At 52.0% G+C, this 136,675-nt stretch overlaps 3 protein-coding genes across 6 annotated transcripts; 2 read left to right on the plus strand and 1 right to left on the minus strand.

Annotated features, from left to right (window-relative positions):
• Positions 1-42,993: 42,993 nt before the first annotated feature.
• ADAMTS15 (ADAM metallopeptidase with thrombospondin type 1 motif 15) lies at positions 42,994-59,275 on the minus strand. Its single transcript, XM_009680474.2, has 8 exons — positions 58,112-59,275; positions 51,219-51,351; positions 50,708-50,875; positions 49,712-49,995; positions 49,261-49,438; positions 48,030-48,211; positions 47,066-47,241; positions 42,994-46,395 (listed from the first exon to the last, which is right to left on the minus strand). Exons 1-8 carry the CDS (start codon positions 59,087-59,089, stop codon positions 45,615-45,617), a joined length of 2,880 nt encoding a protein of 959 aa, XP_009678769.2. The 5' UTR covers positions 59,090-59,275; the 3' UTR covers positions 42,994-45,614.
• A 10,732-nt stretch (positions 59,276-70,007) lies between these two features.
• ADAMTS8 (ADAM metallopeptidase with thrombospondin type 1 motif 8) lies at positions 70,008-84,209 on the plus strand. Its single transcript, XM_068916450.1, has 9 exons — positions 70,008-70,643; positions 75,539-75,778; positions 76,184-76,316; positions 76,916-77,083; positions 77,223-77,521; positions 77,793-77,976; positions 78,195-78,367; positions 78,476-78,651; positions 80,910-84,209. Exons 1-9 carry the CDS (start codon positions 70,008-70,010, stop codon positions 81,640-81,642), a joined length of 2,742 nt encoding a protein of 913 aa, XP_068772551.1. The 3' UTR covers positions 81,643-84,209.
• A 3,935-nt stretch (positions 84,210-88,144) lies between these two features.
• On the plus strand, positions 88,145-131,703 carry ZBTB44 (zinc finger and BTB domain containing 44). Of its 4 annotated transcripts, none has more exons than XM_068916725.1 (6): positions 88,145-88,473; positions 108,744-109,813; positions 114,500-114,584; positions 120,432-120,595; positions 122,929-123,229; positions 125,397-131,703. In XM_068916725.1, exons 2-6 carry the CDS (start codon positions 108,796-108,798, stop codon positions 125,677-125,679), a joined length of 1,851 nt encoding a protein of 616 aa, XP_068772826.1. In that variant the 5' UTR covers positions 88,145-88,473; positions 108,744-108,795; the 3' UTR covers positions 125,680-131,703. The 4 variants fall into 4 exon arrangements, with proteins under 4 accessions (XP_068772826.1, XP_068772827.1, XP_068772828.1 ...); XM_068916726.1 differs by having other exon boundaries at positions 88,229-88,473; positions 120,483-120,595; XM_068916727.1 differs by having other exon boundaries at positions 88,229-88,473; positions 120,486-120,595.
• The last annotated feature ends 4,972 nt before the right edge of the window (positions 131,704-136,675 follow it).

The following is a 136,675-nucleotide window of genomic DNA, read 5'->3' on the forward strand; positions in this document are numbered from 1 at the left end:
GAGAACACATTACCTGGCCGTTCGCATCTGAACGCTGGGGTGTGATTTTGCTCCTGCGGGAACCTCAGGTTTTTGCCTATTTCCCAGGACTGTATTAAAATAAGGCCTTAATGAGTATCGTGTATCTGAAGCTGGGAAAGCCAGCCGCGGTCTGTTGTTTTGTGAGTGATTTTCATCCCAGCTGATGGTGTCAGATTGGCCCTTTTTTTGTGAATGAGTGTAATCCTTTTGCTGGAAGGGAGGTGTCAGCTTGGACACTTTGATCCTTGCGTCTTAGCGGTCATTAATAACGCCTGTAGTGCTTTCTGTAAGTGCGAGCCAAAGGTTTTGGATGCGATGGTTGCCTCGTGGAAAAAAACGAGTTTCTTCCAAATGAAAAGGTTTTGCAGAAGTGACACCTTGTTTCTGAGATCTTCTTTTCACTTTACTTTGAACACTTCACTTTGCTCTCGTGTAAAACCGGTGAGTGTGTTGTTTCAAGTCGCTTGCCTTTGCCTTATTTTAGGTTGGTGTATTGAATTTATAATCAATACATATTCATGATCTAAGAGATTCCCACTTTCAGCAAATCGAGGATGTCAAAAGGTAGTATTTCTGTCTCGTTAAAAGGAAACAACTGGATACTGCCCAGAGGGGACACTTCTGCTGTTTGTAACTGAAACTTGGGGAATTTTTGCTCCGAGGAAGCTGTGAAGTTTTAGATTCTAGTTCTTAGCCTGAAGAGGAAAAAATGATAAAGGAATTTGCCTCAGTGCAGAAACAGCATTTCCAGCTGCAAACCCCTGTGGCCGGGATGCCAAGGAGCTCCCGCTAGAGCGGGAGTCCGCTGCAGAGATTTAGCACGCGCCCTCCGTCGCCCTCGGTGCCCCGGGGGAGCTGGGGGTGCCGGGAGAGGGCCCCGGGGCGACTGGGAGGGATGAGCTCCGTCCCTGCCTCCTGCACAGCCCAGCAGCGGTGCTGCACGTGAGCCCCTTGCAGCTGCTCGTCTCTACCTAGTGATGAATCCCAGATGATTTCCCAGCCAGAGCAGTACAGTCACTCTCATTAGATTATAAACTGGAACTTTTACAGGCTGTATGTGGGGTTTGTGGCTTCCTTTCCCTCTCTCTGTCTCTGAAGTCCATGTTTCTTCATAAATCATCCTCTAGCCTGAGCTGAGTCTCGCTGTTTTAAGTTTAACTAGCTTATTTTTTTGCTGATAAGCTGGACTTTGAATTCTTCCCAAGATCACGGGTTGGGGCCAGTAATATCACAAAGGAGAGACAGTTAATCATGATATATCACATGCCAATGGGAACAGTGTACAGCCCTCACCGCAAGCCGCCTGTTTCCCTTGTATCAGCATTTACAGGCAGAGCACTTGTATCTCGCATAGGTGGTGGGAGGGAGGACTCAGGTCTCCCACCAGATATAAATTAGGTTGATTATTGGAGCCAGCTCAACAGTATCACGGGGCAGATCTCTAAGTTATGCGCAAAAAATGGACACCGATGGCAGGAAAACGTTGAAGTATGCACCTATTTCTTATACTATACAAGTGTTTTTTAGGGTTTTTAAGGGTTTGATCCTGACCTCACAGCAAATGTCTGCTCTGGCAACATCCTCAGTCCAAAGAGACTCAAATCCACCTAACGCTGGAACTGAAGGGTGGAACAAAGTGTGCAGAAAAATTACATCTGCTACACGCTCTTGCTGCTTTTGCTCTTATTCTTCTTTGCCACCACCCTGTCAGCAAATAAATTACTTTTCCACGACAGCTCCAGCCAAACACGTTACATTTTCTGATCCATCGCATTTTGCTCCCTTGTCCTCCCAGCCTGTGACTGAGCTCCTCTCCTGGCATCACAGTTGACTTTGGCCAACTGCTCCTGAGACGGTGCTGCTGTGGGGATGTGTCCATCTGTTCAACCCTCAGCAGCTTCAGAGCCCAGGCCAGCTCCCGTCATGTCTCCTAGAGTCAGAGCTCTCAAAGTCGCGTTCCTGTAGAAGCAGCGCTACACACAGCGCAGGTTGTCCTTATCTGAGTAAGGACCAACCCAGCTGGAGATAGAGCAGCTCCCTGGCGGTAGGGGTTGCACCCAGCTGGCTTTACTGGTATGAAGTGGGAGGCGGAGGAGTCCTCCTCAAAGCAAGTCCCATGTGCTAACACCTTATGGAAAGAATGGATTTATCAAGATTACAAGTGGTGTTGACGTGTGCAGCCAGGAGGGCCGGTCTTCCCTCGGTCTCCAGATCACAGCCAGGAGCTGAGAGACACATGTTGTGGTTCCCCGCTCTCGCCCTGCTAACGCCTGGTACCGGGCAGCCCGGCATGTTCCACCCACATCTGCCTTTGGGACGGCTTTGACCCCGCAGCTTCCCAGCCTGGCCCAAAAAAAAGCCCTCTCTTCAGTCCCAGCATCTCTCAGAGAAGCCCTGATATTTCCAAGCCCCTCGGTGCCTCCGTGTCGGATGGTGACGCGCCGTCTTTTATCTTGTTTGGCCCAGTAGGGCCAAATTCCTGCTCCTTTGCAAAGGGGGCAGGCGAGGCGGGGAGCCAGCCTGGGGCTTGCCTCCCCGCGGCGGGAGCCTCTTGCCTGGCGCCCTTCTGCTCGGGAGGCAGCTCCGCGTGTCGGGCAGATCGGCCACTTTGTCACGTTGGAAACTTTTATTGCTGGCCCAGCTGGGGTCTGGAGACCGGCCAGGGCCCAGCCAGGCCTCCGTGGGAAGGCAAGATGTGAAGGCAGGGTGAAGATGTACTCAGGGCTTTGCTCGCCCCATGGGGATTACTATCACTTTCCATTTCCCTTTCTGCGTTTTTGGAGGCTATTTGAAACCGAAAGGACACCGGTTTTGCTTGTCTAAAGTTTTAAAAGGTCAGTAACGATAGTACGACTGAACGTCGAACTTCACCCCTCAGCATAACAACCAGCGGTATCCTCTGAGCCTCTGCCGCAGGGGTCTGTTCGTTAAGGGAGAGGTGCTCAGCCGACCTACGGCTGGACGACGGCCTGTCCTTGTGATTACGGGGCAACTTGCTTAGGTCTCCGGAGAAGATACTCTCCTTGCAGCTCCAGGGCAGACCCAGCCTGTCCCATGGTCAGTGGCTGTGAGCGTCTGTCCAGCCCCTGCTGCCTCATTGCCAAAGCTACTAGCGCAGGCGGCACGAGCACCCTCCTCTCGGCAGTTCCTGCGTGGAAAGGTCGGCCTGGCGGGCGAACGCCTGGACCGCCGGGGAGGTGGGCTGTGCAGCTCTGCAGTGAGTCACCACGGAGGGAAGCTGGCAGCGTGTTGCGTGGCTAGGTGGGATTTGCAAGGCTGACAGCCGGATCCGGTGGGCGAGCGCTGGCTCCTCTCCCGCCCCGTCTCGCTAGAGCCGTTGCTTTGCAATTGAACTCCCAGGGTGAATGGCTTGAAGAGGGGGAGAGCTTCATCATGTATCTGCTGATGGATGCATGCATATTTACCTTGGCCTTCCCTGCCTTGTGGCTGCGGATAGTTATCTGAGTGATGAATTTATCTGTGCAGGGACCCTTGAATCATGGGGGCAGAGGGGAAGTATCTATTATGACAGTTTGGCGCAGGGGAGAAGTAATAACAGAGAGGAGCCGGGGTTGGTTGCACATCAAAGCCAGGGCTCTCACGTCCTGGTCTGTCTGCTGGTTTTCATCTGGTCGTGGCAAAGCTGCATGCGCAAGCGAGGGGTCTTGCGTGTCGGAGGCTCGTGTCCCTGACTGAGGGCCAGCCAGGAGAGAAGCGAATTTCTTAATTTCAGCTTTTCTGGATGTGTTAACTTCCTGCTTGCCTATGCTGCCGGGGACAGGGTGGAGAGCCCTGCCGAAGTCTCCAAGCCGCACGGTGCCACCCCGGCCTGGGACTGGCCGAACTTGCATTTGCGGCACGGTGCAAAAGCGGCTTTGCTCAGACTTTCTCAAATCAGGGCCCGATTCTGCAGGGTCAGCAGCAGCCCCCAGGTGGAGACGTAAAGCGAGGGGAACCCCGGCCCCTGCACTTGGCACCCCACGCTCTGGCTCACCGGAGCTGGTAAGGGATGTTCCTCTCGCAGCGCCCAGAGCCAGCCGCTTTTGGCCCTTGCTCGCTGCGTGGCTGCTGCCGAGCGAGCAGCTTGCAGCTGCGGGGAAAGGGGACGAGCCGCCGAGACCCGCGTTCTCGCCCGCTGCATCTGCTCGGGGCCGGGGCCGTGCGAGGTGTCTCGGGGGGCTCAGGCAGCTGCGCGAAAGCTTTGGCAGGGGCCTCAGCGGGCAGGGCAGGGAGGAGGGCACCGCGCAAAGCCTGCGTGAGAAAGCGTCCCCTCTCCCCTCCTGCTTTTGCAGGAAGCACGAAGCGAGCTTCCCGCCACCCAAAAGCGAGCCAGAGATCCCCAACGTGCATCAGGGGAGCCCACATCCGAGCAGGTGAGGCGCTGGTTTACGTGTCCCCTCGACTGAGCGGGTGACCGACGCTTCCCTCCCCTCCCAAGGGGAAGACGGCCGGCGTGAGCTGGGGCACCCCGTCTGCGTCGAAAGAGAAAGGGGTTTCCTCGCGATGGGCACCAGGAGGTGAGCGTGGGCCTGCGCTGTACGGGACGGCGACCGTTAGGGGACGGGCCGCGAGGTCCGCTCTGCGACGTGAGACGTCGCCCCGGCCAGGCGAGCGCCACACTTGGAAGGTCTGTCTTCAGGTGGCCGTAGAAGAAGGAACGGGCGGAGGCCAGGGAGCGAACAGGGCTCCTATTTGGGCACGGTAAAAGCTGACCCGGCCCCGCGGCGTGAGCCGGCGTCTGCAGTGCTCCTGGCTGCAAAACGCAGCCCGGCCATGGCCACCTTCAGGAGAGGTCAGTAACTCTTAATTGGACCCGCCAGAGGCCACCTAGACGGCACGGTGGGAGAAGAAAGCTAAAAAAAATGGGTGGCATTTCTTCTTCACCACATCCTCAGAGCTTTCCAAGGGTTCTCCGTGGCAGGGAACTTCTCACCAGCGTTGTGCAATGCTGGCTCTTGTTTTCCTTGAACCTTAGTCATACTTTAATCCATTCTTTATGCCACAGTAACCTCCAGGGGGGAAAGAGCATTGCTGATGCCTGGTTTGGGGCAGTATCAAAACCTTGCGGCTTCGTCTCAGGCTTCATCATTCTGTCCTGTCAACGCCGTTGCCCCCGGGACGAGGGCAGCCGCACGGGCAGAGTGCCCGGTCCTCCGCTCGAGGCAACGCTTGCAGCCCAGTCCCAGCAGGCGCTCGGCTGCCAGCCGAGTTATCTTGCAGATGGGCTGTAAAATTAGCGTTGTCCCAATCGCTTATGGTCACAGAGAAAAAGCCATGCAGAGCTTTTAGATATTTGTTTGTTTGCTTATTTTGGCAAGAGGAAAAAGGCCAAATTTAAGTTTGGGTGAATGCATCCTGCGTCCTTCATCTTTCATTGTAGCTCCAACTGGAAAAGCTGCTCCCCGCTTCCTTCCCTTATCAGTAAATGAGGTGGTTAATCTGGGAAAGGCAGTTGGACGGCAAAAGGCAGTCCACGTGTTAAATATTATTGCTGTTGTTATTAATAGCCTAACTCTTGGGCAATGTTTCTGGGCAGGGTTGGATCCAGGAACTGCATTTTTTTGGATTACATTATCTGCTTGCTCTGCTCTTTCTGGGCCTATAGGGCTCAGCGCAGGGGGTCAGACAGCATAGGTGGCTTTCGTAGGGCTCCCTCTGCTCCCGGCTCATCACCGTTTCGTTTGCCGCTCTATTTCAGCCAGATGGCATTTAGGCTGGTGACTCTGTTCATATGGGGTTTAAAACCCAAATCTGGGAAACAGCCTGCCAAGCCCTGCGGAGAGGCTATTTTGTAGATTATATGGGGCTCAGGTGGGACAGTCTCACCACATGCTTTTCCTCTGGCCATCTCCAGCACGGTGGGTCCTCGAGAGGACCCACTGCCTTTCCAGCCCCGGAGGAGACCGCCAGGCTGGCGGAGGTGCCTCCCGCACCGCGCCGGGAGGGCTGGAGGCGTTGCAGGGGTACCCACGCCCCACAGAGGAAGCTCTCGTCAACATTTGCCCTGTGGGCTTGCTTTGCAAGTCGTGCTTAAAGGCAGGTGGAGACTTGCCACCCTTCTGGCGAACTGGCAGCTGGGTGAAGAAACCGGAGCGGTGCACGCCAGCAGTGGGGCGTGCGGATTACAGGCCACCGGCCTCCCCTCTTTCCAGGAAACCGATCTCTTACCCTCACCCCAGCTTTCCCAGGCCCCTTTTCACTGGAAATTACAAGGAACTGTGTGTAATAACCTCAGCTGGCTGTTTCCTGGAACGGGCCCTTGCTGTCCCACCCTTGCACTGCCCTTCCCACCCCGCAGCATGTCTGCCAGGGACTCCTCCAGCCCCACCAGCTCTTCCAAGGACCATCTGTTTTGCATGAGGTCTGTCACTTGGAGCCCAGCAGACCATGTCCACCTCAGCTGGGGCCAGCTGGTTATTTTCATAGAAGAGGGTGCTATAGTGGGCACGGGCACTAGGGTCTTTTTTTTTTCCTTAATTCCTTTTGCTCTGACCCGGATTTATTAACTCTACGAGGTCAAGCTGTCACTGCATACTTGTGGGTAGCAGCTGCTCCGTGTTACGCTCTGGGAACGGTAGAGCTGTATTTGCGTTAGAGCTTAAGAGCTTGGAAGGGACTTGGAAGACAAGCACTATATTAGGAACCTAGGTTTAACTGCAGGGGCAGTTTTGGGCATGGATACAGGATCCCTACGCTGAGAGCAGCCTTGAAGGATAAGGTATTTTCCTGCTCTGTCTCAAAAGCTTGGTCTGATGACAGGTGGCACCCGAAATTTTTAAGTTTCTTTAAGCCATCTGCACACTAGGCAAAGCCATCTAAACTAGATGAAGCCACTTGATTTAGGCAAAGCCACTTCCCAGACTTGCCCACGGTTGGTGTCTGAGGCAGATGAGAAGTTTAGGATGGAGAAACCCTGATTCGTATTGCTGGTCTTCAATCTCTGGAAGAAATTGGAAGAGAAATTTAATATAATGCATCTGTAATGACTAGGTTTTGATGGACTTACTTATCCAAATTCTGCGTTAATGTGGTACACATTAACCCAGGGTGTCCATGTTCTGCAGAGCTGAGTAGAGGGAATTCCCCCTCCAGCCCAGAGGAGACACGACACGCCAGAGAGTGGGAAATACAGATAGCTACAAAACCCTCTCTGTACCATCTGGATTAACGCACGGGTGCCCTTCCTCCCCGACCCGGGGAACGACCACACTGCGTCTCTTGTCTGCAAGCGCTCTAGCTGGCGAGGCTGGAGGCACGGCCACCCTTTAAGGGCAGGACGCCCACCAGCGCTGGGTACCACCGGCTCGCCAGAGGCCAGGCATGGCCATTGTGATGGAGACAATGGGCAGAGCTCCTGAATGGAAAATGATCTCTTCTGTTGGCCTCACAATGGGGTCCCTGTTCCTGCAGAAGTTCACAGCTCCTGGGTGAAGGGAGTGCTCCCACCCCAGGCTAGCCTGGCTTTGATCTTCCCGCTTGCTGCGCTTGCTGCCTTGTTTTTTCTTACTGCTCCTAAATTATTCAGTACCTAAAAAAGAAAAAAAAGAGGACGGGGTGGGGGGAAATATTCTTTTGCAACCTTCTTTAGTGGTTGCTCTTCAGGAGTCCCTCCTGCCTGGCTGCTTATCATAGCACTGCGAAGAAACAGCGAGGGGAAAAGCTCTCTGCTGTGATCAGGCCGTCAGACAAGGCTCGCACAACACTCTGCTCACCTGAAACCACCGCGGTCCCCGCTTACAGCTGCCGAAGCACAAATTCACCGTGCACGTGTAGGCCACAGCGCGTTTCAGCATTTTCACCTGCCGCCTTTTGCATTTTGTCAAGAAGCAGAGGATTGACTGGGGAATGTGTATGCGTTTCCCTTTAACAAGACTAGTGCTTTAAAAGTAGGCTTTGCTCATTTAAAAGCTGGGTGACCCCCTGACCAGCGGGTTCAGTCCCTGCCGACCTGAGCGTTGCTGTATGTTGGCCTGAGGTGGTGGCATCCCAGCTGATGCTGTCCCCAAATCAGTTTAGTCTCGCCCCTCCTTGCCCAGCCTGCAAACGCCGCGTCTGCCTGCGCCTGCGCATTGCACCCCGTGATGGAGTGAAGCAGGGAATAACCGCGGGAGAGGAACTGTAAAGCAAATCGTTGGGCCCGTAGCCCTGCAGGAGCGCCAGGAGGAAGGGGCTGGTGCTCTGCATCCTCGCGCGGCTCGCTGGCCCTCAGAGCGGTACCAGTCCCCTTTACGGAGCGCTTTGAAACCCAAGGTTAAAAATGCTCCTTGTAAGCCAGGTGGTTTCATTAGCTTCTCTCGTGTTATTCCAGTTTACACGCACTGGGGATAGATAGATACGGCCCATGGTTCTTACTGGGCGCAGGCTGGCTGGCCAGATCGGGGGACAGAAAGATTTGGAGAAAGTAGGGTGGGGAGGACGAGATTTTGGCATGATAAAGTATGGGAAGAGCCAGACCCCTTTTCTCAGTCGTTCTACTTTTTTTTTTTTTTCTAAATGCACTTTTGAGGAATGTCCAAACATGAAAGACTTTAACCCAAAAGGAATTTTATCCAAAAAATTTATGAGCAACTTAAAAAGAGAGAGCAGTGAGAAGAAACGGAAAGCCAGATGTAACTATAGCATTAGATGGCTTTTTAGTTTAGTTTCAAATTTTGTAGGAGCTGTAATTGGGAACCTTAGGGTTTCTGCAATGTCTGTAATTGGGTATTGAGGCAACTGTGAACTTTTGATCGTGTATTTTGTGTTTCCTGGTCTTCTGCCCATCTCCAAAAGGGAGTGTCTGACCGTGTCGTTGCACTCTTGCCATCAGACGCTGGTATGAGGAAGAGGGCAGGAGCAGTTGGCAACAGTGCAATGAAATGCTGGGCTCAGAAGCTGCAAAACACCCAAACCAGGGCAGAGTCCCCCTCCTCCTGAAGGCCCCCGCTGGGGGAGTTGACTCTAGAAAAAACCTAGTTCAAACCAAACAGGTAAAGCAATGCCTCAAGTGGTGTCTTTCAGTACATAGTCATACTCAGGGCATGAATCAGTCTGGAAACACAAGCAAACCTCTGCCTTGCTGAGGAGAGGAAAACCAAGGTAGCTATGGTCTGCGAGACGCTCAAGGCAAGAGATTTCCTGCTTGCAACTAAGGGCTCAGATCTCCTTAAATATTGGGTACAGTTTCAGGAGTTTGGTCCCAACAGTTGCTGGAGAAATAGCAACAGCATTACAGGACGGTGCGGCCAGTGGCCATACCTAGCAAACGTGGGCTACGTCCGGGTGGAAGAGACTTGCCTGAATTCCCTGTGAAACCATACGGGATAATTAGGACCGAGAAGGTCATTAGCACCTCCTTGACTTAGCATCTTGGGCTGCCCCCTTCTCTTTTGCTTGCAAAGAGTAATAAATAGGGGGCCCTGGCAGTATCCCTGGCTAATGTAGGGGGATGATGCAGATTTTGGGGGAGAGCAGCCTCTTTCTCTCTCCCTGCCCTGTACCCCAAGCAGCGTCTCGGGGCCTGGTGCTCTCCAGCGCGTTTAATTTTGCTCGGTGTTTTGCCAGAGACTGTTATTAAGAAATAAGGCTCTGCCTTTTTATCATTCCTCTGAGCGCCTGCCTGATGTCATTCTGTCTGGCAACCAAGCGATCAAAAGAAGCTCCCTTGGGAGAAATTTCTCAAGCCAACAGCCAGCCAGAAAAAAATAATACCCCATTAAATATAATACAAGGCAAAAGCCGCAGCGTCTCCCTGATAAAGGTAAAGGCAGCGTAACCTAGGCTCTGCGCAGAAACTTGCCTCCTAGCAGCCGCCGAGGGCCAGATCGCCTCGAGCGGGGATGTCGCGTGCCCTGCGCTTGCCTGGGCGCTTACCCTTCACCGAAGCTGTTTCGCGGTCCAGCTTTGGCCGGCCTCCTTCCCTGCTGCCTTGCCAACCTCCCTGCCGTTTTCCTCCCTCCTGCTGCCAGGTTTGAAGGCCGTTGCTCGCCCCTCGGTACCTCCAGCAGAAACTGGGCCTCCAGGGGCCGAAGCTGGGAGCGGAGCTGCTCTGTCCCGTCCGGGGTGGCCAGGGTGACGCCAGGGGATCGCAGCGGTCGGAGGGGCTGAGCAGAGCAGCGCTCATGCAGCGCTTCCGCTTTTTCCCAAGGTGGGAAAATGCAGAGGAATCCCTGGGAAATGTCTCTTTTTCCTGCCATTTGAGGCCAGTTTCCTTCCTGGCAGATTGTAGGATCCCCCCTCCCACCCCAGGCAGTAGGAACGGCAGCTTTCCAGCTAGAGCGGCACAGGTCCCAAGCAGCCTCTCCGCTGCTCCGCACCTTCTCCCGGCAGCTTCACGCGTGCCCGGCCACCAGTCACTCCCTTTGCCTGGAGGGGGAAACTGAGGCACGGAGCTGACCTTTTTCGAGGAACTGCAGTGGAAGCTGGAGGCAGAATTCAATGGCCGGGGACCCGAAGCAAAACCACCGATTGCTGCTGCGGACCCGCAGGGTTTGGAGTTTCCAGCGCTCCCGTTTCATCTAATCTGGTGCGACTTTGCCCCTGCTCGCCCCACCTTTACAAGCCCAACCTTGTGCTGCTGTCCCTGGCCACGCTCTTCCTTGGCAACGTAGCCGTGAAAGTGCTGAGCTCTGGCACTTGGCCTCAGGCTCCTTTTTTCCGACTTTTCTTCCCTCTCGATAGCAGGGTGAGTAGGTACTAAACTCACGGAGAGGGAGGTCAGGCAACGCCGTATTGCAAGCCCCATGCATACCCCAAGGCAGGGAAAGTCATTTGACAAGGAGCTGGAGGAAGGACCTTGGAAGAAGGAAACCTTCTCCAGACCTCTGCCAGGTCTGTAGAGATGGAGCAGATGCCCCCGTGTGCCAGACATGGCTTTTGCTTCGTTTGCATGGTCAGGACCAGGGCTGAGTGATTGCAATCAGAGCCGTGAGGAGGTAAATCTGGAGCTCAAGCTAAACCAGTCCGTGCATTTCTGTATTCCTTATGGGAACAGAGAGGGAGCCTGGATAAATGGCAGTCTGGCCACGCTGCTGTTCCACTTCTGGTCACTTGTCATCTGGCCCCTTGGACCAGCTGCCTGCTTTCTCTGTGCCTCAGTTTCCCGTAAAATAAAGATTTTGTGTGTCTTCTTCTCCACCATGAGATCCTACACGAAACGCCATTTGCAGTCATCTTGCGCATGACTTTGATCCCCAGGTCCCACAGCCAAGGCCTTCTGGATCTGGAAGCTGCTTTAGGGTTGCAGGTCCCTGGCTCTTCCCCACCTAGCTGCCCTTGCGGGATTTGGGGCTCTTCTCTTAAAGGGCTGGTGTCGCTCACGTTTGGCTCTGCGAGCTGCAAGGTTTTTCAATCATCCCCTAATGATAGGAAAGCAACTTTTATTCCCTCTCTCCCCCGGGCTTGGCAGGAGAGGTGGAATGTGGATTGCTAGAGGAGCAGCCACCTCTCAGGCCAACAGCTGCTTAGGGGGATGGGTTAGATAAATGTGCAGGATTTCCAATCAGCCCGACACAGCCCAGCCAGAGGACTGCACCGGAGCACGGATGTGCAGGAATGGCTGACTCTGATAATGCCGCGTTCATCTCAGCGATCCCAAAGAGCATGACCGGAGGAGTCAGCCTTGCCCGGAGGGGACCGCAGCGGCCGGTTCATCGACCCCAAAGACGCCACTTGGCAGCTTAGGATGTGGCAGCGATGGCAGAGGGAAAGGCAGGTCGGCTTGCTTTGGGAAGAGCAGAAACGCCGAGACAGAGGGATCCCCTCCAAGACATCGTTGCTGCGTTCAGACGCTGCCGGCAAGGGGCTGTACCCGCCGGAGGAACCAGCCCCGTCTGGAAGCACCTGCAAGCTAGCCAAGACCGAGGTGTGTTTTTCTCCCTGCCTTGCAAAGCGGGAGCGGCGGGGCTGACGCCCCAGCTTGGGCCGGCTCGGACAGCACCCCCAGGCTCTCTGCTTGGGTACCGCATGGTCCGAGCCTTGGGCCGTGCGTTGGGCTCGGCCGGCGGGCGCGAGCCCGGCAGCGGGACTCGCAGCCGCTTCGCCTGCCGGGTGCTTTACGTGCCGAGAGCCGCGGGGCTCAGCCTTAGCCGCCAACCCGCGGCTGGTGCCCGCCCGCCCGCCGCCAGCTTGGGCAGCGGTCGGCATGGCCGTGGGATGAGCGGCGGAGGAGCGTTAATCGAAAGGAGATGCCGCTTGGGGCTCAGGAGGCGCAGCGGTCGGCTCGTGGCGGGCCACCTCCGCGTGACTTTCTGCCTACGAGCCGTGTCACCGAGTTACGTCTCCTCCTGTGCCCCCGGGGGACGAGGTGCTACCGCTCAGCGGGTGGAAAACCGCATGCCCAGAGACGACATCCCGTGGAAAGCTGTGATTTCTTCTTCTTCTCCCTCTCTCCTGTCCCCTCCTCAGCGCTTCCCACCCACCCACCCAACCGTCATGTGCAGCGAGAAAGGAAACAGCCCCGAAGAAACACGCCGGGCTGAGTTTCCATCTGGGCACGGTATAACTCAGCCCCAGGAATGGCCAGACACGCTATGATCTCCCACTCTCCGAAATCAAAGCAAGGCAAAAGCCGGCTCTCCTTTTTCTCTGTTGCCAAGGGCTAGAAATCCCATCAAGATCCAAAGCGTATCATTCCACTGGGAGATTTATACTGGGGGAAGGGACAGAATTGGTTATTTGATGACTGGGGTTTTTTTAAGTCCTTAATATCTCCCTCCCCTCCTTCACTGTACAGCACAAATCCCCTTTCCAACACATGCGCGAGAGCAGAGCTGAACCGTTCACACAGAAAACAGGTGATAAATCACGGGGCAATTGATTCAAACCATTCCAGGGAATGGGAAACACATGGACGGTCTTTCTAATTAACTGTTTGATATGGCTGCGGTGAGTTTGGGTGTAGTTTCCAATGTTTTGCATTTGGCTTGTTTCAGACCTCTCCATGGTAACTGCAGTTTACCGGAAAGTGAGAAAATCCTGCATTCGAGAGAGCTAAGTGACTTGTTACAGTTCAGCGCAACCACGATAAAAAAGCAAAAAAAGTAAATATGGTGTTTCCTCTGCGGGAACGTTCTCTTCTCTTTCTCTTTCCAGCTGGAAAAACAAAACAAAATAAAAGGTCTTTCTGCTTTATCTGTAAATCTCCAGTACTTATTCTCTGCTGGGTTGCAGAGAACTTGGACCCGCTGCCCTCCAAGACGCTTGCTGAGATTCATGGGTGAGTCCAAGGGCCAGCTGAGCAGAGCAAAGAGGCTCACTCGTCTCGCCCGCCTGGCACGCTGACCCTCCCTTCGCATCCCTCCGCTCGCTCTGCCATCCGTACGTAAATGCCCAGCGGGGTACCCACGCACCCCCTCTTACCCCCCTTCCCTGTCAAGCTGCTAGCCACAAAACCCGGCAGGTGTTAGGCCGTGGATGCGCTGCGATCTCTTCCCATCCGAAACGTTCACGAGGGCGGTTCGTGTGAGGCTGCGTCTCATCTGAAACACGTCTGCAGGCTTCTTTTGGTTTGCGGTCCGGCGTCTCGTGCCAAGGTGTCTGTCGCCTTCTGTGTCTGGGGGGCTGCAAAGTGCCACCGCCGGCAGGACGCCGAGGGTCTCGGTGCGTTCAGCTACGCGCGGCAGCCCGTGAGAGGGCAGGCGTCACCTGGGATCTGTTGGGTCCCCAAGGAGCGCTCGTGCTGTCTAAGTAAATCTAGCCCGTTAATTCACGGTGAGTTCGCAGGGAACTCGGAAACGAGGCAAGGCTCTGTTGAGGACGCGGAGGGCTCCCTTTGCTGCACGCAGGTGGCTGCACCTTTGGGAAGGCGAGCAAGCCCAGGCACCCCGAGCGTTAAACGTGCACGCCTCTCCCGTGGGAAACGGGAGTCCCAGCCCGAGGCGGCGATCGGGTACCCCCGGGACAAGCCCCGGAGACGTGCGACGGCCTGGGAGGATGGCTGCTTTGGTGCCCCCCGCGGCACCGAGCTCAGCACGGAGCTGCGCTGGAGGAGGAGGCGCTGGGCAGAAGGGCTCGGTGCCGCCGGCACAGCCCCGATAGCTGACGGAGGTGGCTGGGGGCGGCCAGAGGACGGGGATGGCGAGGACAGGGCCACCTGAGTCAGTCTGGACTGGGTTAGCGAGACAACCTGGGGACACTCACCCCAAACCTATTCGGTTCGAGTCCAGCCTGTGCTGCCTGCGTCTTCCATTTCCACCAGCCGAGAGTAGCCAGCACATTAAAATGTAATTTTAAAAGGAATAAAGGTTTAATCCATCTGTGTTTGAAAACAGTCCTTTCCCGTATCCTGCTTTTGGCACGTTCTCCCAGCTGGGGCATTGCACCTCACTCCATAACCTGGGCACAGCTGCTGCAGCCGGGGAGGGAGGTGAGAAGCAGCCCCCACCACGGGTATCCTGCACACAAACGAGGCACCAAGCGGCAAATCAAGTTTGGACGTTAATATTTTATTTTTTTATTGGCGCTTTTTTTTTTTTTTTTCCATTTTACCCTTTCTGCACCGTGACTCCCCGGGGGCCCGGTGTAACATCTGGCCAAGCCACTTCTGGTTCCATTTATTGGCAGATAATTTATTTGAGGATCAGCAGGGAAAAGTGACCTAACCATTTATTGGAGGTATATTGGTTGACCCCTTGGTGATGCTGCTCGTGTAAGGGTTAGTTAGGTGCTTGGGGCCTGATCCAGATCCAAGGAAGGCAAATAGAGATCTTCCCTTTAAAATCCAGAGCTGTTAGATCTTCATCCAAAAACACTGGGGGAAATTAGTCAAATAAATGCTGTGTGAATATTATTGCATATTATTCATTCTCTGGGAATATTTTTAAGTATTATTCACTCCTGGTGCATATTGTTAAAGCAGCTCCCCCTCAGAGAAGGAAATCCAACCGTTTAAACCAATCTTATTCTCTTTTCTGTCCTTTTTATCTTTTCTGCTCGCTTTTTCCTTTCCGTTCCTCTCTTCAAACCTTTGCTCTCTTTTCACTGCCCTTCGCATCCGTGGCTGCCCCTCGGCAGCCCACAAGCCCGCTGGTGAGGCCGACGGCAGCCCAGACGCAGCGCGTGAGCAGGTTAGCGCAGGAACCGTCTTCTGGGTCTGGGCTCACGCAGCACCTCTCGCCGCAAGGGCCTGCCCGCGCCTGCGCTTGTGGTCTTCCTCTTGCTTATTTGCACTGCAGCGGTGAGCTCAACTCGTTGCGTTTGAAAGGTGTCAACAGGCTAATACTCACTTGTCAGCAGACTCTTCTAAGCTCTCTTAAGCTCTTCCAGGGGTGATGGATCGTGTTCAAATTCCGTTCCCCGTGTTTGGCTAAAATTATCCAGCTTTCAAAAATACAAATGATTTTTTTCCTTGCACAATCAAAAGCGTGGGCTTATTTTTGTTCGAATCAAAATCCAGAGGCATTTTCCAAGGAGGCATTTTGGAAAAATAATGAAAATTTCACAAATTTTGCAGCCAAAAGCAATTGACCCTTCTCCCCAGAGGGGAATTTCATTTACTTCTGGCATTGCCACACATACCAGTGGTCAACCCCATTGTACACGTGGCTAATAACAGTGTATAAAATGAAATAGGATTCTTTGCATTGGCTTTTGGGAACAACAGCTAGATTCCCTGCTCGCGCGAGCCTGTGCAGCAAGGCGAACGCTTCACGGCTAGGCACGTGCACCGCTCAGCGGCCGGGCCCCGGCGTGCCGGGGAGGGGGCTGCACATAGGCGATAATGCAGGCATGCCACCACTCGCCGCTCAGGGGCTGCTGCAGAGGGAGAGGGAGAAGAAGGGAGCAAGTGTGGGAACTAGTGTGACCTGGGCAGGCTCCATCTTCCTTCTTTGCGTAGTTAACTCCTTCGTTCGCCGTGGTCCCCGCCAGGCCAGGATGCTCAGCAGCCCCAGGGAGCTTGGATGCGAAGAGCCTTTCCTTTTGCACTGGAATTTGCATCCTCAGGAACACGTCTTGGTTGTGGGGGGTGGGGAGGGGGAACTGTTTAGTTATTCCCAGGTCCTTTTTCTCCCAGCTGGACCGTATCCCACTCCTAGGAGCTTTGCTGAATCGGTGGTGGAAGCGCTCTTTCCTAACGTGCCCCGTGCAGATGGGACTGCGGTGTGGCCCAGGGTGAGACTCACCTCTCCTCCCAGGCTCTGACTCATGAGGAACAAGTTGAGGGTGAGAGTAAGGGATGAGGTGAGACCATACGCTTGGCCTCACCTTCCCCATCTCCCCTGGAAAGAGAGTGGTGGTCCACCCCCACTCTGGGGTGGTCTTGGGACATTGGGGCACAGCCAATCTGTTCGAGACCCTCCCATGAAAGCCGCTGCAGAAATGCATCACATGATTTTAGGCTGCCTTGGTTAGCTTTCAACACCCAGTGCTAAGGACTTTGGCCTGTGCCCGCTAGATGCTCAGGACAGCATGAGCTGGCCACCCATTCGGGCTCTGCGGGGGAGATTTTCATCCCACCAGCACAGGCCGAGCATGACGTCAGATCCATCCTGGCTCTGGGTCTTGTGGGAGATTTTCAGGCGTAGTGAGATCAGCCTTTCCTGCTTGTGACCAAATCCAAACAATAAAAAAAAAGAAAGAAATGCAAGCCAAGAATGAAATCACTAAATGCTTTCATAGCTTGGTAGGGCCTCGGGCTGGGTTTCAGCCTTGGTGTCATTTGCCTCTCACTTTCTACAGCAGAGGAACCAGTGGGACTGTGCACTAGATAGACTGTTTATGGAAACGAACTGGTTTATCAAACATCTAGCCTCACTGATGGATATTTGTTTGGAAAAGGGTTAGCTCTAAATGATGGCGGATGTTGACTTCTCCACTTTCTTTGAACTTACTAGTTTGTTGGCCCCATTAAGGACATACTCACTTAGAGTGAGCATAGCTGGGATACCTAGGCGACCCTGCAGGCCCCGTGAGTTCCTCCCCGCTGGATATTCTGTGCTGCCTTTCCTGCAAAGAAATGCAGGCACCTCGCGCAGATTTATAGTTCAAAGAGAAAGAAGCTTCTCAAGCCTGGAGGTATTTGCCAAGCAGAGACGGGATTCAGACGGGATGCTTGGCTTCTGCTTTCCACCCCTGACTTACTGTGCAACCTTGCAGATCATTATATCTCCCTCGTCTCCTCTTTGGCCTGTGAAACACAGGCTATGATGCTGATGGAGATGCTGATGGAGATGCTGCTCAACGGCCCTGCAGAAAGCCAAGGGTCAGTGTTATTGAAGACGGTAGCAGCGATGATGCTTTCTTCGCAGAATCTTTCTGGGTTCCTGCATTACTAAATCCTTTGCCCTTTTAGTTTCTTGGGAAAGCATCTGGTTTTCAGCTCCATGTCTCTCCAATCTGTCATTTTACACAAATATACAAATATCCTTTTTTGGATGATGGATTGGGGCTGCACTTTGGCTTGGATCACACAGCTCAGACTGGAAGAGGGGCTTTGAAGCAGTGAAAATTTAACATTCCCATATCGCCAGCAGAACGGTGCGTGGGAGAGAAATACACGCGGGGAAACACAGACCCTGGCTCCTTTACTGGTCCAGCATCGTCCTATATAACGTTACACACGTTGTTAATTCACCGAAAGGGCATCATTACCTTCCTCTGCAGCAGGAGGGAGTGGGTTGGCTCCTAGGTGGATTTACACATCCTCTGGAGGACGTGCTACTGGCTTTGCGGGGAGCCCAGGTGGACTGCCCCTAACGTGGACCCCTTGCTTAAATGCCTATAATGAAACGATTCAGGGCCGCTGTGGCTCCATGTAAGCCCAGTCTGTGCTGCCAGAGCGATACAGTGCGAATGTAAGGCAGGGACACGTTGGCTTCAAGGCAAAAAAACACTCTGCAGGGATTTGTTTCAGCCTCCCCCTTTCCAGAGTCACCGGGGCAGCGAGCGCATCGCCGGCAGGACCGGGAGCACGGGGCAGCGAGGACCGGGCGAGCCCAGCCCGCGGTTTGTCACCTGCAACGAGTGCTAGGGCTGTCTCGCTGCGGCCCAGGGCCTCTGCCCTCGCATGGGCAAGAGCTCCATTTGGGAAAGTGTTAGCAAGGACTCTGATGCTTTTGTGCTGATTTACTAGCTGAAGCTGTAAATCAGCACTTGTCGGAGGCTTGAGTTACGCGTCTCTGCCGCAGAGTGATGGAGCCAGCTGCCAGGGCGAATTACCGAGCAGCAAGCTTGAGTCTGAAATCATTGTTTTAGGCCTCAGAGCGAGCTAAAAAACATTCAGGTGATTTATACAGGAGGAAACGGCTCTGTGTCCTTTTCAACCGGAGTCCTGCATCCTGCCAGCAAAGACCCGCAAAATCGCCTGCTTTGAGCCCTGTTTTTAACCTTGCGCTGGGGAAGGACGGAGCCAATTTATGAAATTAGGCTTTGAAGTCTCACCGCGAGGATTACGTCTAAGGGAGGGAAGTGCTGGCCTCGGTGGGAGGTTGCCCGTGCCTTGTGCGGAGCAGAGCTTTGCCCTTGTGCAGCGCCCCAGGGAGCCAGCTCAGCCGCAGCTCTCGCGGTGCCCCGGGGCTCGGGTGCCGCGGCGCTGAGCGCTTCCCCGCGGGCAGGCGTTACGTGGCAGGTCAATAAAGCCGCGCTCGGCTGACTAGAAAAATGGGAGTCCCCTGTCGCAGCTATGGCCACGTAGGAGTAAAGAGTGAGTGAATAAATAAGGTGCCAGCAGATGGTGCTCAATAATTTGCAGCAGCGTCCTTGGGTTTTATAAGCGCAATAAAGAGCAGTCCATCCGCAGCAGAAGGCTTCCTTCGTACGGTGCCTCTTCTCCCTCCCGGATAGCGAGGGCAGCGCGTGGAGGGGCCTGGCGAGGACGGCGGCCTTTTTGCTGCGGTAGCATGCACAGGACACAGCGAGGACTCACCCTTCCTTGGGTTGGTCCATTGCAAAAGGGTTAGAAGGTTGTCCTCGTCCTCAAGAGCAACCTTCTGGGCAGAAATCTCTGACTGGGCTGCGCTGTGATGGTTTCTTCCTGTTGCTCCGGAAGAGAATTAAATAGCGTTGGTTGCACCAAAAGTGCTGTTGTAAATGCAGCAAGCGTGGGCAGCGTTTACTTGTTTTATTTCAAACAGATCACAGCATTATAAGAGAAGCACTTTTTTATTGCGGTGGGATACAGGCGCCGCAGACTCTGCTTCTGCAGCTTTGTTTGCGTCCTCAGAGTTTTGTTTGTTCAGAAAACATAGCGGGGGAAAAATAACATGAAAAAAGGCATTGCGGTTTGATTTCAAAGGAATATCTCACTGCCCCGGGAAGATAAAACGTCTAATCGTATCATTCGCTTTATCTCACTTGGATGTTCCACTTCCATCGCTAAACCGCCGTAGCAGTTGCTTCGGTTTTTCTCATGCACAAATGGAAAAGTATTAAACGCAGCAGCTCTTCTGACAAAGTGGCCTCGGAGGCTGGAAGGGCCTTTCTTCTCCCCTGCATGCATTGTCACGGCGGTAGCCCCTGCTCTGCCCAAATTCATCTTATCCCCGAGCGAGGGTTTTGCTTTGCTGCAGCGCTAGGGTGTCTTTCTGCTCCCAGCGAAGGTGCTGACGGTGGAACGGGCTTTGCTCAGGCTGTGAAAATGGGCTTTTTTGTCATTTTTTTGCAAATGTCCTGTGAACTCCGGCGCATGCGGTGCTGCGCAGACCGTCTGCATCTCACAGCCACCCTGAGCCGTTTGTTGATTCGGGTGCTGTCCTGGCTATCCGCTTTGCCGGGGACAGCTGCGCTGCCGTCCCCTGCTCCGCTCGCCGGCTGCCTCCTCGCCTTGAGCCCCGTGACTTGCAGCCCTGTGACTCCTGCAACCCCGCTCCTTGCCCACGTGCGCCGAGATTGCCCCCAAGTCATGTGTGACATTCAGTTTCTTCACTGCTCTGGCCTCGACCTGGGGTTTCACAACCCTCAGAGGTTGCAGGAAGGGACTGGCAATGGCATGTTCTCGTGCTTTAGGCCCTCCACCAGCCTCTTACGGATATCATGGAGAAAAGGCTTTTCCTCCCCAGGGTGTTATTGCACCTCTGGCTGGGGAGAGGTTGGGGACGGGGTGGCAGGAGCTCTGACGGAGACCCTCACACGCACTATGGTGGCTCTGGGTGACGCGTAGCGGCTTGCCACAAGCAATCAAATGTTTTGGTTTTTTTTTCTTGGCTTTAAACTCTGTGAAGGAAGACAGCAGCATCCAGACTGCAACATGCTGCAAGTTCACACGCTTGGTTCGGATCCACCATCCTCAAGGCGTGCTTGGAGAAGCCCAGTCTCTGCCCGGACCCCTGTCCCGTGCCCTGTAAGCCGGTGCTCCCTCGGAGCTGCTCAGCACCTCCCTGGGGTGGCTGTCCACAACTTTTAAGAGGACACCAAGTTAAAATGCACTAAAAAGCTGAAACCCCTGAAGTTAGCGGGGAAGAGGTTTGTGCAAAGGAAAAGCCCCTTCTGTCTTCCAAAGGGAAATGAGTTTGATGGCCGGGTGGCTCGGAGCGGTGGAGGAGGTCTCCCCACGGTGGGACAGCGCTGCTGCGGAGGACGCGGGCTCTGCGCGGGGGGCGTGCGGGAGCGGGCACAGCGCCCGGGGACCGGGCACGTGAGCGCTCAGCCCGCAACAGACGCTCCAGCCGGCGAGGAACCATGAGATAAAACGCTGTGCAAACAGCTCGAGGCAGGAATGTGCTTTTGGCCTGGGCTGGTGCCCGACCTGCCAGGAAAAACGACATTGTCCCCGGGGAAAAGCCGCGTTTTGTGTAATTAGCTCATTTCCCAGCGGGCGCGAGAAGCAGCCAGTTTCGGTGCAAATGAAGTGTGCAGAGCGGTACCTGCCAAGCAGCCCCAGGCTGCGTGCGCGGCCGGGCGGCGTGGGGAGCCCCGCTCAGCGCAGCCCCCTCGGGGCTTCCCGTCTCCCCGCGGGGTCGCCGGCGTCCCCCGCTCTCGCGGCCGGCCCGCGGCGCGGCACCGGCGAGCAGGTGCAGGGATGGAGGCAGGAAGCTGTTTATAGGGCTTAGGAAAAGCTGAGGTTTCTGGCAGATTCTTGAGACGTTAGGTTTGGACCCGGGCTCAGCTGTATAAATTGTGGGATTAGAGTCAAACATGAAACTGGAGCAATAGTCCAAAGGCAGAGCTGGCAGCTGGCTGGAGGTATTTTTTTTTCTCTGCACAAGTATGTCCAAGCGAGGCCTTTGGAAGAGAGGAAGGTGAGGAAGAAGGAAAAGAAAGAAAGGGGAGCCAGCAAAAGGGGGGTGGAAATATCAACGCCCTCTGTCCCAGGGAAGCTCATCTGCCAGCTCTCCTGGGTTAGAAAGTAGAGCTAGGTCTTGAAATCAGCTTTGGCTCAAGGTCTCAAAGCCACCAAGATCCCTCAGCTTGTTTCCTCGCCGCCACCAAAGTCCCACAGTGAGAAGCTCTCCCCGATGGTGCACCACCCCCCCCAGGTTCCTGGACCTTCTCGCAGGTGAAAAAGCTTGTGGCACCTCAAGCAGGAGGGCTGGGGCGAGGAGAGAGGGGAGACCTGGATGAGGAGACCGTAACATAGGAAGCGTCCACCAAGCGGGGCAGCCAAGAGGGCCCTCGTGGTGGAGGCGCTGGGAGAAACCAAAGCCTCCCCGGGGACCAGGCACCTTGTGCCACCAGCTCTACTGTCCCGGCACCACATCCCCGGTGAGACCAGGTGCTTGCCCGTGGCCCCAGCTCCGCCACCTCGCACGCGGGGGATGCTTCTTCCCTGGGGAGTGATGGGCACGGGGATCCTTCCTGCTTTTGTTCGAGAGGCGTCTTGCTTTTCAAGATTGTGATCTTGCCCTGGGTTGACCTCCTGCGTTTTATTGCCGTTTGGTTTGGATTAGCTGACTCACTGTTTATGGCGGTGTTTCAGGGTCATTTGGTGGGGCCGAGACAAAGAAATCATCCGTGCTGGGCACGCAGGGAGATTTTGTCCATAAAGTATTGATGCACTGTGAGATAGGCAAAAAAGCAGCATTTTACTGGCAGCCTTGGAAAAACCTGTGATTTTTCATAGAGAATCTCCTCCTTGCTGCAGATAGCCCCCAAGGCTGAGGGGATAAATAGTTTTCCAGCATCAGAAATCTTATCTCCGTCCTTGCAACCTTTGTTTTCTCTAACCAGTCATACAGACATGCTAGGGATAAAAGTCAGGGTGGTCTGAAGAGACACGAAGACTTCAAGCAGGGAAAGTCATACCCATGTATATACGAAGCATGAGCTTGAGAGCAGAGCCACTTAATACCAATACCGCATCCTTATTTTTGTGGTTGTTAGTAGCAACGCCATCCTTAGCTGCGCTATCCCATAGGAAGAGGCAGAAACCTCCAACCTGCTTTTCCATGTCAGATGGCCCATTTTGGTAAACGTCCGTCAGGCAGCTGGGGAAGGGGACTGGGATCTCACCGGCTTCGAAGTGCAGCGGGAAAATGGCGATGAAAGGTCTCGCAGCTTTAGCTGTCACCTTCCGTGTCTCTGGACAGCGTCACGGCTGGGACGAGAGGGTGGGAGAAGGTCTTGGATTACTTCTTGGGACCCCGGAGGGAAAGGAATTAAATGCATTAATTTCATCGTTTGCTCCGGAGGCTCTTTCCGAGGCGAAGCGCAGCGTCAAGCCTCGCTTCTCGGTGATGCCGTAGCTCGGCGGGTTGAGCAGAGGCAACGAGACGTGCCGGCGTCAGAGGCGTCTGCCATACGAACAGCGCCGTCCAAGCGGGTTTTGCTTCGTGCTCTCCGGCTGCCCCGTTGGCCCTCCTTCCCGGGGTGGACGCAGCCGGGCCCACAGCTTTTGTCACGTCGGTTCCTATCGTTGGGGCTCCTCGTGGTTGTGCCCGCAATGAGAAATGCTCTTCCGGTGCCGTCACGCCTTGCCATCAGGGAGGTTTTCGCTCAGGGAGCGGCTAATCCCGCTCCTCGGCTACTGCCACTGGGGCAGCCGCGGCCGCGAGAACGTTTGGGGCTCGTTGGCGCCCGTCCCTTGCAGGGCCCGTGGTCGCCGCGGTGGCTAGTGAGCGGGGAGGAGGCCAGCTCCGGGTTGAGGTGTCCACAGGGCTTGTGGCGGTTGGACTGCAGATTCCTCCCGGTCCCGATCTCGGCCCCGCTGGCGTTGGCGGGAGGTTTTCCATCAGCTTCGCTGTGCTCTGGGTTCAGCTCAGAGAAGACCACGGCCCTGGTTTCTCCTGGACCCGGGGTTTCTAGCAAATCACATCCTGCTCATACCTGCCAAAGGTGGCCGTGACTTCAGGCTGCAGCAAACCTGCCGCGTCCGGCTAATCAGCTCCGAGCCGCCGCACCGCTCCCCGGCGCCTCGCCACCCCCCGGAGCAGGGGAATTTTGCAAAACGCCAAAGGGTTCAGCAAATGCAGCTGCTGTCAGCAATTACCCTGAAACGGAGCAGCGCGAGGCTCATAAATAACAGGGAGGCGGCCTGTCAGCATGCGCGCGCCGCCGGGGTTGGGATGTGTTTCGAGGCAGGAGGCTGCTCGGTGGGGAGGCAGAGGATGGAGAGGAAAATGGGCGGACGGGGATGCTGGTGGGACCCACACGGCGCTGGGGAACTTCCCCGGGACATGGGGCGAGTCCATGGTCGCAGCCTCCATCCTGGGCTGACGTTTCCCACCTCCCGTGCGCTGCTATTCTCCAGTCCAGCTCCCAGGGCTGCCTGGGCACCAGTCTGGGGCTGCCGGTCCAGCTCGGGGCCTTCCTCATCCAGCCCATGTCCCCTTGCAAGGACCTCGATCCTCTCATCCTCCTTCTGTGCTTGAGTGAAGCTGCTGGTTTTGCCCAAAATCTTGGGGGTACTCCATAAAGATGCAACACAAGCAGAGCTGTCCCCAGCTTTTCCGGCCCCAAGGCGGGTTTCAGCCCCTCGGCTGCACACACCAGGCTCTCCCTCCTCTACATCTACTCGGGTGCGAGCATGCAACAACAAATGCTAGTGTTGTCCGTGCATGAATACTGACATTTACTGAGTGCCAGCTCTCGGCACCGGGGCTGCCAGAGCCCGGGCAGTTGGTGTTTCCGTGATCAAACCCACTTTGCAGAGAGGAGGTGTAGTTCGCTCAGATACACTTTCCCCTAGCTGAGATTTGCCTTCGGGGGTGGGGGGACTTCAGCAGTGCTTTCTCCTTCTGGTCCTGCCTGTGGTTTGACTCCAGAAAGCTGACGATAAAAACGGCACGCATGTGTACCCCTTGCCCCAGATGAAAGCTCGCCCCATTTACAAGCCAAAAGGTTATTTTTCTAACCTCCCAAGCCTGCAGACTGAGCCCAAGAGCTGGCGGTAGAGCTGGGCTCTTTCGTCCTCTTTCATCACCAGCAAGAGCGATTCTGCAAGAGACTGGTAAGAGTTGGGTGTGAGCTGTAAACGTCAGGCATGAGTACCAGTCCGCGTTTCAAAGCTCTCCTAGCTCTGAGGCCGTCCCAGTCCAGGGTTTGGGTTCCACTCATGGCAGAAACAAGGGCAAAGTGACAAAATTTGGACAAGACCCACGTTTTGGGGGGAACTGCAACGTGTGCGTAGCTACTGCGTTAGGTCTGGCGAGGCTTCGCTAGTTCATGCTTGCGCTCGGCCGTGTGTCAATGCAAGGTGAGTTGGAATTTAGGCATAACGCAGAGCATCAACAAGCACAAGTGAAAGCCGCTGGGGTCGTCTTCACGTTCGTGACCTCGAGGCCACCACTCCACGCGGCCGTAAGCTGCTCTGCGTTCCTGCCAGACAATATCCCATTGATTGCGCCAGCAGGGAATGCCAGTGGACGGGGCGGCAGTGACGCTCTGCAGCGTCGCCGAGTCCCGATACGCCGTCGCAAATGCCTCGCACAATGCGCGGACTGTGTACGTTGGCGCATCGTCGCACCGATGCAATGTCACTGGAGGCCTGATGATGAGCAGCACAAAAAGGGTCTTATGGCGTAGGGGTACAGACGTTCCTTTCTCAGGGCAGTGAATGTCAGTGATTTGTGCCCTTTTTCTACTGGAAACAAAATGTCCTTTAAAAATAAATCAAAAGAGCTGAGCTGGCCGTGCCTTCGGTCTGAACGCTGCAAATCCCCCCGCTCCCGCTCTCACCCTGTCGCAAACCCGGAGCACGACATGGCGCAGCTGGAAAATCTGCGCTATGCAGACAGCAGTGAGTGCTGCAGGGCAGGGCTGAGGTTAATCAGAGGCTACGCGGACGGGTGGGCTCGTACGCGTTAAGCCGAGCGGCAGGACCGCGGTCGGACGGGCTGGCGGGGCGGCGCGGCGAGCCCTCGCGCCGCCCGCGGGACGGAGGTGGGTGATGGGAGCTGGGGCGAAGCAGAGCTGGAAGGGGGGATTTCGGCGGGAGGCAGCCCAGCAGCACCCCTTGCGTGCCCTTTTCTGTCGGGTGCTCTTCCCTCCCGTGTAGGCTGCTTAGCTGTGTAATTCCTCCTGCCTCGAAATGCGCTTAGCAAAATTAGTGGCTGATCCAGCATGTTCCTGCTAGGAGATATGCTGTCTCGAGCTGGTTGCATTTATTTTGGGGGGGGGGGGGGGTGAGGTCTATCCAAGGACACGGTCGCTGGCCCATGGTGGGATTTACTTTGTGCTCCTTGCACTGATATAAAAGTCGTAGACCCAAGTTCTCCGGGGATCCAGGTCAGGCAGGTTGTCCCCTTGACCCCAGGGGAGGAAGTTACAGGATCCAGAGGGCAAAGCGTCCGTCTCGCCCGTCCTGCGCCCGCCGGCACGCAGCCCCCTTTGGAGAGGGTGTCAACGAAAAGAAAACGCTTTGATTTACCAAACAAACATCCCCCTGCCTGCGCAGATAACCCCAGCCCCGCGCTGGCGCGGGCCCCCAAGGAAAAGGGAAGTCGCACTTCATATTTCTAACATGAAAGTCCGGAGCAGAACCCGGCCGGCCAACATCCAGGCGCCTCGTCCGGCTTTGGCAGCCACGTCCCGGCCTCGGGGCCCAAAGCAAACACCCCAGGCCCTAGCTCTGCCCTTGCCCAAATTCCTTTGGCTCTGCGCTGGCCGCCCCGCCTGGACCGGGCCGCTGCGTCGCATCCCTTCAAGGCGTTTGCCTTGCTCTGCATCGCCTCCCAAACCTCCCTTCTGCCGGGGGCGGCGCTGGGAGCCGGCGGTAGCAGGTGGTGGAAGCGGCTGTTGGGAGGCCGGCTGGGTGTTAGGCGTCCGTGCGTTAGGAGGGACCAGCCAGCGGGGACGTCGCGAGCGGCTCGGTCACTTAGGAAGGCTCGTGCTGGAGGTTTCCTTCCCACGCTACTTCTGAGCCGCCTGCCGGCGATGCTGCCTAGCCCCGGGGGACCTCCGCGAGGTTTTGCAGGCCTGCGAGGTTTGCGAGACGCCAACAGCCCTCGCGCTCGCCGCGAGACGGAGAGCTTTCCCGAGAGAAGCCGGGCGAAGATTTCCCCTCGCCCGGCAAAACCGCCCGGCGGCTGCGAGCTGACCCCATCCAACCGAGACCGCCAGCAACTCGCGCCCGTATTGACCAGAGCTCGGGACCCGTTGGCGCAGAAACTTCCAACGCGTTGCTCTTTTCCAGTAGGGTCAGTGGGAAAGGCTTGAGGCAGAAAACTTCTTGGCCAACTGTACTCGTTGCAGCGTGGGGTGGGGACCAGGCCTTGTAAAAGGCTCAGTGAAATGCTGAGGAGAGCTCAAATAACAACATAAACTCTCCTGGCCATGAAAGGCGTGTGGAGGCTCCAAAGGGCCTGGCTCCTGTTGGGTTCTCCATCGTCCAGCGCCGTCCCCGGGGTCGCGGAGAGACTTTGTTCTTCCCAGCTGCCTGCGCTCTGAGCAGAGCAGCCTTCACGTTGGCCTTGTGGGGTTTGGGGTCGGGTTTTGGGTTTTTTTTGGTTTTTGGTTTTTTTTACATCTTTAATACCACGTTATTTTTATATAAGCCTCTTTCCGAGACAGGACCTATAAAACGTTCAAGCGATAACAAAGCAAACAGACCCTCTGTCCCCTCTCCCTGCCCCTTCCTCCCCGAGTAAATATTTTTAGCTCTCGTAAACACAAGCTATTAAGCACTCGAGAGCCAGAACCAGCGCTCTGCATCAAGGCGGAGGCACCGCTGCAGGGGCAGGAAGGAGGCAGCCCCCGTTCCTCGCTCCCCAGAGCAAAACCCAAACTTGTGCCCTTACTCTCCCACCCCCAGGCGGACGCCGCGGTGGGGGGTTCGCACCCCGCCGAACGCTCAGCCTTCCCTCCTGCCCGCTGCCGAGCGCCTCGGCCGGGCGGGCAGGAGAGGGGCCAGGGAACTGGACATCCGACGGGGTCAGCAGGATGACGGATTCGTAGCCTGGTACAGAAGAAAAGCTCTTGCCCCCTACCCCAAAGGGAAGGGAGTTGTGGCTCTGCTTTTGCACCTCCTTCGGCTTTATGCTGAGGACTTTCCCTAACGGGGAACGTACGGTCTAAACGTGCAGGTCTGTCCTTCGCGGGGAGCGGAGAGGAGGCGAAGCTCTGCACAGCAGGTGCTAACCTGGGATTTTTCGAAGTAAACCGAGGGAACAGGCGGCCCAGATCTCAGCGAGTTGGAGTTGGCTATCCCAAAACGTCACATACCTTCGAAAACCCTCATCTCTGCTGTCAGTGCTCCCAAGCCCCTGTCAAATATTGCGCGGGAGATGCTGCATACAGTGATGCGTGTTACTTTACTGCCTCTTGGATCTCGTAGCGCCTGGATTATACACTGATGAAGTGCTGCATTTCGGTTTAGATAGCAGAGGGAAAAAAAAGAAAAAAAGAAAAAGATTTATAAATCCTCCAGTTCTGCCTGCTCAGCTCCTGCTCTCCAAGCACGAGGCTCAGCTCGCGGCTCTGCAAAGCCCCCCGGCAGACGGGCGCGCACGTGCACGCGGTTGGATGGGCGGCCAGATCCGTGGGCTGGCCTAATTAAAACGGATGCACCGGGCCTCGCTGGCTCGGGAATCAGCAGCTGGAAACGGAGACCCCCGTTGAAGCGGGATTTCAACCTGGCCAATGTCAAAGATCGACGTTCACGTACCAGGGGCTGGATGTGTCAAAATCTGGGTTTTGAAACCCATAAAGGGGCCATAGGCTAGGAGGGGGCCTGGGAAAGGCTGAGATCTGCTTTGATTTGGCCTCCACCTTCACTTCCAGGCTCTGCGAAGAGCACGGCTGGAAAGCAGCAAGCCCCCGGAGCCAACCCCAAAGCCAACCCCGGAGCCAACCAACCCCGGAGCTCCAGCGCAAGCAGATCAGAGGACAGCCCCGGGAGGCGTTTGCACCGAGAACAAGGCAAAGAAATTGCTCCTGCAACTTGGACCGAGGTCAAAGCAGGCTCAGCAAAACGCCGGCTGCTTTCGGTGCCCAGTTCGCCCGGGTCTCGAGAGCCAGGCTGAGCTTGACTTTGGTTTTAGCACAGGCAATGCCAAGCTGCCCCGGTGCTTTGCCGGGTGCTTTACCTGCTCAGACAGTTATCTCGAGCAAAGTACCATCTCTCCACTGCGTAAGGCCAGGTTGGATCGCACAAAATAACTGGAGCCCTTCAACAAATTTCCTCCAAATTCATGGAAAAATTTATCCTTCTTTTTTCTCTTCCTTTTTCTTTCCTGGTCAAAACATTGACGTTCGGAGAAGTCTGAGTAGCTGCAGTGTTTCTCTGTTCTTTGCTGGAGGCTAGGGCAATGTTTCTATACAAATTACACAACGGACCACAAAGCAGATAAATAACTTGCCCACAAGTTATGAGCGGTGAAGCAAGAAACGCAGTCCAGGAGATTTGAGGTCTGAGGGCTGAGCGCAGCTTGCTAGCGATTAGTGGCGGGGTTGGCATTTAACCCGACGCTCCCCCTCCTCCTGAGCCCTGCTGCCTCCCTCCGGTGTCTGTGCCGACCAGTGCAAGACGTCCCCGGAGAGGGGACATCCAGAAGTGGTTGGAGAAAGCCACCGGCGCCGGGGAAGGAAACTGGGAACGGCGTTTTGGGCGCAGCAGCCCTTTGAAGAGCCAAGGGACCGAGCGCCGGGGCAGAAAGCAGCTTTCTCTGGCTGGTCGAGGCTGTTTAGTCCGCACCAGCCTGCGGGTCTCAGCGTCTGCCGAGCGTCCTCCCGTCCCTTGCGGGAAGCACCAGGAGAAGACCTAGAGCCGCAGGCCTGGGGAAGGGGCTTAGTGGCACGGCTTAGGCGCAGCAAGATCAGAGCTGGGCACACGTCCAAAGTTCAGGGCAAGGCATGACTCTGGCTGAATTTCCCAAGCTACCCGAGCCCCCTGGGTTTGTGAGCTTTGCGGAGCCTCCTGAGATCAGATTCCCGTGTTGGATTCCCAGCTCTGGAAGCTAGAAAGCTTCCCGAAGGGGCCAAAATACCATCTGCCGAACAGCCTGGTTCTCAGGCTGTTTGGGATATTTTTATTTCTGAACAAAGCGAGCGCAAAACACGGAGGAATTTAATCCCTACTTTGAGGGTCCTATTTTCCTTCTCCCTGGGGAGCTCCCTTCCCGCTGCCGGTCCTCCTGCAGGGATGCAAGTCAGAGGCCACCTCCTCCAACCGCCCTGGCTGGTGCCTGTTCCCACCGTCCCCTCTTCCCCAAAAAGCCTCCTGCCTGCTTCAGCTCTGAAAAAAATCCCATTGCCGTCGGGCACAATCAGGCAGAAACCCGGTCCCCACTTTCTGCCTCCCCCTGAGCATTTATATAGGGTTCGTTGGGATGCGATTTGCACGGCTTAGGCTGTGGCAGGTTTTTGGCCGATGTCTTGGTCTCCCTTAGCTTTAGCAGTCTGGCAGCAGAGCCTCAGCTAAGGGAAGGGGGTGGTGCGTGTCTTCCCTAACCTGGCCCCGAAGACGAGCATCTTGGGCCCCTGCTTCCTTCCCTGTAAAATACAGTAGGTCGTGCGTCTGCCCCGTTCGTTTCCCTCTCGACCCTCCCTCTTTTATTTATCCCTGCCTGTTCGGAGCGCTGCGGAAAGCCCTGCTTGGGCGGCCGCGGGCTGGCGATCAGCTTTTGTGCCCCGGGTTGGGCCGGGGCGAAGCGTCCGATTTGCTTGGGGCAGCAGGAGGAGGCGCCTGTCCCTTTGCCCGCCGAAGCGGCTCTGAGCGAGCCCGCCACGGACGCGCCGGCGGCCGGGGGCTGACCCGACGCCCTACGGACCCAGCAGAGGTTAGGCTCTAGCCGGCGGGGAGCCGCCGCGAGGAGGCCCAGGTGAGCACCCTCCCCGCGACGGGCGGCTGGGCCGGGGCTCCCGCGTCGCCCGGCCCGTCGGGGACTATTGAGCTTGAGCACCTGCCCACGACCTTCTCCTCCCAGGAGAGCGGCCAAGGAGCCAAAAACGGAGCCGTGGTGCCTCCCGGATGGCCGGAGGGAGGTCCTCGGTGGGGGCTGAGGACCTGCTCCCTCCCCGGCAGCCAGCGGGCCAGCGTTTGCTCCACGTTAAGCCCACGCTTAAACAGTTTGCTCCAGGAGGGTCTTTTTTGTTGTTGTTTTTTCCCACCCTTTGGTTTCCAGCTCGTCCCTGGCGTTAAGCGGTCCCCTGGGAAGAGGGCGAGCGGAGGGGCCCGCGGCGTCTGCAGCGACGCGCACCCCTCTGCCGGGCGGCAGCTCAGCGGCGTTTGCCGGAGCCGGAGCCCGCGCAGCGAAGGAGCCGCCGTGCCGACATGATGTTATCCTAGCAAACTGGTAGGTTACGGCTGCTTAACCTGGAAAAGCAGCGGTCGCGAAGCAGCAGAAGGCTTCTCCTTATCAGCTTGGAGGAGCTGGGAGCTGGGAGATTAGCGGGGAAGGCCCACAGATCCGCTTCCTCGCCCGAGAAAAAAATACGGGTGCAAACGCCCTGGAAAGACTCCCTGCGCCCCGGCGTGAGCTCAGCTATCGCCACGCGGTCGTTCCTGCCCAAACCTCCCAAGCCGGCGGCCGCCGAGGAGCGGATCGGGGCTGCGAGCAACCGTCAGCGTCCATGTGGCTAACGAAATATCGGGGATATTTCGGGATAGCATTCGCCTTTTTGCATTGCTGCGACGTGGAGAAAGGAGAAGGGAGGAGCTCCCCGCTGGTGACGACGTTGCTTCTCTTCTTTTCCTCCTTCTGCTGTGTTCTTTGCCTCGTTTTTCACAATATTTTTGGTCAACCTCCCCCCAGATATTTCTCCTCGGAGAGGCACGACGTTGGCTCACGGCACACAAAAACAACACGTGGTGTTGTTTGAAGAACCGGACCCGCTGGCGGTCTGGGTAGTGACTGGGATTTCCAAGGCATCTTACCACCTGTATAAAAGACACTGGTTTTGCTTTTTTCTCAGTCAGCGTGAGACAACGAGGATGTGCAAGCAGGCCAGAGAAAGGGGAGAAGGTACGAGGACATTGCAGAAGTAGGACCGCAAGAGGTTTTGAGCTGTGCCTCTCGGGGTGCACCCGCCTATGTGACCTTTTTTTTTTTTCCTTTTGCGCTGTGTTATTTTTTCCCAAAGTTTTTGTGCCCTGACAGAAATCGGTTGATTAGGGAAAAGGAGGCAGAGCAGCGGGCTGGAGGACCAAAGCAGCGAACGCGAGAGCTACATGCGTTCGCTGCAGCTTGCAATCGCTCTTGGCTAGACGCTGATCCAGCAAAGCAATGTGATTTCTTCCCCTCACATGCTTGGCTTGTGCCGAGACTCGAGCGTGCTCGTTTCTGTAGTGCAGAATGCCTTGCATAGCTCTTCCTAGCTCTTGGCTCCCCGTCCAAACCAGAGCCCTAAAACCGCTCGGCTGGTTTTGGCGCCAGGCCTGCTGCTGTCTCCTGTTAGTCACCCCTGCAGGGGCACCCGCGGTTCCCGTGCGGGAATCTGATTGCATTTTTGTCCCGGTGCCGCCTCCGCAGGCTGGACGCGAGCAAGAGCCATCTATCGCTTCTAGCCTCAGAGGTCATTTGGCACAACACCGCGCAGCATGCAAGAGAAGAAAAGGCGTATGTGTAGGCGAAGCGCTTTTAAAGAGCACCGTAAACAGAAATAAAAGCCATCCAGGAGAGACTGAAAGGTGCCTGGCATAAAAGCCCGGAGGAATCGAAATGACAGCATGTGGGACGCTAGGTCCTCCGGGAAATCAGTGGAGAGCGCCCCAGAGCAAGGCTGTTGTGCCAGGCAAGCTGGTTTCTCTCCATCACACAGAGCCGTGCGCTGAGGGCGTTTGCCCCCCGGCCGCCCGCACTCGTGATACCTGGGATAACGCTGCTGCAGAGCGAGTGCACGTTTTTTCCAATGGGAAAGCAGCAGCGGCCACTTGACAGAAGTTTCCCTTTACTGCCAGGACGTCCATTGCGACAGCCGCCAGGGCCCCCGAAGCCAGGCTGCAAACCCTGCTCAGACTGCGTGCTGCACAGATCCAGAATTTAAAAAAAAAGAAAAAGAAAAAGGGCCAGGCTCAGAGGAGCAGGCTGATCTCAAAGCGAGCAGATGGAGGCATCACGTCCCCGGCTCGGCTCCCTCCGGAGTCGGCGCTCAGACACTTTTTGAAAAGACCTGCCCGAAATCCCTGCCTCCAAGGGGGACGGCGCCCTCGGAGCTCCTTCGCTCCCCACGGACTCTGCAAGGAGCCAAGAGCTTGCGTTAGGGTTAGGATTAAGGTTAGGGTTAGGCTCAGGGTTAGGGTTAGGACCGGAGGGATCAGCAGGATGGAGGCAGCAGGGTAGGGAGGACGGAGGGGCAGAGAGCTGTGTCCCGGGCCCCAAAATGCCTCACCGTCCCCCTGTTAAAGACTTATCCTAGGGCAGTTGGGCCCGCTGTCCCCAGCGGGTAGGATTTAGGGCCTGTTCGCAGACGGCTGGCGTGCTTGCGTCCGCCCCAGCCGGCAGCGCTGTGCTGGCACCTGCCAGCGAAGCCCCCCAGACCCGGCCGTCTCTCCCGGCGTGGTGGATGGTTTCTTGCCGTTTTCAGCCTCTCCGCCGCCAGGGGAATGCTGTCAGGTCTTTATCGCCTTTCCGCTCCAGATTTATCGGTTATTTATTTATTTAGGTCTGTTGCTTCCCTCATTCGTTCTGACATTCGGTTTACTCAGTTCCCCCCAAAGCTGCTGAAATGAGGCACCGGGAGGAAGAAAAAAAAAGTACAAATTATTATTATTTGTCTGTTCTCTGGAACAAGCCAAGAAAGAGAGTCCCTGGGGAAGGGGTGGGATTCGCCTCTGTTTGTTTCTTCAGAGACAATATTGAAAAGCAAAAAAAAAAAACGTGGAAAAGCTGGTGGAACAGTTAACCCTTGCCAGAGCTGCGGGGTCCTGCAAGTGCTCGCCGGTGGGGACGAGGAAAGGCCCGGTGACGGGGCCGAATCTGAAACAGGCTCCCCGGCACTCCTGCCTTGACCCCAGTGGCAGCAATGTTGTGTTTAAAATGCCTGAGCCCCTGGTGGCAAAGAGGAGAAAGCGGGGCGCCCCCGTGAGCAGGGGCGCTGCTGGGCGAAACATTCGGGAGCCTGACGAAGTGTTCGGGAGCCCGACGAAGTGTTTGGGAGCCCAACAAAGTGTTTGGGAGCCCAACAAACCATTTGGGAGCCCAAAGAAATGTTCAGGAGCCCAATGAAACGTTTGGGAGCCCAACAAAACATTCAGGAGCCCAGCGAAACGTTCGGGAACCCAACGAAACGTTCGGGAACCCAACGAAATGTTCAGGAGCCCAACGAAATGTTCAGGAGCCCAGAGAAATGTTTGGGAACCCAATGAAGCTTTTGGGAGCCCAGTGAAATGTTCAGGAGCCCCGTGAAGCATTTGGGAGCCCAACGAAGTGTTTGGGAGCCCAACAAAACGTTCAGGAGCCCATTGAAGCATTTGGGAGCCCAACAAAGCGTTTGGGAGCCCAACAAAACGTTCAGGAGCCCAATGAAGCATTTGGGAGCCCAACGAAGCATTCGGGAGCCCAAAGAAACATTCGGGAGCTCAACGAAGCATTCGGGAGCCCAAAGAAACATTCGGGAGCTCAACGAAGCATTCGGGAGCCCAACGAAAAGTTCAGGAGCCCAACGAAAAGTTCAGGAGCCCAACAAAGCGTTTGTCTTCTTCAAGACAGCTCGCTGGCTTTGCAACAGAGCTGGTTGGGATTTTTCTTTTTTTTTTTTTTTTTTGGCTAGAAGGAAACCAAAGCGGACTCGCCCGCAAGACACACACGCGACATGCGCGCTAATGAGAGCAGACGTTCCTTTTTTGGGATTTTGGGGGGGGGGGGTCCAAATAGGAAAGAGCGGCCGCAGCAGCCCGCAGCTCTCCGCCCCGGCTGCACGCGGCCGTCTTCGCCAGGCTCCGAGCGACCGCTGCTCCCCGCCAGCCGTTCCCTGCAGACAGCGCTTTTGCTTCGGGGCGCGGGGGACTCGCCGATGGCAGCGAACCGCCCGGAGACGCGGAGCCCGCCGGGGCTGGGGAGAGCGGCTGCTCCTGCCGGCGAAGCGAGGCCGGCGCGTGGAGCTGCCTTGGCTGTCCCCTTTCCACAACCGCTGTCCCTGGTGGCCCGCTTCCGGCCACCCTTCGCAAGGGCTGACGTCGGCCGACGAGCAGCCAGGGTTTGCTTGCCCCGGCTTCCCAAAAAAGACGCCTGAAAACATGACCTGAACGCAACCCGGGGCTCTGAGCCGGAGAGGCAAATAAAAAGTAGCCCACATTTATTATTTGTAAAGAAAACTTGTTATTTTTAAGGCTGACCTCACCATTTTTGGCACCTCGTTTATGGCTCTAAGTGTTTCAGGCTGGCAACGCCGTGGTCTCCTGAGCAAGAAATACCCGGCTCCAGCACAGCATTACCCTGTCCCACTCAGCAAGCGCTGCCACCAGCAGATTTCGAAACAAATCACATCTCGGTGCCCGTTTCCACCCCGAGCAGCAACGCAAACCTCTCCGCTGGCGTGACCCCTGCCATGCCAGAGGGACAGCCAGACCTGCTCCCCGCAAGCCCCTTGGTAGCAAAAAAGCGACTGAAACAGGTGAAGCAATATCCATCGAGCCCAATAAAATGAGGAACATGCAGGAGACACCATCAAAAAAATCCCTAAAGCCTTTATAATTGCCTCGGCGCTGGAAATAGGAGGGTGGAAGGAAGGATGCATGGCACGATGCAGTATCATTTATACTGGAGGTTGTCTCATATATGTATTTTATAAAAGGGCTTTAGACAAGAATGCTTTAATATTTTGTGCTTCGCACCTTCATCAAAAGTGCAGATGTTATCTCTCTGGAGGAGGCAGCGGTTGTCCTAAGAACTGGGAGGAGAATTCATCTCTTCTCTTCACCTCTTCCCTTTTTCCTCCTTCAAAAGAGGAAAAGTAAGTTCAAAGGGAATGAGCCAAAGATTCCCTTTTTGAAAAGACACGCATTTTAAACAGTTTCAGACAGCTAAAAAAAAAAAACAAAAAAAACCCCCACATTGTGAGCAACATAAAAGTGTTTTTCCTTGCCTGCCCCGTCACTTTTTGACAAGCTCTCAGGCAGACGTGTTTTGCCTGCGCCCCTGGGGACTGTGTAACACAGCAGGCCACGATCACGGAGGGCCTCCGGCTGCTCTGCAGTGCCCCGGAGACACAGGGAAGCCAAAAATTGGGATTCAGGTGGGAGAACAGCTGCTTTGCATTAGCTGACCGAGGCAGCAGGAGTCCACAACGTGCATCTCCCTCTTGAGGTTTCCCTTGTTTTCACTCTTTCGCCTTGTTTCCTTTTTCCCTCCCTTCACTCCCTTTTTCCTGCCTTTGTGATAGAAAACACAGCCCGGGTTCTCTCTGTCTTTCAGTGCCCATTTTCCTGCGTGTTTGTTTTTCTGCCTAACATATCTTCACCTAGAGGTAAGTAACTGCTGGAGCCCAGGGGTTAACGGGAAACTTGGGAAAACTGCGATCAAGTCCATCGCTTGCCACGGCCCTCCTGCGTGACCCCAAGCAAGACCCAGATCTCATTTCCCCCTAACTGCTTAAGTTAGCTACAGAGAGCAGAAGATGTGGCCTTCAGTTTCTCTAAGTTCATTTAGCAGGTAGCACGGGGATATCAGCGCTTTCCAAACTCGCCGGGATACCGCAAGACGCCCAGATACTCTGACAGACAAGGCCGTGGAGGTAGCTTAAGTAGACTCCTTTCAGTCTGGCCTTTTCTCATCATCTCGCTCCACCTTTCCCTCCATCCTTGGTCCAGATGTCCTTCCCGTACCTCTCATGCCTGTGTTTATAAAGCATATGGGGCTGTCTCTGGACAACATATGTCATCGAGAACATAGAGAGCCTTAATTATCTCTGTCATGATGATGTGGTCCCTGCAGTGCCTATAATTTTGTTAACATGTGTTTCTGCTATTCAGATCCTGCATGTTGCACTTTGAAAATATTGCAAACGATATATAGTTGACTAAAAGACTGGAGCAGTATGTTAACGAGAAAAAGAGTCTGTTTGGTGACGTGGGGAGCGATATATTTAGTATATTCCCTGAGTTCTGTACACCATAAAGGCTTTGATTCAAACTCGGTGCAAACTTCAAGCATGTGTGTTAAGTTGCTTTGCTTAAAGGCTGTACTGAGCTGGGCGGCGCTGAAGTGCCTGCTCAAAATTAAGAACATGCTTGAGGGCGAGGAAAAATGTGCGGCATTTAAGAATTAATAGCAATTAAGCACCAAAACATGTCGCTAAGTGCCGCGGCAGCGAAGGGACAGAATGTATCGGTGGGTGAAAATTGGGATTAAAAGGCTGTGCTGGCAGCCGGAGGCTCCGTGTCCAGCCAGCGCCGCTCAGGCTAGCGTTGACTTTTGCACCTTCTGCTGCGACGCTGCTTCAGCTCGGTTGGACGCGCGGGACGGTTTGCTCCGGATGGCTTAGGTCTGTGCTCCCACCTCAATTACATTGTGATCACTTCATAATCTCAGTACGTTTTATTCTCTCTCCTTCGCAGGAAAGCGATGCCCCCCCCACCCCGCCTCCGGCCTCGCAGAAGGAGAAGCCCAAGCGATATCGCTCGTGGCCAAAGGCAGAACCAGAAGGGGAACGCGACCTGGCTTAAACTCACGTTCACAGCCAAGCACACCCATTTCTAAACAGCGCGACCTGGACCTGATGCTGAAAGGATGCACAACGCTCTGTCTAAACCCTGTGGTCTCTAAGCAATATCTACTTTTTAATTTAGAGCAAAAAGCAGCTGTTACTGTCACCGCGGCTTCGCTGCTGCAAACGATTGCCTCTACGCATGGATTACATATATATTGTTGTTACCTACAGGACTCCAAAACAGTTTTCCTTGAGGGCTTATATTTCCAGAGCTGTCAATCCAACACCTTTCACCAGTGCCAAATTCATTTACAAGGAGAGAGAGAGAGAAGAGAAAAAAAAGCTTTAAAAAATAAATAATCAAGCCACATTAAATAACCATTTGGGAGACCATCAGCCTCCCAGACTCGCTTGGCTGAACTTGATATTAATTATGCTAAATCCAAAAGCAGCACCTTCCCCAGGAGTCCGCTGGAAAGCTCTCGCTGTTCCCCCCCCATGGCTGCAGTTTCCAAGGGCTTTGACGTAATTAAGGCTTATAATCTTTAGCAGCTGCCGGATTCGCTCGGCGCGTCCCCTCGCCTTCATCAGAGCTGCCGAGGAGCACCGTCCCCTCTCCTTCTGCCATCGCTTCTTCGAGGAGCGTGCCTTTACAGGAGCAAAAAGTAGGTGATGGAGAGCTCGAGCTGCTCTAGGTAGACTCTCGCTGCTGCCACCGGTCAGCCGGGGGGGGGAGAGTCCGCTTGCGGGGCCAGCTTGCCGGATCGGAGTTGGCTGGGACGCGTTTGGCACCGACCTTGTTGTGTAATCGGGCGTCTCTTAAAACAAAAAGAGGAAAAAAGCCTGTGGGAACGTGTCAGTTTGCTGGCTGGGCCGGATGATGGATCCTCGAGGAAGTTTCGTCTGCGTGACTCCCCGAGCGCCCGGCAGCCCGTTTCGGGGGGTCGGCGGGTGCCGGGCCCCGTCCGCCTGGCCGGCTCCCGAGCACCGAGATTTCGGCGAGGGCAGGACGCGGGGCTGCGACCAGCGGCGGGTCGTCCGAGCTGCCTAAGTGGGAAAAACGGCCTTTTCTGCCTCGGGAACTGGTTTTCCTGCCAGACTCGGAAGGAGATGGCTGTAGCCAGCGCAGCCCGTCCCGTGAAAGCGGCCCCGGGGCAGTTGTCGAAGGCCCGGGGCTGCCGGGAAAGCCCGTCCTCGCCTGGAGAAACGATGGCCAAAAGGGCAGGGGCGTTTGCTGCCGGTTCACGCATCGGCGGGTGACGCCGGGGCCGACGCCAGCGCCTCCGGCGGGCGCCCCGTCACCCACCGCCCGGCGGCATACAAAGCACCGGACCAACCTCGGTGTCGGCATCTCCGGAGCTGAGCACTGCTCTGGAGCCACCTAGTGACACCTCACGCCGCGGTCCTTCCCCGCGCGGGGCCGCCGGCCTCCCACCCGCCACGACGCCGGCCGCCCGTTTCGGGCAGGGGCCCGTCGGTCCCGAAAGGGCTCTCGAGCCCGTGCACGTGCCGTGCTCTGCTCCCTGCGGCGTGCGCCGCCGCGGGTCATTAATCTCAGCCGCCTCCGTTTCAAGCTGCGACTTAAAAAATAATAACGCCGGCAACCCCCGGGAGATGGGTGTCGGGCAGAAAGCAAAGCAGGTGGTTGCAACAGCCCCGGCGTTAGGTGTGCGAGCCCGGGGATGCTCGGTGCAGAGAGGAAATGGGGCTGTCGGGGAGGGTTGTCTGCTCTCCACCACCCTGCTGCACGTTACCGCGCCGTTTCACGTCAGCGAGCTCAAGGCGAGCATCCGGGTTGTCTTGCCGGGATGCTAGGCAAGGCCAGAGCTCGGCCTTGCCCTTCACAGTTTATTTCCCCTCGGGAGCCGTGTTCTGCACGGCATGTGTTACCAATTAGGTCCGTTCGTTCGGCCTACGTCTGGTTTTGCTTTTGTCTCCTGGCAAAAAAAATAAAAATAATAATAATAATAATAATAATAGTAGTAAGAAGAATAAAAAGGCAGGATCTCAACCTCAGAGAGCTGAGCCGCAGGCGCTTCTCGGTCGCCGCGAGGAACTCTCGACCAAAAAGAAACTTGACGCACGATCCCTGACCTTGCCGGGGATGGTTTTTTCGCCCTGACGTTACACTTCAGGTAACCCCCCTTTTTTTTTTTTTCCAACCTTCTCGAGTTTCAGCTTAGAACAAATTAAAACGAGCAGAATTCCAGGCAGTCCCAGATGCACGATCACATTTTAATTTCAAAAAGGCATTTTAGTCTGCACTTGACCAAGCCATCTTCAATCCTTGGACTGAGCTAGAGATACACCAGGGATGTGCTTGGAGCAAAGCGCTCAGTGGTTTGGCTAGTAAGCACCAGAGGACCCTCGTTCTCCGCCAATCCCTTTGCGCATTAAATCATTTAGCGAGTTTAGCCCTTGTTATATGTGTTACTGTAAGTGCTTAGGAGGCTAAAGGTCTCTGTGTGTCACAGCGTGAATGCCGGCCGTGGTGCATGCTGCTATGCCGTGGAGGTAGCTGCAATTTCCATGCAGTTTTTCCTCCTTAAAAACAGGACGGCCGGGCTGGATCGCATCAGCAGCGCGGCTAATGCAGCGTGCCTTCTCCAAGCGTGGCCAGACGCAGATGCCAAAGGAAGCGGTTAAGAGCAGGGCAAACGCGCAGTGAAAAGAGAGAGGATGGGAGGCTAAAATAACCGGGGGTGGGGGGGGGGCTACGATGCACTTGTGCCGGCAAAGGACTTGGTCGGTCTTCAGAAGTCCCTGTCCTCACCGGATGGGCTTGTTGCGTTCAGGTTTGCTTGTCGACCTTTGTCGTTTCCACTCGAAACCCCGCGGTATTCCCCAACGTGCCGCAGCCGGAGAACTGAAAGTGAAAGGCTGACGGAGGAGCGTTTCAGAAATACTCTCCGTGTGCAAGGCTGGCCCAGCAAGGCCAGGTTCAACGCCTGCTTACGCAGGCTTTGCCCTTCTCTGGACAACGCGTTTGCCGAGAGCTCGGAGCGAAATCCCGCGCTGGCCTTCTGCAAAGCCAACCAGCGAGTCGGACCTCGGAGCCGGGCTCCCTTCCTGGGCTTGCAGGAAAGGCGGTCGCCTTCTTTCGCTTTAATTGCAGCGAGTAATTGCTGCTGGGCGTCTTCCCAGAGCTGAGCGGGCTCTTTGTGCGAGCGGCTGCCTTAAAAAGGAAACACGGGGGCCGCGGGAGCCGCTGCGCGCTCAGCCGTGCCAAGCGTTTGCTAGCTGCCTTGCCACCGCTGGCGGCTGGGATGCCGGGGCCGGAGCTGGCAGGCGTCCCCGGCCACCAGGAAAGCCCGGCAGAGCTCATTTAAAGCGCAGCCAGCGAGGATGTGTTTGGCCAGGCCGCAAGGTTGCCCCAACCTTGGCCAGACCCGATGGAACGGGCTTTTTTTGTGTGGTTGTTTTTGTTTTTTTCTCCTAGTATATGTTTGAACACACTTTTCACCTAGGGAAATTAACACCCTTGACAGAGAGGACGGTGGGAATCCCTTCACCCGGCAGGGTGGGGAGCGGAGTTACGGATTTCCTTCACCATTGGTGGAGCTGGAGGAAGACGATGGAAGACGCATTCGTGACTCCTGGAGGGAAAAGTAGCCAGCTCAGCCCTTTATATTAGACATCAGCGAATCCACACCAGAGAGGCGTGCGCGGACGCCAGGCTTCACCGGTTGAGCGAGGGCTTGTTTTGCTCCCTCTCTCCCCGCTCAGCTCGAACAACCCACTGGGTTTTGTCAAAGCCCAGCTTCGTGCAGGTGCCGCTTGCAGGGCAGCCAGCGGCGACGGTAAATCACTGCAGGCCAGTGCCGGGCTACTGCCACCGGCAGCTCTTGTGGACCCCGTTTAGCACAAGGCTCCTGCTGGGAAGGGCTGCTCCTTCCCCTGTCTGGGCCTAGCTTTGCTTTCTCAGTATCATTTATCTTTTGCCGGGATCTTATTTGTGCGCTTTAAGCCTGGTGCAGTTGTGGCATGTCACCCGCAGCAGCAGCCTCGTGCCAGGCGTTGGGTTTTGTCTCCAATGCGGTTGGTTATTGCCGGCTTTTCTCTGCCAACATTCCCAGCGGGCCTTGAGCAAACAGACCGCAACTTGCCTGAACACAAGCCTTCCCTTTGGGCAGCTCTTTCTGACACCAGCGCCTGGTTTCTTCCTTTCTTCCCAAGCAAATCATTTCTTTCCCCCCAAGTTTTTGTTCTCTCCCTTTGATTTTCAAGGGCACACGATTAAAAAGTGGGGCCATCACCTTGTCCAAGTGTGGCCATCACCTGGTCCATGTGTGGCCATCACCAGGTCCATGTATGGCCATCACCTGGTCCATGTGTGGCCATCACCAGGTCCAAGTATGGCCATCACCAGGTCCATGTATGGCCATCACCTGGTCCATGTGTGGCCATCACCAGGTCCAAGTATGGCCATCACCAGGTCCATGTGTGGCCATCACCTGGTCCATGTGTGGTCATCACCTGGTCCAAGTGTGGCCATCACCTGGTCCCAAAGGCACCAGCTTTAGCAGAGGTTCCTGCTCCTGAGCAGACGCTCAAGGGAAGAGCCGCGGCTGGGGGTGAAATCCCTCCGCAAGCGGCGGCGGCGGCTCCGCGGGCGCGGGGGCGAAGCGAGCGAGGCGCGTGCTCCGCAGCGTCCCCGGATGCAGGGGTGGATCACACCGAGCCTCTGGCGCCGGCTCAGCAGCATTGACGGCGCCGGGAGCCACCCTCGCAGGGCTTCACCAGCAACAAGCGGACTAAGCGATTACACGTGCGTGCATTTTTTGCTGGTGGTATCATAGCAATCAAACAATGGTAAAGAGAAGCCCTCAGTTCCTCCGGCTCTGCAAATAAACGTCTCCGCTTTTCCCTGGGTGTTTCGCGGAGAGCACAAGGCACGTAGCCCGTGTAAACAGCCCCGGCTGGACCTGCAGCCCCTGCAAACGTGCACCAGCTCTTCGCCATCCGGCAAGCTACACTTGCTCGCGCGGGTGGAAATCTCGCTGTCTGTTCTTAATAAAGCTGTTTGCAGCTGGAGCCTGTGCAGCGTGCGATACATTTGTGCTGAAACTCAACTTTCTTGTGGGCAGAGGAACAAGCGATCAATCATTTTGCTGTAGGAGCTGGAGAGGGGGAAGGCGGGTGGGTCTGTTTCTGTTTGTTTCTTTATGGTAATGCAAAACGTGCTCTGCCTGATGCAAAACAAGCTCACCACCACCCCCCCCGCCCCCCCCCCCAAAAAAATTTCGGCCGGCCTTAAGCGCGCCAAATCATTACGACATAACGGTCGAGAAAATCGCCCTTGCCAGGGAAATAAAATAGCAGGCGATCTGTCCCTGTTGAGAACGGGAGGCAGTGACATCAGGCGCCTCCGAACAGACACGTCCCGTTAAAAGGAAGGGCCTTATCTCCCAGTTGGCCCCGGCGTAAGTGAGAGAGCGGGATCTGACTCATGACGGGCGTGCTGGGAACCTCTCTGCAAGCAGCGGGCTGACCGCACACTGTTTGCGAAGCACCTAGCAACGCGCAGCCGCGCCAGGTCGGCTCACGCTCGGAGCACTGTAAATCTCGAGTCGCTTTTCCTGGACCAGCTGAAGGTGATGTGTAAAGGCGCTGTTCCTTTGGGTTTGTCCGCATATGGAATGAATGACTCCGGAATAGCGGCTCAGGAGTGGAGCGTCCCGAACAATGGTATGTGCGCGCACGGTTGTTCCAGGATGTGAGAGCACCCTTCCAGTTTGCATTCATCCGTTTAACTCTATGCGAGCGAGGGCCGCCGCTGCGTCCGTCTCCTGAGCGAAAGCAAGAGAGCCTCGTGCCGCATGGCGGGCGCAATTAAATTTCAGGTGCAGACACGAGCCCGTGGGCTTACATAAACTAATCCACCGCCAGGCTCCGTCAGACTGTTGTTGCCAGCAACAAATCCCAGAGCAGAAGCAAATTGCTGTCCTATGCAGAATAAACCTGCAAAGTTTTTTTCTGGACCGGTTCACAAGGCTTCGAAGGGGCTCGGCATAAAGTCGCTAAGAAGGGGCGGGCCACGCTCTGAAGCCACCGACCCGACCGCGTAGGCACAAACACGTGTCCCCCCAGGGAACCAGGTGGAACTTTAAATACAGTTTTATTTCAGGTTTGTTATTGATGCACAAACAGCAGAGATCAAGGTTTAGTATACATGGTATACACAAAGCAGCCAGTACGATCGGCATTTCCGTCCTTCTGCTGTACACTTTGCAAAAGAACCACACACCAGAAATCCCTCCCGCCCCGTCCTTCCCCCCCCCCCCCGCCCCGAACAAGGATGACAGTGGCTTGGAAACCATCTGTGATGGAGAGACACAAACCAGCAGTTCCTCAGAACTCTGTCCCCAAACAAAAGCCCCGTAGGCTCGGCTGTGCAGGAAAACCAGCAGAAAATGAATGATACGTTCGTGGGAATGTAGACCTGGAAGAGATTTCCTAGGACACGAAATCCAATCCCCTGCTGTGCAGAGCAACCACAACATCTGCTCCTGGCCGTATCAAGCGCTGTGGAGACCAAAACCATTACTGTGTTCGAAAAGGCATTGCATAAATTCATAGAGGATGGGTCCGCAGACATTATCATCAGGAATTCACTAAGCTAGTGGAAAGGGCTATCAAGAGAAGGGTTGTGCTACAGCTGTCTGGTTTCCTGAGCTCTTTCCCACCGTACTCACCACTGACCGCTGGCAGACAGGATAGGGTGCTTGATAAACCTTTGGTCTGACCTAGCATGATAGTTAGTTCCTCTGTTATTATCTTGAAACTAGGTATGTTGTTTGTTGTCACTATTTGTGTTGGAAAGCTGCTCCAGACCCTGGCAGGGCCCTTTCCCCCATGCCTGCACCCCCATGCGATAACGGAGACGTGGGAGGAGAGAAAGGGGGTCAACTTGATGTGACGCTACGTAGTCCAGCGCAGCCACCCCCAGGTGCACAGGCAACATGCTGATTGAGGCACCTTTTGGTGCTGGTTAAAGGGCACCAGGAGCTTCCAGTGACCTTCATCCTTATACAGTGGAAGAGCAAAGAGTGAAACGATCCCTGACGATACGATCTGAGCAAGAGACTGGAGGAAAAAAGAACCGTTAAGGGGTCATGGTGAGGAGGGCGTTGCATGAGGTAAGACGCAGCCTCTGAATGGGGCAGGCACCATGCTACAGAACCGCTTGAGGTCCGTAATAAACCCTTGCACAAAAGCACCTGGGCAGGACCCTGAGGGGAAAAAGCTGGTCATAGATGCTCCGCAGCAGCGACAGGTTCACCCTGACCCTCCTCCCCTGTGCACCTAGGCCCTTCTGGTCCCGTTTCCCCCCCCAGAAGAGGCCAAGGACCTGAATTCCTCTTGCACTCTTGCAGTTCACAAGCAATGCCGTGACGGTTGCCACAGCTCAGGGCAGCGAAGTAGTGGGAGAATTTGCACCCATCTCCGTTAGATTTCAGCTCAGAATATCTCTCTAGGAGTTTAATGCAGGGGGAAAAAAACAACAACAACAACCACCTGACCCAAACTTTGGAGAGAAGAGGGCAGTAGGATGCCTGGGCACAGCTTGTTGGTCCTGTTGGGCAGTGAGCACCATTTCCAGAGCAAAGTCAAGTATGAGCAACTTGCTGGACTATTTCTGGGCCCATGTGCTGGGGCACCATGCTGTGATACTACAGTACAGTCGCTTGTTGCCATCTGGAATTAAAGCCCAAGTCTCACTTCCATAATGATCCCTTTAAGCCCCCAAGGGCCTTAGGTGGGCAGTTCACACCCTGCCCTGGCCTGGGGTGTAAATGAGCGTCCGGCTGTGAACTGTGTGCCCAGTTAGCCAAGATATGTTCTCAGCCCCCAGCCTCTTCCCGAAGCACCGTAGGAAAACCCTGGCCTTATGAGAGGGCCCACTGGGAATAACGCCGTCCCCACTGCACAAGGTTTACACCCAGGAGGAGGGAGGAGGTCAAAAATACAGAGTTAAGCACCATTACATCTACATGGTTCAGATCATAAACATGAGGAGAAAACAAAAATAAAGCCACCACCTTGCAGCCCGGTACGGAGACGCTGCTGAGGCTCTCTGGATAGCAGCGATGGTGCGTCCAGGCTGCGAAGTCACTGCCGGCAAGCCCTGAAGGCGTCAGTTCCCGCGAGCCCCAGCACCTCGTCGCACTGGTATTAGACAGTATAGTTTGCCATCGTTGCATCGGTAATTCCTTTTGGTCCCATTTAGCACGAGGGTTCGGGGGGGTCAGGGAAGGGGGGAGGAGGGAGGTAGCCTTAGCCCTGGGAAGGCCAGCGGGAGGCTTGATCTGTGCAATATAGGGACATGCTCTGCATGCCCTCCGGGTAGCGCTCCCCAGAGACCGCTCCAGCCGGCGTTTCCGTCTGTCCCCCCGATTCTCAGCGTCCCCTGGTCGGCGGTGGGTTTTCGCGTAATTCGGCAGCTTCGAGGTAGATGTTTATTCCCGCTCCGTCTCCGAGCAACCTGGTCTATAAAAACCACGCCGAGGCCCTCTCGCCTGAGCGCGCAGGGTTGCCGTCACGCGGGCGCGCGCTCTCCCCACGCACAGGCCCTTTGTCCAGTTGATATGTGCTATGTAACAGACCCCTCGCCCTCGGACATCTCCCCCTCTCCCAACCCCTGGCTGCTGTTCCACCTTCAGCCACGCATCTCCAGCCAGAGAGACACCATGCTTTCTTCGGCAACGCCCCCAGCCCGCTCAGCACGGCCGCAAGGTGCAAAAGTCCAGCTCCTGAGGCTTCCTCCTAAAATTGCAACTATCCCGGGGCAGGAGCTGCCCGGCTGGGGCGGTGCATTTCAGCATGCGTCTCTTGAAGCCCCGGCCACACGTCTTGGAGCAGGGAGCCCAGGGACCCGCTTCCCACGAGGGGCAGGGGTCTCCGCATATCCTGACGTCGGCGGGCCGCTGGGCCGCGTCGCACTCGGAGGCCAGCTGGCCGTAGGAGTCGCGGCAGGCCACCGCGCGCTTCTGCAGCCCGTTGCCGCAGGTGACGGAGCAAGCCTCCCAGCCTCCTGCCGCCCACTTGTAGGAGGGACGCTTGTAATTGGGCCTGCCCGCGTCCAAGCGGTTGGACAGGCTCAGGACGCTGTTGTTGAGGTCCGGAGGGCTCTTCCCCTCTTTCTTGTACGAGGACTTGTCCTCCTTGCTCTCCTTGGGCAGGTAGAAAGAGTAACGCACCCGGGGAGGAGTCATCTTCCCCACGGAGAGCACCTCCAGAGTAAGGGGCTCCTGGATGGGCTTGAAGGCCTGGAGGCTCTCGACGGCGGTGCCGGTGCCGCTGTACCGCAGCACGCTGCCTTTCACCATCAGGTCCCTCTCCACGGCCGAGACGATGAAGTGGCCGTTGAGCAGGTACTTGCCTTGCCCGTTCTTCAGCGCCAGGTAGTTGTCATCGCTGATGAGCCCCTTGTAGCCTCGCTGCCTGATGTCGATGTTGGAGGCTCCCGCTGGGATGACCACCACAAAGTTATAGCCATGCCTGGAAGAGAAGAGCAGGTGAGACATCAGGCGAGGAGCTGGCAGGACGCCCTTTCTGCTGGGATTGGGCCTTTCGCGCCCTGACCGATAGTGCTTGCGGAGCAAAGCTTGTTGCCTGCAGAGCAGGCAAGTGCTGTGCTTCTCCCAGCACCTCCGCCCGTTGCAGCCTCTGCCAGCCCATGCTGTTTTGCAAATCACTTCCTCGCGCACCTGATATCCCAGCTCTTACTCCACTGCAACTGTGCCTCAGCATGAAGCTATGTAGGTACAGCCCTGAGATTTTTTCCCACCCGCAAAGCTGTCTCTTTATTCCCATAAGGGGTGCCAGAAGATCATTTTAAGTCTCTTCTCCGTGCTGAGTTTCATCTAGACTGAAGTGATGACTGAGATCACCTACATATGAGAAGAGACTTCAGCTCCTCTGGCTCAATAATATAGATGTACCCGAGGTAGCTCAGGCAGCAGGAGCATACAACCCTTTTCGCACATTAAATGTGTCCTGCTGCTCCTTTGGAGCTAGCTCAGGTCTCTACACACTGACGTAGACTGGAGCCTGGATAGTTGGCTCAGGATGGGCTTAGCCCCGTTGCCAGCTCCACAGCCTTCCTTGTGCCCCTCCCAAAAGGCAGAGCTGGGAGACAGCAAAGCACGGGAGGTCGCCTCACACTTACATGGCTTTGGTGAATAAGCCCGAGACCTTCTTGCAGCTCTTGTTGTCGCCTCCGCACACACTGCATTTGTCGAATTTCTTCTTGGAGCCCAGCTTCCCGTCACACCCCGCTTTGATGCATTTGCCCTGGACACACACTGAGGTGGAGTCTGGGGAACAAGGGGTGCCGTCCACAACCTGCATGAAGTACCCCAGGACGAGAGGGTGAGCAAAACAAGGCACTGCATTCCCCTGCGCTCACCCCGCAGATGCCCCAGCACTTGGCCCTCCATAGCTCAAGCTGGGGCTCCCCGAATCCGGCACGCTGGTCCTGAGGGGGCATTAGCAGACACCGTAGCACACTTCCCTCATGTTCTGCTTTGCAGAGACCCTTTTTGGGTCTCTGAACAGACCTATATGGCACCACGTTCCTTATCTGCTACCCCTCCATCATCTTCTGTCCTTCCTTTGCACTGGTGCAGGGGGAACTCAGGGAACCGGCCTTGAGAAACTGGCTGCTTTGGAAAGACAGCTCACGCCAGCCCGCTCAGTCCCGCGTCTGGCTGCCTGCCCGGGCTCGCACACGAGCATCGCTTCCCCTAGTGCACTGCCTAATTATCATCCTTTCTCCCAGCTTCTCATCAGGGGCTGTGGGCATATCCTAGATGCTGCTTTAACAGCCCAGAGTAAGACCAAATCCATCCTTGTATTAAATAAGCCGATACAAACGCACTGATTTATACCAACCCAAGACGTGCATGGTGGATCCCCCCCCAAACCTCTGTATGCTTCCCACTGCAAATACCCAAGCAACAGCGAGTGTTTTCCAGGTGTGATAGTCACAGCCTCCCAGATAGAAAATCCAAAATACCAACTGCCCACCACACAAGGAAAATGTCTCCTCATTCATTTCCCGGTGCACCCGAGTCCCCCTGTGGCTCTGACGCTGACCCCAGCTATGGTCATGGTCTCCTGCTCTCACGAACCTTGGGTGCCAGCACGTAGAAGTAGCCCGTGCCATTGGCCCGGCAGATGAGCTTGCATTTGTCCCGAGGCGAGACTCCGGAGTACTTGGGGACCCAGGAGATGGAGGCGGTGAGGCGGTTGGTGCTGTGGCTGTAGCCGTTGAAAGCTTCACACTGCTCTTCTCGGAAGCTCTTCCCTGGCACTGGAAGAAACGAGGCATGCGGGGCATCAGGGCCAGGACAGACACTCCGAGCTAGCACCCACTGCCACGCACAACGGTACCAGGGGACGACCTGGCTCTCCAGCTTGGATTCATTGGGTTATCGCGGGGTAGCACACCCTGCAGCGGCTGTGCAGTCCCCTCTGCTGAGGGTCAGCGGCTGCAGCCTCAGCACAGCGCGGGCGGGAGGCTTTTTACACCTCCTTGTGCAGCGTGGTTGCCCATGGATGTAGAGTGCAACAGCAGCGCAGTGCAAGCGGCAGGGTCACCTTTGACATTTGGGGGGATATTTTGGGGCATGTTTCCACCACAGCACTCTGATACAGTCAAAGAATTTGATATTTTTGAGAAGGGCTTTTCTCCCACCCCACCCTGAAAGGCTGCTACATTTTTTTTGACTTGCTCCAAGTTCAGCTCTGCTGTGGTGGGGTGAAATTCAGCCGCTTGCTCTGGAGATGTGAGCGGTGCCTCTGCTCCCAGACGAGTTGAGCAAAGTATTCCCCACTGCTGAGATGAGCTCGCCACTGCTCAGCACAGGGGGTGCCATCTGCCCACCACCAACCCCCACAACAAGCTGGGTTTTGACAGTCCTCTCAGCTCAGCGTGAAGGGCAGGAGGGTACGTTAATGATAGCAGGTATGAGCAAGCCGGGCTAGACAGGAGGACATGAATGGCCCATCACCAATTCCCTGCCAGTCACCCTGAACTTAGCCGCTGGCTGAAATATTTAGAGACCTTTCCCTCAGTTTTGGTAGAAGTAGGAAATCTCTCTGAGTGCTTCCTCAGCTGCTTCTTGTCATCCCTCGAGGTTGACGCTCACCTCAGTTTGGCTCTATGGGGCCTTCTGCCTGGCTTCCTGCTGTCTCCCAGAAGTATGCTGTCTCCCTCCCAGATGCACTCAGGCACTTGATGAGCATCCAAAATACCTTCCCTGAGACCACACCAGACATTCAAAGCAGGCAACCGGCCCTGTCATTCAACGCTTGCCATTACAAAGCTGCTCCGGAGCAGGTTGGCCTCCCACCCCTTACCTGCAGCAGTACAGGGGTCCAGGTTGCAGGAGCGGTACTTGACGCGGACACCCTCGCAGTACTTCCCGCCGTTGGCAGGCACCGGGTCGTTGCACTCCCGCTTGGCCAGTTGGACCCCACCGCCGCACGTCCGCGAGCACTGGCCGTAGGGCGCCCACTTCCCCCAGCTGCCGTCCACCTGGCGGGAGATGGCGTGGTGAGAAGCAGCGTCTCCCTAGCAGATACACTTTTCCCCCCGCTCCGTTTGCTTTTTCCCCCTCCTTTGCTTTTGCACGGAGCTCGCCGTGTCTCCCGTGGGGACGTGACTTGGAGGTCCCTAATGGGAGGAGGCCACGCATTGCTTGGCTGGCGTCCGGGCAGAAGCTGCCACGAGCTCGGGGCGATGCACGGAGGTGTTTCCGGGCTTCCCGGCAGCGCCGTCTTCCCCGGCGCGCGGCGTGCAGGTACTCACCCTGTACTTACTGATGTTATGCTTCTCAACGCAGGCGCCCTTCAGGCAGAACCTGCCCTCGCCGCAGCTCGTGCCGTCCGCCCACGGGAAGTGGCGGGTCTGGCAGACGATCTGGCCCCGCGCCTTGCCCGTGCACCACAGCTTGGCGCAGTACTGCATGTAGGGGCAGGGCTTGGAGCCGACGCCGAAGGCCAGCTCGCACTGCTGGTTCAGGCTGTAGCTGGCTCCCGGCAGGTCTTCTGGCAGCGAGATGGGCTTGGCGGGCTGGTCCAGCAAGCAGTCTCCTGCGGGAGAGCGAGATAGCTAAGGGGGCCTGGCGCGAGGGGGAGGACCGCTGCGGGGAAACAGGAGCTCGCCTCCCCTTGCATACCCATCCAGACAGGCTGCCAGAGATTCGGGGTGGAGAGAGACAAGCCAGTCCAGCAGAGCCAGCCCGGTGCCCTCCCCTCCTGCCACCAGCGTCTGCTCTGACCTCCTCCCTTGGGGCCTCCCAGCCAGCTTACTTGTTACAGATACAAAATTTGTCCAAAAACCAGAAAAAGGGGCCCCGAATGCCTCCATCTCTTGGTGCCACCAAGTAGAGCCAGGCTGGCAGACGTCAGGAGCAGACGTTGCTGCTAGTGACACCAAGCAAGCCTGGTCTGAAGCTGAAACTCTGCCAAACTCGCTACTGCCTTCAGGTTTTGTTTGGAGAGGGGGAAGAAAAGTTGCTCTACGGCCCATGATCGTAACGGCTGTCCCCTACCAACAGCCCATGGATTTCACTGTGTGCGGGAGCAGGATCTGCTCAGAGATGGGGAAAGCGGGGGACAAAGGCAGAAATGGGACAAGCTGGGACATCCCCCGGCAGAGGGTCTCCAGCCTCCCTCGCCACCTTCTTCCTTGCTGGGAAAGGCTCCCCTGAGCCTCCTTCATCTCCCTCTCTGCCTCAGTGGCACCCACGCGGGCCGTGCGGGGCTCCTGGGTGTCCCTTGCTAAACGCCACCGTGGCCTCACCGTGGCCGCTGTCGAGGAAGTCGGTGATGATGGCAGCGCTGCAGGCCGACCAGGGGTTGGCGCGGTCGATCTGGATGAGGGTGGGCGACATCATGTGGTTGGTCTTCAGCTGGCCAAAGACCTCCTCGCAGGCCTTCACGTTGTCGTGGGGCATGTTGAAGACGTGGCCTAGGGGAGGCGGCAGCCTGAGCAACGCGGGCTTGGCGCTGGGGTGGGCAGGGCAGGCCCCCTCGGTTTGCAAAGGGGGAAACTGAGGCACGGAGCAGGGAAGTGTCTTGCAAGGATTCACCTTGCAGACTCAGACACATTTTTCCTCCAAAGAGGGAGCCAGGATGAGGGCCGCTGGCTTGCTTTGATGTGATACGCCATGGCTACGTCATGCCAGTGTGCCTGTGCCTGTTTCCCCCTTTGCGCTCTGAGCCCGGAGAAGCCCAACCAGTGCAGAGCTGCCCAGAGGAACTGGGGACAACCAGCAGGTCGAAGGGAGCCCCAGCCTCCCCCAGCGCCTTACCCAGCTCATGGGCCGTGGTGAAAGCAGACGGCAGCCCATCGTCCTCAATGACGGAGCAGCTGCGCTTGGGGTCGCACATGGTGCCCACGTCGGCCATGCCCAGCGTGTCGCACGTGGTGGCACCGCACAGGTCCTGCAAAGCACAGAGGCCAGGGGTTAGCATGGGGGCCGGACGCCACAGCCCTCGTCCTCCCCTCGAGCCTGGGCCCCTGGGACGTCAGCCTGCTGGGGCCAGTGCGGGGACCGGCCTTGGGGGGGGGGGGGGAAAAAAGCCGGAAGAGGCAGAGGGATGGGAAACGCACAGCCCTGCTGCCAGGCTGCCCAGCAGGAAACCTCACCCCAGCCCAGCCCAGCCCAAGCTGAAACGGCGCGGTTGCATTTAACCCTGGCACTGGCGCTGCTTTTTATATATAGCATCCTCCAGCGGCTTTGGTGACAGTCATTCCCCTCCGGAGGCTCCTCCGGCCAGGGTGGAGCCCGGTTTGAGCCCGGAGGAGTCAGCCTGGCTCCGGTCTTTAGCGAGCTCAAGGGCTGGACCTGGAGCTCTCCAAATTCAATGGAAAGACACCCGGCCTTGGCTCGCAGCTGACTCATTTGTCAACCTCTTCCTTGGAATAAGAAGCCCCTGGACCAGGTCCAGAGGTTATCAAGGTCAAGGGAAAGGTTGCTGTGTCTCAAACACGCTTTGTGAGCCCAGCTGAGTTAACCAAGCGTTAGCCCAGCCTTTCACCCAAACTCTGTGGAGCCCAACTTCTCCAGGCCCTGGAGAAGGCATCAGAAGACGTCTCCTGCCTCACCTCCTGCCCCATCTGAGCCTCACAAACACCAGGAAGTGTCAGATGACATCAGGTTGCCAAAACCCTTGGGAGAAGCCCCACACTGCTGGATTTCTGCCGAGGAAAACGCCGATTAGCTGAAGCAGAGCTCGAGATTTGCAATGGTTCACTTCCAAAACCAACGCAAGAACGGCCACGGTCACAAGCCTCTGAGACCGTTACCCGCCAAGGCAAATCCAGCGTGGGAGGCGGACACACTGTGTAAGATGAGCAAGGGCCCAAAGGGTTTCGGCACTCATGCAGGGATGCTGAACACCCAGGCACCGTGGGACCCCGAGCAGAGAGAGGGCAGGAGGGGCTGGGGACATGGTGTTGGGATGGCTGCAGAGCTGCAGGTAAGCTCTCTGCATGGCCTTGGGCAACTCTCTGTAGCCTGACACAGTTTCTTATTTGTAGTATAGAGCTGGTCTTTTCTTTCTCTCCTCTCTTGCCCGTCCTGTCCTTCTTGGCTGGGAGCCTATCAACGCGGGGACTTTCTGGCATATGTGCTTGTGTGCATGTGCCCTTCTCTCCAGATCCAAAGGTGCTAGTGCAAAGGATAAGGGCAGAGGAAAATCACTGCTTGAAGACACACTGCTGCGGTAGCCGAGGAGCAATAGCCTTGTCCTCAGATGCCCTCTTCCCTCTGCTCCACTCTCCTGAGGACACGACGCCAGCTCCCCTGGCAGCCCTCCGTGCGCTGGGCTCGCTCAAAGCCTGCTCTCGCTCTCCTGTGTGCTTTTCTCCTGAGCAGGCAAGGCTGCGCTTGCTTCTCCCTTTGCAATCGCCTCCCTTGCAGAGCTCCCCCCCGGGCCTGGGGGAGTGGGGTGAGAGGAAGAGCTCCCCACAACTTTCCCGCTAGCCTTTCGCGGTGGCCGGAGCATCGGTCCCCATCCCTCACCGCCATCTCCAACCAGGCTGCGAGCTGCGCGGGGGGACCGTCCGTGGGGCAGGGAACTGCTGCAGCTTTCCACGTGAAAAGTGGCGTAAGGGACTCGCCGGGGCGCTCCCCTACTATAAATAAGAGTGATTCATGCTCAACTCTGGTCCAGCCAAAGCGCCTGGGTTGCTACAAAACTCATATGAGCGGTTCTGCCAACATTTCCAGCGAGGTTTCCAAGCTGAAGGCATTCCCCAGCAGTCAGGTTCACCTATCGGTGCATAACAGCCCCAACAGTCTCAGAGAGCCCTGGCCAGGGCTGAGATGGCTTTAGCAGGAGACCAGCGGCTGCAGCGTCAGGAGGCAGAGCTGAGACCTTAGTCTATAGAGAAGCAAAGCAAAGCAATGCCTGGCTCTGGGCTGGGACCAGCCCAAGCTGCTCCTAGACCCGCCGGCCTTGCACGCTACCCCGGGGCGATTCCCTTGCTCTCCCAGCATCGTGCTTTGGTTCGCGGGCTGGCGCGTCCCTTCCCCAGCTCCAGGCAGCCCTAGGTTAATCCGACAAACCCCGGAGAGCTTGCCCATCTCCGGGCACACCTGCAAGGAGACGGTTGCTTGTGAAAACAGCGTTTGCCCCCTCTGCGGAGAGCCAGCCGTGCGGCAAGGTCTGGGGAGGTTTCAGAGAGCCTGGAGCGACCAGTGTCGTGAGCCAAGACGCTGCCTCCGCTAGCGGCGGTGGCTACCGGGGCTGCCCTGGTGGAAAACCCTGTGTGTAACGAGGTGCAGTTCTCTGCTCCGCAACGGGCTGCCCTCCAAACCAGGGCCTGCCTGTCCGCGCCACTGCGTCCTCGCTCTCAGGCCCCGGCACCGTGTGCGACAGCCCGGCCCACTGCACAAGGCGGGCTGGCAGCACCTCGAATATTAAAGCGCAAGGGACGAAGAGAGAGTGCCGGGGAAACGCGGGCTGGCCTGGGTTTGGGAGTACCTCTGTGCCGCGCGGGAGCAGGTACGTTGCAGCCCCGCGTCCCTGCCCGCGCTGCCCCCGCCGGCGGGCGCAGGGCGACTCGGAGTGGGGCAGGCACGTCCGAGCGGTGGGGCCCCCCCTGCTCCAAAATGCCAGCAAGCAGCAACGCCCGGCTAAGCCTAGGCTAAGCCCGAGCCCCTCGTGCCCACGTCCTGCTCTCGAGGGGGCTGGGGCAGCCCAGCAAAGGCACCCACCTGAGCCCACCCCACGGCTGCAGGGGCCGGGGTGACGGGCTGGGAAGCACCGGCGGGATGCAGGGAAGAGGCTGGCCACTCACTTCTCCCTGCTCGCTGCTCTTTTAAGAGTTCCTGTTTCCTAGCCGGCGCCGCGAGCTCTTGGCTCGCAGCCTAACACCTGCACTGACACACTGACCCACTTCTTGCTCTGAACCTCGTCTGCTGACTGCGGGGGTAGATTAACGAGCAGCTCCTAATGGGCCCTCGCTCACCCCCGGGCCTGGGTTCCGATCCCACCCGCAGCCTCCTAGGGGCAGCCCGCTTTGAAAGGCCGGGCAGCAGCTCTCTGCTCCGACGAGGGGGTCCTGACCCCCCAGGAACAGCTCTTCCAGCCTTGCCGGCGGGCTAGCCCGCTCGGGAAGGCCAGCAGAGCAAGGCAACTGCGCCAGGGGCTGCAAAGAGGAGCCAGAGAAAGCAGAGAAGAGGCTGGGCAGGAGCTCACCGAGGAACGGTGCCCAGGAGCGGGGAGAGGGACTGGAGCTAGAGAGGGAAGGAGAGAGAAATGCAAGAGGGCTGAGGCGGGTAAAGGCAGGGACTGCCTCGCAAAGGGCCAGCGCTCGCTGGGCCCTGCGTTCACCACCACAGATATCCGCTGCTGCCGGCGCAAGTAAAGGGAATAAAGGCTGCCCCTGCCTCGAGCCCGTCTCTGAACTTCCCGACACTCAGGGTTGCTCAAGCCTAAGACCTGGATGCAAAGCGCGGTGTGAAGTCCAGGAGGGTGTTGCTTTCATAGGCACCGAGAAGAGTCTATCGTTCATGAACATCCAGTAGTTGGACTCCAGCCATTTTGCAGACAGGACCGCTGAAGCACGGAGAGGCGAAGGGAGCAGAGTCTGACTCCACGACTGAGCAAGGCCAGGCACTAACAGTTAACCCATCCTCTGAGAGTAGATGGCCAAAAATTAAGCCAGAACAAAACATGGGGACACATCTCACAAGGCGACAGCAGAGACAGTCCCTTTGCCAGCAGGCTCCATCGTCCCTACAACACACCGCTCTTTCCCTAGCATCATGCCGAGGGGCTGGAAGCATTGGAGGTTTCTGCTGCAAATAAGTCAGCCAAGGGGGATCTTACATTCGTTCGCATACTCAGTGGACAGGTCGTCTCTTCTCCACAGACACTCCCATAACTGTTGAGGCTTCCCACTAGCAGCCACACATGTCCAAAGCAGCCCCCAAAAATCTAAGCTCCCCAGCCTTGAATAACAGAGCGTGGGTCTCCAAACTCCCTCCTGACGTCTGCAGCATCGGAGGCCAGAGCAACGTGCTCCTTGCTGCAATGTTCCTTCACTCTTACGGCAGTCCAAAGACGCTCAGCAAACCTCTGCGTTTACGGCTGGCGGACGTGGAGCCGGACAAAGCCATGGAGCATCAGGTTCAGGACGGGTGGAAAGCACAGCCAAGATGTTGGCCGCAGTCTGGGAAGCTATTTCCACGCTGTGCAGGTGCTGCACAAGAGGCAAAGTGCTCTGTGCTCCTCTGGCAAGCACCGGCTAAGGTAGGAAGGTGAAGGTCCCTCGTCCGTGGTTGCTGGCAGATCCGTGCTGACCAGCTGAGCAGGACCGAGCTCCCTGAAGGCAAATCTGTGGTCCAGCAAAACTGACATCACCAGGAGCAGGAGCACCCAATGCCAGAGTGAGAGGACAGCCCCATTCATCAGCAAGCTGTTGACACAACTGGAAACTGCCTATCAATTGGACTTGAAATGAAATTAAAGTTGGGGGATTATGTAACAGCTTTTTGGCAGGGAGATAAACTCTGGGGTATCAGGAGACCGCAGATGGATGCATTCAAGGAAGGCAGATGTCTCCTTGATCGTATGCCTCTGCACTGAGCTTGCCTTGGGATTTCAGGAATGGACGGTTTAGCAATGTGTAAAAAATGTAGCCTAGCCATGATTTGCACTTCAGGATAGAGCAGCTTTCACATCCCTGGGACCAGATTTGTCCCACGTGTAACTCCGGTGACCTCACCAGGTTTCCACCAGCGATGGAGCTGGCTCGTCCCAGCAGTGGTGTCAACAGACTTCCTCTTTTTTGCAAACACCCAACCCAGACAGGACCTGCTCCAGCAGGCCGGGATTCAGTCCCTGCCTGTGCTCCCACAAGATTTATACCCAGCCAGAGGACACAGCCCCTGCCTGGAGTGGGATGGGGAGAACGGCGGGGCTGAGCTCTCACATGTCTTGCACAGCATCATTACTGCTCCAGGACCACATGCTAGCAGTGACTGAACAACGCTGGAATCAATATCCTTCCCTCCTGTGAGCCCTTCACTTGGAAAGAAGTTTTGGAAATGGCCTCACTGCTTTCAAAAGGGGAATTCCCGACCTATCCCTAGGCCACCGAGCAAGGACCTCTGGGCAGCGACAGTGGAAAGAGAGGATGCGAGTTGTCATTGCTGGCAAAACCTGCTGCACTTTCTTCTCTGCTCCCATCACTGATTTCCACGGTAAACTGTGACCTGTCCCCTTCAAACTGGGCTCTTCCTTCTTCCCTCCCATTAGGGATTTGGGGATCCAAGGCTATAATATCCCAGCTCAGCACCACATGGATGTCAGCGCTGAGGCAGAACCAGTTCTCCTTCCCAGGGAAAACCCTCCTGATCTGAAGAGGAAAAATACTTCATCTGCTCCAGGTAGGTATCGAGGGGAGTAGCAAAAACACAGTCCAAGCTGCTCTACTTTGGTGTTGCCCAGTTATCCTCATCCTGCTGTAGCAATCACACTGTGCCTGACATAATCTGGAGAAGGCTCCAGAGCCCTTGCAAACATGCTAGCCAACAGCAAAAAAAAAAAAAAAAAAAAAGCAAAAGCAACAGCAACAGCAAAGACCTCAAGTGATGCCTGCTGGCTGACCCAGGGTCCAGGGACTGAACCTGCTGGGTGCAAGGCAGAGCAGTATTCCTAGCAAGAAATAGGGAACAGGGGAACACAGGTTCTCCATGAATTTCTCATCCATCTGTGAGGAGCCTGGGTGGGCGTTGGGCAGAAATCACTCCCCAGGGCTGCGTATGTCCCTAAGAGGAAACACGTGGAAATGAGTAATAGCTCCATCAGCCCAGCCACCTCTGATCAGCACCAGCACAAAGAGACCAACAGGCTCAGGAAAGCCCTCATCTTCCCCCTTTGCGCTGATGTCTGCTCCCCTGCAGGGACGCAGCCAGCCGCCAGCAGCTGGGGAGGCTGTTCCCCAGGGCTGCGAGCGCCGGATGTGCCCACCCAGCCTCTGATGCTTTTCTTCCAGCACTGACTTTGGTCCGTGCGAAGCAGCCAGCAGGCGGCAGAGAGCTCCAGGTTCCCAGGAGGTCCCCGCGCATGAGTCGGAGGAATTGGGAGAGGCTCTCTTGGCAGGTGGCATCGCAAGCTGCGCTGGGAGAGCTAGTCCCAGCCAAGGGGGAAGTGGGGCCGTGCCCAGCTGGGCTCACACCCCGCATTTCTGTGTGGCTGCTGCTTTGTGCTGGAGCTGCCCGGTAGCAGCTGCCAAGGCTGCTGCCAGCAGCGTGGGGGCATCTCCCTGCTGCTCCATGCGGGCAGGTTTCTGTGCATGGTGACAACCTGGCTGTGCCCACCCCCTGGCCTCACTAACCCCCCAGCATGTCTTTCTCTGAGCTGCTGGTCAAAGCCTGCCTGAAGAACAGCATCGGGCTAGCTCAGCAGCTTGGGTCACACCTTCGCTCCCCCCCGCAGCCTGCATCCAAGCCCTTGAGGAAGTCTGACCCGGACAGCGGTGGTGGAGGGCTTGCTATTCCTTGGGAAACGGGGATCGGGCCAGCAGAGACACGCAGAGTGGCACCTCCTCCAGCCACAACGTGTGCTGGAGATGGGATGTGAGGGGCTGCAGCCAGCAGGACCAGGGGCAGCCAGGAGGTATAGCGTGATGCTGGGCTATTGAGGCGGCCCCACTGGGTCATCCCCCCACCCCGGGACCTGCACCCACCTGCTTGGTGAAGAGGATGGCAGTGTCCCAGTACTCGGGGTGCTTGTCACTGACTTTGTTCCACTTCTTCTGCCAGGCACAGAAGTTGCGCAGGGTGAGGGCAGCATTACCGGTGACTTTGGGCCCTTTGTCGTCTTGCCCGATGATGAGGAACTTGACCACTGAGATGTTGATGGGGTTGCGGATGCTGGGGTGCTTGTAGAGCCGGGCAGCCGTGGCCATGAGGGTGAGCAGGTAGTGCTGGAGGTCGTCGCCGTGGAACTTCACCATGGACTCGTCGGCCACCACCAAGGTCTCCACGTAGCGGGGGACGGAGACGAAGCGCTTGGCCCGCCCGCTCTTCCCGGGTGGCCTGACCTCCTCGGGCGGCTCACGGGCCCGGTACTTGTCCAGCGCCTGGAGGATGCCGGGGTTGAGGCCGGAGCCTACGGCGCAACGCGACGCGGCGGCCCCGGCGCGACGGCGTTGCAGGCGGTGGGCGCCGTCGGGGCCGCCGCTGGCCAGCGGGCTGATAACGTACTCGGCGCCGCGGTAGCCGAAAGCGCCGCGGAGCCCCCCGCAGAGGCTGAGGGCGGCGAAGGAGTCGCGGTCGCCGTTGACGGCCCCGGAGTAGAAGCAGTGGCGGAGGCCGGGGCCGGGGCGAAGGCGGGCGGCGGCGGGCGCGGCGCCCAGGTAGTGGGCGGCGAAGGCGGGCGCGATGAAGTGCGCGTCCGGGGCGAGGTGCAGGTAGAAATCCTCGCCGAAAGCCGAGAGTTGGAAAACCACCGCCTGGCCCCGGCGCGGCTCGGCGGGGCCGCGCCTGAAATAGGGCCGCCCGTTGATGTCCGGGTCCAGGCGCCGCGGGGTCACCAGCGCCGTCTCCGCGGGGGACCCCGGCGAGGGCAGGCTCCGCGCCGCGCCCGGCAGCAGCAGCAGCAGCGGCGGCAGCAGCAGCGGCGGCGGCAGCAGCAGCAGCAGCGGCGGCGGCAGCAGCAGCATGGCCCCGGCAGGCTCAGACCGACGGCCAGGCGGGCGCGGGCATGGGGAGAAAGCAGAAGGAAAAGACTCTCCCACCCCCCCCACCCCCCCCCACCCCGGCTCCCTCCCCTCCAAAAATTAAAGAGAGACCGAGAGGGAAGAGCAGCGGTGCGAGCGCGGTGCGAGCCGCCTGCCCCGCCGCTACCTGCCTTGTGGGGCGCTTCGGGTTTATATACGGCGGGGCCGGGGGGGAGCGGGGCGCGGCTTGGCCCCGCCGCAGCCACTCCGGTGCGGGGGGCCGGGAGCGCCGCAGCGGGGCCGGACGGGGCCGGCAGCGGGGCTGGACAGAGCCGGGAGGGGGACCGGGAGCGGGGCCGGACAGGGCTGGGAGCGGGACCGGGAGTGGGGCCGGGACAGTGCCGGGAGCGGGGCCGGCCCCGCCGCGCTGCCCGCTCCCCCCGGGGGCCGCCCGCCGCCGGCCGCCACCTCCCCGGCGCCGCGGGGCCGCTCCGTGGAGGACGAAGCAGGGCAGCACCTCGGGGACCTCCCCCGAAGGGAAAAAAAAAAAAAAACAAAACCCCCTTCTCCCCTCCGCCTTGCAGCAGAGCTGGGGTCACTCGGCTTCCCGCACCCCGGCAGCGCCGCCCTCCAGCCCCCGGGGATGCTCCAGTGCCCCGAGCTCCTCACCCTGGCATCCCCCGGCTCGATCCTGCTCTAAACTCAGGGGCAAGGAGGAGGCTCCGGCTGATGCTCTGGCTGAGGCAGGGGTGCACAGTGGAGGGGGGGGGGGAAGAAAGGGTCCTCTGCTCTGTGCTGGTATTCGGGCCGGGTGGTGTTCGGCAGGGTGGGAGCCTGCACACTACTTGCCGTCTGTGCTCTTGTGCTTGCTCAGGAAGATGTGAGTGTGATTTACACAGCCCAGGTGAGCCCAGCACCGAGGTCTGGACCGTGTCCCACGACACGGCAGAGAGGCGCCTTCAGCCCTGCCTGCCAGCTGGGCAAAACGCTGCCCTGATGGCCCTGTGTTTTGTACCTCCCCACCCCCCTTGCTCCCCTCCCCAGGGGACCAACTTCTGGCTATATCGCATCCCTTGCTACCCTACCCCAGGCCCATTGGGCTGCTCTAACCAGAGAGCAAAGGGGAGATTTCCACTCCTCCGAGAGAGCTCAGCCCTCCTGCACCCCCACGGCCACCAAAGGGAGCTCTTCATACGCCCGGGGTAAAGACCCAGGGTGTCCTCTCCTCTGAGACCCCAGGACGCGCGGAGGAGTGCATGGGAGGAGGGGGTCTCCCCCCTCCAGTCCTGCGCCCACCAAACACACTGTGATCATTGGGGCAGTGTTTGGGGCCAGAAAGAGCTGATGCTCTTGAGAGGTAGAAAGATCGCATCGTGGGCAGGACAGCTGTAAGGAGGAAAATGAAGAGGCCTCAGCAACCGTCTGTGACTAAGGAATAGATTTATCGGCTGTGATAAGCATGCAGACATGCCACCCCGCCTCTCCCAAGCAGTCGTGTCGAACGAACAGGATAGCCCCCGGGTGATTCCCAGTGCACGTGGCAGCTGGCCCCGCGGACAGGCGGTGCGGGACAGCACAGAGGGGTGCTTCCCTGCCCTGGGAGCTGGCGTTTGCTCTCCTTTCCAACAGCCTGCGTTGGTTTAATGGTAAATTAAGGCCTTCTTGTAGTCATACTGGTTCTCATGCAGTTTCAAGCCTCATCAAAGTTCGCAAGGGCAGTATATGAATTTGTGCGTACATGAAGTACAAACCAAAGTGCTGCTTAAGGCGCAGAGCCCACGGCCTGCAGCCTGGCCTGTTTCCGTGCCAGCCTGCTCAGCAGCTTGCCGCCAGGTTGCTTGATGGTGTGCCTTGAAGCTGAGCTTGTGACCCAAAAATCGCCCGACTTTACTGGACTCAGTGAATCGAGGTGGGTTGTCCGCTAGCCAAAATGCAATATCTCCAGGGCTGAATGTGGCCTACTGATAAGGTCGCAAAGGTAAAACTGGCAGCACAGCGAATGGATTCACAAGGGACTGGACGCAAGCTTGAGCAGCTCAAGCTACCAGAAGGGACCTGTCCCTGACCCAGCAGTCCAGCTCCCAAAGCCCTGAGGACCCAGGCGCTCCAGGCTGCCCTCTGGGACATCTCGGGTAGATGTTTGACACAGTGGAAGGAGCCAGCCTGAGCCCTGCTTGCTACGTCGCCTCCCCTTAGCCCCGGATGCCAGGGGCTCGCCCAGCGCTCGGGGCCCGCAGGAAAGGATCGAGGGAGGCAGCAGTCCACACATAACCGTTTCATTAGCTTGGCCTTGTCCCTCTGCTCTGCGTGGTCTTGGCTGGCTCCCAAATCCACTTTTCCAGCCAGGGACCAAGGTGCTGGCGACCCTGCAGGCAGAAAGCGCTGCCTGAGCGCCTTGGTCCCAAGCGGAGCAAAGGTTTTTTGTTGTTGTTGTTGTTGTTTTTTGAACATGTGCTGGGTTCCTATGGAGGGGGACGGGGAGGCTGTTTTGCTTCCTCTCCTCTCCGCCTCCACTCTGCTTGTTCTTTGCGGCCGCGTGTTTAAAGACAACGCAACCCCCTTCCTCTCACACGCGACACGCAGGCAGCAGCGGTTTCGCGACCGCTCGCGGCGGGCCAGTTCAGCTGTTCAGGGGGAAAGACGCAGCACGGGCCCCGCAACCTGGCACACGCAGCAGCCTGCAAGGAGCTCCTGCAGGTCTCTTTCCCGCAGATGGGGAAAAACGACCAAAACGTCCCTACGTGCGCCACGAGAGCGCCTTCCTTCCAGGTACCCCGGCGCAGCAGTCCTCACGCCAGGGTTAATCATCGCTAGCCCCCTCTCCCTGACAGATCTTCTCCAGCCACAGAGAGCGAGTTAAACCAAATTGGCAGCCCTGGAGAGCTTGGAGAACATCTCATTGCATCCTGATGGGGAAAGACATGCAGAAAAGCCGCGTGTTTCAGATCTGCCTGCGCTGAGACCGGCTCCATCCCGCGAGACGCTGCGCTTGCTCTGTCCCATGCAGTTAACCATGTAACAGCGTCTTTGGGGTTGAAGTTGAGCGAGGCAGCTCAGTGCTCTGCTCTCTCCCAGCCTCTCCTGTCCTCAGGCTCTCTCTGACGTGGGAGAGCCACCTACCCAAAGCGAGAGTTTTCTCTGCAAGCCAAAGCGCTTGCTGCCTCCTTCTGTCTCCTGCCTGCAGTGAGCTGGAAAGCTGTCGAGTATGTGGAGTATCTGGAGTATATATTGCCCCTAGATCCCAGTGCTCATCCTTCATACACAGCTCCAGGAGCTACTGGCATGTCTCGGAGCACTCGAGACCAGAAGGGAGGCATTATTGAGTCTTATTTTTTTCCGGCTGAAGGACATAACATGATTTTCTCTCACACTAGAGGTGACTGAGACAAAATCCTTGAGCAGTGCCGCTGGGTAGCAGAGTCTGCTCAGGGTGTCTCTCCAGGGGACACTCCTCTCTAACCCACAGCGGTCGGAGGGGAAATATCTCTGTTATGTCTCCTCCCAGCACAAAGGGCCAGATTACACAAATCAACCCGGAAAGAACAGGGCCAAGGCTGAGCGAGAGCGGGCAGGTCCCTTCTTTCCATCCATAGTGTGGGACCTCCTCGCAGTAGCAGGTACGCCACGGCCCTCTGTGAAGGAACCGGCACGAGATAACAGTTTGAGCCCTCTCCACGTGTCTTTCCAGGCTTTATCTGGTTGCTTTTCACCTCCTGTAGCTTGCCTGGGAAATGGGCTGGATATAGCTGACCTAAGGGAGAGCTCCTGGTAGTTAAGGAACAGAGACAGAAGATGCTTTTTGACCCCACATTGCCTCCAGAACAGCTACTGAGACACGGTATCATTTAACTGACATCTGGCTCCGACTTTGGATTTTCCCTAGAACCCACTTCAAGGCAAATCCCATCTCAGCCACGCCTAATCCATAGCCCACCCTAGTCTGGAAATGTCAGTGTGAGCTGACTTGCAGGCTGCAGCCAGGGTTGCCTCCTTCTCCACCTTCCTATCACTTCCTCCCAAGTGCCTCAGGGAAACAATGAAAAGTTTGGGTTGGTTTGTTTTTTGTTTTTGCTTTTTTCATCATCTTTCCAATGCCAAGTGTGCAAAGTTTGAAATGAAAAGAAGAGCAAAAGCCTCACGTATCTCCCGGATGTTCCAGGTCACAAAAACTTTTTCAGAAAGACCGTCAGGGAGCTCCAAGCCAAAGATAGAGTGGAAAGGTTGTAACCAGGGAAAAGCTGGCTTTGCTAGCAGTTCACTTGTCTTCAGTTGAAAGGTTGGCAGATCCAAAGCCTGGGCTCTCACCCAAAAGTTCAGGCTGTGCTCTTCCAACTCCTCACCACATGAGCAGGAAGGAGGAACCTCTCCAGGGACTGAAGATGAGTCAAAGCAAGTTGTTAGGAAGCTTTCCAGGAAAGACTTAGAGATGTGTCGAGATAGGGTCATTGAGGGAGAGATACTCAAGAAACCTGAGCACGTGGAGGTCCTTGCAACCTAAACCCAGCTCCATCCTTGGTCCAAGGAGACACTGCATTTAACCAGATTTATTCTGGCCCAGATAATAGTGACTCAGGAGGGGCAGGATGCTTTCCCAAGGTTTTCCCATGCAGCCCTTTCAATTCTTCTACGAAACAGGGATGACGGCAGCACTTCACCTGCCATGGGAGAGGAGAGGATCTGGGCTTTAAACATCTTCAAGCACCCCAGCACTGCACACCACAAGCTTTGCTGCTGGGGCAAGAGCGCAGGCGGGTGCAGAGATGGGTTTGGAGAGCAATTCAGTGCACACGGACCAAAAAGGGGAGGCTGGTGTGAATGTTGCAGGCCTGGTGCCAACCGCTTTCTGCTCATTAAAGCCACAAGCTGGGTGGGAGCTGGTAGAATTGCACTGTTTAAAAAAGAGCAGATGGGCAATCAGAATTGGGTCCTCCATCTGATTTTGTCTCACAAATACAACCTTTTAGGAAGGTACATTTATCCCCTTTATAACTGCTGTGCACAGCCTCTCGGCGGCGTTGAGACACTCCATGTGCTGCACCCGTTTCTTCCGATGCCAGCAGTGAGATTTTTCTCTCTCCCTTCTCCTCCTTCATCCTCATTCTCCTATTTTCACCCTTACATCTTTGGAGGAGAGCATCCCTCATAGCATGTACGTGCAGCACCTTCAACACAAAGATAAACACACGCCACAACAATCAAAGCAACCCACTCCCGCCTCTGCCTAGGAGATACACCGCAGCGAACGGCTGTGGTTCACTGTTTGCCATGAGCTCAGCAAATGCCTGCTCTGCCCCGTGCACAGCCTGACGCTGGAGCGCGATCACCTATTCCCTGTCTCCTTGTGGCAGCTCCTGCCATGTTCCCGGAGCGAGGAGACTCATTCCTACCAGCTTCTCACGTGGGCCAGACACATACATGTCACCTCTGGCATCTGGCGGGGGCTGGATATGGAAATACTGAGGTATGTTAAAAAAATCAGCAAGCTTGTTTCTGCCTGCCTTCCGGTCGGTATTGCAGGAGCTGCTGATAGTTCATTTATCAGATAAGCCTCCAAAAGTCCCCGCTGTATCTCCACTCGCTGGGATTCAAGGCTCACTCCTGTTTAAAGGAAGATAGATGCTTTCACTGATCACAGAAGAAACAAGTTTTTCCAGGATGCGGTAAAATAGTAAGCTGAAATTTAGAGGCGATAGAAGGTGGTGCAGTATGGAGGTGTTTCAACTATGTTTGACTTTTGAACGCCTAACAGTTTGCCAGTGGAGCTGGGCCCTGCTCCTGGGCAAACCGAAGCCTTTTTGCTAATGGACTCAGTTTTCTCAGCCAGGAGTTTTCTCGCTCCTTAGACATAGTCCCTCAAAGACATTCCCACATGTCCCCCAAAAACCAGTGTCCCATGTTTACTATCATTCACACAGCTATATGCAAATATACCAGGCTCGCAAAATTGCTAAGCTGCAGCTCTGGGTAGGCCTGAAGGGCTGTCTAAATTTTGCACATCTGGAATAAGCCTAGGGTGATGGTGATGCACAATCCAGCTGCTGAGGATGCTCATCACTCAGGCAAGTGATTATGAAGTTAGTTCATTTTCATCAGCCCATAAACCATGCAAGAGTGGAATAGGGAGGAGAGGGGAATTCATTGGTTTTTTTTTTTTCTGGAGAAGAGACTTTTCGTTATAACTCGCCATATTTATTTAGCACTAGGGCTAGGCTTCTTTCATCTGGTTAAAGCGTGGGAGAAGACTGAATACATGTCTCCATTTTAAAGCTGGGGAACGGAAACGTGATTTTGAGTGGCTACGATTGCCATGTGGAGCCAGGAATGAAGACACGGTCTCTGCTGGGGGCCCTTCACCACCTTTTCTCTCGGTTATACAGCGGTTCTTTCACTCTCTTGTCCGTTACTGTCCTGTTCCCACTCACACAGCCAGCCGTGATGGGCTGGTTCGCAGCAAGAGCAGCCCTGGCGCAGGCTTGGAGGTCACCGTAGCTCCTGGACTCTTCACCCATCCCCTGCAAGGACTGCGATGCTCCAGAAGGCTGTGAAATTTGGGGGGTGGGGGGGGGGTTTATCCCAGATCAGACAGACACCTGTTAAAAACGACTTTGCAAGACCAGGGGAAGGACCAGGACTCTTCTTGCGGATGCTCCGGTCTCTGGGCGCTTTGCAAGCCAGGATGCGGGGCATCCGCTCTGCCAGGCGCGCAGGACCCGGGATGAGGCTGGAGTGCTGCAGACGGGATTTAGCCCTCGGTTTTGGGAAGCCATAAACCTGTTTCCGTACAGCGCACCCAGCCACACCTGCATGCAGCGGGGAGGACTTCAGACACACGCTGTGGCGAGGCTGCCCTCTGGTGACACTTTTTTTCTTTTGCTCTAGAAATCAGTGCAGCTGTCTGCGAAAAATAGAAATGCAACTGTTGACGAGAAATAAAAACCCAGCAGAAATAGAGAATACAAATGTAGGTGCCGTAAGCTGGCTTAGTCTGAATCCTTTCCCAGGTATCAGCTGGGTCACAGCCACGGCCCGGCTGTCCCCACGCGCACAGCTCATGCTGTGCCTAGAGCACCAGGAGCTTTAGGAGGCGTTAGCAGCTGTTAGACCCAGCCTGGCAGCCCTCAGCGGCGTCAGCTGGAGACTTAAACCTGGCCTTTGCACACCGAGGTGCCGGGTGGGAATTACGGCTCTCCCCGGTGTAGCTCTCACAGCCGCTGACCCCCACAGCCCATTCTCACCCCACCGGGTGCACGGGTCCCGGCGAAGGGCTGCTGCCAAGGAGGAGCCGGCCGAGGGGAAGGGGAGACGGCGCCCGACGGCGCGTTGCAGGTTTGGAGGCGTGAAACGGGCGCCGATCAGCGCTCGCGAGTCAGGGGAGCCCTCTCGCGGCTGCGCCCCTGCGGTTGGCCTTTCGGTCGCGTCGGGAAGGGTTTGTATCAGGGCGATGTGTTTTGCGCCTCGCTCCGCTCCCCCGTTTGCTGAGGCAGCCCCGAACCCCGCTCCAGGTCAAGCCCAGGGCTTTTTCTCGTGCAGATTTACGGCAAGCAAAACACAACACCAAGCTGCGAACGTTTGCCTGAATCTCGGTTTCCGACCTTCGCAGCTAAGACATTTTCACCGATCGTCCTAGGAGACGATTTGGCAGGACGCAAGCCCGGTGCCCAGCGGCTTTTCTGAGAGAGATTTGTTCCTGCCTGCTGGGCTTAGTTTAAAAGGAAAACTAATCAAATTGCTTGTTTTCAACCACAAAAAGAAATACTCGTGCATGTTGTGCCAACTTCTGCTCTGCCCTGCCGTGGTTTTGCCCCACTGAAGCACAGGGATTATATGTTGCTGCCGTGGGGTTGACAGCAGCAGGGACACGCGCGGCGCCTGGCTCTTGCAGCGCCGAGCTAGGAGGGGTTTTGCGCATCAGTTTTGCTGCTAACGGTGGTTATGACTGAAGGGACAATTTGCACGGCAGCAACTTCCGACGGCTTGAGCGAAGCGGCCGGACGCAGGCGCTGCAATTCGCGCGGCTCAGCCTAAGGCGGCACTGACATCTAGCGGTAATTTTTTTTGAGCGGCGGGTTTGGAGCTATTCAGTTTGTCCGTCAAATATTTCTCTCAAATGTTTGCCCTAGGCGGGAGAAGGACCGGGAGCAACGCGAGCAGGAGGGTCACAGAATAAATCACCAGCAATGGGCAGCGAGCCCATCGCTAGAGCAAGCAGGGTGCAGCCGAGCGGCCCAGAGCCGCCCGAAATCGGGCAGTCTCACTGCTGCGGAAGGGGAGCAGCAAACGCAACGCGCGCTTCATCCCGGCGGCCAAACCTCCCGCGGAGGCGGTGGGGGGAGACGGGTGCCTGAGCGCAGGGCTCGGCCTGCGAAGCTTTGCAGGAAGGAGCAAGGGGGAGAAGTTTGCAAACTGGTTGATCAAAGGGTCTTTAAATCCCGGTGACTGCCGAGTTAATGGCTTTCACATGCTCCGGCAGCCCCGCAGGAAGGAGCGCGGCAGCCCTGCCCGGCAGTCAAGGTGAGTTTTGGCATCGGAGTGGAAGACCCCCGGTGTCCCACGCCGTGGTCCTCTAAGGGGTCAACAAGCAAATACCCAGAAAAGTCCCCGGCGTGTCTTGTCCTCTGCTGCCTTGCCCGGGAAGAGCCGCTCGGGTGCGGAGGGGAGCCAGGTGTGGCTTTGCTGGCTGCAAGCGTGCCTCCGCGCTCGCTCGCAACGAGCCCGGCCAGCCTCGCCTCGGCTACAAGAAATTCCAGCTACCGTTTGCAGAAAGAGCCGCTAATGAAAACCAGCACTGCCTCGAAGCTAAGACGCAGGCACGGCGGCTGAGATCAAAGGCGCAGCTACGCAAACGGATAGCCGGGAATAAATTGCATCCTGTTTGAGAGACGGACTCGGCGGCCCCTGCAGCATTACCTGTCCTGGTTCAGCGCAGGGGCAGCGCTGGCGCTTGCCTGCCCTCCTGCGCCGCGCAGCCAGCGAAGCGCCGGCCGAGCTGCTCAGCCAAGTTTGGGACAGAGAAGAGGGGGCAGAGTCAGGGTTGGGGGCTGCTTTCGGCTCCCAGCCCTGATCTGTGGTCTCGCTTCGGTTTTAAAAGGTGACCCACGTTTGCTGGGACCCTCGCCCAGCCACCCCCCAGGAGGGGGAAAAAAATCACCGCCGCTGCACTGAAGTCTCCCTGCTTCGCTGCACCCGCGGCGGGCGGCGAAGCCCCGCAAGCCCGCCCGGCCGGGGGAGGCCCCGCTCGCCCCCCGCGTGGTCCCGGCTGCGGCGGGAGGCGGAGGAGAGCAGCCAAGGCACTATTTGGGGAGGGAGCGCTTTTGAGGCGCAGCCCTGGCGAGACGTCCCAGACGGGGCTACGCCGGGGCCGGGAGCTGATTGTCTGTCTTTTTTTTTTTCCTTTTTGCCCCCCGCCCTTGCAAAAATTGCACTTTAAAAAAGACGAGCAGTAATTGGAGCCCTGGCCCCAGGGTAGCACGCGGCTATTTCGAGCGCCTGCTGTGTGTTTACTATATAGGTAAGGATGTGACTTTTAAGCAGAGATAATAATAGAGAGGCAGACGTAAATACCTCTGCACGTAAAGGCAGCGCGGCCTGTAGCCCTCCACCTCGGCGCTCAGTCTTGGCCAGGACTCTGATTTCCCAGGTCCCAGGAGAGCAGGTGCCTCCAGATGGCACAAGCTGCGGTAGCCTTTGCAGCGCAGCCCCGACTAGGCGCTCTTCCCCGCGAAAGCGTTCGGAAAATAGGGCGCAAAGCAGGCTAGGCCGCACCGCTGCTGGGGCGCAGCAGGAGCAGCCTGGCGTGTGCCAGCGCCGCACAAAGCGGGATGCAGAGGCCAGGAAACTCGTGAGCTGGCAGGGAAGGAGGGCTCCGGAGGAAAGAGCCACTCTCACACGTTCGGGGTAATTTCCCTTGCTCCGTTTCGACGGTTGTTGGCTGGTGCTAAGCAGGTTCCCAGCCGGGGACGGCGAGTTTCTGCCTGCCTCCCTCTATGCGCCGCTCCGACAAAGTCACCCCACGCGCTGCCCCCAGAAAAGAGCGGGAGAAGCTGCCGGGATTGTTTTATTCGCATAGATACTTTCCAGAAACCTGATTCAGCTAGTGAAGCCCACTGTCGCCTTTCAGCATCAGGAAACCCCATGTGGCCCCAGCTGCTCAGGGGCACGGAAACCTCCTTGTATTTGTCACCATCAGCGTTTTCGGGGGGGGGGGGGTGGCGATGCAGGCTGTCCCCGGCCAGCAAAGGACATGGGAACCATGCAGGGAGACATGGCGGGGCACCTCCTGCCTCGCACGCTGGACCGACACGCTGCCCCGACGGGGACGGCGCAGGCCTGGCGGCTGCAGGCGCTGCCCGGAGGAGCGCCGGAGCGACCCCGAGCCCAAAGGCGAGAGGAAGCAGCCCCGGCGGGCATCCCTCGGGGGGGCAGAGCCGGAGCCCCGCAGCCCCTCGGGCTCCGCTCCCGGCCTCCGCCCAGCCCCTCCGGCAGGATCGGGCCCCGCAGCCCGGCCTCAAGGGGTTAACGCTGGGAGAGTCACAGGCTGGAGTTGACACTCGGAGGCAGGCGGGGCTCCCGGCTCCTGATTGGCCTCAGATCCCATCCAAAAGTGGGTTTTTTTTTCTTTCTCTCTCTCTCTCTCTCTCTTGCTCCTTTTTTTTTTTTTCTCCCTCTTTCGCTTCTCCTCCTCCCCCAGCCTCTGGCTGGCAGGGGAGGGGAGTGGGGGACCAGTGAGAGATCAAAAATAAACCTCTTATGTCAAAGCCGGGGGAGAAAGTATAAATACTGAGGGCTCCGCAGCCGGCGCCGGCTTCTCAAAGGCTCGGGGGCCGCCGCTCGGTGCGCAGCGCCCCGGCCGGGGGCCGAGGCAGGCGGCCGGCGGAGGGCGCAGCGGACCGGGACCGTGGGGAGCGGGAGCGGGAGCGGGGCGATGCCGCTGCCGGTGCCGGTACCGGGTCGGCGGGCTCCGCTCCACCTGCTGCTGCTGTGGCACGCTTGGGCGCTGCCGCCGGTACCGGCGCGGGAGGCGCAAGCGGTGCTGCCCGCCCGCCTGGCCGCGCCGCCGGGGCAGCTGGCGCTGCGGCTGGCCGCTTTCGGCCGCTCCTTCGTGCTGCGCCTGCGGCCCGACGGCGCCGTCGCGGCCCCCCGCCTGCGCCTGCAGCGCCTGGGCGGCCGCCCGCGCCCGCCTGCGCCCGGCCGCGCCGCCGCCGCCGCTCCGCGCCGCCCCTGCTCCTTCTACGCGGGCGCCGTCGAGGCGCGGCCCGACGCGCCGGCCGCTTTCAGCCTCTGCGGCGGCGGCTTGCGCGGCTCTTTCCTCCTCGACGGTCAGGTCTACGCGTTGCAGCCGCTGGCGCCCGCCGCCCCCGGCCCGCCCTGGCGCCGCCCGCACCGCCTCCAGCGCCGCGCCGCCCCGCTGCCGTCGGGTCCCGGCCCCGGTCCCGGCTCGGCCGGCTCCGGGCAGCCGCCGCCCGGCCGCGCCAAACGCTTCGTGTCCGCGGCGCGCTACGTGGAGACGCTGCTGGTGGCCGACGCCTCCATGGTGCGCTTCTACGGGCGGGACGTGGAGGTAAGGGGCTGCCCGCGGCCTTCTCCGCTGCCGCGTCTCTGTGAGCCCCCCCTCCCCGCCCTTCCTCTGCTCCCACCTTTCTCCGTGCCCCCTGTTTCTCCATCCCTCACTTCTCCCCGCCTCCATCTCCCATTCGCTTTTACTCCCTTCCTTCCTTTCTCCATGCCCTTCATCCTCCCCGTTCCTCCGCTCCCACCTTTCTCCGTGCCCCCCGCCCCTCCGTTTCTCCATCCCTCACTTCTCCCTGCCTCCATCCCCCATTCCCTCTTTCTCCCTTCCTTCCTTTCTCCATGCCCTCCATCCCCTCTGTTGGCCCCATCTGTCCGTCCCCCCCTCCCCCCCATTTTCTCTATTCCCCCCCATCTCCTCCATTTCCCCTCCCCAGCCCAGCCCAGCCGTCCCCCAGGGTGCTCGCGCTGTGCCCTCTGCGCGTCCTGGCCCTGCTGCCCCCCATCCCCACCTCGTGCCTTGCCCCCGGGGCGGCAGCGCCGGCTCGGTGGGGGGCTGTCGCCCCGAGGTCCCCGAGGTACGCGGCGCGGTGGAGAGGCAGGGCACCCGCTGCCCCCCACCCCGGCACGGCGACCGCCCTGGGCCGAGCGAGAGGCCTGGGCCCCGGGCACCCCGGCAGCGCCGCCAGCCTCCCTTGCACCCCTCCCGTGCGGCTCCCGGCGGAGGCTGCCCTGCGGGTGCGGGCGATGCCTGCGGACCCTTGGCAGACCCCGTACGAAACGCAGAGAGCCCGTGCTGGGGCACGGGGAGGGGACCGTGGCGTCCCGCGTCCTCCCGCCGCAGAGGGGGTTAATGCCCGTCCGGTTGTAGGGAGAGCGCCGCGCTGCAGAGCGATGGGCTTAACTCCTTCCCGGGCAGGAGGCCCAGCCAGCTAGTAACGTTACTAGGGGCTGAGTAACGTGCCGGCCCGTGTCCCGTCCCCGTCCCTAGCCACCTGCGAGCAGCCGAGCGGCAAGCCGCTCCGGTCCCGCGCAGCCTCCTGCCCGTCTCGCCCAGCCTCTCAGGGAGGGCTCTTGCAGGGCGCATCCGTCCCCCCCCCACCTCCGCATCGCTCTTTCCCCGGGGTGTTTTCAATGCCCTCCTGCCATCCCAGCTTTCCGCCCCGGCTCCCTGCCCTCCTCTGCTGGTGGCTGAGTCCGAACGGAGGGGGCCTGGGGCAGGGGCCGCGGGGCCGGCTTCGCTGGCGGAGAGGGAGGAGACCCCGGCAAGCGCCAGCGGCGTTTGCAGCTGGGGAAACGGAGGCGCTGGGAAGGAGGTGACGCGTCCCCCGCGCGGCGGGGACGCTCCTCAGCCCCATCCCGCGCTGCTCCCCGCTTGCCGGGGCTGGCGGGTGCTGCTGCTGCTGCGGTGCCGATGGCACCTGGGGTTGATGGGACCTGGGGTTGTTGGAGAGGCGCTCGCGGGTGAAGCCACCCGGCTTCTCCGCTCCCCGACAACGCGGCGTCTTAATCCCAGCTCTGCTCAGGCGGGGCCGGGCCTGGAGCGATGCAAACCCTCGGCGCTCCCGCCGCTTTGGGCCGCTTTCCTGGGCGCTCGGGGTTTGCTTGCCAGGTCGTGCTGGCGGAAACTCAACGGGGCTCAGGCTGCAGATGAGCGGCGGGTCAGGGAGGACGCCGGGAGCTGGCTCCCTGCGGCGCTGGTATGACTGCCGGGCAGACGGGACGGGCCCCTGACGAGCCGCTCCTTGCCTGCGCGAGTCGGAGGGGGCAAATGGCCGAGGGGAGCTGCTCCGGCGCTGGAGGAGACCAGCTCCCCCGCCGGTGACCAGCGCGGTGCAGGGACACACAGGACCTCGCTGCGGCGGTGGGGAACCCCCCTGGGACGAGCGGGCTCCTTGGCAAGCCGTGCATCAGGTAGCAGAGGGCTCCCCCCTTAATTTTCAGAGAGTTTCCGGTCTCCTTCACTCATTTCCCCTCTTACTGACATCTCTTTGTCCCAAAGAGAAATATTTGCGTGTCACCTCTCAGGGTATTTCTCGATGGGAAGGGGCAGGAGGAAGCCTTAGGGAGCTCCCTGGGTGGACAGAGCCATGGCATACGTAAGGGCTCGGGCGAAAATCTCCACCAGCTCTCATGGCACCTTCAACGCTGGCCGGGTTTTTTGTTTTTTTTTTTCCAAGCACAGCAGTAAAAAAAAAAACCACCTGCTCTAGTTCTGCTTCTTTTATGCTCAGCAGAACAGGCAGAACCGCAGGTGCAGGAAGCTCCGGAGACCAAATAGCCTTCCGGCTTTCCCCTGAGCACAGAAGTTTGGTGGGCCAAGAAACGGTGGTGGCTTGCTTCCGTTGGCGAGAGCTGCAGATCTGCCGGGGAGATGCACAGGGAGCAGAAATGTTGAGTCAGAAGAAGCCGTATTTATATAGTGGTTTCTCCTCCTGTGACCACGCTTTAATTACCAGATATTTATTAAAGGTCGCGAGCCTTGTTTATAGTCCAAGTTAATGTCTTGCATAAGCTGTAACAGATCAAGCAAAAGAGAATCGCCGTGCGATGCGCTTGAGCATCGCCAGTTATAATCAATTTTACGCTGTTATTAGGGAAATTCTATCAGTGATTTATTTTTAATCAATCCAGGCCGTGGATTGAGCCATTACAGCGCAGCTGATAACCTCATTGAGGTAACAAGAGCTTAAATCTGCTTCCATTAATACTCACGTAAACGAGAAATTATTGAGTCAGCGAGGGAAGGGAAAGCGGAAGCGGGCCGGAAATCTTGGCGGTAGGCGGGTTGTTGTTCTTCTGGGCTGATTTCGGGAGACGGCGTTTGGGGGCATTGGCAGGGCAGCGCTGGGCAGTGATAGCTGTGAGCACCAGGAGGTCGTGAAGGGCTTTGCGGGACGCGATCTGCGGTGGTGACCAAGTGCCCCCTCGTGTCGTGGTGGGCGCGAACCCACCGAGACGGACACGCGAGAGTTATTCTTTGCAGTTCTCCTGCAAAGGACCCCAAAATACGTTAGAAAGCGGGGTGAGCATCCCTAACGCGACCGAGTGGGTTTCTTGCATGTGGGAAACCGAGGCAGGAGGCAATGTTAATTCTTGTGATGTCCCGAAGCATGTGCGTTTGGGCTGAGCGCCTGCAGTCCAAGCTGCATTTGAAGATGTCCTCCAAAACGCTTAGGGTATATTCGACAAGACACCTAAAGCAACGGGCGGGTATAAAAAGTGGCCGGAGCATCCTCCGCCAGCTGGCGGCGGAGCCGGATTCCCGCGACAGCCCCCTTTCGTTAGGGATCTCTCCGGTCTTTGGATAAATCAGTTTGCAACCCTCCCTCTGCAAAGGCGGCGGCTAGGATCCCGCCTTCCCTTTCCCCTGGGCCGTGGAAACGAGGAGCGGGTAATCCCGGACTGCAAGGCCTGGCGCTCGGAGGAGATGACTGAAGACCGCAGCAAACTCGGATCGGTCCCGTTCAGCTGGGGTTCCTGCCCCGGCTGCTGCGGCTTTTCCAGGGAGGTTGATGAGGTTGCAATCCCGCCCTCCCCTGCCTCAGTTTCCCCTGCCCCGCAGCGGGTGCACTCGCTTCCTTTGCAAGGAAGCCCGAGCCAGCCCCAAACGTGCAACCAGGAGGGGAAAAGGCGGGAGGCGGCCGGGGGCCGAGGCATCGCTTCGGGGAAAAGAGAGGCAGGCCGAGATGTGTTTTTTCGCCAGTTGTTTTTCAAGCTGGGCAGCCCTCGCCTGTGACCCCGTGTTTTCTTCCTCCCATCTGTTTGCGCTGCAGAAAATCTCGGCGCTTGTTTTCCCCCTGCGGAAACGCTGGCTTCTCGGGAGAAAGGGAAAAAATAATAATAATAATTAAAAAGAAAAAAAAAATCCCGGCAACAAACAAGCCCAGCGAGCGAACCTGCAGTCCGGTCGAGCAAAGCAGCTGCCCAGCCATCAATCTGCGCGTGGGTTTTCCCACGGCCGCGAGCTCGGGGAGCGGGTGCAGAGGAGGGCCGGTCGCTCCGGGTGCCGGGTGCGTCCTTCGGCCCCGGGTGGATCCTGAGGACCAGCCCTGCGATATTAAATCACTGTGTGCATACCACAATAATAGTTAGCGTCTGTCCGCGCAATTCCTCTCCCTTTGCGGGAGAGAGAGGGGGGGAAAAACCCCACAGCAACGGTTTGGGGCTCTCTGCAGACTTCACCTTCCGAGTGGGTCCCGTGGAGAAGAACGTAAGTAGAGATTTTGCAAGAATCTTTATCAGAAAGTGACGTCCTTCAACGCTGCCGAGCTAAAAGTAATCACTTCAGTTCCCTGGGCTCTGATATTGTTTTTTTAATCCTTGCTAGCCCTCCTCGCCGCGTGCGCTATTTGCTGCTGGTGGTCTCGTGAGCACCAGGCGGCTGCCCGGTTAGAGGCTGTGTGGTCTCCTCCACGAGCAGATCCTGGAGCAGACCTGGACAAAGAGTTTCCTCCTTGCAAAAGCCCGTTTGCTTTGTAGTTCACCTGAGCAGGGCTTCTCCCTCCGCCCCAAGCGCAGGAGTGGGAGCGATGCTGGCGGTAGGGCGCAACAGCAGTCACGCTTGCGGGAACACGGTCTGTATCTCTTGCGCTCGAGCGAGGCCGCAAAGTGCAATTTGTCCGGGAGGGGAGAAGCCGCTCTCCCATCCCCGGTACCGGTTGTGTAATAACTGCATTTCTTTCCCGTGACGCCGAGTCCGTGCGCCGGGGCCAAGCCGAGAAGGAATTTCGATGCTCTGATAAGGTGTTTCCGTCAGCCTAAATGTTGCTGGAGCATCTGTCGCGGGAAGCGATCTCCGGGTCTCCCCGTCTGGACCCTGCACATGTCCTTGCTCTGCGGGTGGCCAGATACCCATCCGCGTGGATGTACCGGAGGCGAGCGTGGCCCTGGGCGCGTGGAGCAAGGTGGCTTTCCCGCGTTGCCCGGCCCTCTCTCTCCTTCCAGAATCACGTCCTGACGCTGATGTCCATGGCCGCTCGCATCTACAAGCACCCCAGCCTGAAGAACGCCGTCAACTTGGTGGTGGTGAAGGTGCTGATCGTGGAGGACGAGGCGGCGGGGCCGGAGGTGTCCGATAACGGTGGCCTCACCCTGCGCAACTTCTGCAACTGGCAGCAGAAGTTCAACCCTCCGAGCGACCGGCACCCCGAGCACTACGACACCGCCATCCTGCTGACGAGACAGGTCCGAAGCCCTGTGGGCAGGGGGTGGGGGGCAGAGGGGCATCACAGCTGTCCCCTGCCTGGTCTTCCTCCGTAGGGAGGAAGAGGAGCGGGTCCCCGTTGAGTAAAGGATGGCGCTCGCAGGTGGCGTAGGCAGATGGGGGGGGTTATTGCTGGGGCACAGTGAGAGGCAGTGATTTGCGCAGCGGAGCGGGCGACCTGGCGGGACTCCAACGTCCTTCTGCCCCCGGGAAATATTTTCTGTCTGGTCCCAGTAACAGCAGCGTTAAGGTCAGGGAGGGGACGAGACCGGGATGGAGCACAGCAGCGAGATTCAGAAAGGCCAGAAAGCAGGGGCGAGTTAGGAAATGAGAGGCTGTGACCGCCCGGCCCGGCTTCAGCCCGCGTTGGCGCCGCTCTCCGACAGGACTTCTGCGGGCACCAGAGCTGCGACACGCTGGGAGTGGCGGATATCGGCACCATGTGCGACCGCAACAAAAGCTGCTCGGTGATCGAAGACGAGGGCCTGCAGGCAGCCTACACCCTGGCTCACGAACTGGGTAATGCCCTCGCGGCCCCGGGGGCGGTCGCCCCGCCGGGGAACGTAGCGCCTTGCCCACAAGGTCGGCGGCAGCCCTGGCGGGGGGCCGGCCGGCTGGTTAATGCGGACGGGGGCGATGAGCTTAGAAGTGCCTCCGCTGGTCTAAATCAGTGCACTTGTCTGATTTAACTACACTGGGATGAGCTAGCTAAAGCGTGGGTGCAGGAACATCTCCCCCCCACCTTTTCTTTGCTGCTCGTAGCGATCTAGTACCTAAGTTGGGCTGGTTTGTCCTACATAGCCGGCCGTACCAGTGAGATACGGTAAGCGAGCACCTTTATTTTAATCGCTTCTGATGCGTCGAAACAAGTAGTGTTTGCAGCCGTGGGAAACGTCCGATAAATTAGAGAGACCCCCAGCGCAACGTGCAGCAGAGCAGGGGCCGGGGGAAGCGCTGACGCCTGCCTCCAAGCCCGAGCTGGGTTTCGAAGCCGAGACGCCGCCTGGGCGCCTCCACGTCTTGGCCCGCGCTCCTCGGTCGCATCACCCGGTGGGGAGGGCGCGCCGTCCCGCCGGCGGCGGAGGCGCCCGGCTCGCTGACGCCCTCTCGCCTCCCAGGGCACGTCCTCAGCATGCCCCACGACGACTCCAAGACGTGCGAGCGCCTCTTCGGGCCCCTCGGCAAGCACCACGTGATGGCACCTCTTTTCGTCCGCCTGAACAAGACGCAGCCGTGGTCGCCCTGCAGCGCCATGTACCTCACCGACTTCCTGGACGGGGGGCACGGTGAGGCTCTTGGCAAACCCGCGAGCAGTGGCCGGCGGCGCCGCGGACGTTTCGGGTGCCCCCCGGCCTTGTCGCGATGAGCCGTGCCTCGATGCTTTCGCGGCCCTCACCCTTTGCATTTTTCCACCCCCTTGCTCAGGAGACTGTTTGCTGGACGCCCCGGCTCAAGCCTTGACCCTACCCACCGAACTGCCCGGCCGGGGGTCTCTCTACACCCTGGACCGGCAATGCCAGCAGATTTTCGGCGAGCCGTTCCAGCACTGCCCCAACACCACCGAGGAGGACGTGTGCGCGCAGCTGTGGTGCCGCGCGGGCGCCGGCGAGCCCCTCTGCCACACCAAGAACGGCAGCCTGCCCTGGGCCGACGGCAGCCCTTGCGCGGGCGGCGGGCTGTGCTGGGACGGCGGCTGCCTGCCGCCCGCCGCCCTGCAGCCCCAGGTAGGAGACCCCCGGGGCCGAGACGGCTTCCTTGGGATCAGGAGGGCGCGTCGTCTTTGAGCGTCGGTCGAACGCACGGCCGTTGCGGTCGGCAAAGCGCTTAAACCCGAGCTTGGGGTTTTTTTTTGGTTTGTTTTCCCCCCAAACGGACGCGTGCCGGCCAACAGCGCTTAGAGGCAAGCCGGCGCCGAAGGGCGTTCGCCGGCCCGGGGCCGTTTGGGCGGCGCTCCGTTCGGCGCCTCTCGCAGCGGCGCGTGTGACCCTCTTGCAGGCGGCGGCGGACGGAGCCTGGGGCGCCTGGAGCCCCTGGGGCGCCTGCTCGCGGACGTGCGGCGGCGGCGTGCGGTTCTCCTACCGCCACTGCGACAGCCCCAAGCCCCGGCACGGCGGCCGCTACTGCGAGGGCCAGCGCGCCAGGTACCAGTCGTGCCGCACCGAGGAGTGCCCCCCGGCCGGTAAGTCCTCCCTAGCCGGCCCCTGCGCAAACCGAAAAAAGGTCTCCCAAAGCGGTTGCTGCCGATTGCTCCGTTGTGCCGCGGAGAGTTTCGTTTTGGCCGCTGCCCTCGGCTCGCTCGCGCGCGCCCGGGCGGCGGCAGCAGCAATCAATCCCTCCCGGCTTCTGCGGCCGTCCCGGGGGGGGTCCCGTGGCGTCACGTTTGACCTTCCCTTTCAGGCAAGAGCTTTAGGGAGCAGCAGTGTGAGAAGTACAATAACTACAATTTCACGGACCTGGATGGGAATCGCCTCGAATGGGTCCCCAAGTATGCCGGCGTGTCGCCCCGAGATCGGTGCAAGCTCTTCTGCCGGGCCAGGGGGAGGAGCGAATTCAAAGTCTTTGAGGCCAAAGTAAGACACGGCGCGACGATAACTGCTAGCGCCCGTCCTTACCGTGCTGAAACGGGGCCCGCGCGCAGCCCCCGCTGCCGTTGCTCCTCCTCGTCTGCTCTTTCTCAGGTGATCGACGGGACGCTGTGCGGACCCGAGACCCTCTCCATCTGCGTCCACGGCCAGTGCATCAAGGCTGGTTGCGATCACGTCATCGGGTCCTCCAAGAAGCTGGACAAGTGCGGCGTGTGCGGCGGCAACGGCTCGACTTGCAGGAAAATATCCGGCTCGCTCAACCGATCCAAGTAAGGGCCCCCGGGGGGGAGCCGGTCCGCCGAGGTGGGGTGGAGGGGCAGTGCAGACAGGCAGCATCGTAGGAAGGAAGCAGAGAGACGCATTTGTTCCTCTTGAGGAGGTGATCGGAAAAGCTGCTTTAACTACCCAGAGATCCTGACCCAGCAACATCTGGCGGGGAGCGTTTGCTCACTCGCTCCCTTGCAGCCAGCCCAGGAATGCCGCACAGATGTTCACAAAAGCCCGGCTTCTGCGTAAGCGCTTCCTACACTCACTGCCGAGGAGACACGAACGAGCCCGGGCTTATCAAAGAGCAGAGCCGGCGTTCGCGCATCTGGCCGATAGGCTCCCCGCGCGGCTCCTCGGCAGCCCCGGCCCTTCCCCGGCCCTGCTTTCCATCGGGGCGCCCGCGCTGGTTTGGTGCGCCTCCCTAGATGGAGCAGCGTTCGCTCTGCAGGAGCAACGGAGCGCCAGCTCCTGAAGATGTAATGATGCACAAGGGGGAACTCCCTTCTCCTTCGCCTTCCTGCTTTTGCAAGCGTTTTCAAAGTGCTAGACCAGGAATATTAGGAAGCCTGAGCCTCCTAGGCTACGTAAAGCCCGTTTCCTCCCTACGCCCAAGGCGTTGAAGCCAGACCCCCGCCAGGAGCTGCAGGCGCAGACTTATTTACAGCGCCCCGTTCCAGCAGAGCTCTGCTGCCCGCCGTGCAGTCGCGGCCATGCAAACGCGCTCCAGCCGGGGGGGCCTCGCGACGGCCTTATCGCTTCCCCACCCTCCGCGGGGCTTAAGCGGAGTTTATTTCTGGGCAATTTTATGTAAGCCAAGGAGAACTCATTTCCTAAAATAATAGTTGGTGCTGACACTGGCAACGTGCTCCGGGTGCTGCTGGTTGCAAGTAAATCTGCCGCCCTGGGGAGCTGACAACATGGATTTCACCCCGGCGCAGCGAGCCTGCTTGACATATATTCAAGGGCTGACGTGGGATATAAATCATGCAGTAACTTCTCCCTGGCCCGGAGCTCGGGGGTGCGTTGAGTCCTGGGGCACGGGCTTAGAGGCAGCCATCTCCGTGGCTTTGTCAAAGAGCTGGAGTTAAAGCGTCCCGCGGAGGCTTTCGTTGAACAGATAGTAACAAAAGCCCGACGCATCCAATTCCATGCGGCGAGGTGACTCACGCAGTCAAATTAGATTTCCTAAGTGGTTTCCTTCCAGGGAGCCAGATGAATGGAGCTTCCATTCTCCTACGAATTGTTTGTGGTTGACTAAAGAGAGATTAACGTGGTGGCTAGAGCCAAGAGGAGATCCCATTAAGATCAGGGTTAGGGAGGCCAGGGCGCCTGAGAGCAGAGTGTGACCCTAAGGCTTTGTTCCAGAATAGTCTGAGCGTCGTTACCAACCGCAGCGCCGACCTTGGGAACGCGTGTAAAACGCTCCGGCCGGCCGCAGGGTGCGGGATGCCAGGGTGGCGTTTTATCATAGCTAGGAGTTAATTACTAGTCCACGTCCGGCGCTGACGCCGGGCCCCACGCCGCGCGACGAGACGCAGCCGCCGAGGCGCGCGGACCGGGGCTCGGATCGAGCGCCCGCGCTGCCGGCCCGGGGGCCGCCCCGCTCCGGGGTCGTGCCGTTCATAAAGGGCATTGTGCTCTGCACCCTCAAAGCAGCAGCTCTTCAGCATGGTTAGGGGGGCTACAAAAGCCTGCGGAAGAGGAGGTAACGGGCGCAGAGATGCCTGCCTGTGCCTGGCGATGCTCTTGCAGCCTTAGTTCTTGAGGTGCTATCGAGCTGGCCGAGTAGACGTCAGGTCTGTTAACTCCTTCACCACTGATCCGTTTTTAGCCGCGGCATCTGGCCAATACACTCTTCCTCCCGGCCTACGATGTCAGCCGCCCCCTGACTCCCTCACGTCTAGCTGTTTGAACCTTCAGCCTCCTCGGGGGCAAAGTCAGCGGGCAGAGCTAGGCTTTTCGTACAAAACACTTCAGCTGTGTCAAAAGGCAAGGGGTAAGGGCAAAGTAGCTGGGATTTCCTAGCAAGGGCAATAACTGCGGGGCTGTCGGTTTGGTTGCGGTGCTCGTTTCTGGATGCGATTCAGCAGAGTCTCCCAGTTTAACACAGCTGCAGCATTTCCAGCTCTTGAACGCTCTGGGATCCACAGAGATGGCTTCAGAGCCGCGATCCCGTTTGCCCCAGGCAACGTGTTGTCCCGTGCGCGAGTCTCTTCTTAGTAAGTCCAGGGAGACAACTGTGTCTCTTTGCCCCCTGCAGATACGGCTACAATGACATCGTCACGATCCCTGCTGGAGCAACCAACATCGACATCAAGCAGCGCAGCCACCGCGGGGTCCGTCACGACGGGAATTACCTGGCTCTGAGGACTCTGGAGGGCAGGTACCTGCTGAACGGAGACTTTGCCATCTCAGCCATGGAGCAGGACATCCTCATAAAGGGAACCATCCTGAAATACAGCGGCTCCATGACGACCCTGGAGAGGCTCCAGAGCTTCCAGCAGCTTCCTGAACCCCTCACGGTCCAGCTGCTGACCATCGCCAGCGAGGTCTTCCCACCAAAAGTCAAGTACACCTTCTTCATCCCCAAGGACGTGCCCTTCAGCAAGGAGAAGGGCAAAGAGAAGAAGTCGGCCAACGTCATCCGGCCGATGCTGACCTCGCAGTGGGTCCTGGGCGACTGGTCCGAGTGCTCCAAGACGTGCGGCTCCGGCTGGCAGAGGCGGACGGTGGACTGCCGGGACGTCGAGGGCCAAGCCTCGTCCACCTGCGACAGAGCCCTGAAGCCCGAGGACATCAAGGCCTGCGGAGACTTCCCCTGCCCGCTGTGGCGGCTGGGCCCGTGGTCCCCGTGCTCCCAGACCTGCGGCGAGGGCGTGCGGACGCGCGGCGCCTCCTGCATCGACTACGCGGGGCAGATCGTAGCCCCGGAGAAGTGCGGCCACCCGGCGCCGGCGGCGGCCACCGCAGCCTGCGTGCTGCGAGAGTGCTGAGCCGCGGCGGGGACGGCCGCCACCGAGCCGCGGGACGTAGGCAGCGCCGGACTCGGCGAGCCGAGCGGGACGTAGGCGTGACGGCGAACGCCCGCTAACGGACCCGAGCCGGCCGCCGGCCCGCTCGAAAGACGAACGGGCGTGAAAGAATGAGCGCTCTCCAGTGGTTCGTCCCCACCCCATAGACATCTACCTCAAAGCGGGGAACGACAGCGTCAAAGCGCGGAGGAATCACTTGCTTTCTCATCCTTTCTTCCTTTCTTTCCGACCGGCTGGTAGCAGGCAAATTTTAATTTAAGGGGAAAAAGAAGCCTATGTAGAGGCTGTTTGCAAAGCGGGTGACCCCAGTCTCAACGGCGGGCACCAGCCCCCTTCCTCAGCCCGCCCTGGAGGCTTGCTGGCCGCCTTGCCCTCCGGCGCTGGACCAAGGCCCCGTCCTGCCGCCGGCGGACCTCCCGCTTGGTTCGGTAGGAGCTCCGTCTTGGACGGAGACTAAAATTTGGCCGGTGCAGTGGGGTTTGCTAGCGGGGAGGGGGGCTTTTGCCTCAAAACGTGGAGCTGGCTTTCCGATCCCTCCGTCCCAGCGGCAGGTCGAGGAGGTCTGGCTTGGGGGATCCGGTTCAGGACGCGATAACATCTGGATCTGTTTGCGAAAGCCGGAGAGCTTGGATCAGCTCGCGGTCCCCTCTGCCCAACGGTGTGGGTGTCTTTGAGAGCGAGGCGCGATTTATCAGCTGTGGTTTTTAGTTTCCGAGATAACTTGCTAATTTGGCCCGAGGCAGGAATGAGCCGAGGGCCGGCTCCTGGCCGGCGTTAGGCAGGAAGTCAGGCTAGATGACCTTAGCGGTTCCTGCTGGATTTATAATCTACGATGCTACGCGTCTCCCGACTCCAAACATCCCCAGATGCTGAAATCCGGTTAGGGCTGCCCCGATTTTCACTCCGCCGAGCAGGTTCGCTGGAAACTCAGGGCAGTCGAGAGAGTTGACGCCAGCCGTGCGTGTGCATCCGCCAGCCCTGCCCGTCTTCCTGGTGCCCTTCTTCACAGCCGCCGAGGAGAAGGGAGAAGTCGTCCCCTGAGACGGAGGGGTCAGAGCAGATCAGCCGTTTCTCAAGTCGCCAGCCCACCAGGGATGCTTGCTCCCCGTGCCGCGATTTCCCCCGCCGTCGGACGGAGGATCGCTATAGCCGGCCTGGTTTGCAAGGATGCCGGGAGGATTCGTTCAAGCTTCTGCAGCGCTTTGGCCGTGAAACGCTCTACGGCCTTGGAGTCGCCGTACCCGGTTCCCCGCCTGGGGTGGACGCTTGGGTGCGCGAGCGTTTCCTTGCCCGTAGCCGTCCTCCTTGGCTTGCAATCCGCCGCGTATTTATTTTATCACCTGCGGTTGTAGGTTTTGAGACAAGTTGCTAGTTTGGCTTGGCGCAGGAGCGAGCCGAGGGCAGGCTCCTGGCCGGCGGCAGGCAGGAAGTCGGGCTCGATGACCGTCGGGCTTCCGGCCGGATTTATCACCTGCGGCGCTACGAAATCTCCGACCGCGGCCGGTACTCGCCACGGCTCGGCGCCTTCGCTTCGGTCTGGTTTCCCAGCGCTCGGGGAAGATGCTCCGAGGCGTACGCGAAGATGCTCAGATGGGGGCTTTGGCTCGAGACCTACTTGAGCGATTCTGGGCTGGAAGGTCTAAAACGCCGTCTCGCCGGGCTGGAGCTCTTCATCGCCGGCAGGGAACAGCCAGGCTCCTTCTTCCCAGCCCAGACGCTGTCTGGCCCCGGCGCAGATGGCTGCCTCGTCGCTGAACTTTCCCCCTTCGGAGCAAACGTCCTTTCGCTGTACGTGTGTTGGCAGCCGCCGGCGTCTTGGGAGCGCGGGTGGAATTTGCACGTGTTTTCGTCCCGGCCGGCTTCTCCCCGTCGCCGCGGGAAAGGAGAGCGTCGCCGGCGGCTCCCCGCACCTCGGGGCAGCCGGAGGAAGCGTTTCCTCTCCGGCGATGTAACTAGCCCCCGTGTTTTGGGGGGGGGAGGCACAGGGCTGCGGGAAACGGGGCAGAGCCGCTGTTTCGGGCTTCGCGCTGCCCGTGGAAACGCGTGGCCGTCGCGCCGGTGGAAGTCAAAGCGGTTCTCTATTAGGATGTATATATATATATATGCGTGTATATACGTTTCCCTTCAGTGAAGGATTGTAGCGACAGTACTGAGCCTCTTGTGTTAGGTATTTATTATAAATTTCTCTTTTGTTTTGTACGGTAGCTGTCTGGGAAGGAGAGGGGGGGGACCCCAAAAAAAGGGAGGGGAAGCCTTGCTGGGCCCGCAGCCGCGCGGTTACGGCACGGGTGCCCCCCTGCTCTTCTTCGCGGTGCCGTTTCCCACGCGGCTTCGCAAGCAGAGCTGAACGCCGCAGAAATAAGCTTCGGACATGCGTTTCTACCGGGGCGGCGGCGGGTTGGGGGGGGGGGATACGGTTTTTCCTGTTTTATCCTTTTCTTCGTATTTCGCTCTTTTGGTTTTGAGTTTGGAAACGTCTGTCTGTGCCTCTGCCTTTACCTCTTCAATAAAGGACATCCTGCCTGTTAGGCTTTCCTTTATTTTTTTTTTTGGGGGGGGGGATTTGTTCCTATTTGCGCTCCTGCGTGGCGGCGTTCGGCCGGCGCGGGCGCGCGCTACCCGGCGCAGGCGGTTTTCGGAGCCCCGTTGGCGGGAGCGGGCGCCTCGCTGCCAGGAAATTCGGAGGTCCCCGTCCGCAGGCAGCTCCTCCTGCCCCTTGCTGGTCTTCAGCTCCCGAAGGAGGCAGCCGGCCCCTTCCCCTTTTCCCCCTGCCCCTCCGCCAACCTGCCTTTCTGGTTGCCGTTCGTTGCTGGCCTCGGGTTTACGCGCTGAAACCGTTGCCGGTTTGGCGCTGGGGAGCTGCAGACGGCGCCGGAGGTTGCGGAGCAGGAACGGGTAGGGAAAGGCCACCAGGTAATCGCGGCCGAGCGCCGTTGCAATTTGACCTTTCAGACGTTAAAAAAATAGCGATAATAAAAAAAAAAAACAAACTCATGCACAGTGGCATAAGAAAATGAGCCTTAGTGGTGCTTCGCCGTCACCTTTTCTATTCGGGCATCCGAGCGCGGGCAGAGAGATGCATTTCATTTATTTGCCAGCGCCCGGCTCCCCTGCCGTGCGTTCGGGGGCAGGACCCGTTCCCTCTCTCAGCTGCGTTTTGCAAAACGTGCCAAGCCGCGCTCCGCTCGTGAAACGCCCGCTCCTCGTCCCGCTCGTCGCCCGGGCAGCAGCCTGCCGGCACGGCCGCTGCAGCCGTGAATTTAGCCTCGTTCCTCGTGGAGACGCCTTCCCCGACGCCGTCCGGAGCATCCTTCTCCTGCAGGCATCCTCCGCTCGGCTGCCACCTCCTTGGCGGTGCGGCGGCTCCTGGAGGGCAGGGGCGCGGGGGGGCCTCTCCTCTGCCCGCGCCGCTCCTGCGCCTGGCGTTATCCGCGCACAACGGCTCACTCGCTTAAAACGTAATTAAAAAAAAAAAGATTTTTCGGCACCGTGCAATTTTATAGATGTAGAGAACTGCATTGACGCGAGTAAGGCATCCGGACGGCTCCGGCGCTGATGCAACGCCGGACGAAGCGAGAGAAGAAGGGAGAAGCGGCCGGCCCCGTCCCGGAGGCGGCTGTCGGCCCAGGGTTTCTGCGATCAGCGCTGCGAGCGCCGCCTCTTATTTTGTTTATTTATTTTTTGGCCTCTGTTGCAGGGAGCGGCATGCCGTTTTCCAAGGCCTGGTATAAATTTTTTACTGATGATTACCATTTCCAGGCTGTGGCCTTTCAATGTGTTCCCTGCTTCAATTTATTGAGCATTTATTGCAAAAAAAAAAAAAAACAAACAAGAAAAAACCAGCAGGCGGTTGCACGAATCGAGTGAAATGCAGTCGCGCTTGCCCTGGGTTCGCGCAGATTTGGCCCGACGTGTAGGGGTGGATTGACGCCGGGCTCCTGAGCTCTCAGTTTGCTCGGGCTGGACGAAGGCTGCGGGGTTTGCAGCCGCAGGCGCCTTCGCCTCGGCCGGGCCGACGCGTCAGCCCGGACCGAACGCGCCGCTGCCGAAGCAGCCCGCGCTCCGCGGCCCAACGCCGCCTTTCCGCGTCGCCCGTCGCCCCCGGGGCGCGCAGGGAAAGTCGCGGCGCGTTGCATTTGGGGCCTTAGCAGGTCTGTCGAAAGCGAGTTTCCTGCTGCAGAGCCGCGGGGCATTTCCTCAGGGCAGGGACGGCGGGCGGGAGGCGTTTCTTCGCCGCTGCGGCTGGGGAGGACGAGCCGCGGTTGGGGAGGATTTTGGAGCGTGCTTGCACATCAGGAAAACCTCTGAGCCCGGGGGGGGGGGGTCCCCAGGCCCCTGCTGGGGGGGGATATGTGCAGCAGAGCGGCCTGGCCCAGGGGGGTGCATGCAGCGGGGGTGAGCTCTGTGCACCACCTTGGGGGGAGTCATGCATGGGATTGCCCCCCCACCCCGGGCGCCGAGGGGGAAGCATGCACTGCACTGCCCCATGGGCATCACCCCAGGCCCCGGATGGGTGCATGCACTGGAGTGCTCTGGGCCCTGGGGTGGGGGGTGCATGCAGCAGAGCGCCCGTGTACGCTGTCCCAGGGCTCAGGGGACTGCATGTACCAGAGCGCTCGGTGTGCACGGTCCTGGGCCCGGGGGGATGCATGCAGCAGAGCACCCCATGTGCACCACCCTAGGGGGATGCATGCACCAGAGTGCCTCGTGTGCACTGTCCTGGGCCCAGGGGGGGAATGCATGCACCCTAGTGCTGCATGTGCACCATCCTAGGGGGGATGCACCAGAGCACCCCCATGTACCAGAGCACCCCGTGTGCACGGTCCTGGGCCTGGGGCAATGCATGCACTGGATCATCCCGTGTGCACCACCCTAGGGGGGGTGCGTGCGGCGGAGCACCTCGTGTGCACTGTCCTGGGTCCAAGATGGGTGCATGCGGTGGAGCGCCCTGTGTGCACCATCCTAGGGGGGTACATGCACCAGAACGCCCTGTGTGCGCTGTCCCAGGACGGGGGTGATGTATGCACCAAGCGCCCCGTGTGCACTGTCCTGGGCCCAGGGGGGCAATGCATGCACCCTAGTGCATACACCATCCTAGGGGCTACATGTACCAGAGCACTCTGTGTGCCTGGTCCTGGTCCTGGGGCAATGCATGCACTGGAGCGCCCCGTGTGCACCCTCCTAGGGGGGTGCATGCACCAGAGTGCCTCATGCTCGGTCATGGGTCCAAGACGGGTGCATGCACCAGAGCGCCCTGTGCGCTCAGTCCTGGGCCCAGGGGGGTGATGCATGCAGCAGAGCACCCCGTGTGCACCACCCTAGGGGCTATATGCACCAGAGTGCTCCGTGTGCACAGTCCTGGGCCCGGGGGGCTGCATGCACTGGAGTGCACCCTAGGGAGGTACATGCACTGGAACGCCCTGTGTGCACTGTCCTAGGATGGGGGTGATGCATGCACCAGAGCACCCTGTGTGCACTGTCCTGGACGCAGGGGGGGCAATACATGCACTGGAGCACCCCGTGTACACCATCCTAAGGGGGGTGCATGTACCAGAGCACTCCGTGTGCACTGTCCTGGGTCCAAGATGGGTGCATGCACCAGAGCACCCTGTGTGCACCATCCTAGGGGCTGCATGTACCGGAGCGCCCTGTGTGCTGGGTCCTGGGCCCAGGGGGGTGATGCAGGCACTGGAGCGCCCTGGGTGCACCACCCTAGCGGGGTACATGCACCAGAGTGCCCCGTGTGCACAGTCCTGGGCCCAGGGGGCTGCATGCACTGGAGCGCTGCATGTGCACCATCCTAGGGGGGTACATGCACCAGAATGCCCTGTGCGCGCTGTCCTAGGACCGGGGTGATGCATGCACTAGAGCGCCCCGTGTGCACTGTCCTGGGCCTGGGGCAATGCATGCACTGGAGTGGTGCCCCCTGTGCACCATCCTAGCGGCTACATGTACCAGAGCGCCTCGTGCTCGGTCATGGTCCCGGGGTGTTGCATGCACCGGAGCGGTGCATGTGCACCACCCTAGGGGGGGTGCATGCACCAGAGCGCCCTGTGTGCTCAGTCCTGGGCCCGGGGGGGGGGGCGATGCCTGCAGCGGAGCACCCCGTGTGCACCACCCTAGGGGCTGTATGCACCAGAGTGCCCCGTGTGCACGGAGCTGGGCCCGGGGGGGGGCTGCATGCACCGGAGCGCCCGGTGTGCACTGCCCGGTTGGCGGGAGGCGCGCGCCCCGGGCCGCCCCGCGTGCAGCGCGCGCGCGCGCGCCGGGTGCCAGCGGCCCCCCTCGCGCGCGCCCCGGCCCCCTCCCTCCCCCCCCCCACCCCGCGGCGGCGGCGGCGGCGGCGGCGGCGCACTGCGCATGCGGGCGCCGCGGCGGCCCCGCCCTCCCCGCCACCCGCCCCGCCCCGCGCCGCCGCCGCCACCGCCGCCGCCGCCGCCGCCGCCGCCGCGGTGCATTGTGGGACACAAACAAAGTGCCCGGCCGGGCGGCGCGGAGTGCGGGAGCTCGCAGCGCTGGGAACCCCCCCCCCTCCTTCCCGCCGCGCCCCTCCCCCGCGTGCGCGCCGCCCCCCCGCTCCCCCCACACACCTCACGCGCGGGGGGGCCCCACCGCCAGCCCCGTGTCGTCCGCCCCCCCCCCTCCACCTCCGCGCCGCCCGAGGGGGAGGCGGCGGCCTCCTCCTCCTCCTCCTCCTCCTCCCGGTCGGCCGTCATGGCCCAGCGCGGCCCCAGATAGGGGGGCTCGGGCCTCCCCGCTCACGCCGGGCCCAGCCGGCCCCACCGACCGCAGGTAACGGGCGGACCGCGGGCCTGAGCGCGGCGGCGAGGGGGAGGGGGGCGGCGCGCGGCGGCGGCCGTTGGGGCCGTTGGCGCGGCGGCCGTTGGGGCCGGCGGCCGTTGGCTCCCCTCAGGGGTGGGCGCGCGCGCGCGGCGGGGGGGGCGGGGGGGCGGTGTTGCCTCCCCTTCCCCCCCACCCCCCCCCGCCGCGGCCCCGGGTTTATCCCTGCGTGTGCGTGTTTTCGCGTGTGGATGGCGTGGCCTGGTGCGCACCGCACGTGCGTGGCGTGCCCGGAGTGTGTGTGTGGGGGGGGGGGTTGGCGCTGCCCGTTGCCCTTCGTTCCCCCCCCCCCCCGCGGACTGTGTCACCTGCTGTGCCCCAGGGCATCGCCTTCCCCCCCCCCCCCCCACGGTGCGGGGCTGCTGCCTGTTGCAGCCGAGCTCTGCGCCCCTGCCGTGGGGGCTGCGCGGCCTGCCGGACCCGCGGCGTGCACCCCCGGCGGTGTCCCGCCGCGTTCCCTTGTGCGCGTAGTCCGGGCGGTGGGCTGGGATGGGGGGGAAGTTGTATTGTGTGCTGCCTCCCAGAGGGTTTCCCGCTGTCTCTTTTCTCCGATACAGGCTTATGGAAGGAGGAGAGGGAGTCCCGCTAGCTAGCTGTTAGGCAAAGCTTGCTGCACCTTGTTTATTCTTCTTTTCTACGCCACCCCCTTCCGCGTATTCTTTGCTGCCCATCTGCCAAGGCCTGCTGTGTTGCCTCCACCTGCGCCCATATCCATGCATGCTGAGGATAGTGCAGCACTCATCTGCCAAGATCTGTTGCACGTTCCCCTCCTCCCTCCCATGTATTCAGAGTTATTTTGCTTCCAGTCTGCTGTATACAAACATAAACATTGGCACAAGCAGATGCTGAGGGGTATATTCTGCCTCTCGCTTGCCAAAGCCTGTAGCCTCCTTCCATATATACGTGCACGTAGAGCAGGGGTACCACTGCCTTCCAAAATATACTGTGCTTGTTTCCGTATGCAGGTGTGCTGGGGAATACCTCCTTGCTTGACCACCATGGCTTGTCATGTACATACACACCAGGAGGCTTCTTCCTGTCTGCAAAGGGCTGCCAAGTTTTCCCACCTAAATAGGCATGCACGTGTCTTCCACTAAAGTCTAGTAGACAACTCTTCCAGCCCACCTCCTGCTTGGCCTATGAAGCTTGTTGTACTTAAGGGAGAGGGTATCCCACCGTCTCCAGGGCCACCTACGTATATACAACTGGGTTATCGTGTTGACTGCCTACCAAAAGCTGGTCCGTCCTGCGTTGTACTTGTTTGCGCACATCAGGCCGGAAAGAAACAGCAGGGGTTTCACCAATAGCCTTTGGGAGGCAGGTATTTCTGCTACACGCGTTCTTGTTCCCTTCTCCCCGCAGTCACCTTTTTGCCTTACGTATATTGAAAATAACTATTTTCTTATCTCTTCTTGGCTGTACTTCATGGCTACCTTTTCCGTCTTCTGTGCCTGAAGCTTTCAGCCCATTTTCTTGATGTGCCCTGGATGATATTTCAGTGAAATACGGTATGATTAAGCCCACCTTGATTTTAGCTTTGTTTGTGTTTGTGGGATTTTCTTTTTTCTTTTACTCTGGCCGACAGCTCAGAAGTAGTCTGCAGATTTGCTAGGTATCTGCAGATCCCAAGTTGGAAACCACTGGTTTAAAATCCATTCAATTTCTTTTTTCCAAACATACATTATTTGAAAGTCTCCCCATTTTGTCAGGCTTTTGTTGTTCCTGTCCAGTCCCAAATCCATTTTGCATATTACTGGAAGTCTCCTACTTTTATTATTTTCCTCACACATGAGATCCTGGTTTGCCCTGCCTACATGGGAAACTTCTCTGCTTTCCAGGTTACGTGTTTGCCCCTGTTCTTTACTTTATCTGTGCTGACATGAGGCTTTTTCTTTTTTTTCTTTTTTTTCTTTTTTTTTTTAAATCCTTGGAGTATCTACTACTCTTAGATTCTCTTTAGGTGGAGGTCATCTTCACCTCCTGAGTTGATCCCCAGCTTCTAGCTGCAGGTTTCTGTAGAGTAGGAAATGTGTTGTTTATCATGTGCTGGCATGCCTGTGGCACTGCTGCGTGAACCCTGTGAAGTGACAGTGAGCAGAAATGGCTTCAGTCCAGGCAGGTCACAGACTAGCGTCCAGGAGTCTTTTGGGCTATTTCAAATATGATGCGCTTTGCTTCTGAAAACTGAGCTCTTGTCCCTGCTTGAGGTCTACGTGTAATGCAGATCCAAGGTATGGTGTACCTAGAGACCTTGCCTGGGTTTAAGTGCCTCTATTTAAGAAGATAGAGCTGAACAAGTGTTAACCTGCTACCTTAGATATAGCTCTACTGATGTAAACAGCTTTACATCAATGAGGTATTTATACCAGAAACCAGTTATAATGCTATAAGTGTATCTCCCTAGGGGCTACTTCTATTTAAACAGCTGTTTTTAATCTTAGACTTTAATTGGTGCAAAAACTCAAAGCAGTCCCTTACCAGGGGAAGGGAATTTCCAGCCCCACTTTTGTCTCCCTGGGTGGATGTTGCATGGATGATAACTTGTGCCGAGGGAGTATCATGCTTGCTTTCCCACGCTGAAGGTTTCTCATTGGTTTTGTTTACAGGGTGAGAGAATTCCTCTTTCTGTGACCATGAGGTTGATGGGGGGGGGGGAGGGGGGGAGTGTCCTTATGTATTTCTCCCGTAATATGGAAGAGAAATAGTCAGTAAGTGAAACTGAATCCATGCCATGTTTGTTGCAACAGGAGGTTAATCATAAACTCTGGCAAGTTTTTAAAAGGGCTGGTTTCATTCTGTGGTGTCTGTAGCAAAGTGTGTGCTGTTGTGAGGGTCTGGTCAGCTGTTTGCTAAGAGGATCAAAAGCAAATACAGCTTTCCCTGTATGTGCAGTTGAACAAGTGTCCGAGCATTATTTTTGGTTGTATCCTGTGACCCATTTGTAGGAGGCTTTTTCCTTTTTGTTTCCTACTTGTGAATAGATGTGCAGCGTCTGTGCTATAAGGTGAATGGTGACATCTCACTGATAAACAGAAGGTCTTGGACACTTCGCGCTTGCATTGATCAGTTCGTATCTAGCAGTTCACTGGCGTTGTCGGTTACATCTGACAAACTATTTTTCAGCGATCTTTGAGCATGTTTGAGTTTATTCCTAAGAGAATATCTGGTGATTTGTATAACTTCAATTTTTTTCAGGCATTATAATTTCTGAGTTCTCTTCGGAAGCTGCCAGGTGTGTGAGGAATTGTTCATATCATCTGTCGTTGCCAGTGTGTTTTGATTTTCATCCCTTGTTTGTTCTGCCAAGGAGTGAGGGTGTATTTTATAAAAGCCTTTACACCACACCCCTTCTCTTCTTGGGCTGGCAGAAAAGGCAAAATGTTTTCTTTGAAAAAGTAGGTATTATTTGCACAGCAGCCGTATACACGGACGTATAAAGAAGCTGCTTGCTAACAGCTTCTTCCACTGCAAACGGGGGCAATGTAAACCACTCGCTTGAACGAGAAGACCAAACTGTGACAAGGCAGTGATGTTTTTGCTGGTGTGTGACGAGGAAGGAAAGGTCTCTTGACATGCAGGGGAATGTCTGTTGACATACTTCTGTCTTGCCCAGTTAGAAGTAGGTTATCCCTGTTCAAATTATGCAACTGTGCAGACAGCCAGACTTCAGGAATTCTGAATACTTCAACGTGTCAAGTGCTGACTTCTAAATTAAAAGCTATGGTTGCAGAGTGCATTCACAGTCTGCCACTTTAAATATGACATCAATCTTGGAAGTGTGTGGCTGAAAAGGGGCTGCGACTTAATTACTTGTTTCTTTGAAAAAGTACTGTGTAAGATTGCAGGGACAAAACTGGGTGGGAGATGTGCCTTTACCTGTGATAGCGTTTCAGTATAGAAGTGTCTAGTTGATCAGTGTTTCAGCAGTTACGAGCAGAAAAAATAATGGAAACGCTGATTTGTTAATATACTTTCTGAGTAGAAGGTGAAATGTCTCACTGTGTTTATGCTTGCTTCTTGCCTTGAAAGATGCAGGTTTTAGCAAATAGATATAATTAAATAGTTGTGTGCTTATTACTAAGTAAACACAGGAGTCCGTTACTCTTAGCTTGCCTAGAATTTCAAAGTGATTCTTCTAATGGTTTCACTGGATGAAAACAAATGGTTAGTACTGCTTTGCAGAAGGTGCATAGATGAAATGGTGGTGGTGAGGAACAAACCGCAAACCTGATAAAGTGACATCTCTAGGTATGGGTGGGAAGAGAGGTTTTCTAAAGTTTTGACCTTTTTTTCAGTCCCATTTACTCGGTTGAAGGAAGCAACTTAAATTATGAGTTATTTGTAGATAGTTTATTTTTAATTTATTCAGAATTAGAGCTGGGGAAATCATATTTTCAGATGAACAGGTTTATCGAAATACACGAATGTTGGGGTAATAAGGACTGCAAGATGTGTATTGAGGTCAGTATGCGGTCTGTGACAGTGACCTGAAGTAAATCTTTAGGGGAAGAGTAAAAGAGCGTACATAGACAATGTAGTAATTACTCCTCTGGGTATCTACCAACAGCAAACGGTTTAGAGATTTCCCAAGCTAGAGGATACGCGCAGTCATGTTTAGTAGCTCCTGTTGGACCTGTCGTCTGTGGATTTCTCTAGCTCTTCTGAACTGTGTCTACTTTTAGACTCTACAGTATCCTGTGCGATGCATTCCACAAGTTGTGCAAAAATATTCCCTGATTTTGTTTGCTTTAAACCTGACGCCTGGTAATTTCGTTGAGTGCCTCTTGCTTCTTGTAGTATGAGGAAAGAATAAACAATTTTTTCTAGTCACCTCCTCATTTGCAATTTCATGGATCTTTGGGCTCTCAGTTTTCTCTTTTCTTCCAAGCTGAATTGTCCCAGTCTGTTTAGTGCATCTGTCTGCAGAGGCTGTTCTATATCTCCTTTTTTCCCTTTGAGCTCTACTACATGCTTTTGAGTTGATTTGACCAGAACATTCATTTCCTTGCTTTGCCCAAGAAGACTGAATAAAGGCAGTTTTCTCAGAGCATGAAGAGATGTGTTCTTGTAAATGGACACTTTGTAGCTCATCTGTGATAACAATGTAAGCATTTACTGCGTGTAATGTTTTGCATTCAAAAGTGCAAATGAACGTATTAATTACAAAAGCTATTTTGCTGGAAATACAGATATTCAAGATCTTAGTTTATAAATTTGGCTACAGATGGTAGGCTATATGGCATAGTGTCTCTGGATATTACAGAGAGAATGCTTTATGGAGGAACAGCAATTATGGTGGGTACTGACCAGAATTAAATCTTTTCATTGGCTTTGGCAGCATTAAGATATTGTGTCCTATAGAGACCCAAGAGCCCTAGAAAGTGCTAGCGGGTTAAGGTGCGAGTTGGTCGTGTGTTAGGGACAGGTGGTTACCTGTTAAGACGTTTATGTAGCGTTAGAAGCTTCTGCGGTTTCTTTTCCTTCAGTGGCTTTGTCTGTGAATAAATATCCGTGTTAAGAAAGACCTACTCTGAGACGTATCTGGGAAATGTTAGTAAAGAGGCTAGACGTTTAAAAAGGAGGAAAAAAAAAAAATCCTTATTTTGGAACCATGGATAGCGTTCTTCCAGTCCAGGGTTAAGTCATACGCGGGAAGAAAGTTAGAAAGCTGGCATTGTTACTGTTCATCTGATACCTGATTTGTGGGTAAATAAAAGGATCTTCAGTTTTCAGAGCCAGGAAGAACTCCTTTTTGGGTATTTCATTTTACCTACCTAATTGAGTCATTAGGAGAATAAAGGGTAAAAGGGTGATGACACAACCACATTCCTGTCTTGCTTAAACTTGTTCAGGATTCTTTATAGCCACTTCCGTTTCAAAGGTGGCTGTTTGTTTATACGTCTGTGGCACCTTGACTAGCTGGCCATGGTCCATGCTGTCTGGATTAGCTATCCCTTTTTGCCTCTTGAGATTGTACATGATGTGCGACTTTGCCTTGATCTCTCCCCTTTGCTCTTTTTGCAGGTTTTCTATGGTGTTGCTTGTCAGCGCAGGCTTCTTATACTTCTGGCGTTAATGTGGCTAGCATGCTTCAGGGAGATTTCAAATTTGCCTTGTACTTAAGAAAAATGCATTAATTTTTGTTAACGTGCATTTCATTACTCAAGCTGTAACACTTACTTGCTCGTCTGGAATAAAAGTTGGAGAAGGAAAGGTGTCATTTATTGTAATAAATCTTCAAACAACAAATCAGTTGACGGGAAAGCTTTGTACTGAATTAATAAAACCTAGCACTTAGCCAAATTTGGCTGTCACAAACCTAATGATTGTGATATGCAGTTACAATCGTTTGTTTCTGTAAAATGAGGAGACAGGTTTGTAATTTTCAAGTGACAAAAGCTAACCTGGCATACAATAAGGTAGGAGGCACTGCTTGGGGGGTGATGAGGGGGTGATAGCAAGGGGGTAGTGAGAAGAGGTATTCTTCAGGTACTGAAGTTCTGTTGCTACTGGCAGCTCTTAGGGCAAAAGACACCCAATTAGGCCCTGCTCTTGTTTTGGAGGAAATGAAGAAACGCTTTATTTTCCAAGCACTGTGGCATCAGTTGAAGCGGTCTCTGAAATTGACCCTCTTCTGTCTGCAAACATGAGGCATGTGTCCTTCTCTTTCTTCAAAGACATGTAGTAATACTTGGCAGTATTCTGCAGAAGGCCTGTGTGAGGAAGCACAGAGCTTTTTGTTTTCCTTTGGTTTCTTCATGGATCTTGTGCGGTAGTGCTACTAAGGAAATCTTGAACTATACTAGAATATTTTCACATGCAGATACATGAAACGTGCCGGGTTTTTTTCAGATTTCTTTCACATGGTACTTCCCAAAAAAGGACTTGGATTTTTGTTTTTGTTGCCCGTTTGGGAAGGAGATTGGCTTGAGTAGTCTTTTTTATGTTTTTTTCATAAGTTTGAATTTATTGATATGCTTGAAGAGCTTCTGAAAGTAATGACTGAAACGCTATTGGTAGCCATGGTAAAACCAGAAAAAATAGCTTTCTGGAATTAGTTTAAAATAGGAGGTCGCTTCCATGTGACAATTGAGTGCTTTAGGGATATTTTTTGGCAATTCATAGTACTTGGACAAATTTAATGTTTAACTTGCGTTTTTCCAGCTATTGCGTTTGCACATACTATTCTTGCAAGTGGAAGAATTATTTAAACTGGTACTTCCTGCCCAACATACTCAAAAGTGTTTGAAATACTTGCTACAGAAGTATAAGGTATGTGGGAAGGGAGGGAGTTGTGAGGATACCTAAGCTGTAACAGCTGTAGTACTGGTGGCAAGCTCTCTGCCAGTCACCTCTGTGGCAGTTGTCGTTAGTTGATGCTCGTATAGAATATGAACACCCACCCGTTTGGTCTGTGATTCCAGAGGAAACTGAACTGGTTAAATGACCTATTGCTGTCAGAAGAGGAGAACAACAGAGGTATTTTCCCTTCCTTTGCTTTCTCGGGGCAGTTGGGTCCTGTTGAGTCCCACCTCACCCAATTACTTGTGTTGGCTCTGGCACTTTTGGGGCCTTCATGTGAGCCTCTTCCTTTCACTGAGGTGGCAAGTAGCTCTTGAGTTTTGTGTTGTTAATTTGTACTGCTATTATAAACCACGGACAATAAATGTAAGCCTCACTGATTATTACCCAGACTGGGAAAAGCCCATGTAATGGCCTGTCTACACTGATTATTACCCAGACTGGGAAAAGCCCATGTAATGGCCTGTCTACACTGAGAAAATTGGGGAAAAAATAATCCATATTAGCACAGAGCAAGTATTTAGATCACATTAAAATCATGCATAAATGCTATCATCTGGAAATAGTGCTTAAGTTTGAGTGTGTGCCTCAGGGATGTAACATGCTAGTCCATTCAGTACAGTCTTATTTATGTTCTGTGGGGCTTGCCTATAAAAGGGTACTAAGGGGAATATGAAGTCATTTGTTGCTCTTAACTATTAAAAAAGCTGAAACGCGTACTTGCTCAAATGTTGATGGTGCAAGCATATCTAACGTGTGCTTTCCGGGTAAACTCGCAATCTAATAGTTAGGCCATGTGCTTTTTCAGCGTACTGGGGGAAAACAGGAATTACAGGGCCATGAGTCTGATCTGAAATATCACAATATGTTCTAGCTAGTGATATTTGCACATTGTTCTTTATTATGAAAATAAATATAATTCACTATATAATGAGACCTTTTAGCAGTTTCCACTCATACTGTTAAATGAACCTCAGTTTTAAGTACTGCCTGAAAATTTTCTTTTATGGGTTTTATCGAGCACTGCTGTGAGATTCCCACAATGAAAAGTTCAAAGTGCTAGAGGCAGGAGAAAATGGCATTTATCTAGTTTGCTTATTCAGCCACCTGAAAGCTATACTAGGCACATAAAGTTTATACTTTACACTGCAGCTTCAAAAAGGCAACAAGTTAAATCTGGGTTCTTTGAAGCAGTGAATGGTAACGTTCTGCTCTCTAAAAGAGCTGACTTCAAATAATCAGATCAAAAGTTGAAAAACTGTCATAGCTAGAGAAAACAAGGCTTTAAAAGAAAAAAACGTGCCAGGGTATGAAAATGTGAGGCTTTTCTTACATGTCATGAGGTAGAAAAGGTAGCCAGAATATTGTGCTTGATTACCTTCCTGGAGTTCTTTCTGCATCCCACACCGGAATGGTGCAAAGCTGCTCTTTTTAGACTCTGGCCAGATAAAGCTTTCGAAACATTCAGCTGGTGCATCTCGCATGGAATTTGTTGGAACCGACAACCTTCTTTTATGTAGAAAGGCACCGAGTCTGCTAAGAAAATGACACCTGTCGTCTTTATGTATCAGTAAATGTTTTCAAGAAACATCAGGTCTTCCAGGTCGTGCTGAAAAACGTTCAGTAGGGTAAGATCAACAATTTACGTATGGCGCACACTGCTGTCCTGCCCTGATTATTGTAATCTTTTCACTTAATTAGATTTTGAGATTAAGAACTGCCTTGCTGATCATTGCACCTAGTGTATGCTGTGTGGGTTCTAGCTGCTACGTATTTTTATCTGAAAGTCATCTGGTAAAGTCAAACGCTCTGAAAAGATTTAAGCATAATGTATCTCTCCTTTATGGACAAGTTAAGGGGCAGGTGCACTGAGAGAAGAAACCCCCCCCCCCCCCCCCCATTATGGAACCTTTCAGGAGATTAAAATGGATAATGACAAACACCTGACAAAAAATCAGATACTAAAATATTCTGATTAGTCTTTGGATGTTTCAGTTAGCTGTTCAGTCAGCATACAGTCACTTTAATCTTTTGAGATCTTTCTCCATAGTCGCTTTTAACTGATTAGCTTCCAGAACATAGCAGAAGTCTGTTATCAACTCCCTAGCGTATAATCTTGGGCTTTGAATTCATACTATTGGATTTCCAGTGGATTTCATGCTGTACCTAGGTCTCCAGTTCCCAAAGTCATTTGTTCTCATCCTTTGTGCTGATGATGAATCTTAACATTTTCATCAGCGTTTTTGAGCCAGTGTCTCTATGGAAATACTTGGGGATTATTGCTCAAACAAGTCCTTATGGAGCTTCAGTGGTAAATTCTTTAACTTGTTATTTCAAGTACATAGATTAACTCCTCTCGCTTTCTTTTCAGCCAGCTCCTTAGCTAACTTGCCATTCTCTATTCATCTCCTTATTTTCACTGATAACTGTGTATGTGACATTGTTTAGACATTTTAATGAAGTTCTCATCATACATGGCTTTTCCTTTTTTCTGGAAAAAAAACCCAGCCCATTATCAGGTTAGTTTGACATTACCTTCAGTAAACACAGGTGGTGTCCCATTTCCTGTTTGTTTTTTTTTAATTCTTCATTCTTCCTTTTCTTCAGGTTGTTTTCATTTGGCCAGATTCCTGCAGTTATATACAAACACCTCATCATAGATCACTGCTGATCTTTGAGAGATGAAAACATCTTTATATTTGTAAATAATCAGAGCTTCAGCACAAAATATTTGAGGGATGAAATTAACACAGTGTTAATGTTGCCAAGCTTTCTGGCAGGTGTGTACCACAACATGAGACAATCTTTGAACAGTCTTGCCTCTTATAGGAGTACACTAGCACCTTTTCCTTGAGAATTAAAATACCTGTTTGTGTGTTTATAATCACAGCCATTTCTAATGGAAATATTCTTAGATTAATTGACTGAAAGGAGTGGTAATGTTTCACACACCTCTAACATGATCTTTAGTCTTCAGGTTTTATCTCGACTAGGAGTTGCAGCTATGCTTTAATCTCCTGGCTGTGTTAATCTAGCACACTCAATGTCCTCCTACCGAGCTCTCAGTTATGTGTTGAGGGTCCCAAGCTTTTTCAGTTACCAACCGTTGTCAGCTCTGTTTCTTCCATCAGTCGAAATGGTCTGCTGTTGGCCTTGGCCGCTTGCAGTGCTGTGCAAGCTAATTTTCATTGCCCAGGAGCCAACAGGACCAAAACCACTAGAAACTTAAATTTCACTACTTCACTGTGAATGGCTTGATTTCTGGCTCTGTGATGCTTCCACAGTAGCCATTTTCTGATTTATTTGCGAATTGATTATGTGCTGTGGCGGTGCCTCATGACAAACTTAGTTTGTCAGCTGCAAATGCCAAAACGCTCATTTGTGTCGCTACTGGAGACGTAAGTGGTGTGCAGTTCCTGCGGTAGAAGCAAAAAGAAAGGTTTACAGTAAGAGTAAATTCTCTTGCCAACTTGAGATGGGTCAGAAGAAAGTCTTGTAGGCCGTTCTCTGTAGGCCATATATAAGGAATGATGAGGGACAAGAATAAATCCAGAAGTGTAACTTTGAGGAAATGACCAGACAGAGCTGCACGAGAGTCTGTTCCTGGTATGTGGCTCCTAGTAGACTTTATGGATGTGGCCTTGGCATCTGTAATCTATTATGTTCAGGCAGATGACTTCTTGATTCTGCCAGATACAGGGGTTCGAAGAGCTCCTCTCTGAGTTCCGGGACATGTTTGGGGCTTTCAAAGAGATACAGTCTGCAAAGGATACGCACTGGAAGGTGCGTCAGCCCGGGCTGGTAGGTGATGTATCTTGTTTTGTTCCGTCACTGGTAAGTTTTCAGAGATCTATGGAGACACTGTTACCAGCAGATGTAGCTTGATTTGGGTGCACGCATTTCCATCTTCTCTGCTGGCTACTGGGTTCTAATGTAGGCTCCTGTTTAGATTGTAGTATTGGTTCCTGTAAGCCTGTACCTGGACTCTCTTTATCTAATATCTGTCATGTTCCTGGAGCATGGCTGCTGAATTTTTACATCTGACTCCATGAAAATAAACTTACCAGGAGGAAGGGGGGGGGGGGGGGAAACTGAGCCACATTGCACTAAACAATTATGTGTAAAAACAGCCACTCCTGAAAAATGATAGTTTACCGTCTTTTCTTTGCTGTGACCTCATGTTACAAGAAGAACGAGTCTGTGATATGTTTTGTGTTGTTTTTAATATTCTAAATTACTCTCTGTTAAAGTAGTAGACATTTTCCTCTGTTTTTCATTACAGTCAGCATTGCTTTTTTTCACGTATCCAGCCAACATCCCGTCTTTATATGCTGAGGCAATTTTGTAGCAGGAGGAAGATTTTGGTCATCTGTAACTCTGTACATTTTATACATAGAGCTTTATAGTTTAGAACTAATGCAACCTAGGTGTTTAGAAATGAGCAAATATTTCTGATTTATTTTTTAATCTGTATTGCTTTAGCAGCAGGTATGGTGCTGTTTGTGTTTAATACTCATAGCGTAAAATAATTCTGCAAAACTGAGGATGGAAGAGAGGAAACCTTGCTAAGATATTGCCCATCTTTTGTTGAACGAGGTTGAAATCAGGCAACACAAACAGGTACGGGAGTAGACTGGAAAAAAAAAAAAGCCTTTCTCCTTCCTGCCTGGCAGAGGAGGTTTGGTCATACGTTACCAAGGTCTCTAACAAGATACTTTGGCTTCTCTCACAGGCCCCTTCAGTTCTGTTCAGATCAGCTCTGAATCATGAAACCCTTGCTCTCGGTCTTCGTGCCAGGAGAACAGTAGCGGTTAAGGGACGGGCTACTGGAGTTTTGAAAGAATGCTGGCCAGAAGCGTGCTCTGTTCGGTCAAAACTTTGGAAACCACTTCAAGCTGATGCATGAGGATGACAAACGATTGTGATGAACAGGCCTTAGGCTCATCTTGATAAAAGCTGAAGAGAGGGCTGAGGTGTTTTTTGTTGTGTTTTTTTAATAACTATTTTTAGGATCAATGATAAATAGGATATGTAGAGTTTTATCCTAAAAATATTTATTATTACGTTTTTAAAATGTAATAAATAACTTTTAGGATAACTAAAACTTTTTTCGGAGAACTTTTACAGAAATGTGAGCACTCCTATTTGCCTCATATCTGCTGTATATCAGTTTCCTCATCACTGAGTAAACCACATGTTCCCGAGTGTGAAGGACTCGAATGGAGTGCTTGTAGCAGCATTGTTAGTTTCTGATCAAGGCTTACGTGCTTGACCCTAGTAATATGAGCAGTTAAAACTAAAATCCTGAAAAGGTGAGTTTTGGCTCATCTCTCTTATTGGGAATATACCTCAAAAGTTAGGTAGATGAAAACGTGGATTAAAAGCAGCATCAGCAATTAAGGCACAGTTGCCAAAGATGGTACTTGGGTTTTAAATGATAAATTGCCAGATTGATAAATGGCTGGGAGCTATGGCATCTTGAAGAGAAGGGATATCAGCTCCTTCTGAATTCAGGGCCCAGTAGGAGTTGGGTGACGTTACCTTGCACAGAGGTAATGGCAAACACTGAAACAATTTTAAGGTTCCAGTCATGCAGACTTGACTAGATAGTCTGGACTCTGCTATCGCAGGTGAGGGGAGAGAAGTCTGCTGTTGTTACTGCAAAAATTGTGCTCTTGACCTTCCTTTAAAATGTATATGTAAAACATTGTAAGTGTTTTCTAATTTTATCCTTTCAGAATTATTCTGTTGCAGCTGACCTACCGTCTCAATTTACAATAAAACTGTTCTGTAGAATAAATTGCTGGTTTTGGCTCCCCGCTAATTGTCTCAATGCTTTCACCAGCTCTGGGAATTAAAATGCATCTACCAGATTTGCATCACGCAGAGCTCGCTTTTCCATCATCAGAGTGATTCTTTTCCTATGCACATGAAAGGTTAATGCTTTTGATAGCAATATCAATGTGAGTCAGAGCACTGTAACTGCGATCTAGGACTCTGCCATGCCCACACACATCTTTTTGCTCTCGTCTCATGGCATGTCACAGTTGCGGCTTTGCCCCTCTATTATTATAGTATTTAATTTTAGTGGAACTTAGATGTGTTAGGAATATGAAATAGATATTTCATGGACCTTCTGGGCCATTCTTATTCCTGAGGAATTGATTTTTGGAAGAGGAGCTATCAAATGCTTTTTCCTCCATGTCCTTTGCAGATTACTATTAATTTATGAATATTCCTTGTCTGTCAAAGCACTGATGATACGGAAATAGTGTGTCCTTTTGCACCTGCCTCTATGTATCTGCTGCTGCAGAGGTTTACCTTGGCTGGTACCAAGCAAGTGGAGTTGTCATGGTCCTGGTATGGCACAGGATTTCCAGATGTGAAAAATCTTTTCAGTATTTTTTTGTGAAGAGTAGAGCAGCCTTGGTACTTAGGCTTTGTAAACCTCGGCTGTTGTAGCACTCATGAGGGACTTGCCTAGATCTTTACAAATTGATTTAAGACCAGTGTGGGGGCTCACTGCTGCAATGTGGCTTTCGTAAGTGTTCAAGAGCTAGGGGCCTGGGAGCTTTGAGTTTCTCTTTCACCCAAAAATTTTCTGGGCTCTTTAGACAGGCTTGGATGAATGTAGCATTATTTTTGTGCACTTATGCATTTGAACCGTAGCTCTTGCCTACAGTGTTTTAGTCTACCTCTACAAAGCTTCATTCTAGTTCTGGAATACTTCCTGCCACCCCTCTGCACCGGCTTCTGGTGGTGCATGGTATGTGGCTGAAATTTAGGAAGATCTTCTTTTGGAAGGCCTATTGGTCAGGAATTTGTGCGATGAAGAGGTGGCTGTTCGGGAAGCAGTTTGCCGCTGGAGCGTCCTCAAAATGTACTCTTACAAAAACGATTAAGTGGGGAGTGCAGGTACAAACCATACATAAATATAAAGAAGATAACAAATGCTTTTTACGAACAAAAGTAGTAGCAGAGGGGAGTCAATGGCTTCAAAAGCTCTGGTACCTGAACTTGTCAAAGCTAGTGTGCTAAGAACAGGTTTTTACAAAACAAATGGCATTATCTTATCAAATGCAGTACTTCTGGAGAATATATGAAAAGCAAAACCCACTCTTTTATCTGCCTTCCACTGTGAAAGGGAATATTACTGTTAACAGTGTATAGATGGATTGCAGTATTTCTTGTCTTCAGCTTGCTACTTGAAATTGCTGCACCATTAAAGCTCCTGGGGAGAGTTCTCCAGAGTTTCTTATCTCACCATCAGTGATCCTTTCCTATAAAAATGGGATGTGCATGCAGAGCTCTTCCGGAGAGGGCTGTCAGACCTGCAGTTTGAGAGCCCTGTCCAAGAACAAAAGCCCCACACAAAGCAAACCCTTTAGAATAGAAAATGCCTGAAGCTTGCCCTCCTGTGAAGCTGGGAGGAGAAGGATACAGCATACAGATTTCAGTGTCTCGGGGTAGTTAGGTGGGAGTGGTTTGGAGAATGAAAGTTGGGTTCCAGAACTAAGAAGTGGCCAAGGATCAGGTCAGCCCTATTGCTGAATGCTGTTGTGTTTTTTGCAGGACGTAATATCACCTCGGCCTTAGTTTATAGACTGCAGCTCAGCGTTTATTGCAGGTTTTAACATAATTGGTGTTTATTAAGTAACTAACTTAACACTAGATCCTTTGTGCCCTTACAAGTATGCTATTCTAGAGGAAAATGAACTTCTAAAACTCTGCATACTTATCTTGATGGTTCATTTCCCTGCTCCTTTCACCCACTGCAGCTAAAGGTTACAGGTTTGCATTCCAGGGATTCCAGTACACGAAAGCGAATACTGCCCTTTGACGTAATATTGGGCAAAGAAACCTTGTTGTGTTTGCCTTTTCTTTGCATAAATACCAGAAGGCTTGGCCGGGATGGGATGAGTTCAAACTAGGTTTACTGAACTGACTTAAAATACTATTTTAAACAAAGTCTAGCGAGCGCTGTTGATTTACTTTAAATGAGAACAGTTTGTCAGTTCCAGCCAACAGTTTTGTCAAACGAAGCAAGGCAAAGTTTGAAGGGGAGATGGTACCTTTTATTAGGCCAGCTGATGTTGTTGGGGAAAGCAAGCGTGTGCTTTTAGGTACACAAGTGTTTCAAGTCTGAAATAAAAATAGCAGACTTCAAGTTAAGTACAGGCTGAGGGCAGTTGTTCTAGCAATTAAAAACTTAATTATACTAACCAGTTAGACACTTGGAGGGAGCAAAGAGTGATGGGTTGTTGACAGAGAGATAATGTTTGTTCTCTTTCTCCCAGAGCAACTAGTTACTATCTGTTGAAGGAACATTTAGAGATGAGGTGTGTTGTCGACGCTATGTTGTCGGCCTAATATTTCTATATAGAGTGTAGTTGCACGTTGCTTCTGGTTGAGCACTTTGAGGACTTTCCAGTTCATCCTCAAAAGATTTCTCTGTCCCTGTGCTACTGCTGCTGTTTATGGGACGGTGCTGTAACCTTTGTGCAAAAAGGGGTCTGGGTTAAAAATAAATTTCCTGAAAGATAACTGTAGCGATAATGTTTTTTAACATGGCCTCACAGTTGAAGGAATGTGCTTGTGGGATTAGTGACCATGAGAGCGGGAATTTCCTAAGCTTTTTGGGTACTAAAGTCAGCATAGTACTTGCATATCTGAAATCTGTTTTTTTAAAGTATTCAGAAAAGTCAGTGTTTTCTTGATATGGTAGGTGACCATGATCAGGACACAGAATTTAAAGATAGGGTGATACTTTTGTGATGCTAAAAATGATTCAGTTCTGTTGTGAAATGATGTGGCTAAGTCGGGAATTGAACCCTAACAGCCGTATGAGTTTGGTGCAGTGGCTCCTCTAAAGAGAACGCAAGATCCTTATAAGTACTGTGTTTCAGAAACAATGATTTGAGCCATAATGTAAGGCAGGAGGTGAATTAGACGCTACGTTTTGGGTATATGAAAATTGACGGATCACATAAGCAAAAATTTCCAATTCCGGTGTAGTTTCTTTTCCATTTACCCAGCATAGTATACATTTTCATATGTTTATCATTTCTAAGCCCAGAAACTTGACATAAGTGTTTAATCGTTGTGGCAAAACAGGATTAACTCTAGTATATATGAACCGATAACTATTGCTAAAACTTGTTTTTAATAGCCTTGAAACAGTACGAATGAGCTAAGTTATTTGAAACTACTTAAAGGTCAGGTCTATATTAGTGCTTTTACGATTAAAAAAAAACCAAACAAACCCTGAACTAGTCTGCAAAGTAATTTTAAGAAGTCTTTGGTACAGTAACACTTACCTTAGTGAGAAAATTCTCCACGCTAAGGTTCTGCAGCGCTCTTGTTTAACTTTTCACCTTGTTCCGGGATCAGCACTTTGGCAGGATGGTGAATTCCCACACATTTCCCGTGTGGGAATGCACACTGGAAAAACCATTCTCTCCAACTGTAAGACAAAAGTCTGAGGCAAAGTTTGAAGCGCAGCTCTGATGCGTATTTAAGTGCTCTACTGAGGACAATTTTAAAACTTTTGAAAATAACTGTTTGAATTTCACTGTGTTTTACTTGAACTTTGAACTACTGTAATGTAGTATGGGCCAGGGCCAGGGTATAAGTGTGTGTAGGGGGATCGTACGTGGAGAGGAGGAGATATGGTGTCGACACCTGGGAAGGGAAAGCAAGCCACCGTTCCTTTGATGCCAACCCTAGGCCACGCTCAGGGAATCTGCCGTTGTGGATGGTTTGTGGCTAGAAGACAGACAATAACTTTTCCGGCTCCAACCCGCTTATCGCTGTTAATGTGCACATCTTGATCCTTTCCTCTTCCTCTGCACCACGCAAACACTCCCAGGGTACCATGTAAGTTTAGTTCTAATTTCTGTTTCTTCAGTCACTTCTGAATGTAGTACCCCATACCTTATGATCTAACAGTAGCTGTCAGGGTATATCTAATGGCTGGTAATAAGACATGGCAAAATGTCATTTTGAAATGGTGTTGATTCTAAGATGTTAGACTCAAGGATAAGTTGTTCTGTCTCAGCCCTCTACTCTCTTTCCTTACTATGACTTACTGCAGCTATAGAAGTGCCTCATGCCAACAAAAGATTAAAAATGGGAATGGAAACAATTAAAAACCTGAGTGGCTTTAGAATGCCCACCTTTTCATATGGAAAATACCATCATATTGTTTAAATTACCTTTTAAAAAATATTTGAAGTTTTTACTACCTTACTAACTGTAAGTAATTGATATTATTTCCCCCTCCCTCTGCCAACTTTTCTGACAACAACATGCATATGCATGCACCCTTTGTCTATGCTGAAGGCTGTTTAGGAGCCACTTGTTTGAATGGTGGTGTGTCAGTGGAGTGAGGGGGAAAGTCATTTTACGCTAGTGACTTAATGGAGCAACATCCCACGTTTGTGGCAGGCGCTCCGCTTCTGTAACAAATTTAAATCAATGTACTGCACATCACTGGCTTCCGTTACTTTATTTTAAATTCTGTAACCAGATCAAGGTCAAGGAAGTAAAAGATGAAAGAGAAAGGGGAAAGGAAGCCAGAAGAGGGGAGAGGCGGGTAGGAAGAGGGAAAGGGGACAAGGAATGGTTCAGAACAGAGTTTGAAGGAGGTGAGCAGAACAGAGCTGTCATACTTTGAGACTGGAGGAATGAGAATTACTCATTCAAATGACTGTAGAAGGCAAATTATGGTTGGTCTTCTGGGCTTTCGCAAGAACTGGGAATACTGCTTGCTTAGATTTTTCTTCTTGTTTATTTATACTCGTATATCAGTACCATTTCTAAATACTGTGTATGTATTCTATATTAAGGCTGTTGATAGTCCTTGCTTATGTATTAATATTTTTGCATTCATTTACTGAAGGGAAGTAGTTCTAGACTTCTGATGTACCAAGGAATTGCTGTAGTTACTGGGAATTCAGAAGGAAGGATATCCTGAGGCCATTTTAGAATGTGCTGCTATGAGATTTTACTGCAATGTTTTGGTCTGAGATCAATTAAATACACTTTTCGTTTGATGCATGCTGGAGAACAAACAGTCTGGATCTTCAGATGCCTCTTGAGGTCGATATGTTTCACTGAAGACGAGGGTTTTGTCTGTGCTTAACTTCTTCCTCTACAGTGGTGTGAAATGTTATTTGAAATCCAAACGGCCATCATAGTTTGACTCAGACTTTTTATATATTGTTAGATGTTAAACTACTCCATTCTCTAGAACAGATATTTTTTCCTGTGTCTGAAAGAGTTTGCAGTATGAAAAGTGAAACCGTAGGAACAAGAAAATGCCCAGTATAAACATCTGTAAAACAGGGTCGGCTCTGACAGCTGTCATTTAAATATGTAAGACCTGTGGGATTTGTTGCAAGTTGTTCCAGACATGCAATGCTCCTTGTATCTGCAAAGCTCCACATAAGCGATTTGCAAGAGTGGTACGTTTTTGCATATATGTAAAGGAAAGGAGAAGGGTAATGTGAAGAAGTTGGCTGACTCCAGGAAATAATCAGATCCAGTTATATTGTTGGTGTTTAACCACAAGGTGATGGTATTTCTATATCTTGTAAATTGTGTGAAGCATATAGAACACAAATCTTTACATCAAAGCCTGGGGGGTCTTAAAAAGGTGTACAATTGTAGTTTTGTTTTTTTCTTAACCGTAAAATAATTCAGAAATAATTTGAGCAGTCTCATAAGCTACGTTTCCTTGTTTGGAGATGCTGTGCCCTTGTGCCCCTGTCTGCTAGTAGAGGGGGTACGGTGGCTGCAGAAGTGTTAGGGTTCCCCTGCAGGGGATTTCTAGGCATACAGCACCTAACTGGGCAGAGAGTGTCTTTCCCCAGTGTGTTGCAGAGGGATTGAATCATGGCTCAGCATCCTCTTCCATCAAATTGAAGGCTTTCGGTTTTCAGATACTGCTGCAGCCTTAAAGCTGCCAGAGGGTGTGGGACATCCTGTCCCTCCTAGTCCTTCAGGACGTTGCACAAAACCCACGCATTTGCACCTACCACATAGAAGAGAATTGGTCCCCAAGGAAGTAGTTTGTAGTTTTTATGTGAAGAAAGAAGTTACACTCCTGCTACTCTTTATCACATATATAAAATCAATTTGTGTCTATTGGATTTAAATCAGAACTTTTCCTTGAGGTTTATATCCATTGTGGTTTTGAAGGAATTTTCAATAAGCCCTCATCCTAGTCCAAAATTATTTATTAAAAGCAGCTTTAGGCGATTGGTACCTGCATTATAGCAGCAAAGCATAGCTATTGCCGACTGTTATTTTATGTTTGCTAGCTTGAATTCTGTCTTCTGAAAATTCATGCTATAATTTCTCTGAAGCTTTTCTGGTGTTAAATGCCTTCTCTGAGAGGTTTGCTTGCTCCTGCACATTTGAAAGCAGACCTAAACAAACGTCGCCTTCACTTTAAAGACTCATTCAGCAAAGCTCCTAGTGCTTAAGAACCATAAGCAATGGGTTCCTGAGCCCAGAAAATTTAAAAAAAAAAAAAAACAGGTTTCTTACACAGATGATAGCTTCAAAAATGCCTTCTTTTTAGTGTTACAGACATTTGTTTTTCTGAAAACTGTGTTGGGAATTTGTTTTGAGTTCACAATAGCAGAAATGTAGAAGATTATATTAATGATAGATTGCAAACAGTTTGATTTGCATTTTTGCAAATTACAAGTAAGTAAGTGCATTTCTGTAGAGTTAACCCATGATGTCACAGTCTGGATCGTAAACAAATGTGAAAACGTGACCCCAGAGAATTCTGCTGTGGTGGAAGAATTTTCTTATAAGAGCTTTATAATCATGAATTCACTTACATTTTGCTTTCAGAGATGAAATGTACTTTCCTCTAAGTGACAGAGGTGGTTTTTTGTTTGTTTTAGGATACCTGTGATCTCTTGCATGTGGAAGGAACGCTAGGAGAAAGGTGAAAAGATGGGTGTAAAAACATTTACTCATAATTCCCCTGCTCATAGCCAGGAGATGCTTGGAAAGCTAAACATGCTTCGCAATGATGGACATTTCTGTGACATCACCATTCGTGTCCAGGACAAAATCTTTAGGGCGCACAAGGTGGTTTTGGCAGCCTGCAGCGACTTCTTCCGTTCCAAACTCGTTGGTCAAGCAGAAGATGAGAGCAAGAGCGTATTAGACTTGCACCATGTGACAGTGACTGGCTTTATACCTCTTCTGGAATACGCTTACACAGCAACACTATCCATTAATACAGAAAATATTATTGATGTGTTGGCTGCAGCCAGCTATATGCAAATGTTCAGTGTTGCTAGCACGTGCTCAGAATTCATGAAGTCAAGCATTTTATGGAATACGCCCAACAGCCAGCAAGAGAAGGTGCTAGATGCAGGACAGGAAAACAGTGCAAACTGCAATTTTACTTCTCGAGATGGCAGCCTTTCTCCAGTTTCTTCTGAATGCAGCGTAGTGGAAAGAACCATTCCTGTTTGCCGAGAGTCACGAAGAAAGCGCAAAAGCTACATAGTTATGTCTCCTGAGAGCCCTCTGAAGTGTAACACACAAACAAGTTCCCCCCAAGTGCTGAATCCTTCAACTTCTTACCCAGAGTCCAGAAACCAGCCTGTAGACTCCTCCTTAGCTTTCCCCTGGACTTTTCCTTTTGGAATTGATCGAAGACTTCAGTCGGAGAAGGTGAAGCAGGTGGAGAATTCTAGGACTTTGGAAATGCCTGGGCCCTCTGAGTCAAACCGAAGAATTACTGATTATGTGACTTGTGAGAGCACAAAAGCCAGTTCACCCCTTGTGATTGAAGAAGACGTGCGTGTCAAAGTGGAAAGGTTAAGTGATGAGGAGGTTCATGAGGAAGTATCGCAGCCTGTCAGTGCATCCCAGAGTTCTCTGAGTGATCAGCAGACAGTCCCTGGAAGCGAGCAAGTTCAGGAAGATCTCCTGATCAGCCCACAATCTTCCTCTATAGGTATGACCATTTCTGAGGTTACGTGTGTGTACAAATAGTTACGTTTGCACTTGTGATTTTATTGGAGGAAATCAGCTTTTTTTTTTTTTATTTAGATAGCTGTAGTTTCATGAAATTGCTTTTTTTCCCCGTTTTATGAATGTTACATAGAAACCCTGCGGGGAGATGGGACTTGGAGCTCTTTAAATAAGTTTGCAAAAGTCAGCTAAGAGAAGTAAGCCTGTTAGTAGGCCTCTCTATTGAAAAGAGGTTGATAGCCACTGTTTACCTCTGATTGCTTATAATTTTGTTTTCAGTAGTGTCAAAAGCATGATCTGACTTCAGTCATAACACCAAATTTGAAAGGCTTGTGGCTGTAGCCACAGAAGGCTGTAATGGTACTTTGCATCAGACATAAAACCTTGTATAATCATGACAGAAAGCCTTTGTAATAAGATTTTGCAAAATAAATGGTGGAACACTGTCATCTCAGTGTCCCAGACAAAAACAAAACCACCCAGTCATAATACTGAGAATCTTTCCATTTCTGTGGGATTTGCTTCTCAAGTTGCTTCTCAAATACTGCCAAATGCTGAGAGAAACCTTTTTTCCATGAAGGACGATTTGAAGCCAGTTTTGGGTTCTTCTAGCAGACTGTTGTTTATTAATAGCTAGTATTTAAAGGTTGTTACTGTAACAATCCATTTATTCTCCTTGCACGGAGTGCACTGAATGGCTTTTAGTAAGTCAGAAGACAGGCATTCTACAATATTTGTAGTTTAATTACCAAAATTTTGCATAGGTCAGCGATTTTGCTTTTACTAGAATGGCTTGACCTGCGCTCAGTAGCGAGTTTGTTTACTGGAGGATTTTTAATAAAGCCTGTTTTACTTGAGAACCATAAGAATGGAGAGTGCACTGGTCTGCCTCATTCAGATAATGTACGTGTAAAAAGCTACTTCAGTTAATCAAATAAATAGAGTAAAATAAAATAAATAAATGTAGCCCTGTAGGCCGCATTTTTGTTTTTGTCTGGTCAGTGTAACGCTGTGCCTTCTCTGCAGAAAGTGAGTGTTCAATCAATCTGACCATGCTGGGAATGCAGTATATAACCACCCTTGTTAAACTACCTCAGGTAAAACTCAGTAAAAAGAAATGAAAATATTATCCTTGTAGCCCATCCTTAAAGACTTTCTGGACTGTTGTTTTTGTTCATCAGTTTGTACAGCTCCTATGTTGATATTTTAGATCATTAATGTTTTTTTTTACTGGAGACAATGATATTTGCCTTTTCTGAGAAGCGGGTTTAACATCAGTTTAAGCACCTTTAAATCTTTAGATATAGTTTGCCAAAATAATGCGTGGATTAAAAACTCAAAGACAGAGTTAGTTTGCTGGGTAATCTTCAGGAAGGAAGATGCTGGTTCAAGAACAGGGAGTTTAACTCAGCGTTTGGCTCATTATAGTAGGAACTTGCGAAAGACGTCGTCAGGGCCATGCAATCAGAGATGCAAATCGTTACGTCAGCAGACATTACCATCACAGACAAAATAGAGCAAGGAGAGGTAAAAATTAGGGAAAGCTGAAATAGCATGTCTAGTGAAAGGAAAAACATCATATCCAAGCAGGCTAAAAGAACAAACTTGGTTTAAACTCCAGATTACAAAGTAGGGACGTACTCTCTGTGAAAGTTCTCAGAGGGCATCTCTTGGAGTTAGCAGTATCAGAAGAACAGCATAGTCATAAGTGGCTTGAATGAATAGGGACGTAAGACTATGCGACTAGGAGTGAATTGGAGAAGGAGAGGTGCCGCTGAGCACTGTAAAGACTCCTTTTGTAAGAACGTGTTGATGTTAAATAAAAAAATTCTTTGAGAGATACTCTACAAACCAGGCACCTTACTGAATCCTGCTCTTGCTGCAAAGATTGCTTTAGCCGGTTTCCTCACCTCCGCAATGATTTCTGTTGACAGGCAGCTCTGCACATCCTGCTCGGACAGTGTCTGCTGAAGTTCTGAAGCCGCATGACGTTTGCTAGAAAGCTTTCTGTTCTGTGTTTCCTGTTCTCGGTTTTGTACCACTAAGATTATGTACCTGACCATTTGTACAGCACTGAGCGGTGGATCTCAGGCCTTAGTAGTCATAGTGCTTAAACTTAAATGCCTTTTACTGAGGATGTTAATGCAGCATGTTCTTCCTTCAGAAGGCTACAGAGCGAAACAAGTATGCTAGCCCAAAATTTTTGAAATGCTTTGTCCTCGAATAAGTTTGAGTTATTATTGAGTGATCTTTGCAAAGCATTATTAACTACCTTGATAATAGTTTTTATTCACATTTTGCCTTAAAGGGAAATAAAGCTCTTGTTTTTCAGTACAGTTCATGTGTCCCAAATATATGATAAGGCACACTTCACAGCTCAGAAAGCACTTTTAAGCTCCCAAAGATATATTTCCTCATGCAGTAATGTAAGAACAGTAAATGGAGGCATAGAGATATGTTGAAGTACAGTTTTCTCTTCCTTGAATGTATTTTCTTTGTATAATTGCATATATTTATCTCAGGGTTTTGCAGTGCATTTATAAAAGCATTCCTGCCTCTCTCTCTGATATTGCAGAGAGTTCTCATTCACTCTTTGGGTAATTTTAATAATTGTTCGTTTGCAATGTATTATATTTGGAAGCACTTTATAATATGGAGGGAGATATGAAGCAGAGCCTTCATAAATAAGTCATTATGGTAACAACAATAACTGTGTTTGAGAAGATATTTTCATAACTCATTAACACTGATTGCATTTGAGAGGTGAAGGCTTAGGAATAAAATTAAAAGCAATTGGGTTTATTTTTTTAGTAGACTTTCAGTTAAGTATATCACGAGAAAGAAGGATAAATCAAAACAGGATTACCTTTTGTAATTTTAGAGATTGCGCAGTTGCTGAATTTCCCAACCACAGTTTGTCGGCTTATAACAAAATTATAAATTTTGGTGCTGCTAGAGTTATTTTCAAATACTTGCTAGAGATACAAGTTCCCTCCCATCACTGGCCCCATAGTATGGGGTCACGTTAAGACCAGTAATCTTTTGCTTCAGTCGGGTTTTGTAGAACACTGTTCTTTATAGGGGCAGCCTTTTTGGGAGGCAGTACTCTTTCACGGTGCCTGCTTTTGATAAAATAAGCAGATTTTCCCCTGCTTTGTTCCTTCTTTTTGGTTTTCCATTTTATCTGATATTTGTCATCTTTGACCTAAGGTTACTTTATTTTCCTAGTGTATTTCAGAGAAGGTTTCCCAAATTTAGATTGCTCATGTACCACTGTCTTAGAAAGCAGAAATGTGACTTACCGTAGCAGCAAGAGCAGCTCCTAACACTGTCCCAAGCTGCGCTCGTTCTTAGGATGTAGGTGTAGAGTGAAATCTCATTTTCCCCATCTGTTGTGGTCTCACATGGATTCAGTGCTCTATAGAGACTCGAGGGCTGCTCGGCTGTTCCAAAAAGTTGAAGCAGTTCTCAGTATTCTCTCTTAACAGAGGGAAAAGGAGGCAAGAAGAATTTTCTTGTGCACCACATCCAAGGGCTTTCATGCTACAAACCATACCTGTGCCATGGTTTGGGAACCCCCTGTCTTGGAGAGTAATGGCAGCAGTTCTGGTCCTGTTGACGTTTGCTGCGGTTCAGTCATTCATTTTCCTCATCTTCCGTTGCACGCACAGAGATTATCAGCAGAAAAGCAGGAATGTGAGGAGATCCAGTCTGCTCCTTGCACTCAGATTACAGAAAGAACCAAACATGATTTATCGAAACGGTCACAGAAAACCAGACCAGTGGATGTGTTTGTTAGCAAAAGGTTTGCTGTTGGGGGGCAGCACAAGGTCTGCTTAGAGTTGTTTCAGTACTGCACTGCCAACTTCCCTCTCTGTTATGGTGACGTCGGACCAAAACGTTCTTGCTTAGTATGCCTAAACAAGGACTGAGTACTGAACTCCCAAGCGGTGAGGAGGGAGGCCCATCTGCACAACAGTCAGCTGCATCAGGTGTTGTAAAGGTTTGATTTAGTGCTGAACTTACCTTCGGTTCTGTTTCCAACATCCACTTGAGCTAGTTTGCTTGAATGTTTGTGCACTGAACAAAACTCTTGAATGGTTTTGCGTATGTATTTCTCTTACAAACAAATGTTTTGTCTCCTTTGGATTGTGTCTTTAATTTCTCACAGGACTCTTCCTGTTTCAGCATTTATCAATGAATGGAAGTATTATCAACAAGTATTAATATATATGGAAGGTACGGAACATGAAGGCAATAGACAGTAGCAGGATTGAAGTCTTTACTGCTCATGAAGTCATGAAAACTGATGAAATAGTCCACTTTAAGTGAAAGTAACCTTTCTGCTTTACAGTGGTAATACTGGACGAGTTTTGAAAGCTCTAGCCATATTTAACATAGATTCTTTCCATTTTCTAGGTATGCCAGATATTTGCCATAATATATTGAATTATCCATTTACTGAATAATCTGTGTAGAGGAGAAGTTGAGCTGGAACATAGTTGCTTCTGATTTTCTAAGGAATTTTCTGAAGACAATTTTAGTATCTCATCACTCAGGAAAGCAGTGTGTGTCACAGATTTGGGGAACAAGCTTTTTGTGTATTGACCCATCCCCAACCCTTTTTAACACTTGTTTTGCATTAAATTGCCCTTTTTTCTTTGCCTAGGCTCAATAGATGAGGGGGTTACAGAGGGATTACCCACACTCCAAAGTACTTCTGGCACTAACGCTCATGCAGATGATGATGATCGGTATGTACCCATGTAGTGTTCAAACTGTTCTGCAGCAAGTAGTGTGCTGTAATTAACCTACCCAACCTTAATCTCTGAATGTCTAGCTGTTTGTACGTATATTTCTCTGTGTTGATCAAAGTACAATCAGTGCCTGAAGGATCAGATGCTTTAGAAGAATGTAGGTGATGAAAGTCAGCATTTGCTTACTTGTTGCTTTTCATTTCCTGTGTATTGCCAGGCTGCACTGGTAAAGAAAGATATTCATGTTTTTACTGTTTCTTCGTGACTGCCCTTTATTAATAAATAAAAAGTCTTTATTGTGAAACAGGTGTGGTTGTTACATGCATACTACAGCTGATGTAAAGCCACAGAAGCAACAGAATGAAAACAAGTAGCTAATCTTGGCCCCTCCAGACAGTATTATTGCCATAAACCACAGAGCATCCTTAAATCTTTTCTCCCAAACTTTCTGCGTGCAGCCTTTTACCAACATACTCTGTCATTCTATGTAAATATTTAGCAACTCATTTTGTTGTGAGTGATTTATTAGCGGGATAAGGGAAGGCTGGCAGAGAAGGAGGAACTGAGATTGTTCTGCTTGGTCGAAGATGTGTGGTAATTCTGTTAGAGTGAAGTTATGCACCTACAAGTGCGTACAAGGGTACACACAGTTGGTTTGACTTGTATTTCTTTTCTTTGTGGTGCGTGTCAAGCATGGTGTATAGATAGCTATTCGGTTTCGTAGCAAGACTTCTACTAAAGTATCGACAAGCTAGCCTTTGTGTTGTATTTTGTTAGGCAAGTGGGTCTGCGTAAGAAGTGTGAACCTTTGGGAGTGACTCCAGAAACTGTGTCAAGTGAAACTCCCTATAGAGATAACTATCAAGAGCTGCATTTTTATTGCTCATAAAATCTTTCCTGTCATAAAATCATTTCTGTCTAAAACCTGCCCCACTGCAGGAATAAATCTGAAGGGAAAATAACTGCCTAGAAAAGATTTTGTGTATGACAAAGAGGATTTTAGCCACCTGCTACCTTCTATTGTGCAGACCTCAATATAAAAATAATATCTAGCACTTAGAGTTTTGATTGATAGTAGAAGCACTTGTTGCATTAGAACTAATCCCGATTTTTTAAAGCGGTAACTCTAAAGTCAAGTTGCATATGTATTTTCAGTGGTGGATAATTGCAGAAATTTCCCGTGAAATTACAGAACTTCAACAAAAACTGCATAGAAAATTCAAAATGTATAAAATCTGTGAAATTTTCCACTGAAAGATCTCTTCCATGTAGAGAAGAAAAGAGTATTTGCCCTGGTTTATTCCCAAGTTTGAAAATGGTTCGTTGCAGAACAAAAGAAACATGAGCAGAATGAAGGAGAATTTGTGCATTGTTTATATAATGCTAAGGGAGCTAATAGCTACGTGCATTTATAACAATTTTGCACTACAGAACTAAGATTGTCTACCAAGGGATGCATTTTATAAATTCACAGGAAAGTTACAAGACAGTACTTATCCCGTAAATCAGTTAAATACGTAAAATGGTGCTTTCAGGTCACAAGAAGCTGCCTTTCACATGCTTGTGTGTATATGCCTCTCAGGATGGGACAGCGCATTCTGGTGCGCTGTGACAGCCCTTTGAGCGCTAGACTTTTCAATTCCCATTTCAAGCACAGGATGGGGGCATCAGCGGATAAATACGGCCTGTCATTCCCTGTGCAACATTTTGGATGTGTATATAGAAATGAGATTATACAGGATTCTGAATGCAGTCAAATATTTAACCTCAGCCGAGTCAGATTAAAATACAAAAAATGAACAAAACATACAGATGCAAAAAGATTTCCTTACGTTTTTGCCTATTTTTTAATGCATCTTTGGTTTAAGTCCAAGTTGTACTTTGCTTTATTACCATAGATTCTCAAAATGTCAAAATCGGTTCTGAGTGAACAATGCAAATTTATATTGGAAAATACGTATTTGAATACATGTACACTATGTATCTATTCAGAATACAAAGCAAAAGAGTAGTCCACCCAAAGGCCTTTCAGTATGACACCCTTTTCACTGTGGAAAAAATTGTAAATATTTTAAAAGCTAGGATGTTTTATCTCTTCACTTTCTATGTTAAATAATTAGCATAATTAATTGGTCCTTCTCCATAATCAATTAGTTTCAAACAGCAGGTCCTATGCACATTGTTCTCAGTTTAATAGGCACACAGGAATCTGTTAAGTATTAAAACTACTATTACACTGTAATGTCTGTTATGATCTTTCTCTAATTTTTCACATTTGGACTCTGGTACACTTCTATAATAGAGATACGTAATTTAGCCTTGACTAGCGTAACATTTAGTCTCAGTATAGGTTTTTGGCTGTACTTAAAGAGGAATTTCAAAGGCTAAAATCTAAAAGATTTGTAAGGTCTAATATAATGGGAACCTCCATTTTTCTAAAATGTATATCATTTACAAATAGAGGACATTTTTAGACTCACTGAGCATTCTCGTGTACATGTTTGCCAGCATTTAGTTCTACAGAGTCGGCTATGCATGTAATCCGTGAAGAGAAAAAATTGCAAGTGGACTGTTCTAATATTATGATTAAAATGTTTGAAACATCCTTTTATACAGCTGTTACAGAAATTCTGTTAGATATTAAACAAATTAAAATGTTAAATCCCACATTTATCACAAATTGCAAGTCATGAAAAATGAAGTGAGTATAAGAGGAAAAAGAAGCAGGGGAGGGAAAATATGTTTGTATTTTAAAAGACATTTCTTCATTATCCTGAGGTCCTCAGATATGTCACCCATAGGTATTTCAGCCTGCTTGCAATGTAAGGATGGAAAAAAGGCATATCAGTCACTGGTAGCAGGAGAGCCTCATGTTTCCCGTTTTATTTCCTTTAAACATTCTTTCTCATCATGGAATTTTTTAACAGAAAACCCAAACTTAATTTTAAATTTCTTCTGTCCCCATAGTGCTTCTTCCCTTTCTGATTCGTTTGCAGAAGCTGGCACCAGTATAGACTTCTGAGGATGAACTGGCCCAAGAAGGCTAGGAACAAAAGGAGAGCTGTGGCTCCTAATTTCTGCCCTGGTTTGAGTGTCTCACTGGAAAACTCTAGGTGCAGGATGCTCTTTGGCCTCTCTACGATCAGCTAGTCCAGGAATGAAGGAGGAAGTAACTGAGAAATGTTTTACCAGAAGATGAAGTTCTCTATAAAGAGGTTAAGCATTGTCACAAAAACCAAAATGTAATTCTTATTTGAGGACACTACATATACATGTATATGAGTGTGTATATATGCATATATATGTATATATGTACCTCTACAAGCAATAGCTCTTGCTGCCCATCCAGTCATCCTTTTATCACCCCTGCATTGCACCTGTCACTTCTGTTGGCACATAGCTGTGAAAATCTTTACTGTAAATTCTCTCTCCAGTCTTAAGTGCAAGGAAACCTTTTTTGAAGGGATTCACCCCTTAGCTAAACTGCATGACGTTTGTCAAATACCAGATGAGGGGAAAGATGTCTGTCCTGGGCCCCAATCTATTTGGCTAGTATAGTGCAAAGCATATGGTTGCACCAACTCCAGAGAGAAAACCAGCATTTCCACATCTGAGCAGAGTAAAATCTGTTCTTTATCTAGCGATCTCCTCACAAACAGGAAGAGGAGTGCCAGAGCTTATGGCAGAAAATTGGTTAGACAAATCAGAACCTACACTTAGGAGTGTCCTCGTTCATTTCAGGTGCATTTGGTGAGCCATCAGTTGACCTTTTTGCACCCGTAAGTGGCAGTGAAGTACCTTCTGTCAGGCCCAGGATGTGAGCTGATAACTTCCTCCCTCTTGAAAAACCTCTCCTCATGCAAAGATGGACAAGTTTGTGAGCATCTGTCTTTTCCCCAGCTCTCTAGGACCCTACTGTGTATCAAAAGAAATGAAAACCAATGAAATTGCTTGTCCAGCTCCCCAGAAATGATGCAGCTCTGAGCAGCTTTGTTTGTAATAACTTAGATTGGGCAGTCTGTGTTTCTCATAGCAGAAGTCTGCTGTATATGTACAGTTCACGCCTGCCCAGACAGCACTTTGGGACTCAGTTTGGGTCCAGCGTGGCCCATTACTAGTGTCTGCTCAGTACTAACCCTGCAACTTGTGTGCTGGCTCTGTGCGGAGATGTTCTCGTATATCTGGTTTGTGTTCCCTGGTACCAGCTTTTCCATTACTGCAAATAATAGAAGCTGATTGGATAATATTATCAGCATGGGGGACAAATTCTGTACAAATCCTAACATAAAGTTTCCTTAGAACAAATATTATTCCAGCTCTCTGGGAGGCAAGAGAACCTAGTAGGTTTTACAGAGTAATTTATATTAAACTCCTGCAAGGAACTCTCTTATCTTCCATCCATCAGGCGATACTTTCTGGTAGCTACTTTCTCTTACCAGACAAGTTTTACAGCTGGAACTTCTGCAGCTGATACTTATCGTTGTACTCAGAATTCAGATATCCACTTCTCACAGTTGTCTGAACATTCATTTCCAGAATAAACCAAGACAGTTAAGGCACTGGTTTAAAGAGATGATCCTACTTCTTGTCCTCTTCTGCAGATCTGGTCTGTGGGTTTTTCCCTGATGCTCAGGAAAATGTGTTTATGCTTAACATCACATTTCACTCCTGTAAGTGTTAAAAGTCCATAAACTCAGCTTAGCCTAGAAACCGACAGTCTAGGCTAGAGATGGAAGTAAACATGCAAAGCTCTGGATTTGTTCAATTACGGAGAATTTCTGACCATCTGCAACAGGACAGATTGTTGCACGTTTTCCACCGTATATATATAATACTTTAGAATTTAGGAAAGTAGAATTGTTCTGGCCACGGTAGCTGTCACCTTCAGGGTACGTTCATGGCCGGAGCAGTTCCCTGCTGCCAGTGACGCCTGATCTGCCATCAGGCTGTGAGCAAGCTGAAATGTCTATTTCAACAAAAATATAGACCGTAATGCTCAAGAAAGGGAGGTCCCAGGTAAGTTCAAACTCCTGTTGTTTTTATATTTGTCCCAGCAGGTTGATTTTTCTTTGACTATGCCCTTTAGCGAGGGAAATACCTTGCCAGAGGACTTGGCTTGTAACACCTTAGTTCCATTAAACAGTTTACAGCTAGAGGGTATGCAGGAGCAATTAGTCAGCTTTAAATACCTTCTTTGAAAGTTAAATTGTTCCTTCATTACAATCTCTGTGTAGTTTTTTAAATACAGCAGTTGTGCTATTCTCACAGAGTTGATTGAGTCAGGCAAGGAGCAAGTATCAATTAATTAGATTAATATTTTAAACTTAGAAATATGTAATTATAGATACTAGTGATTGTTCATTGAGCCTGAATTGAAATTAAAATGAATCTGTTTTAATTTGCTTTATAAATATCACTGAAACTGCAAAATACTCCTTTGCTTTCCAGTTTTGCTCAGTTCTTTAAATTCTCCTTCTCGGACTATTTGCTGACTGTAGATCATCGATACACTTGAAAAAATACCTACACTGGAAAAAAATGCCCATGCTTAAAAAATGAAGTTCAGTTTGCAGCTGGCATTCAGACCCCAAAAAACAGAAGTTGGATATTATTCTCTTTTTCTGATCAGATGTACAAAGTCAGTGAGTATAAGACTTGAGATGCAGGTCAGACCTGTAGTTACAGAGGAAGCGATTTCCAGTGTAAACAGAAAACAGAAATGGTAAAGGCCTGTCTTTTCTTTTCTTCTCATACAAAGAGGTTCAATGTTCCAATTTTCCATGGGCGAGGCTTCTTATTTTTTCCTCTAGCTTGCTTGTAAATCAGTGAATTTTTTCTTTGTAGTTTGGAGAACGTTCAGTATCCCTACCAACTCTACATTGCTCCTTCTACCAGCAGCACAGAGAGACCCAGCCCAAACGGCCCAGATAGACCTTTTCAGTGTCCAACCTGCGGGGTCCGGTTCACTCGCATTCAGAACTTAAAACAACACATGCTTATCCACTCAGGTAAGAAACATTTCCGTTCCCAAGAATTATTAATTTATAGACCCACAGAGGTTTGCTCACTGTGCAGCGAACAGAGTAATGCAATTCTTTTTTAATCACCTGTCAAGAGCTTTAGAACTGGTTGTAGAAAGCCTGGATAGAGGTACGCCTCATTGAATGCATGTTTTGATACATCACATCTGACTGATGGTTGTACTTATGGATGATTAATGTTTGTATGGACTGAAAAAATTCTGATTGCTTGAAAGCCATCTGAATAAATCATTGTCATGATAAGATTTGAGACGAAATGAAGTATTATTGGCTTTGTTATTATATTAAAGAAGTGGTGTAGACTGATTCTTCTTCTTAGATGTTGTAATTGTCTACTGTGTTGTAGAGGAGACTCACAGCCAAAAAAAAAAAGTTTATTTTACATACTTGTGTTGAAGAATGTCATCTGCTTCTGAATCTCGTAATTTTGGGAAGGGAGGTTGAAGAACAATGTAATTGGTTTGATAATCAATTTAGCTACTGTAGACAGTACAGGTAGCCAAAGTTTTGTGTGAGTGCTTCTGCAGAGTCGGTCTTGATCGGCAAATTTCACTGTATTCATTTTGATTTTTAACCTAACTATGAACTGTTAATATCTTTGCTATCAGTATTTTTCAAGACTTGTCATCAATATCTGATGATAACATTGACATCTTACTGAATGTAAGGGGAATATAAAGGGTTGTTGCAGCTGAGCAAAAACCTAAACGTTTTAGCATCTTCTGGTTTTATCGTGACTCTTACCTGCACAAAGATGCAATACTGTTTTTGTGCAGAGCAACCGCAATTCTCAAGGCATAATTTTTTCACTGTCAGCAGTTATTTGTCAAATCCCTTCAGGCAAAATGACCGTATTCTGTTTAGGCCAGCAGCAGTAATCTGCATTTCATATTTAACAAAAGCAAAGTGAGTGGGCATATCAGTTATCCCAAATAGGTTGCTGAAGTCTTAATTGATAGCAGGCAAGCTTCAGCAAACCATCTCTGCCTGACCTGTCCCTTGGCAACCCCTGGGCAAAGTTGGGAGAGATCTGAATACCTGTTTTAGAGTAAACAGTGTGCAAAAGAAACTCTTAAACCTCGTATAAGTTGAAAGTGCTTTCACATAAACAAAATGACTGGGGATTTTCCTCGAACTTTATGAGGAAGTAGATGCCCTTGGAGAGTAAGCTAGCCTGAAAAGTTTTAGGTCCACAAGAGAATATTTTAGAATATTAACTTGTTTTCACATGCTTGACAAGGAGTTTCAGTGTAACCTTAACTACAGCCTTTACTAAATAAAAGCCCCAATTAAAGGTTCAGCTCCCACTTGAACATAAGGAAAGCAGAGTGAAAAACGAGCAGAATTAACAGCCTGCAGGGGCTGATGCTCATTCAGCCCTTTGAAAAAAACCTTTCTTCCTCCTTGACATCTCTAGTATGAATTGAGTTCCGGATTCTTGGCCTCATGTTTGGATTTCCACACTTTCTGGGGTTCAGACTTTTTATTGAATCTTAACTTTTCAGCGATTCCGCCTTTTATGTTGTAGTAGTTCTGTTTGGCTGTGATTACTTCCTGTCAGCCACTGCAACATGCTGCAAAGCCCATATGTTTTGGGGTTTTATTGGTGTGTATAATAAACAAGAAATGAACCAGTAACAGGATTTCTAAAATAACATGAGAGAAAATGAGAGGCATGAACTTAAATGGTCTTACAGAACTGTCTGTCACGCAAAGCTGCTGAAAATGTACATATAGAAGGGTTCCCACACAATATAAAGGCTGTTACTTCACCCTTTTATCACCATTCCTGCTGCATTACAGGGGCATCCTTGTGCGCAGACAGTCCTGCCAAAACACTTCTCTGAGGCCAAAGGCAGCCAGAAAAAGACATTGCAATTAAGGGTCGCCTGATAATTGCATTGTTGGGAACCAGTCTGGCACAAGAATCTTCCAAGATCAAAAGCATTCAAAGATGGTTTGAGATGCTGACTGCATCAGATATTTTTTAGCCATGGCTCAAGATCTTAACCTTAGTGTAATCCATGGACGCTTATGTTCGTTTTAAACTGTGAAGAAGCGGTGTAAGAGTTAAAGATGGATCGCGTTGTTATGAAATTTATTGGCCGTTGGTTCTGAGTAATCATAGCTCTGTGCTAATTGTTTTTGCCATTTTAAAGTTAAACAGACTGTTTCTTCTTAAATCAGCACTTCGTTTTGAGTGACTACAGCTGGTGTCCTTTTGTTGTTAGAAATCTGGAGGGATTTTGCCAGTGACCTCTGATTACAGAAGGTGAACATTTTTGCTCTCTCTCCTACAGGCATTAAACCATTTCAGTGTGACCGCTGTGGGAAAAAGTTCACCCGAGCTTACTCGCTAAAGATGCATCGCCTGAAGCACGAAGGTAAACGCTGTTTCCGGTGCCAGATATGTAGTGCCACTTTCACTTCCTTCGGGGAATATAAACACCACATGCGGGTTTCCCGGCATATTATCCGCAAGCCTCGGATTTACGAGTGCAAAACATGTGGCGCCATGTTCACCAACTCTGGAAATTTAATCGTTCACCTGAGGAGCTTGAACCATGAAGCGTCAGAGCTAGCAAACTACTTCCAGAGCAGGTGAGGTGCACAGCAAAAACCTAACAGGGAAACTTGCTTTTTTTTTTTTTTTTTTTCCTAAATCATCTTTTCCTGCTTTCAGGGCAGCCTGCTGTGCCTCTCATCAGGTTGCCAGCTAATTCCAGTCAAATTCATTCTTGCACCGCTATCTGTTATATCTGATCTGTTTTACAGTGTATAAACTATATACAAGAACACTGAAGAATCCAGTGATATGCAGAAGCTGCTTCTGGGCTACTTATTTCTCTTTTCAGTAGTATCTATGAACAGGTTAATAATGTTAAGCCATATCATTCTGTACTGTAGTATCTGTGGAGTTCTGTAAATGATATAAGATCCAAACTCTTGTACATTCCCTGTTCATTTGTATAGGGAGTAGGTATATGACTTAATTGTAAGTGCTTATTTGATAGGTGAATATTATGGAAAGAGTGGATGACTCTGCATTTTCTCTTTTTTAATTTTCTAGGATAACATGTTGCTAAATGAGCAGACTGATAGGGTTTGATATCATGAAATAATAAAGGCCACTTGAATATTTCTTGTTTATCAGGGTGCAAAAGAATTGGCCTGTCTGACAGATGCACTTCACTGAAGGCTATTAAAAGGCATCTAAATGGGTTCTGAGGTGTCAGACTAGCACTATATTCTCATATTGAAATAAATGTTTGTAACCATTTGATTCTTAGATAGAAAAGTGTGAAAGCAGATGAGGGAAATCTGGAGGAAGATAGATCACACAGCTCTTAAATCTATTGAGAAGGTGCAGCTTGATGTGTATAAGTTGTCTGTCCTCAGAAATGCAGAAGAAATCTATTGTAAATATTATAGCATCTACAATACGATCACACATGATTTATAGACGTCTTATTTTTTTCCCTGCAAACCATTTCGGCATTTTTTTCTATTTGATTATCTTGGAAGTGATACAGAATGAAAGAATTACAAAACAAACTAGGAAAACCAGTCACTGTTTTTCCAGGAGAATATTGTTTAAAAGTACAAGTGCTCCGTATCTGTGGGTTTACGTAGTTCTTGTTCTTAGCGCTTGTGCCAAAGCTAGAGTGAAAACTCTGTGCTAAGAAATGATGCTGTGCTTGTGGTAAGCACTTTATTGTTGTCGTCAGATTGAAGTGCATGATTTTTAGTTGTTTTAGTTTGAATTTCCAAACATTAGGTCAGCATAGCCAATTGTTAATTTGGGTTTGAAGAGGTGAATGCTTTTCTGCAGAGTGAACCTCAGCTGTCTCTGAAGAAAACTTACTGCTTTTAAACGGACTACGAGGAGGAATCAAAGCGTGCCAATACGCATGTTTATGTATATATGTGTGCGTGCGTGTGCATATGTATATGTGTTTGCCTCTAGGACAAACTTACAACGTGGATATGCCTGATACTGAATGTTTGCAAAGAAATTTAATTTTCCTCATGTGCTTGAATTCTGGAAATATTGCTGGACAGTTCGATAGATTTTCTTTAGATATGCTCAGCCATAAGAGCTGAAAAGAGTAAGTTATAGAACTATTGGGCAGAAAGGGCTGAAACTTTGTGGCTCAGAGAAGGAAATGGAATTCAGTTCTTTTCACGGCAGTATGATATGTGTCAGCATCAAGAAAGCACCATCATAGTTGGTAGCCTCCTTACACTTTAAACAGAACCTTTACTTCCTCTCAGACTTCTGTTTGCAGCCTCTATTCTCTGAGAGGAGTAGTGCTGCTGTTTCTTGGGTGGATCTTGCCTCCGTGATGAAAAGGCCCACTTCTTTGCCAGTACTGAACTCATGTTTTATTTCTGTTTTTCGAAAGTTGAGTGCTCCCTTTTTTTCAGTGAGATTTTCAGGGCCACATGATGTTCCAAGCACTAACTTTCATTCTCATCCAGGTGATCCAAACTAGATAAGAAGTTACCGTGTAGGAAATACAGATGCATAACAATGCAAAATAGATGTCTTTCAATACATTCTCCTTGTATGTAAATGAGAATCAGGTTGTAATGCTTAGTGAAGTATGTTGCTGTGAGGATCTTAGAACAATGTGCGATGAATATCTTTGTTCTCTGTGCAATGCATTACCTATCTTGTGTGATGTATCTGATACAAAGAAACTGATATTATCTAGTGTTTATTTGAAAAATGACATTTCTCTTCTGTCCTTTGCCCCTCTTCTAGTGACTTCCTAGTACCGGACTACTTAAACCAGGAACAAGAAGAGACCCTCGGGCAGTATGAGCTAGGGGAGCATGGCTTTGAAAGCAACTCTTCTGTCCAAATGCCTGTCATTTCACAGGTCTCGTCGACTCAGAATTGTGAAAGCACTTTCCCCTTGGGGTCTCTGGGTGGGTTGGCAGAGAAGGAAGAAGATGTGCCCGAGCAGCCAAAGACTAACACCACTGCTGAGGCAACCGCAGGTGACCCTCCGAAACCGGAGCTGTCATCTATTACTATTGAATAATTCATGGTTTGTTTTCATTTTTGTTCTTTGGAAAGTGCCTGTGTTTGGTCCTGTACATTTTAATTTAATTTTTTTAAACAAAACTGGGGGGATTTTCCCTTTTTACTTTGTAAGCTACGCTTTAAACAGAAAACTGCAACAGATGTTACATTATTTTTCATGACTGAATGATCACTTCTGTGAAAATATTTAAGACTGAATGCACAAAAAGATCTTGTCAGAACATCGTGGAAGCTGTGATACACTTCTAAAGAAGAACTAACTGATTCAGATCACTTTAACTATTTCTTCTTCCACAGTTAGAACAGCTCATTAAGTTTTTCTTGCTTCTGCAGACCCTCTGGTTAAAGGAAAGAAATCAGAGGAAACCTTTTTAAAATGACAAACAAAAGGCTGCATTGGAAACCATTATTGAACAGTTTTGACTAGTTTTGCGTGGATTGCTTTAATCTTCTGCTTATAAAATGACCCTTCGTATCTCTGTGCCTGCTGATTTTCAAAGTGCTTACTGTAACCCTTTTCTTGGAAACAGTAAGCATTTTTGAAACTAACAGTCACACGCTTTTTAAAAACACATTGTCCCTTTGCATCTCAGATGAATCAGTTTTGACAAACCAAGCGATATCATGCCAGGTATTCCTACTTCTTATATTCTAGTCCTTTTAGAAACTGTTTGATCAAGTAGCCTGTCCGGATTTGCCTATTCAAGGTTAGGCATGAAGATAATATGGTCAGGAAAAGTCTAATGGTGCATAATGAACTGAGGAAGATAGAAAAGTATATATGCTTTGCATATCCATGCAAGCCTGACAAATATCTCATGACTGTATCTTTCTGAAAAAGGGAAACCACATACAAAAATGAAGGTTTTCTCAAATTGAAGTTCTTAAACCTTGGCCAGATTGTTTGCAGTTCTGGTCACTTCCCTCTATCATGTATACTGTATTTTTACTAATCTCTGAAAGCTAGCTAGAGGGAGTTTACAGCTGGGGAAAAAATGAGCTCTTTTGTGCATTATTGCACACTTTTTTGTTTATACATATGCATGTATAGTTTCTGAGATTTTTATTAGTCTACTTTGGACAAAACACGCAATTTATTCCCTTTAGAGGCCAGCTTTCTAACCCAACAGGGGGTTGTTTACAAAAAGCCTATATAGCAATGATAAATTGTTCCTATTTCAAAACATTTTAAATCCTTGCCAACTCAGTTTATTAAAGGCCATTACTCTGGCTACGTATATAGCTCAAGTAAGCAATAAATTGGAAGATTTGCAATTTCATTTTTCCATATTTAGAAAAAGCTGCAAATTTAGGGTGTGGGATTTTCCGAGCAGTGATTCTTGTTTTGTCAAGGCTGTTTGGGCTATAGTACTGCTTTGAAAACTAAATTAGGAATTAGATTAGGAGGTTTGTGGGGTTTTATTGCTAATCACGTTAGCTCAGTGTTTGATGCCAAATGGCTATCGCCTACGTACGACATGCTGAGAGAGTAGTTATTACTTGATCTTAGTATTCCAAAGGCATGATATACTCCCTTAGTTTTGAATCTGCTTTTTGAATTGTTGTTTTCTATCCGAATTTGTTTTACACAAACATGAGGAGGAAATGAAACCAATAGAGAAAGGTTGCTTCTGAAGAAACAGAAGGCACCAAAGTCATATTATTTTGCAAGATCAATTTATATTTGGTTAGCTGAGGCAGCTCTGATACCCGGTAGATCTGAGGCATTTCTACTAATAGCAGACTTTTGTAAGGAAGAAAGCTTATTGCTCTTTGGGAAGAGCTTAAAGGATTTCAGTGGCTTTTAAGTATTTAACAGTTTTTCTCCACTGTGTTTTAGGTAAAAAACACACATTTTAGTTAAGTAGAATGAAAACAGTTGGGATTTCAGTCCTTTCCAAGTTACTGGAGTGAAGTTTCTCCGCCAGATCCGAAGGGTGTTTTAGAAACATGCTGCAAAGTTGTTCTCCGCTACAATTCAGTCTTGTATGTCTGCATTTGTAAGTCTTCTTAAAAGGGCTTGGAGGAGAAATTCTTTTTTTGGTGTATTGTACTGTGAATTAGTCCAGTGTCTGTCAACAGATGGGCAGAATTTAAAGACCAGTTCTCTTCCACTTCTAATTTCTATAACTGAGAAGCCAGTGAGACAAGCAAATGCCTTTTGCCGCCTTTTATCCTAAATTTTAGGGCTAAGACACTGGACTCAAATGTATGATTTTCCTTTTTTGATCTAAATGTTATGCATGTTTCTAGGTATATGAGAATCCTTTCTGAATCTTGTAGTAAAACGTACTTACACAAAAGACACAGTCCCAGACTGTATAGATAAAATATTCAAAGGTCAGCTATAGACAGACATAATTTTTTGTTAGAATCTGGTAATTTTCTCCCAGTAGATATTTTGCTAAACAGTTTGCTTGTCATGAGATGTGCAAATACAGAATAGACGTATCTGGATATTGGGTTTTTAGAAGACTTTACAATTCGTGTCAGAAGGTAGACTGCTTTCTGAGTACCAAAGAGAAATTAAAAACTAGTTACAAGGACCTTGCAGCTCTAATCTGTTCTTCCTTGAAAAGAAATTAATATCATTAACTGTTAACACCTCGGTACCAGGCGAGTCATGGGTTCCATTGCTCATTGCAATGTGTTACATGTTATCTTTTCAACCTCTTAATCTCTGTGTAGTTCTCTACACAGTTCTGTAGTCTCTTAGCTCTTCTCACTTTTCAGTCTGGTTCAACTGCAGGAACAATAGAGTTCTTACTCCCAAGATTGTTTTTTTGGTTTTAGGGTTGGGATTTTTTGGGGTAGTTTTCCTGTTTGTAATGTTGTTTGTTTCTTGTTAATATGTCTTTTCTCCATAGAAGTGAACGCAAATTAAATTCAAATATCATTTTCTTTCTCCTCCCTAACTTTTTGGAAGTGTTCAGTGCTTTGGAATGCTAATGTCCTTCACAGGAGAGATGTAAAATATTAGAACATCTTAAAACAAGCTCTGTTGCTAGTATTTGGGTTCCAAATTGAGTGAGATAGATATCTAACTAAGCTAAATGAAACTTGCCTTAAACTACGCTTGGGATTAAACCTAAAGCATAGATTTCTCTCAACAGATTATTAGAGGATTTCAATCCCTGCAGTGCATTTTTCTTTTCCCCACAAAAGGTTTTTTGGTGTGCATTAGTGTTTCCACTTGACAAAGATCACAGGGTCGCAGAATCACAAAATAGTTGAGGTTGGAAGGGACCTCTGGAGATCTTCTAAATCCAGCCCCCCTTGCTCAGAGCATGGTCAATTAGAGCAGGTTGCTCAGGGCATTGTCCAGTTGGGCTTTAGATATCTCCAAAGATGGAGACTCCACAGCTGCTCTGGACAACCTGTTCCACTGTTTGGCCACCCTTTCTGTAAAAAAAAAAAAAAAAAAAAAAAATTATTACGTTTAAATGGAATTTCTTGTGTTTCAGTTTATGCCCATTGAGACTCCATCTTCTTTGCGCTCTCCCATCAGGTATTTATGCACATTGATAAGATCCCCCTTGAGCCTCCCCTTCTCCAGGTTAAACAATCCCAGCTCTCTCAGCCTCTCTCCATATGACAGATGCTCCAATCTCTTAATCATCTGCATGGCCCTTCGAAATTGTTTAGAATTTCTTGCAAATAGCCACGTGTAGGACCCATTGCAGCAGTTTCTGGAATGAGGAGTGGTCTCCAATTCATTCACAAAGTGGTTTGGGTGTATTTTCCTTTTGCATATCCTTCTGTGTGGCACTGATCTTTGCGCTTAGTGGAAAATCCTGTCCTCCCCCTTTTATTTTGCAAGTAGAGTGCCTTCACTGTCACAGAACTAGCAAGGTTCTGCCATATGCTGGGGACCTGGATTCTCAGAGTTTGTGCTTGGTCTGTACCCCTCGCATGTTGTATAGAAGAGTATCTCTGATGGGAACAGTGGGAAAGCAGGGAAAAGGTTTTTCTCTGGCTGTACGTAGGATAGTGTTTTGGGAAAAGGGGCAAAAATGAAAAGCTTTCTAGTTCCCCACAAAGAGTGGAAAAAAAACAAGTTGTTGTTAGCTGCGTGCAGGATTTGGCCCCCCGGACCATTTGTGAGGGTTTGTATTTTGATGCAGACACTTAGCCCAGCTCCCCTTAAAATCCATTGGGATGCCTTCACAGTCAGCAGATTAAGCTCCCCGTAAGAACTATGTGTCAATTTTCTTATGCCATGTTAACAAAGGTTGTGTTCCTGGTGTTTTGCCTGTCTTACTACAGTTTGAGTTCGGTTGTCAGGCTCGCAGATGCTATGGTCAAGTCTCTCATACTGAGAGATCAGTAGACTAGGTTTTTGAAAGTGGTTCTGGGTTCACATGTATCTTGAGTCTAAAAGGTGTGAATTTAAACTTTTTAAAAAAGTAATAGCTGCCAATGCAGTAAAATATATTTTATAAAACTATGATCCCTATATGTCCCTTACGGGATGAAATTTTATTGTTTTTAAGCTATGGTTTAAAGTTTTTATATGAGGGCTTTGGTCGCTTCTTGGTTGCTGGCTTTCCCCTCCAGCCCCAGGATATAGAGCATTGAGACTATTGCCAGTCTCTCTGTAAGACGCACCATGAAGCATTTTATATGCAAATAGAATGGGAGCTTTGTGCACCCTGCAGGGATGGAGAAAATGCAGATGTAGGAGCACCTGTGGTTCCTAGATCCATTGCGACTTCCACATCAGAATATGGAAAATAGCTAATTTTCATTCAGATCGATTAAGTTCGAGTTTTGCTTGCAAGGTGAAACCCACTTTTGGAGGGTTCTCATCTCCAAATTTGGACATAATAAATTCCATAGCATTGTGGTGACACATAAGAGGGTTCAAGGCCAGACTGTGCCTCAGCCACATCAGAGATCCCTGGTACCTAGAGTTGGTTCAAAGTATTTGCGGGAATGTACCATAAAACAAATGTGAATTTTTTTAATGCAACAGTACTTATTGCTCTGGGTTTTTGTTAACTCAACGTGTGCTATTGCAGTAATGCAGTGTCCCACAGGTCTCACCTGCAAATCTGGTTGCACTAAGCAAAGAGCTGAATCAGTTTCTGGTGCTGCCAGCCTGTGTGGCAACTGTACCTACCGTCTTCCTGAGGGTTGCTGAAGTCCCCAGAGGAGTGATTTTGTTTAGCCATTCGTTTAGCTGATGCATGCTTTTGATATTCTGACTTATAGACCTGGCTACACAAAGTTCTTGGACAGCTTCCTTGCCCTGTCCCTGCAGTGCCTTCACTCTAGGCACTGCCCTATGGTGAAACCCTGAAGAGGGAAAGAGTAAAGCTGGAGCAAAAATGTGAATTAAATTATTGTTGGGCTTCTTTGTGCATTTTAGTAACAGTGAAACCCCCTTAACTGTGCCAGTCTCCGGTCACCAGCCGTATATTCAGTCATCATCTCATCCACAGTACAGCTTCTCTTGTTGATGCTGGCCACAGCTAGATTACTTGGCATGTTTATTGACTTAACAGAATTGTTTTTTGGTTTTGGTTTTGTTTTTTAATGTATACGATGTTTAAATACACTTCACATTTTATATAATACTATCTGGCTATTAGTATTTTTCAGGAACCATAGTTCTTGGTGGCTATATATATTTTTGTGACTTTTTTTGTAAACTAAGTGCCGTTTCAACGTTACAATCATTTTTAGAGTTATTGTAATCAATGTGAATATCATGTTTTTTCAAATCTGTTCTGAGCCTGTAGTGTTTGCTTTGTGATCATATGTGTAATGTATATATTCTGTATAGTTACATTGTATTGAAATACTAGCTTGTTTGATATAAGAAAAGTATGTATTGGGTACCTTTTTGCTAGCCTGGTTGTTTAATCTTTAAAAAAAAAATGTTCTAAAATACAAAAAAAATTCTCCAAACTGGTCCCGTTATAGGTCAAAATTAAGGGGGGAGAAAAACTAGTTTTGAGTGTCTTTGGATAGAAACATGAAGCTAAGATTTTTCATTAAAATATTAATGTTTTATGGAGTATATCCGTGCTTTGTGTCGTTATTTAACCACACCAGGGTTTGTCTTGCAGTACAAAAGACTGGCTTGGACCTTGTGTAAGCTCTGCTAGTAGAACTACGTTCTCTTACAACTTTTGCTTATAATTAGGCTCAAAATAGTTGGATATGATGAGAACTTATCGTTGCTGAAGCTGTTTCTGGAAGGAAGGTAGTTTAAAACAAAATAAGTATTAATAAATGATTAAAGAGGCTACATGAGTAAAGAGTATTAAGAATAAAGTACACATTGCTGTTTAATTTTCCATTGTATATTACATTTCTTTTTGTTAATGTTCTCTTTTAGGCTGTATTCTGCAAAAGCAGTGCGGCCGTCTTTTGAACGGGGTTGTATTGATGGAAAGCCAGCCAGGAACAAGGCTTATCAAATTAGTCAAAACAGAAGATGTTTAAAAAGGACAATAGACAGAGTCACCGTGATTGCAGCTGTGAGCTTCAGAATAGTCATGAAACAGCCTAGAGTCTTGGGACTTAAATTCAACCTCTGCTGGTTTCTGGCTACCCTCGCAATTAAATTAATTTGCCTCCTACAGATCCACCTGTCTGACCAAGCTGGAACGCTGGCTGGATCAACACATAGCTAGGGCACAGGTAGGAAAATGGAAGTTTTGTAATTGCTTGGCTGAAATGATTATAACTCTCCCCAGTAACCTAGATGAATAACAAACAGACTGACATGATTAATACACTAGCAGTCAAATTGTGTTTAGCATCTGACACGGGAATGAAAAATAAATGGAAAAGCATTCCACTGTGCGGCATAAGCAGCCACAATGAACCTTGGAGAGAGGTGGTTAAGAGTTTAAAGACTGCAGGTTCTCACTTTCTCCAGGTCCTTGCTTAGGGACAGAAGTATTTTATCAAAAGCGTAATTGGAAGAGGGAACATATCTGGTGAAGGCTTGGGAGAGAATTAAAGTTTGAGATGTGGAGGCTTTCACTCTCTTTATTGGTCTCTCCCAAAAGCAGGAATTTAGCTGCTTTGAAGAGACAGACTGAAATTAGGAGTATGCAGTGATGCTTAGCAGACCATTACAAATCTAAAGCCTATGTATGTGACTGTATAGGAACATATATTGTCATAAAGCTAAGGCAAGACAGTTAAAATGCATACCTTCAAGCTTGTGACCAGAGTGGATTTCTGCAAAACACATCCATATGTTAAAGTTTAGTATGAAACATCTTTCAGAGGTCTTTAACAAAGCAAGTGTACTCTATCACAGTTTTTCTGTGGCTTCCTTATAGCACTTGAGCATTTTATTCCTGACAGTAATGAGGTACCATTTCTTTTGCACAGAGGAGATCGGCTGAGATGAGATTGAACTCGTAGCTTCCGAGAATATAGTAGAGCAGGGAACAGAGTTCTCCCAGGGCTTACTGCACCATTCCTACTCAAGTGATATCCTGGTGAAAACGAAGCTAAGAGAAACCTGGCTTGGATCATGTGTAAAACGCTTTTCACAAACTGTGTGCTGCATCTCCAGAGTACTGAGCATAACTCTTGTCATCACCATTCTCAGAGCACAGATTGCTGTGAGACCGTGAGCAAGCAGAGCAGTGGTAAGTGTGCACGTGTTAGAGCCGCAGTGACGGTGCAGAGCTCTTTTGACACCTGTGGGTTTCAGTTGTTCTGATTTTTGGATCCATTAACGTTTTTTTTTTTTGCAGAGGAGACACTTGTATAATAGGTTTACACTTACTGATCGTAGGCCTGCTTTTCTTAGTAGCCTGTCACAAATCCCTTAGAAACAGGCCACTGACTCCCAGAGTGAAAACCGTGTGTCCGAAACCACTCTAAAGGCTTGAGTTAACTGCTTTTAATCTGCTTTTTGTCTCAGTCACAAGGTCTCCAGGTGAAGATGAGAGGGCAACTCATGGGGCATCTCTTTGTGTGACTCGAACCTTTACCTGACTGAGGAAATTTGGATTCTTCCATCCGAATTTTGAAGTTAATGACCTTAGCGTAAGAGGTGTGCTTTGCCTAGCTGTATGTAAATTTGTATGGCTGTGCCGGTACCACTGACTCTTGTACCCTTCTGTTTTGAATACAACTGTTTTTTCTTATAGTTCTGATTGGACCTATGTGGGAGTGTCTTTGAGAATACATCCACTGCATGTGGCTACACTGCCTTCCCAGTCTTTCATATGCCTGCCTAAAGCTGGATGCTTAGGTTCAGTGTTTGGTAATACCTCCATCATTTAGAAGATAACAGTTTTTCCTCACAACGTGCTGCTTGTTCCCCTGTACATGCACGTGCACACATGATCTGTATGTGCTCATTCAGAAGGAATTTTGAACAATGATCATACAAAACTGACTGACTGGCTCTTTCCTTGCTGCCTCCTTATAGAGACAGCTAGTATTGCTATGCTTTTCTTGGCTAATTCTCATCAGGATGAAGGTGCTTACTTGCCTAAGGCTCTAGCAAGAATCTTGCTTCACTTTTCTCTTAGCCTTTACAAACTTCTCTGGAGTTTGGAGGGAAAAGCAGAGGCACGGCTTCCTGTGACCTTTTCTAAACAAGCTTCTCTTCCATAGAGAGGAAGGGCTTTTGAACGAGATGTTGGTCATAAGGAAGCAGACATATTCCGTGGCCTTGAGAGGTTGTTTGGGGGAGAAAAGAGGTATTGATGGTACTTCAGCCTATTTTTCTCTTTAGCCTTTCTTCACGTAGGACTCTGACATTTGCCAGACCATTTCTAAGAAAAACCAATGTCAGCTACAAACAGAATACTGTCAAGTATGAAGTAGTGCCGAATAAATACGGGCAGTATTCATTTACATGAAAAGAAAATACAGTCCTTAATTATTTATTGGTTTAAAGCATTTATGTCTGCAGCGCAGTATAGCTTTCAAGCTACCTTGAACACGAGATAGCTGTGAGGATGCTCCTGGCATTTAGAAAGACCAAAAACTAATGGTAAACGTGGATGATTTTAATTCCTTGCAGGAAGGGGAGACGTCTCCCAGGTAAGTACCCATCTGAGTCAAAAGGGAATAAACAGAAATGTTGGGAGAGAGGCAAGGAAACCAGGAGGTGTTTAAGGGATGGCAAAGATGACTCAATTCCAGGATCGTATTTGTGTGCATAAGTGAAAAAGACATTTTGACACACAAAAGGAGAAATTATTCCTCAGGGTTTGGTACCATATCACTGAAGGGTAACAGTCCACTGGCTTCAGCAGAGCAAGGTAAATGACAGTCCCAGTCCACCTAAGCACTTAAGCACATGGTCTGCCTTTCCAGAAATGTGTTTAAATTGCTCTTTAAGAGCTTATCCATTTTACTTCTTTACGATACGCTTTTAGTTCTTACTTCTGCCAGTTGCATCTGTGACTCAGCACAGTGTGTTTTATAGCTTGCGTGTTAATGGGGTACACAGAACTGTTTTTGGAGAGCTTATGTGCATAAACAGACCCATGCATTCTGTAAAATAAAACGGGAAAGAAAAGGCACCAAAGCACAGCATAATAGACAGCAGAGCTTAGAAAACCAAAACATCTCTCTGAGGTTGGACTTCATCTTCCTACAATTTCAGCAAGAAAACTAACACAAATCCTAACAAAACCTTTTATATAACTTCAGCATTACAGCGATCGGTTTCAGGCTTGACGTGACAGCAATTATAAATAACAGTTATGCAACCGCCTCGTTGATTGCGTTGAAATGAATACAGAGAAAGAAAGAGCCAAACAAAAAGAAGTGGCTTTTGGGTGACTTGTTATGTTTTAAATAAATAAAATAAATGCTCAGGCCAGCTTCTTTTTCAAAAGCGAACGCAAGTCCAGGATGAAAAATCGACTTGAAGAGCAGAGAAGGTGGCTTGCTCTTAAAAATTCCATTTGTGTTGGAGGCAGAATTTTGTTTATCTTTTAAGACTTACTTTTTTTTTTTTAATCTGACAGTGAGGCAATTTGATCTTTTTTTCGTTTATTTGAGTGTCTTCTACTTTTAAAAATCTTTTAAAAAACTACTTAACACACTGTATGACTGGGGGTTGTGATGCCGGTGTCACAGTACTGATTCACGCCATCTGAGGTTAAGGCCCGCGTATATGCATTTGTATACACGTTATTTCCTTCGTTCACCACCTGGCAGGCACTTCAGTGTTTTTGAGTGGAACTCAAGGCAGTGGGGCTGCTGTGCATTGCGTGCTCAGCATCTGGTATCTCAGAGGAATTTTCCCTTAGAGTGAATACCTGTTCGGTAGTGTGTGAGTTCATACAAAGAAAACACAAGGAAGTTCTTAGGCCAGCTGGCTGTACAAGGCAAAGCCCAAGTCCTGACTATATCCTACAGGAGCCGTGTCTGGCTCTAATAGTCTGTGATCTGTCTGATACAGGCAGGATGCAATTACTGTTCAGTACCATTAAAGGGTTTGTGTGGACGTGAGCTAACCTCCTGGAATTAATTTGCCACTGTAGGGTAAACGTGTAAAACAGTGCCAGGGCTGATTCAGGGAATAACACATCCATGAAGAGTTGAGGGACAGGAAATAAAGCTGTTGTTTCTTTGCCCTTCCTTGCCTTTTCCTACCCTGAATAGTAGGAGGCAGAGGAGGAGACTCCAGCTTGTTGCTCTCGCTGAAAGAGGAAGAAACAGGTTTTGGAGGTTCCAGCACCAAATGGGTTTACTGCATGCCACACATCCCACTGATGTGTGTACTAGTGAGTCATCCGGTGCATCCATTACCCTGTACGCAACAGGTTCAGCGAGCAAAGTGCCAAAGAAAACCTGCAGAATATAGCGCGCTCACTGTTCTTACATGTACGGTGAGCTCTGATGCGCCTCTTTACAGGATTCCCTGCCAGGATTGCTACAAGTTGACACTGGGCAAGCGACTGCATCCCCAGTAGCCGCCTTGTTGAAGAAGAAAGCAGATCTCAAAGCAACCTACCTTAGCGGTTAGGTTTCCAAATGCCACTTGTTTACAT

The sequence above is a fragment of the Struthio camelus genome, chromosome 22 (assembly GCF_040807025.1).
Source record: "Struthio camelus isolate bStrCam1 chromosome 22, bStrCam1.hap1, whole genome shotgun sequence".
NCBI lineage: Eukaryota > Metazoa > Chordata > Aves > Struthioniformes > Struthionidae > Struthio > Struthio camelus.

Excerpts from the sequence above, each read along its gene's own strand:
- ZBTB44 (XM_068916725.1), top strand. The coding sequence starts at position 108,796 with ATGGGTGTAAAAACATTTACTCATAATTCCCCTGCTCATAGCCAGGAG. Across the intron at positions 114,585-120,431 it reads CATGCAGATGATGATGATCG|TTTGGAGAACGTTCAGTATC; the intron begins GTATGTACCCAT and ends TTTTCTTTGTAG. Across the intron at positions 123,230-125,396 it reads GCAAACTACTTCCAGAGCAG|TGACTTCCTAGTACCGGACT; the intron begins GTGAGGTGCACA and ends CCCCTCTTCTAG.
- ADAMTS15 (XM_009680474.2), bottom strand. The coding sequence starts at position 59,089 with ATGCTGCTGCTGCCGCCGCCGCTGCTGCTGCTGCTGCCGCCGCCGCTG. Across the intron at positions 48,212-49,260 it reads GGACCCCTGTACTGCTGCAG|TGCCAGGGAAGAGCTTCCGA; the intron begins GTAAGGGGTGGG and ends CGTTTCTTCCAG. Across the intron at positions 46,396-47,065 it reads GGCTTATTCACCAAAGCCAT|GCATGGCTATAACTTTGTGG; the intron begins GTAAGTGTGAGG and ends CTTCTCTTCCAG.
- ADAMTS8 (XM_068916450.1), top strand. The coding sequence starts at position 70,008 with ATGCCGCTGCCGGTGCCGGTACCGGGTCGGCGGGCTCCGCTCCACCTG. Across the intron at positions 70,644-75,538 it reads TCTACGGGCGGGACGTGGAG|AATCACGTCCTGACGCTGAT; the intron begins GTAAGGGGCTGC and ends CTCTCCTTCCAG. Across the intron at positions 75,779-76,183 it reads CCATCCTGCTGACGAGACAG|GACTTCTGCGGGCACCAGAG; the intron begins GTCCGAAGCCCT and ends GCTCTCCGACAG.